This window comes from Liolophura sinensis, chromosome 1 (genome assembly GCF_032854445.1).
Source record: "Liolophura sinensis isolate JHLJ2023 chromosome 1, CUHK_Ljap_v2, whole genome shotgun sequence".
Lineage (NCBI taxonomy): Eukaryota > Metazoa > Mollusca > Polyplacophora > Chitonida > Chitonidae > Liolophura > Liolophura sinensis.
In genome coordinates this window covers 62,072,863-62,192,008 of record NC_088295.1, presented here as the reverse complement: position 1 = coordinate 62,192,008, position 119,146 = coordinate 62,072,863, and the positions used below count along the sequence as shown (strand labels likewise).

At 38.1% G+C, this 119,146-nt stretch overlaps 4 protein-coding genes across 6 annotated transcripts; 3 read left to right on the top strand and 1 right to left on the bottom strand.

Annotated features, from left to right (window-relative positions):
- Nucleotides 1-12,460: 12,460 nt before the first annotated feature.
- LOC135480584 (protein-methionine sulfoxide oxidase mical3b-like) lies at nucleotides 12,461-70,807 on the top strand. Its single transcript, XM_064760459.1, is given in 30 exon segments — nucleotides 12,461-12,640; nucleotides 37,526-37,814; nucleotides 39,364-39,571; nucleotides 41,337-41,459; nucleotides 42,178-42,213; nucleotides 44,521-44,622; nucleotides 45,001-45,257; nucleotides 46,635-46,892; nucleotides 48,981-49,186; nucleotides 49,400-49,518; nucleotides 50,157-50,310; nucleotides 50,643-50,691; nucleotides 51,427-51,574; nucleotides 53,279-53,394; nucleotides 53,856-53,930; nucleotides 54,296-54,502; nucleotides 55,054-55,255; nucleotides 55,778-55,863; nucleotides 56,132-56,222; nucleotides 56,448-56,631; nucleotides 57,307-57,351; nucleotides 58,822-58,982; nucleotides 59,351-60,091; nucleotides 60,094-62,220; nucleotides 65,255-65,322; nucleotides 65,771-65,981; nucleotides 67,108-67,210; nucleotides 67,641-67,714; nucleotides 68,947-69,061; nucleotides 69,895-70,807. Coding segments are annotated over 29 exon segments (6,678 nt in total). The 5' UTR covers nucleotides 12,461-12,640; nucleotides 37,526-37,532; the 3' UTR covers nucleotides 70,025-70,807.
- A 7,395-nt stretch (nucleotides 70,808-78,202) lies between these two features.
- Nucleotides 78,203-83,785, top strand: LOC135463152 (F-actin-monooxygenase mical1-like). Its single transcript, XM_064740471.1, has 7 exons — nucleotides 78,203-78,460; nucleotides 78,904-79,111; nucleotides 79,616-79,729; nucleotides 80,603-80,698; nucleotides 81,466-81,722; nucleotides 82,562-82,813; nucleotides 83,121-83,785. The coding sequence occupies exons 1-7, from the start codon at nucleotides 78,203-78,205 to the stop codon at nucleotides 83,328-83,330; spliced, it is 1,395 nt and encodes a 464-aa protein (XP_064596541.1). The 3' UTR covers nucleotides 83,331-83,785.
- A 358-nt stretch (nucleotides 83,786-84,143) lies between these two features.
- On the bottom strand, nucleotides 84,144-100,999 carry LOC135480450 (baculoviral IAP repeat-containing protein 7-A-like). 2 transcript variants are annotated; one of them, XM_064760296.1, is made up of 9 exons: nucleotides 100,900-100,999; nucleotides 94,299-94,541; nucleotides 93,499-93,674; nucleotides 93,145-93,202; nucleotides 92,701-92,817; nucleotides 91,992-92,144; nucleotides 91,206-91,268; nucleotides 90,823-90,879; nucleotides 84,144-85,558 (listed from the first exon to the last, which is right to left on the bottom strand). In XM_064760296.1, the coding sequence occupies exons 2-9, from the start codon at nucleotides 94,513-94,515 to the stop codon at nucleotides 85,455-85,457; spliced, it is 945 nt and encodes a 314-aa protein (XP_064616366.1). In that variant the 5' UTR covers nucleotides 94,516-94,541; nucleotides 100,900-100,999; the 3' UTR covers nucleotides 84,144-85,454. The 2 variants fall into 2 exon arrangements, with proteins under 2 accessions (XP_064616366.1, XP_064616359.1); XM_064760289.1 differs by lacking the exon at nucleotides 84,144-85,558 and having other exon boundaries at nucleotides 89,262-90,879.
- Nucleotides 101,000-101,418: 419 nt separating this feature from the next.
- LOC135475241 (baculoviral IAP repeat-containing protein 3-like) lies at nucleotides 101,419-109,647 on the top strand. Of its 2 annotated transcripts, none has more exons than XM_064755071.1 (7): nucleotides 101,419-101,556; nucleotides 103,839-104,021; nucleotides 105,578-105,753; nucleotides 105,999-106,053; nucleotides 106,292-106,399; nucleotides 107,152-107,271; nucleotides 109,200-109,647. In XM_064755071.1, the coding sequence occupies exons 2-7, from the start codon at nucleotides 103,880-103,882 to the stop codon at nucleotides 109,403-109,405; spliced, it is 807 nt and encodes a 268-aa protein (XP_064611141.1). In that variant the 5' UTR covers nucleotides 101,419-101,556; nucleotides 103,839-103,879; the 3' UTR covers nucleotides 109,406-109,647. The 2 variants fall into 2 exon arrangements, with proteins under 2 accessions (XP_064611141.1, XP_064611132.1); XM_064755062.1 differs by having other exon boundaries at nucleotides 107,152-107,295.
- Nucleotides 109,648-119,146: the final 9,499 nt, after the last annotated feature.

Below are 119,146 nucleotides of genomic sequence, written 5' to 3'. Positions count from 1 at the left end.
ATAATGAATTGATCAACAGATTACTGATTGTTTTCAACAAGTTACTCTCCTGATGGCTAAACTGACTGGCCTGGAAGGTTGTAACTGTAGTTCTTCGACCTTTTCACATGTTTGCAAGGTGTTTATTTAAGCATATTATGGTGGCACTATTGTGCGTAGACTATTAGAATTATGCTTTTTGTGAAACCTTGAAATTGACCAACCTAACCCTTGAGGATTTGTCTCCAGAGGTTTGTTGAAAGGATCTATAAAATCTTGAATCATTGAATCTATAAAGATTTATGAGTAATCTTCAGTCTATGATTTGGTATACAAGGCATTAGTTTCAGGTTTCCAATCAAATGAAAATCTTTAAGTCCAAATTAGCCCCTCTAATAGGGTGTCCAAATTAAAAAGCTATATTTGACTCTGGCTGTCAAATTTGAACAGGTAAAAAATTATTGAACAATGACATGATTGCATATTGTAACATGATTGTAAATGCTGTTAGTACTAGATGTGTATCAGGTAAAAAAAAAACGGTAACAAAACCTCTAAAACTGAATCTGATACGTAGGTTGTAAATTCTTTGAAAACTTCTCTCTTTAGTTTTTGTGTATCAAAGATGATGTCAAGGTCTTGAAATGAACATTTGTATCCAAATAGCATGTCTTGTGTCCAGAGAGATTCTGTTAACAGGTTAAAATGATTCATGAAAGTAAAGTTTTATAAAATATTGGAGAGAACCATGTAAAATACTTGGGGGATTTCAGAGGATTCAAATGGGATATGCATTGGTGTTCAGTTTAAAAGTGCTCTTGTGATATGGACAGTGTACAAGTGTGTGAATGAATACATGTCGTGTAGAGGCTATAGAGGGAGTATATGGAGAGCATTGGCCTGATTTACGAAGCAGTCACAAAATGCGTCTTCCGTAACGTGCATGGCATTGGGTATTGGAGAGCCACGATACCCTGGTAAATTCGCTTGACGTAACGTTGCGACAGCTTTGTACAACGGGTCCCAGGAGTTCCGGGTAAACGCCCAAGTGCAGTTGAGCCTAGGCTAATTATTTGCGGATGTAACTCTACGATAAGATTCGCAACTGTTCTGACGCTGCTTATTTATCTTTTGCCTATAGATGCCAAACGCGTTTACACACAAGTCCAGCCATTAAATAAAGTAACTTATACAGTGCATCTGTACTTTGAGTTGTTCCTGTTATATGAGTTGTTTCTGTAATTTGAGTTGTTTCTGTAATTTTAAGGTTCATATCCGTAATGTCTTCGATATAGATTTTTGATTGTGGCACTTTATTATGGATCTTCATTAGAATACAATTACCTTTGTATAGTAACTATCAGAAGCATGATTTGCCACACTGTTGCATTGCGATGCGCCGGAAAATCCATAGACTGTCGATCCCGACAAATTAGGCATCAAACTCTAATCCAGGTTTTGCTAAACGTCTGCGGTTTTATCAAGTTAAAAGGTTTGCGCTGCAGAAAGACAGTTGTTTAAACATCTTTTCTTCACCCATAAACCTATTCCTCGCCATACAAGTGAAATATTCTTGAGTATGGCGCAAAACGCCCATCCAGAAATTTTGAGGACACCCTAAATATGGGCACGATATTTGCCCATGTTTGCTAGTGAGGTGGGAATCGTCCAGACATTTTCAAGACCTTTTGTTCAATCCTGTTACTGAGTGTGGTCCCTGGGTATCAAATTTGACAGTGTTCGGGATTCCTACATGCGCTACATCACTTAGTTGGTGGCATCTAGGTTGTTACACCACCAAGGGAAATAATGTGCATGGAACGTAACCTCGGTTAAACAAACACCTAAAAATGTTTTTTAGTCTGTATATTTTGGGAAAGTATAGAAAAAGTGAATTATATTGGGTGTGGGCATTTTTTTCTGGATAGTAACATAACCGCGATATATTAATGTACGTGCAGATTTATAGCGCATGTGATCCAAAATCCATATTTATGTCGGATATTATATATGGGATATGGTAGGGTACGGAACGTCAATGAATTATTATAAATGAAATGACCAACGTGATTTAGGACTTCAGCAACGAGAAATGTTGATCGCTTCGGTCGCCGAGTGAGTTCAGCGTCCGCCTTGATATCGGGAGACCCTGGGGTCAAACGCGGTTCCGACACACCAAAGACATTTTGAAAAAGGGTATTTTCAGCTGCCTCGCTTGGCGCTCAGTGCTAAGAGGTTACAGCAAGGAAACAGGACTGGTGTAATGGTAGTACACTAGTGACTGGGAGTGGTGTCATGTCTGTTGTCTTTGATGCATGATGCTTCAGTGCATTGTGGCACGGGCTCTCCCTGCCAAAAGAAGACACAATATTTGTACACATACCTTATAACTCCTCGTCGTCACTATGACATATGACCGAAAAATTGTTAAGTACGACGTTAAACCCCATGCGTACATGCGAGAAATGTTAACTTTCCTGGCCAAGCAATGATCTGCCAGCAAAGAAGGAATGAATTAAAAAACCTAAATGTATTTGGTCAGCTGCTTAGATTTATTTATTTCTCTTATGTTTGACGCCGAGGTCAAGAATTTTTCGTTTATATGACGTTGCATGGTTATGCAGGTTCATGATAGGTGTTATGTACATGTAGTCGTCATCTGAACGAAGAAATTCAGTCTTGCTATGCCACAGAACATTAGGAGTCCGTTCCTCGAAGAATTGTTTACTTCGAAATGCAACTTAGAGATACAAGAACCCGTGGGGTCCTGCTTATGTATCTAATCACCTTGATCGTCAAAGTATCGCACCGCCGAACTTAAAGCCAATTTGGGAGGTAATGTCCAATGTATAAGGACTTTCAGATGGTACATGTACATTAATGACCTGCAAAGAACCTGTTGTGTTAATATTCAAGGTGCGTTCAAACCTAAAACGTGGCTATGCAAAAAAAAATCATGTCTAATGACATAGAGCTCGTGTGTCTTTACTACTCTCAAAAAATAATCCGTTAAATTTAACAGAAAGTCGCTGGGTGATGCTATATTGTATACTGTTAGTGTATTCAAATTTAACAGATTAATTAAGTGCACAGTTAATTTTGACAAAGTTCTATGTAAGTTTAGAAGCCTGTAAGCTTGGAATGACTAATTGAATTGTTGTAGAGTGCGTTCCCAGAAAATTGGCTAGTAATATATTTATTTGATTTGTGTTTTACGAGGTACTCAAGAATATTTCAGTTACACTACAGTGGCCAGCATTGTGGTTGGAGGAAACCGGACTGAGCCCGGGGGAAACCCACGAACATCTGCAGATTACTGGCAGTCCTCCCCGCGTTCGGCCAGACTCACAGCGACCGCATTGCAGAAGAAATAATGGTAAAACTTGTACCTTGTACTAGGGAAAGGTTGTCATCTTATAATCTGAGAATACATGCAATGAATACGTGCAACATCTAGGATCCATAGGCGTCAAAACAGATATTCGTGTACAAGCCGTCAACCCAAAAAGACGTTCTAGGTCAATGATTGATAGGCCAATTCCCAAAGCAACGTTCAGCACAAACCACCAAAGAAATTCAGAAAGTATATGAAGTATGAAATTAAAACTGATTCATTAATGGATTCATGAATGGGGCAGCACGTGGCTGCCCAGTATGGTATGGTGAGGCATGTTGCTCCGATTGTGAACAAAATACGGTCGCAGTTCATGGTACACTAAATGGACAAAGTTACCAAGATATCATATTGGATGGCCTCATTTTGAAAGCCATACACTTGCCCCACGTCACTGCATGTCTTCATTAACGCCACTATGATTAAGACACACACCACAGCTTGACCCGTCTCTGGCTTTCTCTGGAACAACGCCACTGAGAAAATTAAAAAAAAAAACAAAAAAAAAACACCATCTTTCTGACATAGTAATACCTAGGATTGTTTTTGTTCTTCTTTACATGCACCCTCTCAATATCTACATGTAATCTCTTTTCTGATAATAAAAAACAAAAAGTTTTAGCGATGCGATGCTTTTGTCGGTGTGTATGTTTTCTGAGATCCGCGAAGACCAATAATAAGAAACCAAACTGCATGCCTGTACTACAGTCACAAAATGGCATTCTGTTATAATCGTCCTTTAACATTAATTAGTCTGTGTATACATAGCTGTTAAATTTTTGTTGATGGTATCACTATGTCTTCATTACAGTGTCTGTGAGCTTTCATTCAGCTCAAATATCTTATATGCTTGTGTTGTTACGTATCAATGACTAAAGGCAATTTTGGTATTGAGTATGAATATAACAGGCGGCTGAATATAGGCGACTCGCTAAAAGAAATAGAATACCATACATAGGCACACTGCATACTTGGGATATTAATGGCACTTTTTTTTTTTTTTGATTGGTGTTTTACGCCGTACTCAAGAATATTTCACTTATACGACGGCGGCCAGCATTATGGTGGGTGGAAACCCATGACCATTCGCAGGTTGCTGGCAGACCTTCTCACGTACGGCCGCCAGCATGAGCTGGACTTGAACTCACAGCGACCGCATTGGTGAGAGACTCCTGGGTCATTACGCTGCGCTAGCGCTTTAACCGACTGAGCCACGGAGGCCCCTAATGGCACTTAACCATTAACGCGTATTAACACCTCATAATACCCATAGTTGTTATTACAACACCAGGGCGACAGTTATCCAGATAGGTATACACAGCGGCGCCCCCCAGGTGTTGTACTTCGTTAAAATGAGTACATGAGGAGATGATGATCCGCATTAAGTGTCATTAACATACCAAGTATGAAGTGTGTAGATGCAATAGTAACAAGAATATAGCCTATCGTTTTGATTTGTTTTTTCGCATTAAAACAATTAACGACTGGTCCCCACTGAACTGCTGTCTGCAAACTACTGTCTAACCTATTATAATTACTGTTGCGCTGCTTTCTCCTTGCGGCTCTGGTAAGTCATCCACGCCCGAGGACGGCCATGACTGCGTGTATCTAGCGTAAAATTTATTTTGCGTGGTTTCGTAATCTCGCGTTGTTTGCTCTCTGATTTTATTATGCTGTCGGTTTGCAGAATGCCAGATCAACGTTTTCTTATATTCTTATTCTTAGTTTTCCTAATTTCTCAATTTTTTAGTTTTGCGTTTTCTTATTTTTGCATGATTTCTCATTTTCACATGCATGGTATTTCATTCTCGCTCTTTCGTATTTTGGTGATTTTGCATGTTAGCTTTCTTGAATTTTTGTTTTTGTATTCTCGTAATTTCGCGCTGGCTTAAACAAGCGATATTAAGAAAACGCGAATGGTACAAATCAGCCACCATGATATGTATGTGCCTTTTCAATATAATGAAACGTAGCAATCTGGGCTCGTTATAAGTGTCAAAAACCAGATGTGACGTCACTGGTCCTGATGGTAAGAGTAGGCCATCGTAGAATCCCAAGTTTCAACTGCATTTTACCAGGCTGAATACAATTCTAAAAAAAAAATAGTTCGCTCTAGTTTTATTGACATTTTTATGGTCTTTAATCTGACATATACGTTACGTTAATGTTTTCTTAACTATTTTTGCCCGAGAAAAGTTACACTATGACAGTTACATACCTACGTCTTTGTTGGCAAAGTAGGATAGGCGATAATGGGCCTAAATTTGGAATAAAAAAGGATTATTCTGCATGACTATTTGATGTTGGATAGCAGTTTTAGTTTCCATGGATTCGTGAATTTTTGGTAGATGTAAAAGTTGCTAGAACTCAAATTTAGTGAAATATTTTCTTTTTAGCCAAAAGTTATACATGCATACTAAGATTTGTTAAAATTTACCTTATACTTTCTTTATTCGTGCTTATCATTAAACATTTCCAATTTTTTTTACCTATATAATGAATCTTTATCCATGCATAACGACAACAACTTTACCATTATCTCTTTCTTTTATATTTATATCTAAATTATTATACTTTTACATAGTTGAACGGATTCTGAATGGATGATGTATTAGAATGAACGTTTATGAGAGGTTTTAGCATTGGGTTATTTAACTTGTAAAAAGATCTCTAGATGGTCAGAATACATCTGAATAGTTTTGGGATTGAAATTTGAGACATTTCAGACTAAGGAATCATCGGATACATAAAGTACTTCTCCGTTATCGTCTTTATGCTTCAGTTCATCTATTCTAAACCTGCGACTGAATTTCAGGATGTCTTTCCAAAGGTCATCCGGATTAGATTCCGTGGTTGGTGTAAAATCAAGCACCAGTTTCCAAATATCAATTTGATTTTGAACCAAGATAACCCGAATTAATTTCGGATAATTTCATTTACGGGTGGCAGCGTTTTGTAGAGTTTCTATACTGTCAGAATGATATACAGGTCGATTATTGTTTGATTTGTTATACACTGCCCAAGAAAAAGAGTACCTGGTGGGTGATTGTTACGATGTGCCCTTGTGGGTATAGCGAGTTCGTGAGAGGACATCGTCCAGCTGCCCCAATTTTGCCCTATTTCGCCGCTGTCCTGCATGCTTGCCTTTCTGCGTGATGTATATCTTGGACCAGTATTCTTCCTGTTACCAGATAGAAAACAAGCTATTCCTGCTTATTAGGCCTGTTTTGAAATGCCAACGTAGGACATATTCTGTGACTTGCTGAAAATGTCACATATTCCAGGAAATATTACATCTAGGTACACAAATTTAACCTTATTATATTCTAAACCATTTTACTTCTTAGTTCTGTGTAAATGTTTATACGTGCATACATTCATCATACATGTATGTTGAATACATATATTGCCTCATGCATCGCCCTTTAGAGATCTGGGAGAAGCAATGTTCTTTTCAAGCTTCGCGTATCATGATTGAAGTCCGTGTTCTGCTAATATATAGTCTGGTCCGGATCTAGGTCCCACTAATTGCCTGTGTCTCCGCATCAGAACATTTGCCTTATACATGTTCTCCGCATCAGAACATTTGTCTTGCATCTGATCTCTACATCAGAACATTTATCTAACACCTGATCTCCTCATCAGAACATTTATCTTACACCTGATCTCCGCATCAGAACATTTATCTTACATTTGATCTCCTCATCAGAACATTTATCTTACACCTGATCTCCGCATCAGAACATTTTTCTTACATCTGATCTCCGCTTCAGAACATTTATCTTACACCTGATCTCCGCATCAGACCATTTCTCTTACACCTGATCTCCGCATCAGAACATTTATCTTACACCTAATCTCCGCATCAGAACATTTACCTTACACCTGTTCTCCGCTTCAGAACATTTATCTTACACCTGATCTCCGCATCAAAACATTTATCTTACACCTAATCTCCGCATCACACCATTTCTCTTACATTTGATCTCCTCATCAGAACATTTATCTTACACCTGATCTCCGCATCAGAACATTTTTCTTACATCTGATCTCCGCATAGAACATTTATCTTACACCTGATCTACGTATCAGAACATTTCTCTTACACCTGATCTCTGCATCAAAACATTTATCTTACACCTAATCTCCGCATCAGAACATTTACCTTACACCTGTTCTCCGCTTCAGAACATTTATCTTACACCTGATCTCTGCATCAAAACATTTATCTTACACCTAATCTCCGCATCAGACCATTTCTCTTATGCCTGTTCTCCGCTTCAGACCATTTCTCTTATGCCTGTTCTCCGCTTCAGACCATTTCTCTTATGCCTGTTCTCCACATCTCACCATTTTTCTTATACCTGCTCTCCTCATCACAGCATTTTATTTACACCCCTACTCTACATAAGACAAAGAAAAAGGTTGTGTATGCAATCCACCACATTAGTACTAATGCTCATGCGACAGCCAAAAAAGTTCTGAAGGATGCTACCGCGCGAAAGAGGCTTAATGACCTTCAGGGAAATAGGTTTTTGTCCGTTCGTCCTAATAATACAGTATTTGTCTGCAAGAATTATTACTGCCAGTTTCTTGTAGAAGGACATATATCATATCACTGCAATAACTGCCGCAAACGTCAACGTTTTTTAGTACGACCAATAGTCGGGAAGAACTATTTAGAGAACAACAGTCCTTTTCAAACAAAGAAGTGCATCCGTACCTTCCCGTAACACCGATATACCACAACTTTACTGGATTAAAAAAATGCATATATCTCCATACAAAGTTTGCTTTATTGGGTGATCGAAAAGCTGTACCACCAAACTTGTATCTACTCTCTTAACGAAGGCACTACAAGAAGTACAGTCATTTTAAAAGAAAGAACTATTGTGCCATTGTTAAAAATTCAGACGTTAACTGTCTGTGGATCCTAAAAAACTCAAAACGTTTCACTGAAGAACCAGACGCCCAAATACACGTACAATACAAGTGACACACAACAATAACCAGAGTGAATAACCAGAGCAGCGACGACAGTGTAATAGCTGGCAAATGGTCACACGTAATCGGTTAAATACGGCCTCTTATAAATTTACCTCAGTCAGAGTTATATTCTAACTCTTCATGCAATTGCATGAATATAAGTATATAGTATAAGTATAGCAAATGCATAAATATAAGTAAATAAAAGGTACAAAAGCAGTTTTTTTCTACCTTTTCCCCCATCACAACAAGTTTCTTATACCTGTTCTCCGCATTACAACATTTTTTTTACACCTGTTCTCTGCATCAGAATATTTTCCATATAATTGCTCTCCACATTAGAAAATTTTTCATATAAAACTTCTCTACTCCAAGAAAAAAGCAGCGATATGAACATGTAAATATACATACCATACAGCCTGTAAAATATAGGATATACGATATATAAATCTCATGGCCTATATATATATATGAAATGCCTGATATATAATGTATACACTGAGCTTCTGGATATAATGTTGAAGTTTGGAAGGCGGAGGCCGTTTATGCATTGGCCGGTATCCCGATAGTGGATCAGTAACCTCTAAAGCAAGAAAAACCAAATTTCATTACAGATAAGAGCATATATATCAAGAAACCGATATGTATATGTTGGAAAAGGTATATGTAATATACATGAAATATCGATCTGGAACTGTGTTATATAACGGCAAAATATTTACTGAATTGTTATCTTAGAGTATACATGTCGATAACAGAACAAGCTTGCCTGTATGCTTGGATCTGTGCAAATTTCACCATTCATGTAACTACGTGGGCGTTTCCTCAAATTCAGTTTATCCTTAATAACGCCTATAACACACATACATACAGGCTTCATACAGCATAATGTATGTATATAGCTCAACCTCCACCTCTGCTACACTCTTCTGTATTGAAAGCAAGGGTAGAGCTATGGGGAGCTAGTACATGTGCGTATGCACACGAACCTACCAAGATCTATACCTTAAAGGCAAAGAAAACACTTACGCGTGAGGCATATGTCAGATGAAAGACCATTAAACACTGTCCATGAAAACAGTTCGATTTATTTATTAATTTTTTTTAATGATTTTTTCCGACCGAGTAAAATGAATTTGAAACTTTGGATTCTACGGTGTTTTTTTTCCCCTCACCATATTAGGAACAGTGTCGTCAAATCAGCTTTTTGTCTAGTAACACACATTCACTGCCAGATATCCTCATTCTAAATGCATATACATGCAGATGTATGAATGCATTCGCTGAATAAACGTTGCTACGTACTATTTCAGGCAAAAATATAAACGTGACGTCACTGATACCCACTGGGTCATTACAGACCACAACAGAATCTGATGTTTTAAAAGCATTTTACTGGGTTGAAAAAATTGTTTAAAAGAATCAAACTATTTTCCTGGACAGTGTTCAATGATCTTTAATCTGATGTATACTTTGTTTTAGTGTTGTCTTTGCCTTGAAAGGGAACCATGCATGCATAGCTAAAATCGCTCAGCCACATTATTATTCATCCGAAAATTAAGTGCTCTTTCAACGTTTCTAAGATTTGTAGTATATTTAAAAAGTGGTTTTAGTGAGATTTCGTTATCGTATGGACCATACTCGGCTGGATGCAGAAAGTTTGAAGATTATGAATGACATATACATGTTTAAGCCTATAGGCTCATAACCTTTAACATCTTCTCCATGACCATCAGAGCAGTGCTTTGAGATATTAAACATGTGTACAAATTAAGGGCAAATCCACACACCATATTGCGAGGGGGGGGGGGGGTCTTTCTTAAGGGTATCCTGTTGTGGCATTTGTCAGAAATGATTTATGTCGTTTACATTTCTTTACCCTTTTAATGATATGAAATATGTTCTTTTCAAAAAGCGCATTTGGTATGTCCTATATTAACACGTGGGTGTTGTTTGAAATACGGGGTAGCTTGTCCATGCACAGGATTATGAGAAATACAAACAGATATGCATGTTTAGTCTATGCTATTGTCTTTGAAAATAATTAGATTAATCTTTATTTCTGGTGGTTTATATGTGTTGATTATATTCACTGTTTGGTAACGATTATTTTGAGCCTTTTATTGTTGGGCTATGTTTATAGTATATATAAACCAACATATGGTCGAAAACATATTGGCAGATGTATTCAACTCGCTAATGTTCGCCACTGGTTGAAAATATCACGTCATCGACTTCATTGCATGGTATATTGAGTACCAACATATACGAACAATAACGAATATGTAAAAAGTTTTGTCTCTGATTGCGTTCAAAAACTAGTTATATTCAGTGTCACTTTACATTCGCTTTTACTCTAAGGATGCATGCATGTCAGTCAAGTAGCAAAACCAGTATAGCAGGTGGGTAACCAGGTTAACTCCCCTTCCACGCTAGAGTGTGGATTTATCCCTCTACCAGTGTATGGTGGCTGGTAAGTATGTTCTCTGATACGGGCCACAGTCGCGATGCAACTTCAACCCTTCTCATCGCATCCTCGCCCTTTCGCCCCTTTGTTCTCTCTCAGCTTCGCCCCTTGGCATCGCAGCCTCGGATCACCGTCTATTCGACTCTTTGAATCGCAGCTTCGCCTCTTCGCATCCAAATTTGACCCTTCGTTACATCGCCCTTGATATTACTGGAGGCATACTGTGGCCTTTACCAGCTATCATACAGCCAGCACTGTCTGGAAGGCCGGGGTGCCCGATTTCATTCGATATGATTGATGCACGCTGGGCTTTGATCCACTGTGCCCTTTATCGCTGTACAAGGGACGAACAACAGCTTGAATAATATGTATAGGCCCTATCTGGTTGAGGTTTCTACAATTTATACTGCAAAACATTTTGCTTTTCTCGAAAACTAAAAGGAATGTAAGATATATGTATGGCTAAAGAAACTTTTGAAAAGTATAATATTATATATTCGCTTGGCTATACATGCAAAATTAAATCAGTGTAAATTGTTTATAAGATTTCCACGGAGTTCTTGTAGTCCTAATTTAGCTTAACTTTCTCCATCAATAGGCGTGACGTAAAATTAGAATACACATAGGGTCTTGCCAAGGGTATAGATGGTTCATCCCGGCATCGGGGCAATTCGATCGGTCTGTTCCAAACATGAAACTGTATGCATGGCCGCCATCCTATAAAAGTGAAGAATTCTTCAGTATATACATACATACATACATGCAGAATTAGTTCTATTTTAGAATGCAATGTATATACCTATATAATGTGTATTACCCATTACCTAATTTTTAACATGTTCCGGCACCTATCTAAAACTTGCTAAAGTAGGCCTATCATCTCTGCATGTGCGTATAATACATTCATTATAACGGGTATAACCTTATTGTGAAAATTAAAATGACTGCCCCTATACCATGCATGCGTGTCATTTATTTTTTTGGTGTTTGGTGAAGAAGAGGTAGGCCCATATATGCAATATAACAAATGAGAAATGGCATTGATTCAGAACACCTGTTTATGTCAAATTGTCTTTGAAAAAAAAAAGTAATCACTGCATGCGTATCTTGGTTCTAACTAGCGTATACATGTAGCCACATGCTGAACTAAAACATACTTCCAGCTTGGACTGTGGAAATAATACGAAAATGTAATTGATATTTAACTAGACACTGTAACAGATTTTCATATCGCAGGATATACTTTCATTTTCTTCAGTATGGAGCATCTGTCTTTAGTTATCAGTAGGCTAAACTTCCATCCTTACTGGAAGAATTATATAGGTAATACTAGTAACCGCTGCAATAGGAGCGTAGCTTCCATACACTGTGCATAATTAACACCTACTGAATGAGTGGAGGTATGGAAAACCGTAAACCGAAAACTGTACTCGAAGATCTGCACGTATATATACAGTGGCTATAGGCTCCCGCCGTTTACCAAGGCTTACCAATCAAATATAGGGTGCCTGTTTAATAAACGATTTTTCAAATACGGTTGACCTGTTGTTACGGACTGTTTAAGATTATATGTATGTAGATTATAATCGTGGCAACATAATCACTGGCATAAAGATACTGTCTTTTGTCTCTTTTTTTATCGCCTCATATCGCGCGCCGTCAGTTAAACGTTAATGTGTGACAGGTGCTTCGCGCTTCTTCCCCGCTAGATGGCGCTAAAACTTCAGGTTGAGTAATTCAAAATGGCGTGTCAGCCATGGTACTTTGAATGAATCACCCGAGATATTCCACTAGTGCTGAGGCAGAGTGCGCATGTAAGTATCTTTTGAAATGACTGATGTTGCCGTTGCATTTTAAAGGCTTTACGCCGACAGTTAATTCGAATCCTTGGCGCTGTAAGTTTGACTGCAAGCTTTGGAGAAGTTGGTTGTTTTGAAATCGCTCTGTTTTCAAAACAAGTTGTCTGCACTGTACGTAGACGTTTTGGGATGGGTTGAAGTTGAGCTTGAATTGGCCAAGACTGTGGATTTCAACTTACGCACGTGTCAGTTTATTGTCATTTGCTGCCGACAAGAAAGGATAACCGACATTCCGTTCGTTATTGTTCAAAGGTCTCCAGAGATGTTTGTGGACTTGCCACATGATCAGATGATCTGATATGATGATGCACTTCGTGGCAGATTAAGCGATTTGACATTTGGCTTTTGGAGATTGACAGTGAAATTTGCAGGCTCGTATAGACAATCTTCAGCAGCTCTGACCCTTTGTTCTTGCTTAAATCTTTCTTAAAACTACAGCAGCATAATCCGACTTGAAAGTTTGAGTTTGTATTATTTTTTTTGGTGGATCAACTGTTGCTTGCTGCTACTGAAAAAGGTAGGTGAGAAATCTCTGTTCATCTGTAATTGTACTTTGATTTTATCCCATGAATCAGTTACTTAATCTACAGTATTTGTTTCCATCCTTGAGAAATTTGCTTTACTGATTGTCATATTAAAAATGATAAGTGTATATGAGCTGTTCTGATTTTATAGCATTTAAAGGGAGTTGTGTACTGTATCAGTTCGATTAAATTAAACATTAAGGCCTATTTGCAACAGTTTCTGATATTTAAGTAAATAAGTTTTGTTGAAAACTACATTTCACACTGAACTGCTGAAGATGCTGAAGATGCTGAACAGCAAACAAAAGCAACTTTACGATTCAGTTATACTACAAATTAATAGATTTTATTTAAGGACATTTCCAAATATTTAATGAAATCCAATTTTTAAAAAATTTTTTATTGTAAAACAGTATTATTTGTAGTTATGGAAGTGGAATTGCACTTCATATGTAGGTTTGACGGATGTTTTATTAATACTTATTGAATTTAAGTCATCTGCAAGTTATAATGTTGATTACCAATATATGACCAGTATGTAACAAAGACAAATTATACAGGTACTTATGTTAACATTCAAGGACATGTGCATAAAAATACATATATTGATTGCAGATTTAGAGAGTAAAGTCTGTAAGGATTTAAGAGCAGCCTGAGGTAACAGCAGTTATGCTGGATACACAGGCTTATATGTTGATATTAGTTTCACTAATTGTCATTGTTATATAATAAATGTCATGTGTCAGGCTTTTTCGTTGGAGCAGGCTTTTCTTAGAACTTGATCTTAATTGGGTTATCATATCAGTTATATATGTGTATTAGCTCAGGTATGTGAATGACTGTCTCAGCTTTTATGTGTATATTATAATGAGACAATACTGTACAAAAAAACTGGTAGCTAGTGAAGAGGAATTGATTGTCATCTATAGATCTACAAAACTTTCATTACAAAATAAAGGAAATCAAGCCAGTATTTCACCCCATAATTGAATACCTGTAGGGCACTAAACAGACCAAACCTATTTCTCAAAAGTAAAATTCTATTTGTGTTTATGAACATTGTAATTTGTATGGATTGTAATGCATTGGAAGGCACATAGGGTGTGGGGAAGGGGTGAATTTGCCTGTATATTATCATCTTTATTGGCTGCCATGAGCATGTAATTTTTAAATGGTACAGATTAATATAACAATATTAGTATATATATTGAACATACATGTAGACTAGAGTACACTTGATTTAATAGCAGACGGCCAGACTGTTGCATGCCATATATTTTATACCATATGAAATACATGCATTCATGAATCATAAAGCTGTTCAGTGAGTATTAGGTCTGGGAATTATTCCCAGTTGGATTGAGATGTGACCTATCATGTCAAAGGCATGATGATATTTTTAGTTAATACTTATGACCTTAGCTAATACCACGACTTCCCATGTGTTAGTCGCCACAATTATGTACCTGTACAACGGCAACATTTGACTTCTGCGTATCATTAACACAATTAAACCTCCACTATTAGACATTTCCTCATTGGTGATGTCTCATTCGACATCAGACATCCAATCTTTCATATGTCAGTGCACTGAATGTACAGTTCATGATGTGTAAATCCATCGTCATTTAATGTTGGTGTAATAATGTTAACAGTAAATCTAATCCATCCTCATTTGTCCCTTTAGCAAACTCCTGGTCATTACAGTAATTACGGCCTGTGTAAACATGTCACACCGAGAGATACTACCGTAACATGTCTGAGTTCATGATTATACGTTTTGCATGTATTGTGAACGTGTCCAAAACTTATATTTCAATGATGCAGTCATGTCCGGTATCTAAAATGTGGTCATGTTCATCAGTTTTCAGCTAAAACTGTTCTGAAGTTGACCTTTTACAGAACATGTTATCGGAGGGAAATTAGCAGACTTACTGTATGTGACAAACACATAATTGCTAATTACCACATCTCCTTTTACCACATGCTTTAGAGCTGTTTATCTGATTACTAGCATCAGCATGTAACAGCGTAATAGGTTTGTGATAACATGGCTGTGACGTACATTGTGCATGTACTGCAGTGTAGCTTGAGGAGCCACATGTAATTAATGGAATTAAATTAGGTAAATTAATAAGAACTTTGCAATTTTCAAATGTATACATATATCCTGATCGTGTTCATTTCCTTCATGTGTTAATAGGAGACAAAAATGGAAAACTTACTTTTTGTGCCTCTCTGAAATTTCAGCGACATAAGGACTTATTATCGATTATGTGAGCTCATTATGTGAGCTAGAAATGTGATTTAATGGTAAATGCATTAATTGACATGATGTATGTAGTATGTGTGAATTTAGCAGAGCTTTAAATGTGTCCCTATCAGTCAATGAACGCTTGTTGTCTCGTGTGACAATACACTGACTTAATGCATGTACACGTTCTACTTGTACTGCATGTACCATTTTTCTAGTGGTAAAATCCCATTTCTACCTGAAACATACCCTGTACATGTATGATGGAAAGGTACATGCTACTGTAGGATATTTTCATCTACTCTGGTGATGGGGACTTCAGATCCCAGCTGGCAGGTATAGACTTCAGTGTAGTCACCAGGAGCTGTGACTCTGTTTGTATTGTCTGTAACCAGGCCATCCAGGTTGAGTGACAGCTCAGTATAATAGGACATACATGTAACCTTATATAGACCTAATGGTACGTGATCAGCTGATTGTACTCCTGATATAATTGAGTTACTTATTTAGATTAGGACAATGGGATATGAAGAATATGAAACAAGACAAAAAAATATGTTTGATTTATTTACATGTACATGTATGAGATTTGTGTTAAGAGGCCTTACCTTTTTCCCCTTATATATACATGTACACAGACGTGTAATATATATATATATATATATATATATATATATATATATATGTACACATATTTATCAGCAGTCACATTATACTTGATAAATGTATTTACAGGGTTTCTTCTTGGCTGTTTATCTGCATTCTCAAATTTAAGTACAGTAGGATAAAGTCATGGCACAGACTGTTTTGATTTGACCGAGTCCTACTGTTCCACAAGGAACTGCATGCCAAGCATATGCATTGACATGTACAGTTATGTATATATGTCTATTAAGGTCTGTGAGAACCTTTTAATTGGACACACCAGATTGTCAGCCCATAGTTATCATATATAGATGATATATAATGAATGACCCATTGCATGAGTTTTATTAAACGAGTGGTGCAATTTTGATTTCTTCTGAGCCATTGGTGAGGAACAAAGGAAAATTACATCATGAGTGTAATAAATTTGATGTAATGGGTCACTCATTGCATACCAATACCTGTGTATCCCATAATTTATTTTAAACGGATTTAGGCGGTTGATAGAGAATACAAGTATGTAAATGAGATGCGTACTGATATCAGTATATGTCAAATGGTTGGAGCCGAACCACACATTTAACTAAATATATTTCGAGAAAACAGAGGGGAAATCTGTGATTTCTATGAACAGAAAGCTCAACACAGTCCATTGGTGTGCATAAGACGACGAGCTTTGATTTTTTGGGAAAATATCAGCATTCATAACTGCTCATTTATTGAAACATTTGGGTCCAAAATTGTGACCTAAATCTAGGTCATATCTTTATGGAGCGGTGATTTCAAAAGTCATACTGAACGAAATATTCAAATGCAGGTTTTTAATGCGAACAATTCTCCTCAAAACTTAATTGCTGGTCTTACTAACCATCATGGAACTTGGAGAATGCAACAAAACAGTAGCTACGATTTTTCAAAGGGCTTGATTTTGGTTCTGTTATTTTGAACTTCCTTGTGATGGTAGACTAGATGTTGAATGAAAGGGTTACAATGAAACCAGTTATCGTGTTCGATGTGGCAAACAGAATGGATTAGATCTAAGAACAGTCTTGAGGTACATCAGTTGCAGACCAGTTCACACACGAGACAACTCTTTGGTGCTCTACAAAGTAGTCAGTGAATCTGATACTGAGGCATCAGCCTGAGTTCACCGCATGTGAGTACCCGCTTCATTTCCTTTCTTGAACCTTTGCTGTTTTTCATATTTAATGAAGATAAATTTTATGCCTATCCATTGTCCCAAAAACTTAACCGTTTGGTATCAAGAAACTGCTGCCACGGTGCAGTTAGTGATCGCTAGCCTGACTTTTTCCCCCACGCCAGTAAACGATAAAAGCAGTCTGGTATGCAGTTGTACTTTTTCATTTCATTGGCAGTGAAAATTCAGGTGACCAATCAAAAGTTTGGGTTATTTATATAACGCATGGAATACTGAAAATTTACATCACTGTTGTTATATCACTGATACGAGCAAACTATGGGATAAATGTGAATATACACAGAAATGACAGACAGTGTTAGGGTTGTTGGTAATGTATTATTGATTACTCAGAGGTTGCATGAAGCATATGATTGGCTGACTAGTCTGATGATACAGACCAATATTAGATGATGTAATGGGTGTACATTTACAAGTATAAATAGAGGAGCGTGAGTGGGTCATCTGGCAGCCAAGCTTAGCGCATCACTTGAGTACATATCACGAATGGGATAGTCTGGTGTAATTAAGACACATTTCCAATGTGGGTTCATACCACACCTATGTCACTGTAGCTGTACCAAAAGGGATGTATCCTCTGAATCAAGGATGTATTGTGTGATGCTTGTTAAATATACATAGAGTATAGCAGTAGGAGGTCAAATCTAGCAATAGGGCTTGTTGACAATGATTATGTGTGTATGTATTCACACAAAACAGCTTATTTAGCTTTAACCGCCCAGAATAATGTATGTCCAGGGTACATGATATTCTTGTACTGCGGACATGTGTACAGTATGTTAATAAATGTCAAACAGTGATCAGTGTGATAAAAAATTCTAGTCTGTCTTGTGATAAAAATTACTCTTTTTGTATTTTGTTATGATGTAATACTTTATTCCCTTTCAAACAATATTGGGATCCTCAGTGGACGAGTGGGTTGCATGCTGCCGACATGAAGAACACCAATCAGATAAGTCATTCGAAGGCTACATGCACATCCCATGTGAAAGTTTCAAAATTGCAGTACAGATACTTAAATATATTACACTTAGATTTAAACCTAATATTATACATAAAATTTTACTGTTTATTGTATTACAATTTTTGTCTAAATGTAATTTAAGGAAAATAATATATACACTGATATTTAATATTGCATGGTTTGTATTTGTAAATATGTCTTTCTTGTGCGTGTACTTAGGCTCCCCCCAGGATCTGCCTGATTTCTTTGCATCATAATGCTGACTGTCGTCATATAAGTGAAATATTCTCAAGTACATCATAAAACATCAATGAAATAAATTAACAAGTAAATGTACACATACTTTTAATACTATCACAAAACTATGTCTGAAAGGATCATCACCCTTAGCCTGTATCACCATGTAATACTGTTTTTGTAAAACATGGGAAGGTGATACAAATTCATTAAGGTAGTCCTGAACATGTTGAACAGGTTTCTCAGATTCTGTAAATGTAATTTGTAAACTTACATCACACTTCTAGTGCAATTACTACACTGTACATACATTGTACATATACATGTAGTTAAATCTAAAAATCCTTGATGACATGGTGTATCGCTCAATTTTAAGACCTGGAAATCCTGTTTGTAATGATGGACAAATCTTTGCATGACACTCCCCAGGGAGGTCATTGGAAGTTGAGAATCCGTATTTTCCCAGTCAAGGGTGCTTGTAATTTATTCAGCATGCTCTGGCCCATGATGTGTGATAACCAATGCAGATTAAGATATATCCATAATGAGGAAATCACTGATCTCTCACCACAAGATTCAAAGAAAATAGCTGATTGATTTTGTACTTGGATGTGCAAGTATGTCTATCTGGATATTGTATACATTCAGGTAATAGTTTGTCTGTGTGGATGCATACCGTCCTATGTAGCCTTTACAATGCTTTGTGCCTCAGGCAGAGCAATGTACTGTAGCAGCAGGTTTTGCTGTACCTAGCTAAATAAAACCTGATAAAACCAGTATGTTTATTTGTGTACACATTAGTGATCTAAAGGCCTCCTATGTCAGAGGAAAAGGGCAGCATAACCCTTTGTGCAGGGTTAGATATGTATGTGTTAAGCATCATTATTACAATTGTCCAGTAAAATGGTTATGGTATATTTTCTTTGTTAGTAACTAAATTGGCATATTTTTGAGCAAATGCCTAAATAATGTGAACCTTTTATTAAAAATTACCCAGTGAAACTTTGGTACTGTACCCTAAATGACCAGAAATTTGGTCCATGACTAACTTGCCCATTTTTCCTGATTCTGACGGTTCTATTGATTTTAGAAAGGTGTTTTGAGGTTTGCTTGGAACATGACATGATATTCTACTGGAAAATTGTAAGTTTCAGCACCAAAAATAATATTTTGTGACATTTATTTGCCTTTAAAAAATGCCCTTTTGTGGATGAAATTTTATGTCATCCTTATTAATAACTTTCTGTTCTTAATTTGCTTATATTTGACTAAAGGTCTTTTGTGTACAAGTACTTCAGGCTGGTTATCATTGTGTTTGAGTAACCTTCATTTTTCTTTGAGATGTTAATTGTTTGAAATGAACAGCTTGCATTGTATGATTGAAGTAAGAAGTTCAAAATTTCAACTGTCTTCAACAGCTATGGATAATAAAGACTTAACATGTAATCAGTATTATTGCTTTAATAAGTACATGACAGGTACATCTACCTCGTCATGTTGATACGTGCATGCCCGTGAACAGGTGTCTTGAAGTGGGAATATTAACAGCAGAAAGCAAGTGTACATGCATACATATAGGTGAGGAAATAAGAACCTGTGTCAACATTTCCTGTAAAGCTCTACATTCCTGTGTTAATCCATGTCCCTGCACACCTTTGACCGAATCTATCTGGGGGTCAGTTTCTGTGTCAGCTCATACCTGTTTGTGGCTGCAGAATGACTGGTCTGCTGGCTACAAGGAAACTTTTTCCAGAAAGTTCAAAAGTTTATCATGAGGAAGCTTATCATGCATGGGTTTCTGATCTTCATCTTGTTGATATGCATCATTTTTTGTCATTGCTGCAAAGATTTAGAAATGGACGTGTACATGTTTGTGAATATAGTAATTGTAGTATTCACAGTGAAATTGACATGTACATACATATATGTACTGTGTTTTGAATGAAATATTGCCCTTACAGAGCAGTTTTACCTTGATGTGGCTGTAATCTACATGTACACAAATTACCGGTGCATTAGCTGTCAAAAAAACCCCCCAAAACAAACTATTGACGAAATCCATTTATACCATAGTAAATGAAATTATTTTAATGTTGAATTACTTATCTATTTGATTGCTGTTTTATGCCATACTCAAGAATATTCCACTAATACAACTATGGTCAGCATTATGGTGCGAGGAAATTAAGTGGGCAGAGCCTGGCGGAAACACACGACCATCTGTAGGTTGCTTCCAGGCTTCCCACGAATGGCTGGATGGGCCTCAGTTGGTTCAGTTGGTTAGTGCGCTGGCGCAGCATAATGAGCCAAGAGCCTCTCACCAATGTGGTTGCTGTGAGTTCAAGTCCAGCTGATGCTGGCTTCTTCTCCAGCCTTACGTGGAAGGGCCTGGCAGCAGCCTGTGGATGGTCGTGGGTTTCCCCCGGGCTATGCCTGGTTTCCTCCCACCATAATGCTGGTCGCCGTTGTATATGTGAAATATTCTTGAGTACAGCGTAAAACACCAATCAAATAAATCAATAAATAACAAATGGCTTAAGAGCTAGCCAACATAAGCTGAACTTGAATCACAGCGACTACATTTGGGATCATTTTGCATATACCTGAATTTGCATTATAGATGTATTGGTTATAATTTGCAGGGTATGGTGCTATATCTCCTAATTTCTGTCACATATAATGTCTGAATTATCAATGCAAGTGCGTGTGTATCAAAATATTTGTCGGTTGCAGCTGTCAGCATTTACATCATTTGTCATACGGTCAAGATTAGCTAGTGTTGGTTTATTTTCCTTTGGATTAGTGCCAGTTTGAAGTGGCCACTAACAGCAGTGTAGAGATATTGTACAGCACCTATTGTCCTTGCGGGTTCAAAAATACTAAATATTTCATATTATTCATATTGTACTTTATTTTAACAGTGCTTATTTTCAGCATAAGTCACTGTTGCTAACTGAAGTTTATCCATACAGTGTGCAGGACGACAAAGTTAGTAGGAAGCTGTCTCAAGCAAACTTATATGTATTTAAGTGTATTTTCCGGCTGTTTCGAACCCTCTTCCTAGCCTCCCTATGCTAGACACTACTATTCAGTGGTACAGTGTATGTACAAGTGTTACGTGGGCATGCGGTTTATGCAGTCAATGCCCTGATCTACTAAGCACATCGATTCAATTCTTTGCCTCTTCCATGACGGAGTAGATCAGACAAGCTGATGTTAAGGAATTAGGGGCAGTCTGCCATTGACATTTAGAAGAGGTTGTTTCCGTGCTTAATTGGCCAACTAATGCCTTTTGCCGGCGTCTTCTGTTGGCTTTATAGGCACAACTTTATACATTTATGTTGACATGTAGTACAGAAGTGTGCCTTTTTGTGCTGATATAAGCAGCTGGCACAAAATGAAAGCTATTCTTTAGGCCTTTTGAGCATTTTCAAAACCCATGGGACATGTACATGTATGGCAAAGTGAACAAAGTTACCAGTACATGTATTTTCCAGGTTAAGTTTTTTATGAAACCCTCCAGTGAACCGGACAATTGTTGTAAATATGTATCAGTGAAATAAATTAAAAAGAAGTGATACTGTAAATACATATATTAAAAAAACTGTATTAGGTGTAAAAACTGTATTAGACCGGAAATTAGTGATGCTGTAAACATGGACATCTGTCCGTATCTCGCTGTCCATTTATGCCAACATGGACATGTGTCCGTGTCTACCTGTCTATTTATGCCAACATTGACATATGTCCTTGTCTACCTGTCAGTGTATGCCAACATGGACATGTGTCCGTGTCTACCTGACAGTGTATGCCAACATGGACATGTGTCCCTGTCTACCTGACAATGTATGCCAACATGGACATGTGTCCATGTCTACCTGACAATGTATGCCAACATGGACATGTGTCCATGTCTACCTGACAATGTATGCCAACATGGACATGTGTCCGTGTCTACCTGTCCATGTATGCCAACATGGACATGTCCATATGTACATGAACATGTGCATACGTATACAATTATTTTTCATAATCACAGTGATTGAAAGTGTATGTTTTTTTAGAGGCAAACGTAAAAATGTACAGCATGTATTTTCTGTCATCTACAATTTTCCACATGTACATACATGTACGTTGTATATCCAGTATAAACAGGAAGAACAAGTCCATGTGCGTGAAGGTGTGATATTGTGATAAGAGTTACAATACAAAAAAACATACATTGCTGTTAGCAGTGATGTACATGTACATGAAGGTATAAGTATGTCAGTAAGTTGTAATCACTGTTCAAACAACTGCTGTGACAAAGCTTGTTATTTAGGTACAGTAGCTCAAGTTATATAAGTATACACATGTGACTGTATAACTTCCTTGATATGGTACGGTCTTTGAGATAAATTATTACTTTTGCAGTGTACTTTTTAAGTGTATACAGTAACTTGGTCATGATGAAGATGTACGCTAAATGACCATAGATTTCATCCATGACTAATTTGCCCATGTTTTCTGATTCTGAAAGCTCTATTTAGTTTAGTAAGGTGTTCTGAATTTTGCTTGGAACAAGGGGTGATATGCTACCAGAAAATTGTAAGTTTCAGCACCAAAAACAACATTTTGTGACATTTATTTGCCTCAACAAATGCACTTTTGTAGTCAAAATTGTAGGTCATTCAGGGTAAGTAAACTGTGCTAAGAATTATTAGGAACAAATACATGTACAGGGACTGTGTGTATTTCCAGGAATAACATAACTGCTAGTTAGATGGGGTCTTTTGGAACTGGCCTGGAGTATCTTTCCCACTGTATCATGGTGTAAACTCATACTTTGATGGGTCACAGCCCCCAATGGCTGATTTGGCATGAGTTTTATTTCTCACCGCAACTGATCAATGAGGTTGTATACATGTAGGCTTAAATCTTAACTTCGGCTCAGTATGCGACTTTACTAAAGTCTGAAGGGTTGTCAGGTGTTTGGTGAATGACTGGTTTACACTCTGACTTCCAACACTTAAACATCCAAAAGTAACATGACGCCAATTGTGTAAGCAAAAAGTTATAGCACAAATCAAATAAAAAAACTATTTAACTATGATGTATAATATATTAATATATATAATATTACATAATAATAATATATGTATATGTATGTATTAAATATTAAAATGAAATAAATAAATATTAGACAATGTATACATGTATGTACATGCATGTGACACATATTTAATTGTTGATGTAAACAGTTTTGTGTGGTGTGCTTTATCAGCTGGAAAAGCAGGTGTCAAACTTGGGTCATTTGCCAGGTGTGTACACCCACATGTACACCGTCTGGCATCAGCATTGGTGTACTTGCACATGTTTGTGTACAAGTTTGTGTTATGACAATTTTCATTTCCTGGCTCTCACTGCTTCTTGGACCAGGTGTGGCTGTTTGTGTAGTCTTGCATATGTTGTATGTCACATGCGGAAAGGTAGTAACTTGCCAGAGGTCAGTGGTTTATGTCAGGCACCCCGATTAATCCCTCCATCCACAAGAACAATCCGTCCATCCACAAGAACAATCGCCAGTGTAAAAGTGAATAATTCTTGAGTATGGATGGCATTTGTTGACAATCAAGTCAATAAATACCGACAATTTTCTGTACTTTTGATTAGTTTTGCAGCATTTCAATTGACAACACATTCTGCCTAATCGACTCCTCTTTGCTATTTAGGGCAGCTTCACAAAGCTTCCCTGAGTTACCCAGTACAATTAATACACCACATGGTCTGACCATTGCAGAGATCACATGAACTTCTCTCCTGTGATACTGCATTCTGAGTGCTATATAATGTGAACGCCCATGTGTAAGTTTACATACTCCATATACACCAGCCTTGCCCACATTCTTATCTTTGTATACATGTCGTCTGCTTGGGCTTAAGTTCTGTATAAACTTACGCTGGTTTAATTCATTACAAAAATTTTTGTGATTTCAAGCATTCGTTGTCATGATCAGAGCTAACTACACATAATGTGTACTGTAATTCCTCTAATGTTTGGACACTTGGCCTGAACATTGAAGTTATTGTTTATTCACGTAATTTTTTGGAAGTTCCAATAATCAATATTTTAATGCGTACTTGTACATGTAGATGTACGTTTTTGATGGAGGTTCCTAGATTTCTGATTCATTTCAACATTTAAATATTTGAAATGTAAAAGAATTTGTGCTGAATTTTACAAAATATTGGTGTACAGTATATCTACCATTGAGGCTCATATCAAGGTAGTGGTCCTCTGGTACTCGAAGTGCACCTAAATGTTAAGATGTGTTCTCCAGTTCACCAGCCTCAACCCACTTGAAGCTAACATGTACATGTACCTATAAAGGAAAGGCTAAAGACCCCTTACAACACTCCTTTGATAGTCAAGAACATTTGACATTTAATTAAAAGCTTATACAGGGGATTTGAAAAGGGTAGACATGCTAGTGAAATAAGGACGCCCTGGCTTTATCTGTCTGACCTAGATTTTCCTGCTGGAAAAATTGTGATAAGTAAAAGCTCACCTTAATTAACCTAAATCCCATGCATCCAGGCAGCCAGTCAAAGTCTGTCCCTATGCCTGTTTATAAATTGATATGCGTGTACATATAATAGATGTTTGTATACATTTATTGACATATACATGTTATTTTACTGCTGCATAAATGTCATAAAAGAGAAATGGCTATCCATATTTATAGAATGTCAGTACTTTGATTAACTCAGTAGATGAACTGAGTGTGAGACAAAGGTACTGGTGACTTGGGCCTGGGCACGTCATGTACATCTATGCGGTTACCTCAGAATCCATGCAGTAAGTACATCTAAGACTGTTGTAAATTATGTGGGTGCAAATACGCTTATGAGATGTTGAAAGCAAACTTGGGATAATTAGTGTCAAAGTGAAGTTGATAGGAAATAGTGTAAAGGACTTAGTGTAAAGAATATTCAACATGGTTTCTTAACTTAAGAAACTTTTTTTCTTAGTTCCTTTTTTATTAGTTCATGCACATGTCTTTTGAAACTGAAAATGCTGAAGACTTGTATGAATATAAATAATGTGTTAACATTTTCAGTTTCAAGCTTACTAAAATTCTCTCAGATGACATTGGAAGATTTCTGTAGTTCATTTCATTATTATTAGTAAGCCGTTCTACTCATATTTTGACGAAATAAATAAATTGTATATTTTTATTTGCACATGTAACACTGTAGTCATAGTGTATCTCTGCTATTCTTCTGGTGACAAAAGTTTGAGTTCATATTTTCAGGATTGAAGAAATTAAAAATGTAAAATAATGGAATGCCAAATTGTGCATAAAATCACATAGATGACCATGTCTTTGTATTATTGCACGTGTATATGACTTATTGTTTTTCATAACAGTGTCTGTTTGCTCTACTACTGTAGTACAGTGTTTATGAAAATTAATAAGTTTGATTAGAAAAAAAAGAATGATGTTGATTACTGCCTGTAATCTAAGAACACCCTTCACAGCTCATCAGTCAAGTGTCACATGTACGGTGTTTTATTTTGGGAAACAAGTGGTTTCCTGCGACTGACCAGTTCTTCTTGACAGCTACATATAAATCAACAGGTCAGTTATCGCGGCGGTTTTTGTTGCCGTTGTTTTTAATGGAGTAATTCATTATTGTACTAGATGAACTGAAGCACATGTATGCAGTGTACATGTAGTAATCAAGAGTCTGGTAACTTTTTTAACCCTCCAACTGCACATGCTGTCTTGATGATAGATAATTAGTGAAATACCCCCTTTGTGTGTTCTTTCATTTGCACACTCTACGGAATTAATTACGCATATTTTTAAATGATACGTCTCACATGTCATTATTTGTAAATAGATTTAGCTTGGGCATGTACCTGACAAGACAATTTAACACCGCTTTTGTTATGGAGTAGTTGATAGGATCATTAGACGTAATGGCAACCTTGAAACACATTAGCTGTTTGTTGTAGAACTATAAATAACACACGTCGGGGAATTTCTTCTGAAGAGAAATCTAGATTGTTCAGTGGATGTTTGACTGTAGTGTAGGTAAAAAACCCATTTTGCATGCCTTAAATCCTGCAAGTAAAATTGTTCATGAGTAGTATTGCTTGTTCGTGTAGTATGTGAGAAGGTAAAACCCCTTGGTATTCCCATAAAAGCAGGTAATAGAATTTTACCGAAGCACCATTATGTACTTACAATAGGTAAACTCTTTGCCTTTAATGCACATTGTAGCCTGAAGATGACATCATAGAATAATATAGTTTCATCAAGTGATGAAGTCAGTTGTAAAGGTGATCAAATAAAAAGCATTTATTTGTGCTTTTCATGAGCTCATCTTCTAGGACATACATGTACATAGGTGGATGTTATCATGGTAGGGTAGCTCTGATTTGTGCAGAGAAAGAGTGGGTCACTGTAAATTGATTACCTGTACATTTTCTCAAAATTTTCCCCATGATATCATATTCTAGGCATCATTGTCTAAATTCAATAAATGAAAAAAATGCACCCATACATGTATACAGTGGTTATAAACTGGTATAGATACAGATAATTACTTTGATTGCACTTCTCAGCTATATAAATATTAACTGATTTTGTACCCACTTGCAACTGACAAGGCAAGCTTGCGTGATCTACTAAATTTTTCAGACACTTGTATAAATAAATACTGATTGTTTTGAATTCTGTCTGAGCTGTTGTCACCCCTCACACTTGAGTGTTAAAGAGACCATGATTTGAATGACACTGTAGTTAGTGACTTCAGAAGGTAGTCACTCTTTCCTGTCTCTTCCAGCATTGAAACAGTGACCAGCTTTTGCTTTAATACTGCTTGCATGCCTGAGTATCATGTCCATGGATGTGATTCATTGGAATGTCCCCGACATCATGCTAATGACTCCAGATAAGAGGATATCTATTGTGTATAAGACGTTTGCTTGTTCTGTCACTCAGCATGATGTCACTGTTGTTTGTACAATTTACCCCACCTGAATGTGACAGCCATCCACGTGTGCCTATGTACATACATGTACATGTATCTGACAGCAGGTCAAATTGACGTCCTGTAGAGGGAAAACACCTGGGCAAGATCAAATAGCATTTAGACATATAATTACTTATGCCAGTGACTAATAAGTCATGAATACAGCGTAGTTGCTGTATATCTATCATCCAGTGAATTTACACTCACAGAACATGTTCACCCATACATGTATATATGTAGATAACCATCTGACAGGAAAGTATTTACCATATGATAATAGTTCATTGAGACTGTTTAGTATTGTGTAGTGAGAGCCATTGAAGTAGTGCCCTGAACACAGTGACTAACTGGATACCTTTATGCAAGGACTTGCTTTATGTAAGCTGTGTTACAATGGTATAGAAATTGTTGATGTGTGTGGGAGGCAGATTACTCATTGCTATGGGATTGTAGTGTACATATGCATATATGATGAACACTCTGAAACAGATTGTGAATGTAAGTGTATTTTAAGAGATGTTTACAATCTCTCCTCTGATTGACTGAGGATGATTGAGTTGCTGGATTTTGAGAACCCAACCACGCTTGCATTTTTGGGAGAGAAGTGTGACCCTTTAATACCTACTCGTATAAAGGTGAGGTAGTTCATTGATACCACACACAGTTGTTTGTGGCAGGTCTTTACACCTGTATATATGAACATTGTTGGGGGACAATCCGCTGTGATAGGTACATGGATATATAACCATCTGGAAAGCAGCTTGGTCATTTGTGAATCGAGAAATCTTTCAGGTGATCATTGTGTTGGCGTAAATCTGACAATAGCCCTTCCCTGTATGTGATCGTCAGACTACAGGAGGCATGTGGCAAGGAGTGTCAATAGCCTCAAGCTTGTTTCATCCAGAATTGGACGGATTTTTACTGTGAGGAGGTAAAAACCCCTAGGGACATGTACTGCTACTTGCTGTACTTTACCACTGTATCAACAACATAGACTGCATGCCTCTGTCATATATCTCGTACAGGTCGTAATGGTGTCAACTGTACCACACATAAGAATAGGCACAGATCACTCTTTGTAGATCAGTCACTGAATTACTGATGCAGATAAACCTGTGAGTAATATACTGTAGGTGTACTGCTCTGTGGCAGTAATTCAGCCTGCCTCAGTTTTGCTTGAGTGTTTTGTAGTGGTAATGGTATTTTGTACGTGGAGAATTACAATGTAGGATCATTGCTCTGCTCTAATCACACGTGGAAATTACCAGAGGTAAACATCCGTTCAGAGAGAAAAAAGCAAAGGAAAAAAAGTAGGTGGTCAATTTGACACGATGCCAGACTGTGAGGTCATTCCAACCGGGCCACACTTAGACTTCAGGGGGTGAGTATTTAGGTACACACCTGTGTCTTAATTAAATTGATAGATTATTGCACATGGCTAGATTATGATACATCTGTGCGTGTGTGTGGTTATATATATATATATATATATATAGTGTGTGTGTAGGTGTTACATATATGTACATGTATAAATCTAAACTATGTAGGTGTCTGTGTAAATGTACACTGGCAATTGTTGACAAATTAAAGGATCAAGAAGTCTGCTGTAAGGTGAAGATAACATTTAAAGGTGAACGACTTCCACAGAACTGTAGTCCTTATAAAACTCTTGAATTAGAATTTTGTGTTTGTGTGCATACATGTACAAAAGACAAAGAAAAAGTCAGACCTGGCTTTTATTATTTATTTTACTTATATGCATTTGCATTTAATCAGAGGATATTCTGTCATCAGTCATGCTTGTATGATGATGATTGAAGAGGAACAGTTGTCTGTCTTTGTGTCATCTGTTTTTTATACATGTATCATTATATTTGTACACTGAAACACTTCACGCCCATTATCCCATTACATGCAAGAATTACAATTACAAACACACTGCATGCTGTATCGGTATTAAATTTATGGAACAATGAAATCATCAGCTGCTTTGGTGTACAGTGTGTGTGTTTACATGTATGTCATTTGTCCAGTTTTTAGTACATAGGTGTGATATTATGCTATAGTCTGTAGTACACTAGCTATTTGGTATCTTTAATAGCCCAGGGCATGGGCGTCTTTTAATATTATCTTCGTAATTTGAGGTTCATGCTGACATGTGTACATGTATTACGGATGCACATAAATACATATGCATATTGGTCATACAGATGGAAGGTTGAAAGATAATGTTACAGTATGGTGTACATGGGCAGGATGTGTATGTATCTGACAGAAGGCAATTTATGCATCCTCTGGCACAAATGCAGTGTTCATTTAAATGATTAGCCTATTGGTTTAAAATTAAAAATGTATGCATTTTTCATTAACGCCTTATAATGATGCACCGCGTAATGGCCCAGGAGCCTCTCAATAATGCAGGCGCTGTGAGTTCAAGTCTAGCTCATGCTGGCTTCCTCTCCAGCCGTACGTGGGAAGGTCTGGTTGTGGGTTTCCCTCGGGCCCTGCTCTGTTTCTTCGCACTATAATGCTGGCGGCCATTGCATAAGTGGAATATTCTTGAGTACGGTGTAAAAAACACAAATCAAATAAATAAAAAAAATATAATGGTGCATTCTTATGTGAATTAATATGATACATTGACATGGATTGATAAAAAAACCATACTTCAATGAATGATGATCGTAGAAAATCCATTTATTACTTGTACAGTCTGAAAGAGCCGTTGGTTTGCAGATCTTCATTGTCTGTATGTAAACTGTAAAGTGTCTGTACGGTATGTTATCATCCCAAAAGACAAACACACTTGTCTTTAACACACATACCAGTACATGTTACAGTTAACCAAGGCTGTGTTTTGACGGCTAAATTTAGTTGTCTGTGTGAATGTACTGATATGCTTTTGTGTACCGAGCGTCTACCAACTGCTGCATGACGTTGATGTACATGTACATGTATGACTTCAGTTATTCATGGAGACATAGCAAAAACTTTGTATGTTTGGTAATAATTTTCAATAACTTGAATGTACTTGTACATGTAATTAGTGTAAATTTACATTAATTATCAGACACCTAGCCAGGATTTGAAAGGGGCATGGTGGAATAACTATCTAAAAGGGCTTGCACTGCGAGTGTAGAGAGCATCGCCGTATGGCCGGGGTGGGCGTTCCTTGGAAGCTGTAGATCCCAGATGCTTTGAGAAGCAATCTAAGTCATTTTATGGCCATTAAATTTTACTAGAATTTCACTATATTTCATGTGAAGAAAAACAGTTTTTCACATTTTGTTAGTGTTGAATCCAGGAATTCTTGTAGAGTAAAATCAAATAACATTTGAAAACTGAAATTTGAAGATAAATTTGAAATGTGATTTAATGTGTAAATGTAATATTTCTATTCACCCTTTTACAGGTAATCATTTTCAAAGTGCAAAGCATTCAGAAACTCTGAATTTCATTTTGTTTGTGAATTTTAAGTTTTAATTTTTGGAAGAACCCTTTTGAAAGATGCAACAAGACCCTGCATTCAACCCTAATTTTGCCTTAGGAGTATTACTGCAGTGAATATCAAAAAGCAATTATGTCAATGAAATGTTGTTGCACATTTTACCCTGAAAAATCACTTTCTAGTAAAATACTGTCAAGAAAAATATAAACTGAATAAAAGGTTTATTCAATTGAATAAGACTTAATCATTTAGTGTTGTGCAGAGTTGACATAAAAGATGCTGAATTCATGGGAAATCCAAGTAAGTCATGGTAAATAATCCACAACTAAATCATTAATATTATATGAAACAGCTGTCCATGTTTTGTTCCCATTTGGAGCATATGTTTTGTGTTTTGACACAGGGTACAGTATAACATCGGAATGTCAGCTTTGTCCTCGTCACTCCATTCATAATTAATTAAAAGCCAGTCAAAATTAAGACTTAGAACAGCTTCTTTTCCTATAGAATGTTTTGATTTTTTGGGTTTTGATGTTTCACAAGGCATATTAGCAGTAACAGTCCCAGCATTCAAGGCATTTGTGGTCTCATTTGTTGAGATTTCATTGGTGACCGTGCCTGGTTTGGTGGACAGTCTGCCCTTGCTTTTCCCAAAGAAATCTACAACTGAATGACAGCCCTCGGCTGTTTTGGTCAATTCACCGAGAACGTTTCTTTGCTCGCCTTTCACTTCTTGGCATCTTTACTGCGCCACAAGGAAGAGTCAGTTCTCCATGAATCAGGATTTTTGACAACACCTGAATTGTGAAGATCACCAGAAAGGAACTCTACTATGTGATTCATACATTGAATTTGCCATGATTCAGGTTTTTGCAAAATTACAGCATGGTCAAAACCATGTTTTGACAACACCCGTATTGTGGAGATCGCCAAAAAAGAACTTGTACATTGTGTAGAGATTTCTCAGAAATGTCAGAGCTCTCCAATACGACAACACGGTTGGAGTACGTTGAATAGACGCAGAATTTAGAAGAAAATAGCTGCAAAAAAAAAAAGAAACGGCAGCATGGCGTATACATAGCTTTTAAAAACAAGAAAAGAGTGGGCCTCGTGGCCGAGATGGTTAGCATGCCAAAGACCCAGGAGCCTCTAACCAATGAGGCTGCTGTGAGTTCAAGTCCAGCTCTTGCTGACTTCCTCTCCGACTGTACATAGGAAGGTCTGGCAGCAACCTGCAGATGGTGGTGGATTTCCCTGGAGCTCTGCCCAGTTTCCTCCCCATCATAATGTTGGCTGTTATTCTATAAGTGAAATATTCTTGAGTATGAGGTAAAACACCATTGAAGTAAATAAATACGAAAAGAACCTATGAAGTACAATACGTACATGTAGATTACAGTACTTTGAATAATGGCAAACAAGGTTAGTGTCACAATTGAGTTATCAAATTCATGAATTTTGATGAGAAATGAGAATTTGAAAGGAATGAGATCCACAAATGTGAAATGTACATGGGCTGCATGCATATACATCACAATGTGCAAACCTTTAAACCCTAAACCTAAAGCCAAACAACAGCATACAGACATGTACTGGTCTGTCTGTGAATCATTGCATGCACTATCAGTACATGAGCTTCTGTACATCTCTTACATTTCTTCCACTGTCAGCAGGTAAAGTCTTAAGTTATTTCAGACAGCTTTCTCTCTGACTGTCTTGAATGCTGATATATTTGTGGGTAATGTTTGAGCTGAGCTGAAATGCTGTACATGTGTATAGTATGTGTATGTACATATTAGTGAGATGTAAAGGTAGATGTATCTCCAGGGCTACATAGAGTTCTGGTCCGGAGACATTTACATATACTATGTTAAGATAGAAGTAGTACATTTATGCATCCTACTTTAGTTTATTCTACAAATTTAATGCAGTAAATGACGGGAAATAAAACATGCATTTTCAAATTTCATAGAATAATACATTTCGTCCTGAAACTTATATTGTCCTGTAGACACTTGTAGAATGTCCTCATACCTTCCACACAAACCTCAAAACTTCTTCCCAGAATAAACAGGACTGTCAGAAGCAGACAAAATGAGTGACTTAGTCATGAGCGTTCACCCATATAAATGAAGTAACCTGAATTCACTATGTTTGTACATACATGTACATTTATTTATTTATATGGTGGGTGTTTTACGCCGTACTCAAGAATATTTCACTTGTACGACGACGACCAGGATTATGGAGGGAGGAAACTGGGCAGAGCCCAGGGGAAACCCACAACCATAACGGGTGGCTGGCAGACTTTCCCAAGTATAGCCGGGTAGGAAGCCAGCATGAGCTGGACTTGGTATACAGGTACCTGAGTATTGTTGTAAATTGAATACGAAATGTCAGCACTAAGTGTATTGGTTAGACCAGTATAAAGCACATTGTACAATGTATAGGTCTTGTTGAAAACATGCAACATTTGTGTGCTGGAGTAAATGTACTAGATATGTATACACTGCATGCGCACAATGTGTTTTTTTCGCTGCTCTCCACTATGACTGGATAGCATTTTATCATTTCACTGATCACTGTGTACACAGATGTTGCCCTTGTTACATCAGGTTTATTTAAGTCTCTCATTCAGGGCACGCGTAATACAACATCACTGTGCATTTTGAGTACATGTGCATGTAAAAGCACACATACATCTGCACGTACAGAGTACATCTGCATTATACATTGTACTTATAGACATGTATGTAGTTCTGTTCCTTTGAAGCTGATATGCAATAATATATTATTGTGAGTTCAAAAGTGTCTGTTGATCTGATTTTTTCTACAGAGATTACATGGTAATGTAGTCAACCGTGATGTGGTCGATCAATACTTATGTACATACATGTTGTATGTTGATTCTCTGTAGACTGCCAGACAAGGCACTTGTACATTATAAGTAGGTATATATGCTCATGCTCATGCAAGATTACATCTTGAATTGAACTATTACCATGCATCTGTTCATTGCTGCAGAGCACGGAGCAGCATGCATGCATACGTGTATCGTGTGGAAATAGACCAGAGGTGTAAATTTCGCCTCAATTAAACATTCAGTTTGCTAATCTGAGTGACTCATACAGAACACTAGGTTCTTTTGCAGAGTTAACAGCATTTCCCAGACACATGTATATTTTACCTGTTAGGATTATATATATGTACATATACATGTATGTATGTGTGTGTAAAAATCAAATGGAATGAACTGAACTTTGTCCTTTTGGCACTGAAGTTTCATTCTTATGTGTCTTAAAAGATATTTCCTCATTCTGTGCTTAAGGAACCCATTCATAAATAAATCAAGTCAATTTTAGCTATCTCTCCCCCTCTTTTTTTGTTCTGAGTTAAATTCAGTGAGTGATTCTGGATTTAATGCCATATGTATATTACTTTCATACTTTATGCATGTATGGGTTTAATGAGATACACTGTGTTGTATCAGATAGCAGGAGGATTTCATACCTTCACACCCAGAAGCATGTGCATGGAGTGTTTACCGTATTTGGCTAGTTGCGGTGGTATTTGCGAGTCTCAGCCAGTTTCCTCCACCCGTGTAAAATTGACATCTGTCATATTTATAAAATTGATAAAGTAAATAAGTTGCATGGAGCAATCAATTATTTTGAAATGCCATTACTCATGTGCAACACAGGTTGTGTATTCAGTTATCTACCCTAAGTGACTAAAGATTTCAACCAGCAAAGTGAATCTTTGGAGGCATGTACATGTCATCAGATATTACTTTTGCTGCTAACACTTACATTTTCCTAGTAGAATATCATTCTACCATCCAAAACAAACCTAAGAATATTTTCCTAGAATCAATAAAACTCTCAGAATCTGGAAACATGAGCAGCTTGGTCACGGACGAAATCACCGGTCATTTGAGGTATATCTGATGGGGAACGGTCTCCATGGATTGCACATGTACCATACTTAAGTATGCTACTGACTTCATTGTTCATGTCTCTAGAGTGATTAAGTAGCCTTTTTACATGTCCCTGCACATGTATATATACAGGTACACGTGCCTATAAGTATGCCAGTGCAGCATACAGTATTTTGGCTACAGGTCAAGAAGATACATGTGTAGCGGCAATGATATTTCATTTCACGAACTTACTGTGATAAGGGAACTCTTCAGTTGTGGTTTGAGCCGTGTGAAATTTATAGAGCTGAAGGAAGGAAGGAAATTAAATTTGATCATCAAACATTATCATAGACATAGCATTGGCTTTTGAGCTGTATTGTTTCTTTAGCTTATTGTTTTCTCACAACCGTCTTTTGAAAGGCGTTATTGTTTCCTTATCCCGATGTTTTCTGACAAGCATTCACATCATATTGTTAGATTGCACATTATTACACTCCTTAAGCATGAGACCCAAGATTTTTAATTACCGCCTGTTCTCATGATTGTGTTATAAATATTATAAAAGGACCAGAGAATAATTCTCGCTTGGCTGTAATTACTTGTACAAGTATGTTGGTATAAACGTGGAAAGTCTTGACACTTAAGATTTATTGATGCCTTATTTTGGGCAGTACATATGTATACCGTAGTACACGTAGATGTTATACATGTCATGCATGTTCATGCACATTGCATTAAGTAACAATATAGGTAATGTAGGTAAAATGTAACAGTTTGTAAGCTATTTAAAAGAACAATGAAAAAAAAAACAACATTTACGTGTAGCTTAAGTCAGTACAAATGTCATACATGTAGACACAGACTCGTGTCAATCACTAGGACACATGCGATGCAGGCTCAAACCCGATCTAGGACAAAGTATATGTAGATTCCTTCTCTCAGTGACACTTGTTCAGCCAACTGTGTATTTAAACATTCATTGCAGACTATTTGTCTTCCATTAATATGGTGTGCATATTTGCAGAAGGTCATTGGCTTACCTTGAGCACTTCAGTTTCCTCCCTCTTGATTATGGGTTAGAGTGTCCATCTCGAAGTCAGGAGACCTGGGGTCAAACCCAGGTCAGGTCATACCAAAGATTGTAAAAAATGGACTCACAATATGTGTACTCTTACCAAAGGGCTCCTCATCGTCAAATGACTGAAAAATTGTTAAGTACGACGTTAAGTACCAACCATTCTTTCCTTCATTCTTGATTATGGTGTTAAAAACAAACAGTTAAATAAATATACGTATGTAGATGTATCCACAATGTTTTTAGGGCCATGGCTAGCTCATTTGGCGATTGGCCCTTGCCTGTGTGATCGGCCCATTCTCAGTGTGATTGGCCCTCGCCCAGTGTGATTGAACCTCACCCAGTGTAATTGGCCCATTCCCAGTGTGATTGCAACTTCAGATGCTGGTATCGCTTGTTTCACTCTGGTGTTACATGTAATTGTAGGTCATGAGGTTTGTCAGGTACATTTATATGTACATCTTGTGAACCTGTCAGAGGTAAGATTTACTCTGGGCTGTCTGGTTTCCTACGTTCACAAACCTTAGCGCCAGCATATGCATAGCGGAAAGAATAATAATAATAATAGCACTGCATTATAAACTGCAATATTCTGTTCGTATCAAGACATGTGACATGTCCAGTTTATAGTACACTGTACAAACCATTTTTATTAATGCATATATTAGTCAGCTTCCTCTTCTCATTTTGACCGGTTAGAATAAATCCTTACCTAAATGCATATGTGCCTAAATATATGTAGACTGTAGTGTACATCAGTAGTCGAGATGGTAAGCACGCCAGCCCGGCCTAATGACCCAGGAGACTCTCACCAATGTGGTCGCTGTGTGTTCAAGTCCAACTCATGCTGGCTTCATCTCCGGCCATACATGGGAAGGTCTGCCAGCAACCTGCGGATGGTCATGGGTTACCCTCTGGCTTTGCCCGGTTTCCTACCACCATAATGCTGGCCATCGTCGTATAAGTGGAAACACAGATCCAAAAAATAAATACAAAAATGCTGCACATAATGATGTAGATGTACTAGTAAGCTGTACAATGGATGTATGTGGATTGAAATGTAATAAAGATTGAAGTACCATTTAAAAAAGATGTATCTAGATGTACATTGATGTTATAATGAATATGGAAGACATGTACATGTAGATGGACAGAAATGATCATATACTGTACATGTATACATGTGGTTAGTACTAAACTATGAATAATGGTTATCAATACTTTTTCATCATGCAGATCTTGTCATACATGTACCCCACTTACAAGTATTTATACTTTTCAGTCATTTGCTACATGGACTGTACATTTTCCATAGGAAAGCTGTTTTTCAGGTTATAATCCTTGTTTGTTTAACACATACATGTATATATATGGACATTCCTAGTGTTAAGTTTTGTGTTAAGTCATTTGTGGTGTGCTGTTAAGATGTGGTGTGCTGTGAAGGACATATAGATCAGTTGATTTTCGATCTAATGCATTCTTTTTGAAGTGTGAAACCCTATAAATAGGCGTCATGTTGATGTTGTTTCAGAGATGACATGCTGCCAAGAAAGCATGTGGCGGGGTTGGAGAAGAAACGCGACGCACACATAGAGGCACTATTCAACCAGTTCATCAATGCGGGCACCTGCAAAAGCATCCTCCTCACCTTCCACCAGCTCTGCGATGCCCTGGGCCTCAAAAATGTGGACCACCGTCAGTTCTACCCCCGCCTCAAGTCTTGTGTCACATCATGGAAGGCTCAGTCAATATGGGTCAAGCTGGACAAGAGAGCCTCTCACAAAGACTACAGAAGAGGAGAGGCCTGCAAAAACACAAGGGTAAGAGTGCATATACATTTACAGCGTAGGTGACAAAATTCCATAGGTTGCTACAAGGTGTTACAAGCAGTTTTGGTGTAAATTTGTTGTATTTCTTCAGACACATATTCCTTGATTGTGGTTGATTCATCCACTTAATAGGTTTGTTTTTTAGAGTTTTACTTACAGTTTTTTTTGTTTGTGAAGTTTGATTGATTTCTTAGAATAAAAGCTCAGGTGATGGCATTTAAAGAATCATTCTGAAAGCACATTTTTAGAAGCCTAACTTCAAGTGAAATGCCGAAGTTGAATGGTTTAGGTTAAATTACTCTGTTTATAAAACATAAAGTTTTTAATTTGACTGTACAAAATTATGTGCAGTCACATGCATTATGCTGTATGAGTTAGAGACAGGTGTTTGAATATCATATTTGTCTCTGATTTATTTAAAGTTTAAAATTTATATAAAACCAGCCAGGTATTTGACTTTGATGGAAATCATGTTCAAAATGTTTTGTGTGTAATGCTATAACCAGACAAGCATAATATCTGCTTCAAAAGATGACATCAGTTTGGGTTATCTGATTCAATGTGGTTTTGTCAGGAAGTAACTGTGTAGGAATTGACATTGATACGTGTATTATTCACAATTTAAACACAGTTTTCCACCATCGTTATGTATTTGTGTGTAGCCAGATTCCACAGAGGTCATTTCACTTCCTGTTGATCGGAACACCAATTTTCTTTCATAGTTGTACATGTATATACAGGAAGTTTGCTGTGGTCATTAAAGTACATGTACACTAATTTACACGGCAGAGAAGTCAGGAAGTGTAAGATTTCTGTTGCCAAACGGCAGCCATATTTATAAATCTTGCCTTAGTACATGTAGGTGAACTTCTAGTCTTGTGCAAAATTCAAGACAGTTTTAAATCTTCCAGATTCACTTACTTGTAGATGTACATGTATTTAACATGGCTAACTACATGTTCATGCCAATCATGACCCTTCAAGTAACCATGATATGTGACGTGTATATTTACTGCTTTCTATATTTATATATATATATATATATATACTAAATGCATTCTTTAGGGAACTTCTTTAATCTCTTTAAGATATTTATATAGTATGTGTACAGAAACTCGGCACTCAACCGGGAAATTAATTATAAAATGTATTGAGTAAGATTTTGATATTCAGTATAAAGTTTTATTTGAAGCAGAAAGCTCGTTGTGAATTGCAGTGGTGTATATTGGATGTAAAGTTACCCATTTAATCTTCTTAATTATACGTGGCAATAACCTCCGTCAACCTGTGAATGGTCATGGATTTTCCCTGTTTCCTCCCACCATACCTCAGACAGCAGTCATACAGGGGAAATACTCCTGAGTACAGCAGAAGACACCAATCAAATAAATAAACTGATCAGAAATTTTATAAATTGTTCAGATATGTTGAAAGTGGCATTTGGACTCGGAAGTAAAAAAGACGTACCATACTATAAACCTGTCATGCTGCACTTTGCTTTTCTTGTTGTCTTTTTTTATCCCACTGTTGTGCTTGCCAGGTGCTTGTGATAGGAGCCGGACCATGTGGATTACGGGTGGCTATAGAGGCCGCCCTCCTGGGGGCCAAGGTGGTCCTTGTGGAGAAGCGCGACCGCTTCTCTCGGAACAACGTCCTTCACCTTTGGCCTTACCTCATCACTGATCTCAAAAACCTTGGCGCCAAAAAGTTCTTTGGGAAATTCTGTGCTGGAGCCATTGATCATATCAGTAAGTTTAAGGGCCTGACAGAGAAATTGTCATGTTATGAGATCAGCAAGTTTATCAATCATATCATGTGAATGAAGGTATGCAGGTTCATGAAAATCATTTGTACCTGTTTTTTGAAGCAGATTTATTTCCTGGTTACATTCTATACAGAATTTTCTTTTCACAATACATGGAGATATACATTAAAGTCAGATAGGCACCATTGTCTTCCGCCTCCAACGTGTACTGTTTACCACTAGAACCTGTCAAAAGTCAGTGGTTTAATCTGATCACTTTTGGCTGTCATCATGTAAGGGAATTTTTCGCATGTTTGCAAGGTGTTTATTGAAGCATATTCTGAAGGCATTATTTTTTGTAGACTAATAAAATTGTACTTTTTCTGAAGCCTTGAAATTGGCCAATCAAGTCATTTGAGTTCTGTCACCAAAATCAAATTAGAAATGTTCATAAGTTGCACTAAAAGTTGCTCTTTCGTATGGGAAAAGGTTGAGGAATCGAGTAAAACAATTATTTTCTAGGGTGGGATTTTCAGACGGTGTATGTATGTAGTTTCTAAACATTTTTCACGTTATTTTGAGCAAGTGTACATGCAAATCCATTAAAACTTATGTGAATGATCCTAGTATAAGGTACATGTACATATAGTTCATTTAAGATGATTTATCCAGGAGTTGTCTAAATTTTAAAATGTTCCATACACAAATAACTGGAATTCTTATGAAGATGGTAATGTCACATTATTTGAATGTGGTTGGGAAAGGCCAACATATTCATAATACGAAGTCAGGAGACGTAGGGATCAAACCCGGGTCAGGTCATGTCAAAGATTTTTCCTTGCTTGGCACTCAGCTCTGAAAGGTTATAGAGCAAGGAAACATGACTTGTTCTCCAGGTGTAAGTATAATGTTACTGGGTGGGGTGTCATTTCTGGTGTCTTTAGAATGATACTTCAATGCTGACAACACTTTGGTGGCATGGACTTGCCCTGTCACAAGAAGACACAATATATGTACACACTCCTAACGACTCCTTGTCGTCATATGTCTGAAAAATTATTGCATGTAAGTATGATGTTAACCCCTAAGCATACATACATGTACATACATATATTTCATAATAATTTAAACTCTTTCTATGGCAGCAGCAAAAATTGTGAAAGACAGAAATAATTGGGTGAGTTGAATGGCACTGAGTTTGTCTCATATGATCATAAATGTTCACCTTAAACAATCACAAAAAAAACAACAACCATTATATACAGCATTCATTCATGTACAGTGTACACATAACAGCCATTTGTATCAGTGCAGATGTACCTGCACATGTTGATAGATGTGAATGTTTATACCATGTTTACAAAAACTTTAGCTTGATTTATAAATAGATGTTCAGTGTACATGTATACATGGATACTCTTGCGTGTATTCTGTGTGTTTATTGTACATGTATTTTGAGTGAATGAAAATTAGCCTGTCACACATGTGGTACATCCTTCAGTCAGTCTGTCCGTCTGTCTGTCTGTCCATTTCTTTGTAGACACTCCCTCTTGAACACTTATACTACATGTATGTGTACATTTGCTATGTAGGCATTGAAAAGAGCCTTACTTATTGTATAAAATCTTGCGCAGTATTTTATGAGGATTTTTTAAATGTGCGTCAATTTAAACGGTTTATTTCTTTACAGTTGATTGTATGTTTAATGATAAAGTATTGTTGCAAGACTTCAGAAATCTTACTTATATGTTTCATTTTCTGTTTCTCAGGTATACGTCAGCTGCAGTGTATATTAATGAAAGTTGCCCTGTTGGTTGGAGTAGAAATCCATACAAATGTCTCATTTGAAGGCCTCATTGAACCTCCAGAAGTTGAGGAAAACAGTAAAGATGGTAAGCAGTTCTCCTCGCTGTAGTGATTTATTCTTATGTGTTACACCTCAGAATAAACTTACACCACACATGTGTAAACATGTGTATACTTGTATTCCATATACGTTTTTCATGTTAGCCAGATCAGTGACATTGAAGTAGTGATTTCAGTGGGAAAGGCAACTCCATTTAAAAAGTGCATGAGAAATAATAATTCAGTGACCACTTCTTTTAAAAATGATTTGACCAGAGCTTTTTCTGCAATTCTTTCTATAGCCTTGTTGAGCACAACCAGGTGGTGTTCAGTTTTAATGTTAATTAGGAAAATCACAAACCCAGACATCAGGCATATCAAGTGGTGTTAAAAATAATTTGGCTGTTTTTCTGGAAGGAGGGTTGAGAGTAGGAGTACCGGTAGATCATAATATTTTTGTTGACTAGATTTGAAAGCAATATTTGTACAGAGTTGGATTTTCTTTTCAGATTTTTAAAATTTAATCAAAAATTTTTTACAACTTCTTATTTCTGCTTTTTGCATTTTATTTACCTACACATACTTAGACTTTGCATACAGTATATTATATGAAATATACATGTACCTTCTGTATTTCTTAGCCGGTATTTTTAGTATGTTGAAGAAATTAGCCCTTTTACTTTCTGCCATTTGTATTGTGGTTAGTAATTTAATGTCCACGTACATGTACACGTATATCATGGTGTGTGTGATGACTTTTTAAAGCCCTTTTGAGGTTCCGCTCTAGAAGACAACGTCTTGGTAAGTCCTAGGGCACGTTCTGTGGTACTTTGCTACATTGTACTAGATCAACACAGACCCTTGTAGATGTAGCTTTTCTTTTTGTTGTAAAAATGTGTCAATAGACATCTTGGTAAAAAGAACTGAGAACATAACAGAAATGATTTGCACCTATATAATGGGCATGTAGGGGGAGCACTTTGGGAATTGGTGAAATGTGTGCACCTCTAGGCTGACATGTATTTTTTTTTTTTAGAATACAGTTCATTCACACATAAGTTTACATGAACAACAACATGGACATGTAATCTTTGCGAAACTTGAAAATAGATTCTGTTTTTTGTAGAAAATATTCTACTTTTGATGGATTTTCTTATTTACTTTGTGCAATTCACTTCCCTTCTGCCATCATAAAAGTGAAATTTATTTTATTTCCACTGGAGTTGAATAATAATATAATATACCTGCAGATAGATAAAGAAATGAATAAAAATATGCTTTATCTACATGGAGAAATGTTTACTCATACAGTTTATTTCCACTTACATGTACATGTAGATGTCTCATAAACAGCACACCTGGCCTTAGGCAAGGCAGATATCGTTAGCTCAATTTTGGTGTTCTCTCAGAATCTCAGTATTGGCTTTGTTTCAGAAGCATTCAAATATTCTTTTTGCACAAGTAAAGGATGAGCATGTAATGCTTCCATTATAGTCCCATACGCACGTGTATGTACCAGAGGGTTATGTACAAAGCATGAAAACTTTTGATGTATTTTCATATCATTCTAGAAACATTTACTGGTGTACTCAGTAGTTACACACCTGTGGTGATATCTTGTTTATAGTTTCTAACATGAGGTTTTGAAATTTTTTTTTATGTTGTCTTTTACAAATTACATGTAGATTTGTGTGTATAATATTTAGCTGTCCACATGACCATTAGTCATACACTGTTTTAGTCATTTCGCATCTTTTTTCTTTAGATGTTTTTAAAAAGTGTGTAAATTTATGTATTAACGTGTGTCTCCTAATCATTTATTAACAAAGGTTGTATGACTGGTAGATCTATGTAAGTACTTTCCTTGTTTAGTGACTAACATTTGCTTCACGGGTACTGGGAGAAATTCAGAATTTAAGTTACATAAAGTTACCGCTGAAATATGTTGAAAAAGTTGAAGCGTTCCAGAATTCTTTGATGTTTGATAAAATACATGAAATACTGGTCTTATTTTGATTGATGCATAAATTACTTAACAAATTGGTTTTCCTGTTTATGCTATACAATACACCAGAATTGGAATTAATATGCAAATTAGTAGTATCTGTACCATGAATTGCATAAGTTTATACAGATATCTATAAAAATAGATGTGGTCTGCCAGCTATCTACAGATGGTCGTGGGTTTCCCCCGGGCTCTGCCCGGTTTCCTCCCACCATAATGCTGGCTGCCATCATGTAAGTGAAATATTCTTGAGTACGGCGTAGAACACCAATCGAATAAATAAATAAATATGAATAGATGTTTATAGATGTACACTATATGTACATAAAATCTCCAGGTGTAGCTTCATACTGTACTGGTAGATGTACATACAGGTATATGGCCCACATTGTTGATAGTTGAAAAGCCTAGACAAAGGTGTGAAGAATTGTTATTGCCATAAGATGCATTCCTTGATTAGAAGTGTTATGTGGGTATTGTAAACATACATGCAGGAAGTTGAAAGTGCAGGGGAGTCTCCAAGTGGGAAGGTCTGCCAGAAGCCTGCTGATGGTTGTGAGTTTCCCCAGGGCACTGCCCTGTTTTCTCCCACCATAATGCTGGTCGCAGTTGGATAAGTGATATATTTTTGAGTACAGTGTAAAATGCCAATTGAATAAATAAACAAGCAATTAAATAAAGTACTGGGGGCCTCCGTGGCTCAGTTGGTTAGCATGCTAGCGCAGCATAATGACCTGGGAGCCTTTCACCAATGCAGCCGCTGTAAGTTCAAGTCCAGCTCACGCTGGCTTCATCTTCAGCTGTACGTGGGAAGGTCTTCCATCAACCTGCAGATGGTCATGGGTTCCCCCCCATGATTATGCTGGCTTTAGTCGTATAAGTGAAATGTTCTTGAATACAGCATAAAACACCAATCAAATAAATAAATAAATGAAGTACAGTGGAGGATGGTTGCTGTTTAAAGCTGGAAGTCAAGAAAACAAAGTAAAAAAAAGTGAGGACAGGTGAATAACTGAATAGATGCAGAAAATATGATAACACTTAAGAGGCCTGTTATTTTTTTGCTTAACTACTTTGTCTCTACATTCATGTATGTATTGTAGGCACTGGCTGGAGAGCAAGGATTTTACCAGAGAACAACCCTGTTTCTGAGTTTGAGTTTGATGTCTTGATAGGAGCTGATGGCAAACGAAATACACTTCACGGTAAGAATGAGTAACAGCATTGGTGATAGTAAAACAACAATCAAGATGGTTTAAGTAAATTATTTACAAAATGAAAATTGAAAGAAAATGGAAAGGTGACAACATTGAAACCATAACAAGACAGTGATGATTTGATTGCTTTCTTTCTACCTTTTTTATTCCTTTTTTGTTCACATGTATATATATTTAACAAACACTTCTAAAGTTTGGCCAGCAAACTGCAGATGTTTGTGGCTTTCCCAGTGGTTCTGGCGGGTTTCCTCCCACCATAATGCTGGCCACTATCGTATAAGGGAAATATTCTTGAGCGTGGCGTAAAACACTGGTCAAGTAAATAATGATGTCATTTTGAAATAGTCAACTTATAAAATATTTCAGGTTTTAAGAGGAAAGAATTCCGAGGAAAGCTCGCTATAGCCATTACTGCCAACTTTATCAACGGGAACACCCAGGCTGAGGCCAGTGTAGAGGAAATCAGTGGGGTGGCCTTCATCTTCAACCAGAAGTTCTTCCTTGATCTGAAGGAACAGACTGGGATTGACCTGGAGAATATTGTCTACTACAAAGATGAAACTCATTATTTTGTCATGACAGCCAAGAAGATGAGCCTGCTGGAGAAAGGAGTCCTGCTCAATGTAATTTTGTACAGATCTTAAGGCGTTTTGATTTTTTTTTCTTGTGTTGTTGAAATCTTTCTTTTAGACCTGCACAGTGTTCTTGTTACTGGTTGTCTCAAGGTTCCAAACTGAAGCATTCCATCTCTACTTCTAGCTGGTTGAAGGTTCTAAAGAGCTGCAATTTAGACCTCAAACCACTATTTTATGTTGGCTGAAGGTACCAAACTGTAACAGTTCAGACCATTAGTTTGTGTTGACTGAAGATTCCAAACTACAGCGGTTCAGACCATTAGTTTGTGTTGGCTGAACGTTCCAAACTGCTGCGGTTCAGACCATTAGTTTGTGTTGGCTGAATGTTCCAAACTGCTGCGGTTCAGACCATTAGTTTGTGTTGGCTGAATGTTCCAAACTGCTGTGGTTCAGACCATTAGTTTGTGTTGGCTGAACGTTCCAAACTGCTGCGGTTCAGACCATTAGTTTGTGTTGGCTGAATGTTCCAAACTGCTGCGGTTCAGACCATTAGTTTGTGTTGGCCGAACATTCCAAACTGCTGCGGTTCAGACCATTAGTTTGTGTTGGCTGAATGTTCCAAACTGCTGCAGTTCGGACCATTAGTTTGTGTTGGCTGAACGTTCCAAACTGCTGCAGTTCGGACCATTAGTTTGTGTTGGCTTAACATTTCGAAAAGCTTTAGTTCGGACCATTAGTTTGTGTTGGCTTAAGGTTCCGAAAAGCTTTAGTTCGGGCCATTAGTTTCTGTTTCCTGAAGGTTCCGAAAAACTTTAGTTCGGACCATCAGTTCATTTTGGCTGAAGGCTCTGAACTGCTGCAGTTCATACCATTAGTTTGTGTTGGCTGAACGTTCCAAACTGCCGTGGTTTTTAAGAACACTACATCTAGCTCAGTACTTGGTTGAAACCAGCCGACTGAAGGAACACTCTTATATTCTTTTACATAATGGAAGTAAAGAAGCAAAGTAAAAATACTTTACTTGAGAAGTTTGACATAATATTATACAGTTTATGTCCGAAGATTTGTGCTTGTTAACTCTGATAGTTAAAAACCTGGAGGTGTAAAATACAAACAAACCACTTCATATATTGCACTGATTTGTAGTTCACTTTAAGACGACTGTAATTCTTAACTTTTTCACATGTTTGCAAGGTGTTTATTCAAGCCTATTCTTCTGTGTTGACTGATAAAATGTTACTTTTTGTGAAGCTTTGAAACTAACAATCCAACCAATATAGTTTTGTCTGCAACGTCAAATTAAAAATGTACATAAATTGCACTAAAAGTTATTCTTTCATGTGCGAAGAGGCTGAGGTATTAGACTGTGCTTTTGCGAATTGCTATCACCAAAATGATTGATTTCTGAATGGATTTTTTCTTCAGGACTACAATGACACTGTCCAGCTGCTCTCCAAAGAGAATGTCGATCAGGATGCCTTGCTCAACTATGCTCGAGAAGCTGCAGATTTCTCCACCAATCACATGCTGCCAAATCCGGAGTACGCCATCAATCACTACGGCCAGCCTGATGTAGCCATGTTTGACTTTACCTCCATGTTTGCCTCTCACAATGCATCCCGCATTATAGAAAGGAATGGTCATACATTGTTGATGGGGCTGGTGGGCGACAGTTTACTGGAGGTTGGCAGATCATAATTTACCAATAAACTTTTGACTGTTCTCTTAACAGTGCACTGGAGGTGGGGAGATCATGATTTACCAATGAACTTGTGACTGTTCTCTTAACAGTGTACTGGAGGTGGGGAGATCATGATTTACCAATAAACTTGTGACTGTTCACTTAACAGTGTACCGGAGGTGGGCAGATCATGATTTACTAGTAAACTTGTGACACTTCTCTTAACAATGCACTGGAGGTGGGCAGATCATGATTTACCAATTAACTTGTGACTGTCCTCTTAACAATGCACTCTAGGTGGGCAGATCATGATTTACCAATAAACTTGTGACACTTCTCTTAACAGTGCACTGGAGGTGGGCAGATCATGATTTACCAATAAACTTGTGACTGTTCTCTTAACAGTGCTCTGGAGGTGGGGAGATCATGATTTACCAATAAACTTGTGACTGTTCTCTTAACAGTGCACTGGAGGTGGGCAGATCATGATTTACTAGTAAACTTTTGACTGTTCTCTTAACAGTGCACTGGAGGTGGGCAGACCATGATTTACTAGTAAACTTTTGACTGTTCTCTTAACAATGCACTCTAGGTGGGCAGATCATGATTTACCAATAAACTTTTGACTGTTCTCTTAACAGTGCACTGGAGGTGGGCAGATCATGATTTACCAATAAACTTGTGACTGTTCTCTTAACAGTGCACTGGAGGTGGGCAGATCATGATTTACTAGTAAACTTGTGACTGTTCTCTTAACAGTGCACTGGAGTTGGGCAGATCATGATTTACTAGTAAACTTGTGACTGTTCTCTTAACAGTGCACTGGAGGTGGGCAGATCATAATTTACCAATAAACTTGTGACTGTTCTCTTAACAGTGCACTGGAGGTGGGCAGATCATGATTTACTAGTAAACTTTTGACTGTTCTCTTAACAGTGCACTGGAGGTGGGCAGATCATGATTTACCAATAAACTTGTGACTGTTCTCTTAACAGTGCACTGGAGGTGGGCAGATCATGATTTACCAATAAACTTTTGACTGTTTTCTTAACAGTGCACTGGAGGTGGGCAGATCATGATTTACTAGTAAACTTATGACTGTTCTCTTAACAGTGCACTGGAGGTGGGGAGATCATGATTTACCAATAAACTTTTGACTGTTCTCTTAACAGTGCACTGGAGGTGGGCAGATCATGATTTACCAATAAACTTGTGACTGTTCTCTTAACAGTGCACTGGAGGTGGGCAGATCATGATTTACTAGTAAACTTGTGACTGTTCTCTTAACAGTGCATTGGAGGTGGGCAGATCATGATTTACCAATAAACTTGTGACTGTTCTCTTAACAGTGCACTGGAGGTGGGCAGATCATGATTTACCAATAAACTTTTGACTGTTCTCTTAACAGTGCACTGGAGGTGGGCAGATCATGATTTACTAGTAAACTTTTGACTGTTCTCTTAACAGTGCACTGGAGGTGGGCAGATCATGATTTACCAATAAACTTGTGACACTTCTCTTAACAGTGCACTGGAGGTGGGCAGATCATGATTTACTAGTAAACTTGTGACTGTTCTCTTAACAGTGCACTGGAGGTGGGCAGATCATAATTTACCAATAAACTTGTGACTGTTCTCTTTAACACTGCACAGCCTGGCATATTAAGTTTTGATACAAACCATAGGCTTGAATGTTGGTAAAGCCCAGTGCACATATTCATTGAAATCAGTTTGCATAGTAATAAGGCGTTATGTAATACATTTGCAACTCCTGATCCTAACAGGTGTACACATGTGCTAGTTACCACATATACCATACGGTGCACTGCCAGTATTAAAGCTGATTTCACTCAAGTGACATATTTATGAGTGTGGGATAAAGCACCACTGAAATAAATGAATTCTAAACTAAATTAAACTTAAGACAAGCAAAAGGACATGATTATTTCTAATCAGTGAACATCAAACAAATTTTGAAAGTTTTTATTTATTTTTTCTTGATAACAGAATTAGCACCATTCAAATAAATAAATATTAGTCTGTATAAGACTTATTATACACATGTAAATGTATGTATACGTGTGATTGTAGCCATTCTGGCCGACGGGTACTGGGTGTGCGCGGGGGTTTCTGGGAGCGTTTGACGCTGCCTGGATGATCCGCAGCTTTGCCTCGGGGAAAGCCACCCCATTGCAAGTGTTAGCAGAGAGGGAGAGCATATTCCTGCTTCTGTCACAAACAACACCAGAAAACCTGCACAAAAACTTCCATGATTACAGCATAGATCCCAACACAAGGTAAGGAAATGAACATACTGAGTAGTCTGTTAATATACTGCATTGAAGTAACATCTAAATCCCGGTGCATGTACATGTATTTGTTCCATGCTGGTTTTAAGTTTATTAGTTTTGTTTTTCTTTTCCTGTTTTAATACATACTTGTGTTAAGGTAGAGAGATAAGCTGATTATATATTCTGGCAATTCTTTATTTGTTTCTTTTTATTTTTCAGATATCCTAATTTAAATTCAAAATTCTTCAAGCCAGAGCAAATGCGTCATTTGTACGATTCAGGTGATGCGTCTTCAAAAGATGAGGTGTTTGAGCTGCCAACTAAGAGAGCTAGAAATGGTGAGAAAAAATGGCTCTTGGAATAGAGTGAAATATTCAGTCCGAAGTTGGGATGTGCCTGTGTAAATGGTCAGTCTTAATACTTTCTCACGCCGTGTACAGTGCAAGGCGATTAGTGATGGTCTGTCTCTATGATTGCTAGTGTCAGCATTCTGTGCCGGATGTCAGAGTCAGCATCTTTAGCATGATGTTCCATTGAGGCAGCATTGTATTTCACACTATTTCAATGAACATAATTTTTAACTGTGTCTGTTTGTCGCGAGAAAAATTCATGTGTCTTTCAGCATATTTATACAATGCCTCAGACAGTGTATTTTATGATTGTCAGCATATTTATACAGGCAGTTTGGATGTATTGACTTTACAACAGATTGTATACATATAGATTTTAATCTTCCATCTCAAAAACTCTGAAAGGGGCCTAAGTGGCTTAGGGTTTAGTGTGCTAGCACATCAGCCAGGAGCCTCTCACCAATGCGCTGTGACTTCCAGTCCAGCTTATGTTGGCTTTCTCTCTGGTCGTACATGAGAAGGTCAGATAGTCACGGTTTTCCTTCCATCATAATGCTGACTGCCATTGTGCAGGTGAAGTATTTTTTTGAGTATGGCGTAAGTTTAAATCTTTTTCAACTTTTCAGAAGATTTCATTGATAGTTACACGCTGTTGCGTTGGTGCCAGAACTTGTTAAACTCTGGAAAGTATTACAGTGTTCACGTGACTGACTTCACGGCCTCCTGGAAGAGTGGGCTGGCCCTCTGTGCTCTTATACATATATTCAGACCAGAGTTGATGTAAGTGTTTAAAAAGTATTGAGCCTTCTTTTCTTACATAGTGGGGTGATTCACACTAATAAGTTTATGATAAATATAGGTACTAGACACTTTGTGTAGCCACAGAAAGTTACATGCTTAATAAAATTTGGTATATATTGGTGGTTTTTCTATGAATTTTAGCTGTGTCCTTATGATCCAATGCAGTCATGGTCAGAATAGCATTACATATTCTTTGTTAGTTTGCTTACCAGCTTAGTAAGTTGGAAGATTTCAGGTTATCACTCAGAAGCTAAATGCATACATATGGTTTATACTTGTATGGTAAATATATGCTTTTTTTTTATTCCCAGTGACTTCAAAAGTCTTGCAGCTGAAAACATAGCAGAAAACAATCAGTTGGTAAGTTCAGTCTTCTCTGATTTTAAACAGTTTACATGTATACTTTGAAATGTGGCATTCATGAGTTGTCTCCCTTGATTTGCATAGCGTTGGATGTGTTTAGAGCTGATATTTTGGGGATTTTTATGTAACTGAATGATCTTTTCTGCAGATCTACATGTATGATTCTTTGTCAGTCTTGATGTATCTAAGTTGATGCCTAAGAACCACTCAGTTGTACATGGTAGGCTTTGAATATGTCAGATATGGCCGTCTCTCTCACCTGAAAGGAATCTAGGAGAAATCGGATGATTAGGTGGTTAGCCTCAGCATCTCCATGAATTCTCTACTTTTGTATCTGTTTGCACATACAATAAATTTGCTATGATTTCAAGAAATATTTTCATTAAAGAATGACCCGGCTAAAAATTGATGTGATTATCTGCACATGATTTGCACTACTTTTCATATAGCAGGACAGTTACTGTAAATCTTCAGCCTTTGCAACCACTAAAGCGTTTTTTTTTCTGTGGAATTTATGTGTACAGTTATTTTGAAAATGATGCTAAAAATTTGTCTGTGTCAATAAAAATGTAAGCTTCATAAAACTGTGCAAATTATTTCTCTAAACCCCATAGTTCTCTCAGAATGTTTGAAAATAATGGTTGTTGAGGTGGTTTAAAAGGTTGAAGGTAAGTGGTAATTTTTTATCTGCTAATCCCGTAAACCTCATCTGATCTTCTGTTGGCTTTGTAGGCATTTGATGTAGCCCAGAAGGAACTGGGTGTTCAGCCTGTGATGTCCGGAGAAGACATGGCCAAATGTGAAGTCCCCGACAAGCTCACCATGGTCTCGTACCTTTCTCAACTCTACGATGTCCTCAAGAAAGAAAATCTGCCATTACGTAAGTCTGGTTGCCACATCTGTATGTACAGGAAAACTAACTCTCTGTTGTTTTACGGGAAAATCAAGTCTTTTTTAGCTTGCCTGTATGAAGTGAGGCGAGGTATTGTGAGAGGGGGGATAAGCGTTGGTGTCGGTGTCCAGTTAAGCTTTTTTTTTTTTTTTACCTCCTGTATAGTGGGTTCACATACATGGATTGAAGGTTAAGCTTTTTCTTTTAGCTCCTTTACATGTATAGCTTTTGTGTTTAGCTCTCTAGTGTAAGGTATGGTGCGTAAATGCACAAACTCGGATGGCAGGTTAAACTTTTTTGTTAACTCCTGTATAATGGTCATCATGTGGGATCTCCAACATACAGAGATAGGAAGTTATGTTTTTTTTTGTTTTTTTTTTATATTTCTTTTCGCCTGTGTACAAGAACGGTCCTAATGATGGAAGGTTAAACTGTTTTATGGGTTTTAATTTTATAGGCTTTGTGTATGTTTTTTTATTGTTTTTAATTGATAGACTTTCAGTTCAAAAATTTGCCAGTTATAGACTTCAGTTTGTTTTCTGTAGTAAACATGATTTCTCTAGAAATAAAACCTCTATGCAGGGCAACAATTTGTTGTATACTTGTAATCAAGTTTCATGTAGGGCTACAGTTTTTATGCACATGCCTACCTACGTTGTAAGAGAACAAGAAGGGTATTGGGTTCCTCTGGCGATTTTACCATTTCCCTGTTTTGTGGACTTCATGCACAAATTCAAATTGATTTCATTCTATTCTCCTGTGAACACCTTTCTTATAGTTCTACAGTTTCTTATGCAGTCACCCTAGCTTCTTTACCAGATTTGTAGAGTGTATACACCAAAATTTACCTTGGTGTATACCAATTTTTCTGGTATACACAGTATCTGTAGAAAGCTGTCCACATGTGTATTAGTACTATTAGCTTATGACACTTCATGTGTGGACAAATTTTAATATTTAATTTGTGCTTGTGTATATTTCCACTTTGAATATTTTTTCAAGATCATTTTGGTGTACACGTTACTTAAGGCACAATTTCTAATTTAGCCCTGTAACCTCCGTGTCTCAGTTGGTTAGCGTGCTAGCGCAGAGAAATGACCCAGAAGCCTCTCACCAGTGCGGTCGCTGTGAGTTCAAGTCCAGCTCATGTTGGCTTTCTCTCCGGCCGTAAATGGGAAGGTCTTCCAGCAACCTGTTTATGGTCGTGGGTTTACCCTAGGCTCTGCCCGGTTTCCTCCCACCACAATGCTGGCCGCCGTCATATAAGTGAAATATAATTGACTATGGCGTAAAACACCAGTCAAATAAATAAACAAATAAATCCAATTTAGCCAGAGGTTCTACACATGAAACAAGACTTAATTATTTACTTGAATCATCTGAATTATATTCACTAATAGTTCTGGTGTGAGCAACCATAAAAGTTTGGTAGTATTTTGGTGTGTTTGATTTAATACAGCTGCTGTCGTATAAGTGAAATATTCTTGAGTATGGGGTAAAACACCAATCAAATAAATGAATACATAAATACGTGAACCCTCATGGCATATGTAGCTCTGCAGTGATGTAAAAAAGTGATTGTTATTATGAGGTAATCACTTTGTTCTGGCTTAACTGGAAAACCAAATGTTGTACACATGTTGAAAGCTGTACTGTTCAAAAGTATTAACATCTGCTCCCTTTCTCTTTCAGCTGACATTCCCAAGCCCGCCATATTGGATGAGGGTACAGGCCTAGGCACAAAATCACCCACCAGAAAGGTGTCTCTACTCAATAGGCTCAGTAACAGATTTTCCAAAGCAAAGAAGGTAAAACTAATCAAGTTACACCAGTTTTTAGCTAGCCTGTAATAAGTACAAGTGTAGCTTATGTCATACCTGAGCATGGGCGTCAGCATCCAGTACCAGGGAAAGCAATGTGAAACAAAATGTTAGGGGTTGTATCTTAAAAAGTACTGCATGTATTGAGCTCGTGTTTTACACACATGCCATGCATCTAGAGCACAATAACATGCGGGAGATTTTCGTCGTTGATTCGCTTTGTGCATGTTAAATATCATAAATTACAGAATTCACAACCTGATGTATTGTGTATTACAATCAATGTTTAAGTAAATGTTCGGTGTAGTTCCTCAAAAGTTCTGCATATATTGACCTGAAGTTTTGCAGGCCTGTAGCCGTAAAGCACAATAACATGAAGAGGATGTTAAATTGGGGATGTGCTGTGCTTGTTCATTGGTAGTAATTAACATACTGTTGTTTTTCTGCAGAGAAAAGACAAAGATGATGTCACAGACAGTAACACACCTACATTTGGCAGCAAGAGGTATCGTGAAGAGAAAGAGGTAAGGATTGAGGATTTGGGGCTAAGGTCAGTTTACTTTGCCCGTAACGTTTTGTCATATAAGTGAAATATTTTAACTTGTCAGGTATGGCGTGAGGATGTAAGATTTAAAGAATGGGGACACATCAGACACCCAGCACTCGGATGTTGACGCTGGTTTAGTGATATCAAAGGTTTCCCAGTTCATCATTATCACATCATAATATAGACAAACATCATTGTAAACATTGCTATGTAATCATTTTTGGTCATAATAAGGGCTCAAGGGTCTGCTTCACACTAGTGCCATCTCTCGGGGGATTCAAAATCATGCAGCCCTATTGAGATGTGATTTTTGTACAGTGGCATGCACTTTTCCATTTCCAGAATGACGTAATGCTCACTGGCTACAACAAGGTCCCGATGGAGGAGTTGAGGAACAAGCTGGTGTTAGGGAACAAGCTGGACGATGCCATTAAACGGCCGGCAAACAAAGACGTTCAGGGAAATGTCAGCGTCAAACAAATGGGAGAACTGCTGGTCTCCAAATTCCGTGGACATGATCTCAATAATGTTGACTCAGGCAAACGTGTGGTAAATATTTTTGTCCAGCATATTTTTTTCACGGTATAAACTATCTTTGACCTCCGAGGCTGGAGATTCAGATCCAGCTCTTGCCGGATCGGATGCATCTTTAAGCAAGGATGTTTGTCAGGTACCTGAGGAAGGCCGGAGGTTTTTCCAGGCACTTACGATTCTTCCATCCACATAAAACTTGAAGACCATCATATTAGTGAAATTTTCTTACTTCATTAAATCTAAATGAAAAATTGAAATAATCACTCGGCTTCATGTCAAGAAGAAACATTCTTTGAGGTGTTCTTTATTGTGATGTTAAAAACCAGTCAAATAATTAAGTGATATTCACTTATTATGTGGACTATAACACCACTGTTTGGAGTATGGATGTTAAAGTGTTTCTGGATATTGTAATGGTGTAATATATGAAAAAAAAGGCCATAAATGATAAAGGAATGTAAAAAAAGATGGATTTGTTAAGTGAATCATTTCCATTTGCCTTTATATTTTTGATTTTCATCCTCATGATTTGATAAACATCCAATATTTAATGACTTGTGTTTCAGAACGGTCGCTCCACCCCACAGCCCCTGATGGCAGCCCAGCCAGCCAGTGAGTTTTGTGTGTTCTGTAAGAAGAGAGTGTACCTGATGGAAAGGATGAGTGCCGAGGGCCTTTTCTTCCACAGGGGATGTCTGAAGTGTGCCTACTGTGCAGTCTCACTCAGACTCGGCAACTACTCTTTTGAGAAATCACCAGCGGGTGAACGTAAGTGTGCAAGAGACAGGACTTTACAAGTTTCATACTGTGAAACTTTTGTGTACTGACACAAAAAAATACCAGGGGAGAGGAGGTCTTGAACTCGGTATTAACGTAAGCCCGGACTACACTGCTGGTTGCTTTAAATTAGTTTAAGACTTGTATTAAGATTTAATTTTAATACATTTTTGAACACCTGAGGCCTGTAACATAGAATATTGCCCAGCTTTGTTCACTACATCTTGCTATTCTACATGTCACAACATCTTGTTTACTGATAATTTCATTCAAAATAAAAATGGTCTGTGATAAATGGTACTTGGTCGTTCATGAAGTTAATAAGATGTATTTAAAAATTTCCAGCAGTGATGGTTTTCAAAATATTTATATTAAGTGATATATCAATATTACATATTAAAGTACCGGTAACATTTATATGTGCAAGAAAATTAGGCCTAGTCCTACTCTTTGCCAGAATTTGAAAAGTGTGCTGGAGTTATCTGTGTTTTTTTTTTTCTCTCTCTCTCTCAGCTCTCTTTTATTGTTTCCGGCACTTTGGAATGATGATGTCAAGATCAAGAAGGAAGCGTAATTTTGAAGAAGCAGATGATATTAAGGTAGTAAAATTATTTGCCCTATGGAAAGAAGTGATGTCTATTGTGTTTTTCCAGATCAGATTATTCCATCATTAAATAGTTAAACATTAAGTAGTACAAAGTTTTAAATGGAGCAGAAAGTTTTGAAGTGGGTGTAATTACATTTATTCTTTTTGTATACACTTGTCTTTTATGCGGGTTTTTTTTAAAATTTTTTTATTTTGTTTTTTGTGTGTGTGAGATAAATTTTGTGCAAACAAATATTAATTGTATCGATGATTTATTTCAGGAAAATATTGAGGATAAAGACACAGTTGATTCCAGTCCAGCTGTAAAACTGTCTCCTGTAGAAAAGAAAACACCACCTCAGTTAATCGGAGGTAAGAACAGATTTCACACTGCTGTCATCCCAGTTAATAACACTTTAATAATATGCCCCCCAAAAATATAAAAATCACACAAAGGATTCAGTTTCAGCACCACTTTGATATGATCCAAACCTGTAACTACACCACATTATCCACACCCCTCCCAGACCAATTTCACAAATTTCCAAGACCTGAAAACTAATTTTTCATGTTTTCCATTGACTTGTTTCAATTTAGGTCTAACCGTCCCAGAAGAACCATTCCCACAAGCCTTGAGAACACCCGAGCGGGTGGAGTTTGAGAACTCTCTAGAAGGAGAGGAAGAAACTGAAGAGGAGCAGACGGAGCACAATCTTCGCTCCTCAATTTCATGTGACCTGTTGCTAGGGGAGGAAGAAGGCGAGGAAGAGTCTGATTCTGAGTGAGTTGTGCATAAAAAATGAGGACTGTATGTGTAACTATATATGATCATTTGAAGTTTGTAGGAAAGAAAGTTTATAGAGGAGAATTTGGAGTTTTTGCACAAAACCAGATAAGTGGTATTCCAACAAGCTCACAGTTAGCCCTCTTCTAACAGGCTTCTTATATTCCACTGTATGTTTCACCTAGACTTCCTGTGCATTAATTTGGGGGGGGAGGGGTGGGGGTGGAAGGGGAAGCAGCAGAGGCCTGTGGAGAGAACTTCCTGCTGTAAGGTACCTGGCAAACTGTACCTGCCATACAAGATGCTTCCTGCTCCACGCATTTCTGCAAATACTATATAATGTTCGGGTTGTTGTGTCAAGCATAATTAGGCGTGTAGGTGTTGAATAATTGAAGTTCTCTTCAAAATGTAATATATAAATTAAAGTGTGGCTGTTTATCTGCCAAATGTTCATTTTTAAATTTTTATTTATTTTATTTTTATTTTTTTTTATTTGTATTTTATTTTTATTTATTTCATTTTTATTTTTTTCCATCCAAGCACACATTACATTTCTGCTTTTGATAAGTTTACCATACATGGCTAATCACAATCAGAGTTTATTAAAACGAAGCAGGTAGGATTGTATGGGGGTTCACAGCTGTATGTCCTCTTCTTACTTCCCCATTGCAGCGACGAGTTAACACAAATGGAACTGGCACATATCCTGAATCAGTGGTATGATTCGTGTACATGTTTTGTACCATGGTTCTGTGTGTTTGATGCAGTTGTTTTCTGATTTAATTTGTGTACGGTCCTTTCAGTCATACAGAATTTTCATGCACAAATTTTGGAAATCAGTTTTTATGTATTGATGTATGCAAAATTATAATTTAAGCTATGGGAATAGTGTCCTGTGGTAAAAGTAAGGCTGAATTCTTTCTAGCAGTAAATATTGAACACATGGTTAGACCATTGGATACCCATTCGTCAAGCTTCTGGAGACTCTTATAAAGTCAAATGTGTGCAAACATACATTCTAAATTTTGCATTGCGGATGATCAGAATTTTTCTAACAAATAATGTTACATGCTGTTCTCGGAAAATTTAAGAATTTCTATGGAATTTCTAAGAACTTAATGGAATTTCAAGACTGAAAAATGAACTCAGAAGTACATGTATATTGATTTCTCGTGTATTTGGTTATATTTTGATAACTGTTCAGAAATTTGTACGCTGTTCATGCATGGAAATGCTTTGATTTTTTTTCTACGTAGACAAATATTCTGAGAAGTAGATTAAAGGATGATAGGAATTCATCATACCTGTGTTGAACAATTTATTTGATTGATGTTTACATCATTCTCAAGAATATTTCACTTTACATGATGGTGGCCAGCATTGTGGTGGGAGGAAGCCCAAGACCATCCGCAGGATGCTGGAGAACCTTTCCACATGCGACCAAAGAGGAAGCCAGTATAAACTTCCAGAGACCACCTTGGTGTGAGGCTTCTGAGTCGTCATGCTGGCAGTTCACAATAACCACTGGGCCCGTTTTATTTGATGCTTGAAGTTTTGTTTTAAGTAGTTTGTCAGTAGTCAGTGTGGTAGTTTGGTCTGTTGGACTTACATGTACGTTTACTTGTTTTTCACTTAAAGTTTGCTGTAATTTCTAATGTGTTATATTTGAGCTGTTTTTACTGTATGTATGCCATATTCTTGCTTAAGATAATATACCGTTAATTGAAAAGCTGTGTGAATGTTTGTATGATATATGTGTATCTTGCAGTCAGCATTTGTTGTCTCTATGTAATTCTGCTGGTTGACATTTAAAGGTGAAAGACTAAATAATGTGCAGAGAGATATAAGATATTCTATCATGTTAGATGGCGATAAACTCTTCAATTGTTGCTCTGTCTTTGAAAGTGATTGTTAGGCGAAAACTTTAAATATTGAAAACTTCCCACCTTGTTGAGGAAAACAAATATAATTATATAAACTGGAATCAGTTTACTGTATGTTACTGAAACTTTAGGTAACATTTGAGAGCTTACTTGCATATTTTTACAAATGTAATGCGCACTCATACCAATAATCTAAAATCAGAGCAGTTTTGTTGTGGAATATCATATTTACACATGTTGATAGATGACTAACTTGTGCATGTGGTGTGTGTTTCTGACGTCTCTCTGTCTGTCTTCACATCAGGTCCAGCGGAGAAGAAGACTTGGAGGACGAGGTGATGGCTGATGAGATTTCAGGTGCCAGGGAACTGGCTGCCACCTGGCAGAAGCGTCATTCCAGGGAGAACCTGCTGGACATTGATGATGAAGAGCTGTCATCTGATGAGGAAGATGACACCGATGAAGGTACAGACCTGTTTATGTTATGGATCTTCATTCATCCCACGTCAGACACGATACTCCGATTTTCATTCGATAGCAACTGTGGGGGGACATGCATATGCCCATATCCTGCATCCTATACCATATTTCACTGTTCACTTGGTTATCTCCCTTTGTTGGGATTTGAAAACAAGGACATTGCTGCATCAATTCGCTAGTTAGTGCTGTAGACACTTCATGGTCCAGAAACAGGAAAAGAATTTCAGCTCAGTGTTGTGAATTATGAACAGTTTGCAAATGAAACATTTCATAGAATTTTCAGATTTTTTTTTTATCTGACTAGGTTGATCACAAAAATAATTCGTAATGGCTATTTTTTGGTTTACTTTCAGTATCAGATTATGATTCTATGGATGAAGATGATGAAGGCAGTCTGACAGAGACTGAAAGTCGAAATGAGGAGCGTGGTAGAGATAGTGAGGAAAACGTTGACCCTGGATTCAGAGAGGCCTCCCCTGTAAACACACCCACCAGTCCCGCAGCCCTCAAAGCTGCCAGGGAAAGCTTCTTTGTGTCCGCCCCAGAGGTCGTCCGTCTAGACCCCTGGAGCATGTTTGGTATGGGAAAGAAAGACGGCAAAGCAGCAGAGACTGAAGGCGAAAAGGAGGAAAATGGAGAGATGAAAGATGAGGGTAAGCCAAGAGGAGACAGCAGCAAGAGTCCAGAGAAGCCAAAACACCGGCGCCACAAGAAGAAGAATTACGCACAGCTGTCAGAGGAAGACGAGAGCGATAGTTTGAGTGAAGGCAAGAGAGTAGGGAGAGGGAAGGCTGAAGCGAGGGAGGACTCGACCGAAGAGGCTAGTGATGAGAATCTTGATAAGTCTGCCGTGAGCAGGGCCATGGAACAACTCCTGCAGGACCTGGATCAGGAGAAAGAGTCTGCTACCAGTGACTTGGAGGAGCAGGAGGAGAACGTCCTTCAAAACGTCAAGGTCAACGGCAGCCATGACACAAGCTCAACAGATAGAGATTATATGGCCTCTGGAGAAGATAAGAACTCGTCAGAGGAGGTGTTCATGCGCTCCTCCCTAGCAGGAGGAAAGGGGTTCCAAGCCCAGATGCTGACAGTGACACAGAGAGAGCCGTGTTAAATAGCGTGATGCAGATGTCAGATGATGACACTATCGCTCTAGGATCAGGTGAAGACACTATGAAAGCTCTAATGGACAGTTTAGAAGCTATGAATAAAGAGACAGACGATGTTGGTGCTGCCTCAGTTGTTGCCAATGCTGGATCATTAGAGAACCTTCGTACCATAGACGACAAGTTTGTAACAACACGAGGCAGGCGGAAAAAGAAGCGAACGCGCAACCGCAAGACTTTGACACCTCAGTCGAGCGTGGCTGTGTCTACCACAAGTGACTCGGGACCATCCTCACCCAGTTCGTTGTCAGCTGAATTTGCTTATAATGAGCAGTTCCTTCAGAATAATGAAGACGATGATGAAAAGCCAGATGAGGACATGCTGCGAGATTATCAGCTGACGCTTAGTCAAGCCCTGGGTGAGGATCAGCCAGAAAGTGGACCAGAAAACGAGCTAAAAAATGAACAAGCAGATTTAAGTAGTACTACCTCAAATATTGAAAAGGGAGAGGACCAAATTGACAATGTTCTTGCATTACCAGGTCTTGCAGACACTCAAAAACATGTACCAGAGGAGAAGGAAAGTTTAACAAGTGAGATTCTCAAACAAGAGGAAACTCCCAAAGCAAAAGAAATGGAGAACCAAGAACAGAGAGAAATCCGAAATGACAGACGCTCACCGGAGAAAAAGAAATCTAAGTCCAATATTGTGAGGAAGTTTCAGAGCAAACAGAAAATCAAAGAAAGTGAAAAAGTGCGAATTGCCAACACGGGTAAAGCCCTGAATGCCAGTATTGACGAGCCAGAAGATTCTGAAGCTTTCTTCACGCCAACAGCCGTTAAATCAGACAGTGCTAAGAATAAAGGTGGTGGTAAGAGACCTTTGAGAAAGTTGCCTGATTTAAGCCAGATTAATTCTCGTGAGAAAAAGACTGATATTCCTGTTCCCACCTACAGCTCCTTGTCACCTAAAAAGCACCAGAAGAAGACATCAGAGAAAAACAGTGTCCCACGTGCTGAACTTCCTTCAAAAAAGACTGTTGGGGGCAAGAAGAAAATTAGTGTGGATAGGACAAAGCTGGAATCGGATTCAAGTTTTCCTAAAATACGAGAAGAGGGACCCTTCCCAGCAGAGCGAGGGAGGACAAAGATCCCTCTGGACTCTAGTTTGTGTTCTGATCAGATGGCTGAGGAAGTGAGGAAGAGTATCGGAGACAACATGGAAGATATTCCATTCGCAGATGATAGCTGTGGGGATGTGTCACCCTCAGATGAGGTTTTCTTCACACCTCAGACCTCTGTGAGGCCACAGGTTCATCCAGGGAAAGCTGAGCGCATTCACGCAGGCCAGGCCACGAATGGGGCGCGCAAGAGAATACTCCCAACTCCGCGTAAAGGCGACACGCCAGGAGTTCTCCCCCCTGAAAAAATCAAGGAGATCCAACAGGCGGAGATCGAAAAGGCCAAGGAGAAAGCCAGGGAAAAGGCAAGGTTAAAGAGCGACGAAGAGCTTGGTCTGCTAAACATGAACAGTTACGCCGGGGTCCCTGTGCCTGTCAAACGACGAGGGCTAGGGAAGATATCTGGGTCGGATACAGACCGCAGTGAGTTCTCTAGAGACAGCGACGATACAAGGAGTCCAATGTCACCCCTCAGTCCCGACAGCGAATCAGCAGACGGCAGCCCATCAGCTAAAAAGACTAAGAACAAACGCAAATTCAAACCTCGAGGTTCTGACAGCAAGTCATCTCAGGATGAACAGAAAAGTGACAGTTCCTCGGCCAGGAAAGACAAGGAGAAACGTAACTCTCTACTAGCCATGTTGTTACCTTCCAAAATCCCTCACAAGGGGAAAGACATTGTCTCGCCTACTGTCAATGGGGAAGGCAAATCCAAAACCAAAACCCCTAAAACTGCCGAGAAACATAAGAAAACCCCGAAATCTGGTGCCAAAAAGAAGGACAAGAAGCGACGTCATGGGTCAAAGGACAACCTGGATCAGGACCTGAGTGAGAACTTGCGAGACCTGAAGATCGGGTCCACGGTGTGGTATGACAAGGACAGGGAGAGTCTGGCTTACCTCAACTCTCAGGCCAACAGAGCCCCCAAAGCAGAAGGTAAGGACTGCATTCGTTTTGTTAAATGTTGGACCTGTATTTTAGTTCATGTATCACAGTGATTTCAAATGCTCTACAATTTATATGTCAAAATGGACATGAGTACATCCATGTGCAGGAATTGAAACCATCGAAACTAATGCCAAAGGGTAAAGTTTGAAGTTGAAAGGAAAATCTGTACATTTCAAATACAAATATTTTCTTCAAAGAGAAAGTGAATTTCATGAGATGAAACTTTGTCAAAGGAGGAAATTTCAGTTGCCTCCATACATCTTCTGTTGCCCGTTTGAATTGGTTTTTGAAAGTTTCTTCTGAAGGAAACAACAGTATCCTGTTGTCATACTAGTGATGTAGTAAATCCAGTAGACAATACGATGGAATTTTTCATGTGCCACATTTTTGGGGTGAATGTATTTCAGCATTTTTGTTCTACATACACACACACACATATATATATGTGTTTTTTTGTCAGATCTACCCAGAATTTGCCATACATGAAAATTGTGTCTCGTTCTGCCATGTTATCTGCAGTACTACATTTTCCATGTATGAACATCTTGACTCTGATATACATGTACATGTACACTCACAGATGTTAAAAATAGTCTAGAATTACAGCCTGCCATGACGTGTAAACATCAAAATTACCTTAAATGACCTAAAATTTCACCCAGAAAAGTGTATTTTCAGAGGCACAAAAATGTAACAAAATGTTTTTGTTCAGTGCTGGAACTTAGCGTCAATTTTCCAGTAGGATATCATCCCCATGTTTGAAGCTAAACTTTGAATACCAAACACATTTTTAAAATCAATGGAACTCTCAGAATCAGGAAAAATGAGCAAGGTAGTCATGTACGAAATTTATAGTCATTTAGGGTACATGTAAGTTTGCTAGTCCTTTTTGCTGACCGATTCATGAACATATCATACAGTATACTGTACATGTAAGTATATGTGTATGAAAGGTGTGCATTTTTAAATATAAAACATTTAAATAATTAGAATGCAGTATGTATACATGTATGTGTGTATATACATACATACGTTTATTGTCGGAGTGTCATGTTTAACATCTTCAATACGGTGACAATTTCTTGTTTATAGATTTTGCTATGATTAAGAATACATGTACATTCATCTGTATTTGAATCTCATCCATATACCGTATGATACTGCATTAATTTGCAACAAGGTCAGGAAAACTTTTCACAGAATGACTGCATTCTAATGATAAATCTACTTACTATTAGAGCTTTTAATAATGTATCATGTACAGGTACATTTACAAGTACATTTAACAAGCATAACTTTTGTTTGCAATGTGCAAGTGTATTCATACATTTATGGTGTGGCATTTTACATGAATACCTACAATGTACACCAGTTTACATGAATGAAACATTAACAGTGTAGGAGTCTGGTTTGAATATTACTAATCTTGCACCTGTTATTTGATAATTTATTCACAAATTCAAATTGTACATTTATAGGTACATTAATGTGTAGAGGATTATGATGTACATGTAAATATAGCTGACTTTTGCAGTTGACGATACATGTAGCTTATTGTTATGAAGTTTTTACCATGTTAATCTATGTCTGCATTATTAAAGTCAATTAGAAGTTCAATACCTGTTGATGAACAGTAGCTTTGCTCAGGTGTTGTCAGGTTTTGTATACTTCTACAGTATTTCACCTAAAGTTTATGGTAGTAAGCTAGTCGATAAAAACTTTTGATGTTAACACTTCAGTTTTTTTCGAAATTAATTAAGCTTCACAGTCACAAAAACTAGTGGGCCTATAAGGTGGATGAGTCACCCAGAATCAAGCAAAATGTTGCCTCTTAATGCTGAATTATGGTGACCTACAATTATACTCATCAACGAATAGTTGTTGTGTCAATGAAAGTACATGTAGTCTGGAATTTACGGCATTAACCCAAAGTGAAATAACTGAAGGTACCGTGTTGACATGGTGTTTAGCCTCGTTTTGGGCGGGGAAGTGCTTGATTCATCCAGAATAAGTGCACAAGTACCTTTTCTGTGTACTAGATTATGAATCAAACTGTATGTACATGTGGATGAGTTTAAGGGATTGTAAAAATCTCATGAGTTTTAATGCTAATTTGAATTTTTATGTGGATTGTGAGTTTTCTTGTTGTTATATACATTACATGTGGTAACTTGATGGTGATACTCTGTAATTCTTCACATAAGTATGTTTATAAAATTTAGAGCAGCAAAATGAAATTAAAAATTTCCAAATATTACATGCACAACTTGTTTTCAATGAAAACAAATACAGTTGCATGTAAGCACTTTAATTATTTAAAACGTTAAAATTCACATTTTTTTCAATTAAACATTACAAACAAACAAACAGGAAGGCAGCACCTGTTTTACCACTTCGAGATGTACGTTTTCTTTTGTTAGCAGTTCACTATGTGTGAAGAATTCCCAAGGCTATGTTACACTATTTGTGTTACAATCTACATGTGTAGGTCAGATTTTAGGTCAGTTTTCATCACTGGCCACCTTTGATGACCTGCAAGTTATCCTGGATACCCACATATTATACATGCAAGTCTTTTTACACTCACATTATGCAGGTTATAAAGTACGCCTGACTTGATGAACCTCTGTTTTGGCTGTGTGGCCAATTAAAATGAGTGTATTCACCTGAATGGTCTATTAATACTATATGTATTTTATATACACTGTATGTATGCATGTACATGTATTGTAATTATTGTTATGAGCAGCTGTGGAGCAGGAAACATTACTACCCATCCCTATCACCTGTGTAGCCAGTGTTACATGTACTGGCATGGTTTATAGAGCAAGCTGACATTCTCACCACTTTGTAGTTTTCGCACAGCTTTCAAAACCATGATTTCTTGGACAAAAGTTTTGATGTGGAAACAGCAGGTTTTCACTATCTTGAAAGCCTGGACTGGTCAGCTGTTGAATTTTGTCACCTGTGCACAGGTATGTGAGATTGTTGGTGAATTATCTTGTTGTTTCCCGTGTTTCAGCTGAGGATATGTACGATTCTGACGATAGCTTCATGTCCACGGAGACTCTGAGGTCCATCTCAAGGAGGGTCAGTTACAATTGTTGTTAGAAAAAAGAAAAATACCAGCTTTCTGTCGCCAGTTTTTGTATATTTGTAGGTAGCTATATGTACAGTCATGTGTGAAGACCACCCTCATGGTACCGACTTTGGTCTTTATTTCATGATGATAGTAGTGAGGGGCATTAACTGCAGTATACATGTATAATGGAAGAAGTACCACTGAAAGCTTTTTAAACTGTGAGAGAGTCTTATGTTGCCAGTGCCTCTGAGGTTAAATACCTGTAGGTATATGTATAATTACAGGGTAGACGCAAGAAAAAAGTTGTTTTGCAGAGCCAAAATTAGTTCACTATAAACTGAGTTTGATTTTCATTTTGCTACATCAGTATCATGATGTAAGTGTGTAGAAGAAGTTTGCAGTATTTGATTTTATCCAGGTGTATTATGTAATACATAAATCTTCTCAAATCTACAGAATCGTCACCTGACTGGAGATGACGAAATGAGTGAAAAGCTAACGAGGAAGGTGCAACATGCTGCAAGGCGCCAGCAGAAGCAGCGAGAGCAGAAGCGGCTGCGAATGGCGCAGGAGATCCAGCGTCGTCTGGAGGAAGTCGATGTCAAACAGCGCGAGTTGGAAGAGAGGGGGGTTAAAGTGGAACAATCCATACGCAGTGAAGGAGCAGGTGAGTTGGAAGTCCAATTTCAATGTTTGTATACCTTTAACAAATAAAATTAATAATGAAAAAAATTCATATATTTTGTGCATGTAATTAAAGAACCAATCAGATTTCATCATATGTTGAAGTTTAAAGTAGTGTGCATCATAATAATGGCCTTTTTATAAAAAAAAAACTGCAGTGCATTGTGGGAGCTGAATTGAGATAAGAGACCATCTGTAAACTCCGGGGTGAGAGAAAAACTGTAGAGCCTTGTGAATTGCTTGATCAGTTGATTAAACCGTGTCATGCTGCTTAATTGTCACTTACATGATTGTGGTCATAATCCACCAAGTTGGCAAGACACTGAGTTTTCTCACATCTGACGTAAGACTCCACAAATAGGCCTACAAGCACCATCAGCCACTTATTATCAACAAGTCCCCTTCGAGTATTGAGAGCGTGGGGATCTACAAATTCTCTGTCCAAGACAGGGATTGAACCTGCATGTCATGGGTTGTAAATTGTATGTTACAAAAATGGTTACATGATCTGCCTTCTTTCTGCCTGTACAAAACTTTCTCATGTTGGAATCGACTCTGACATCAGAATGCATAACTTGAAACTGTATAGAACACATTTTGTATTTGTGTAGATTGTTGTGCATGCTAGTGGTTAAGCCTAAGGGAGCAGGTCGAAATTTGTAACGCAGCGGCCATATTCATGAAGCATACTTAGTGTTAAGTAACCTTTAGCTAAGTGCACTTTATATCTCTACTGCATATGTTGTCATGGTAGTTAAGCGCTTACTTTAGTTAAATGAGCTTCATCAAACTGGCTGCAGGTCATAGAGTGACTGAAGTTCCCAAGGTCACACCGTGGCGATCCTGTGATTGTCTGTTACGGTACATGTGCGCGGTCCGGGAGTGACAGCGAGACAAGCAGAATTACTGGCACATCAGGATCACTGTTCACACTCAATCACACAACTGGTTCTCAAACCGATACAACAAGTCTTTGCCGGTTTGAAATTTTATTTGCCCTGAAACCTGATCTTGCCATTGGTTGTTCCAAATTTGGACCGGCTCCCTGACCTTCTTGATGTTTCTATGGCTATACCTAAACTGTCATTTAACCCAATCTATATTTGCAGAAGCTGCACCTTCTCCTGAAGCCAGTGACCTCCTAGAGGAGTGGTTAAATCTAGTCCATGAGAAAAATGCTCTGGTCAGATACGAATCGGAACTCATGGTCCAGTACGTCTGTTTTCATCATTCCGTATTATAATGAACCAGAATTTGAAATCTTGGTGTCTTATTTTCAATTTTTCTCCAATGTTAATTTTTTTTTTTTCGAATAAAGTTTCTAAAAAACACTGAAAGTACATGTAATCCAGCTGTAGGAAAAAGGTATTTTGTGAAGTTTAAATGAAAATATGGAAGTCCTGGATTTCCCTGTATGAAATCTTGAGGAAAATTTTCTGCAGTGCTGTTACTAATTCTTTGTAAAGAAAATGTATGTTTTGATCATTTCGTGTAAAAATTTTGATAAGGGGTAGATATTTTCCCTGCATTTGACCATGTCATTACTGACTTTTTGATTTGACTTCCAAATTCTGTCATCTCAAACTGCAGCAAGATATACATGGACATCAGTTGTAATACAGGTGTGTTTGTCTATTTTCAGGGCTAAAGAGCTGGAGTTGGAGGACCGTCAGAGTCGATTAGAACAGGAACTGAGGGAGAAAATGGCACATTCTGGTGAGTGCTGCAAACTATAATATGTATGTACATGTATGCTTGGGGGTTTAATAGGGTGCCTCGTCCCAATGGATTGGTGACTCAGGTCCAAGCTGGATTAACTATTATTCTGTTGCAATAGTACGTTACCACTTTGCCCACAAATTGTCATCTCTGAGACATTGAACTATTGAATATGTAGTATCTAGCCAGTTTACTTAGGCGAGAATAGTTTCAATTTACTTTGGATGCCGACCACCATTCAACACGTATGCCTGTTATGCTGTGTTTATTCACTGCATAGTTTTGCACATGCACTTGATACCTTTTCTTGAAAGCCTAAAGAGTCTATATCAGAGATTTTTGTCCAAGAATTGAGCAGCAGAAATCCATTTGAATGTTTGCTATTATTTTAGAATGGTTCAAAGAATTGCCTTCGACAAAATATCAACCGTGCCTGTGCGTGTCGTATTGAATGAAATGGGGAATGAAGTTCCAGAAAGTTACTGCTTCTGAAAGGCAGTAGTTTGAGCTATTTGTGATAATTTGGGTTTGATCATCAAATATGGATTTTTTGTCAAAAATCTCTTCTAATTCTGGGTATATTGATAAAGTAATAATATTTGTTGAAATGTCACTGCAAAATTACTGCATGCCATAGCAAGTTTTACATTTATAGATATGTTGCCAGTCCATGTACTTAACAGACAAAGGTCCAGGAATATTGGGGTCAGTGTTATGTTTAGTGCTGCTAACTTGAACTGTTGTGCGTGACTTTGAAAATTCTACAGCAGATTTGGAAACACAAAATTCAGCATTTTCATATTCTGACTCTTGAATTATTGACAGGGATTAATCGTGCAGATAGTTTGACCCCTTCTGGTATGCAAACCTGTCAGGTTTTTGAAAAAATTATCCCAAATTTTGTCTCCCAAACCTTTTTGACTGGTTCAGAAATGCTCTACATGTAGGTCAGGCCTTCATGGGCACCACCCCATGACCTTCCTTAATTAACACTTTTAAGGGCCGAGGTGACGAGGTGACTAGGATGCCAGTAAGGATGCCTGTAAGTGGAAAGCTCTTCCAGCAAACCTGGGGTTTTGGTGGGATCAGTTTCCTCCCTCCATAATGCTGACCTCCATAGTGTAATTGAAATATTCTTGAGTATGGTGTAAAACATCAATCAAATAAATGAATACATTAACGCTTTTGTCATCCACTGGTAACGAGGTTGAGTGTCGTTCTATCTGCAGACAAGAACAAGACAAATGAGGACATAGCCGCAGAGCAGGCCATCCTGAATGAGCTGCTTGAGGTGGTGGAGGAGAGAGATAACCTGGTGGCCATGTTGGAGGAGGAGAGACTCAGGTATGTACAGGTGTGGCAGGTACAGGTCAGCTGCTCATGTCACCTTCTAACTCGCCTATGTAGATGCACATGCATAATAAATTCATACCTGATCGGCGTCAGTGTACACATTACAGGGTTCACACAGAGGGTTGAAAACTTTAAAAGTGGAAAAATAATGGAAAATCATGTCATTCACCGTAGAAAGATAAAAAAAAGATAGTTGATGCTTATATGTACAATCTGGCTGACTGGTTATTCTCTTCATTGTAAGTGTAACAGATTAGATGTTAGAGTGAGCCTTCACTTCCTGTGTTCCATGGTTATATAGAGGCAGTGTTAACTATGGCCTTGGCTGTTTATGGTACATGTGATCATTTCCATTGTTCATGTGATTGGAATGCAGAAATTCACTTGCTACATTGTACTTGAGCATATAAATTGTCACCTAAAATTGAGAAAACAAAACTGTTGTAAGTACTAAGAAGCCACGTGAACACAGATCTGCAACTCCTGTGCTTAGGCCATGCCGACTTGAACAACTTAACTGACACATGTTCTTTCAAGGGAGATAACTCTATTAGGAAAATGGTAGTATAATTTCAAGGCAGAAGGCATGAATATACGATTACCTTTTTGTTATTTTCCCAAGTCGGGCTAGTTTTTTTTTAGCATATTTTGTGCCTGTAATGTTTTGTTAGTTTTTATTGAAGGAAACTTGGAGAGTGAATGAAAAAAAAAAAAAACAACTGAAAAAAAAAATTAAGGCAAAACATTCTATAGTTCCATGCATGCACTTTGTTTTTAATTTGTCAGTGAAGTATAAATTTAATTTCACTCTTCATTTCTCTCAGGCAACAAGAAGAAGACAAGGATTTGGAATCAATCATGTTGCAGAAGGGCTTTATGCTCTCACCACTCGGTCACACAGAGAAGCTGAAAACTAAGGACTATTCCTCAGAATCCGACACACAGTTTGTCTGATTGCACATACTGCTGAGCGGTGTATCCAATTTCAAAACCAATGGCTGCACAACTGCCGCTTACTTCAGATATCCCATGTATCCTAGCAGATCCTTGCATATGAGAATTTGAATTCTGAATATTTTCATTCGATGATCTAGTGTGTGGATGAATACCCCTGAGATACATGAACCTGGGCGGAATGGTGTCTTGGTATCTTATCTGAAAAGTACCTCTTTTTTTTTGAGGGCCATGCTGCTTTCAGAAGCTCCTTAGCCTATTTACACTGCAAAAAGCTGCTTCAGAGAGGTGGTAACTAGGGAAGAAGACTGGTCACTCGAGGTAATGGTAGTGTAACTGACAACGGAGACAGAATGTTAGCATGTGTCTCACAGACATTGTAGACAGTGTAGAGGATGTACATGCTATTGTGACACGGTCTAAGAGGTTTATAACACTGGAGTTTTTGAGACATTGTAATTGATGCTGGAGACTGTAGTCCGAGTCATTGTAACAAATGGGAGATTACATTGGAGGTCTCCAAGACATTGTAATGTTTATATGAGACATGTTGTTTCAGCTGATGTCAAACACTGTTATCTGAGATATGGTAGCCAATGAGATAATACTGTATGGGTGTCTTAGATGGTTAGTGTATGAGAAATGTGCTTCAGACTGTGAGACAAGTGTATTTCCCTTGTCTTGAGAAACAGTCCTCAGAAAAACTTATATCATGAGGTTCAGAGGCTGATCCTGCATTGATTAAACAATTTTCTGGGATGAATACCAGAAAAGCTCTGATGAATTACAAGATTATGGTTTTAGATGGATTACAACATGTTGAAGAAGTTTGAGAATTTACAAGACATTTCCCACATTCATTTTTGGGAGATTTCCTCCGAAGGATTTAACAGCAAAAGAAAAAAAAGAAAAAAGTTGCCTGAAATCATAATTACTTAATAAATACCCCAGCACAAGTTGCGTACGCTTTCTTCGTTCTGCACAGTGCTGTGTTTTTTGTTCATGGACTCATCCAGATAACTGCAATAAGTTTTACTGTGAGAAGGAAGCATAAAATGTAGCTTGTCATTTTCGTGAAGTACATTGGATATTTATGGATAAGTTGTACAGTTGTCTGGCTTGTGACACAAATACATGTACCTTCACCTTGTATGCAATTCCTCATAGTTCTGTGTACATTATAGATCATTCTTTGACTTCTGAACCAGACTTGATAATAATACTCATGGGTGTAGCATTGGAACCGGGCAAGGTTTATGTACGTAATAAATAATTGTGGCTCTGTATATTTACCTGTACATTTATCTGTACATGGTTATTAATGTACGCTGGGTTATTTACTTTTTTTCTTTTCTGTCATCCCTGATTATGATAGAAGCTGTACACTCACTGGCGACGCATTTCATAAGGTGTAAACTTTATAGTGATTTGCAAAAGGGATATTAGAAATTTACAGCCACACATTAATTACCTGTAAAATGTATTATAAATCTGTAAATATTAATATGTACTATTGTGAACACTCTCATGGTTTTAACCTGAATGAATGTACAATGTAGGCATGCTATTAATAAGTGTGCCATGGAGTTAGCGACTGTGCCTCTGTAGGCCACTTTACAGGTGTGTAATATTTATTCCAAAATGGCCAGTTTCATTGTACACAACCATCATTTGATAAGAAAACAGAAGTAGATTTCATCAGGAATGGTCACATTGTTTTGTAGCTGGCAATATTGGCTCAGTCTTGTTCATGTGTATATAGCCTTCTAAACTCAGTTGTTCAGAAAAGAATATTAATAGTGTACAAGGTTTTTGACTAGTAAGCCTGCTCGATGACTCTGCATTTAATGGAAATTGGTAAAATAATTTAATGGTAAAACACCAGTTAAATATGAAATGAATAATGGAAATTGGTTTGGAAGATTAGCCACATTATTCTCTATTCTGCTTCTACTTTGGATAAATTTGAAAGCCTAGGTAGACTTTTTATGTGAGCTATAATATGATGTAAAACAGAGCTTAGTCCAGTTTTCTAAATCTATTGTAAACTAATTAAGTTATGCGTAGCTAATGTGGCAACCTGTCTATAGCATGTGTTGTCATTCAAGTTACAATCAATGTGAATAGTCTTCAGAGGATTTCTGGAAGTGAACTTGGTCGTATCCTAGATGAGAGGAAACTCATTTCAGAAATCTCTCATTTTCTTAAAGTCTCATTCTGTCATATGAAGAAGTTCTGTTTCAGCTGGTCGGGAAGTAGGGGCTTTGAAGTGTTTTTTTATGTGTAAAAATCTGGTGAATACTCCTACCTGTCTCTCACATAGTCAGGGCAGAGCTGCAGTTAGAACAGTTGACATTCATTTTTTAAAAGTGGGAACTGTTATTTGTAGGGGTTCATCGGTTAAACTACAGGTTGAACTACTAGCACAAGTTAGGACAAACTGCAGTGGTTTGTTGTTTTTAGAACCATAAACTTCATGTTAGGAGAGACGACATCTTAACAGCTTTATATATATAGGCTGACATTTTGTACTCTGTACAGCTATCTCGGACACACTCTGAGCTATGTGATTCAGATGATTCTAAATAGGCGCCCTCTCGAGATTTAAGTAAGCTTCACCTGTACAGTGTATGAGTACAAATACTGTGTGTAAATACAAATACCCTCTAGATAATGTCTTTAGAAGGATGGTCAGTAGTTGTAATATAACAAGATTGTAGTCCCTGTACTATAAGGTACGCGTGCCTGTATTATTTGTTGCCATGGTAACCTCGCTATTTTGTCAATATGTACATTCTTTCTTTATATTATTTTCTCACTCGAAAGTGATCTGTGATCAATGAGGCAAGTGTATTTTTTTTTTGGTGTTTATGATGTCGGCGCCAGTTATATTGCTGATGACTCAAACTGATGACTTCAATTGGTGTTTAGAAAAAAAAATAACAAAAACAAAATATTATTACTACGCTTATACTGTTAATTTAAGTGTGTTTGTGTGTGGCTATTATTGGAGAGAGAATAATTGTTGTTGTTGTAGCCTTTACAGGCTGGTGTTTTGTGTTGTTACTGTTATGGCTGTCAGTCAGCTCCGATAAAGTTTGGGGATAAATGAAATGATGTTTTCTTTATTCTTTAAAAACAAGTTTTCTAGAATGTTCTCAGTGCTATGAATGCTACTAAATACAAAATTAATTGCGATTTGGAACTGCATTGGAAAAAGATCATGAATTTAAATTGTGGCAGAAAATTCATTTGAAATGTCTTTTCTGTAGGAATTCCGCTGGGAGGACGGTTTATGTGATGTACCCATTTACTTCGTTTAAACATATCGGTAAAATTGATTATAGTTAAAAGTTAGATTATAACAGAGCATAAATGTTTGTTAAATAGCATTAGGAGAGAAATTCTACTAAGAAAAAAAAAAGTACCAAAATTAATAAAAGAAATTTAAGAAAAGAAAAGAAAAAAGTAGGAAAATGAGAAGTAGGTAGTTGGATTACATTGCATCCTGCACAGTTGTTGACATTTTTCGAGGGTACATGTATAGTGGCTAATAGTGTAAGCTGTGAGTTTTTGGGTGGCATGGCATCACCAACGGATGTCAGGTATATACATGGTGTATTGTGTGGTAAGCTAATCTTGAAGCTATTTTGCATTGTTTTACACTTGAAGTACAATTTTCACTTCGATTAATTCTTAAAATTCAGCACCTTATCTGGAGATTAGAATACAATGTTATTTTATGATTATATGTTTGAACTTGATGTATACGTGCAGCTTTGCAGCAGAATTTAAGAGATGTTTTAACTTATACCTGCATAAAAGCGATGTTAACTGTAGACTTAATGGGTTATAGGACTTGAAAAAATGTCTTCCAAGGATTTTGTTCTTTCCCTAGTCTATTTGTGCCTCTGTGAATAGTTTAAAGTGTCCAACAGTTTAGCACACTTTCAGGTTCTTCTTGCAATCTGTCAGGTACATGTAACGAAAATCATGTACTATGTCTGGTGCTCGTCAACCGTGGAGGTCACCGATTCAATGCTGCTTTGAGTGAATTGACTCATTAATTAGACTCTCAATTACGCAATCGCTGTCTATTTGTTTTTAATGTTTTCTTACTTTTGTCTTCTTACCAACCAATTCTTACCAACCAATGGTGCCTCCAAACTGGATTTCTTCACATATTTTTCTCTTGCATATCTCACCTAAAGCCTTTCCATCCATATCCGAGTTATGTAAATGTGACTTTTTTTTTTTTAGAAATTACAGCTTAAAAGTGACAAAATGCATATATAGTGTACCTGTATAACTTTATCATATGTTCTTTCACTCTTGGGTCGTAAAAGATTGATAAAAAAAGTTGTGGTCAATTCTGCACTCGGATCAAAGTCATGACTGGAATCCTAAAAAATCTATTCTACACGTCCTGATATAAAGTGTCTCTTAAAATTTGAAATTTAGTATCCATACAAAAGTATTGATATACATGAGAATTTATGTACATAGGTCATGTTTCACATTGTGAAAATAGTTGGGAAGTGTACTTATGCCTGCTATTTTGCTGGGAAAAAAGTGTCAAAAACTAATCAAAGGTTAATGGTTTCTACCATTCTGTTCATTCCATTGAAGACATTTCAGAAGAGCTTACACCACAGGTCTGCTTCTGCCATTCCTACAATGTCCATGTCTAGTGGTTTTGTGTAGTGACATGCCTACACTCTCGTCCCTGTTCTGGGGCAATATGTTAGTGGTTCATATCAGTCTCCTAGAATCCAAAGGAAGTGTTTTTTGTCATTAACCATTCATTGCCTCTAAACACCTAAGAAGCGTTAAGAAGAGATCACAACCTCATGTACATCCATTTATAATCTTGTACCTTCTTTGCCACATGACTAGTCCTATACATCATATAACATTTCTTCGTGAAAAATTTGAATGAAGTAACCCCTAGTTGTCACCACAGAAAAAAATAGGTTTTCTTTTTGTGAAAGTTGGTCTGTAAATGACCTTTTCTTAGGGGAGTAATAACCTTGTGTTATCACGTGGAATGGTTGAGAGCTTCATACCACCATGATGGGAGTGTTCCACGTGGCCACCTGTTAATACTTGTTGAAATAGCTCTGTAGTTCTTATCAGTGTAGTACTGTCAAAAGCATTTTTTGTATAGGAAAAATCCATTTTTTTTTTTCAAAGAACCTTTTCCATTGATAGATTGTCTTGTTGTTAGAACACCATAACATATCGTGTTAAAACTACAGCTTACAGGATAGAGGAAAGTTTCAGATACATTTTTCGCCCCATTAATGATTTATGTCCTGGTTTTGTCTACACCGTTAATGTTTATTTTGTAAAAATGTTTGTTGTAAATAAACATTTAAGAATACTGATACATGCACATGCGTTTGGAGTTTTATTAGGATTTTCTAGGCGATAGGCATAGGTAACAGTGTACATTGGAGTTAACTCATCCAAGAAGTTAAGTGTTACACTATTTCTTTGATTTATGTTAGTTTTTTGATTATGGGTGGACGAATGAAGAGGAAACTACCACCCTTCTGCAGGCATACTTTACGAAAGACTTGGAGCCTCAAGTCAGGGCAAACAGTGCTTTATGCGAAGCTGTGATATGAAATGGTAGGTCTCTTTCTGCTGGGAAGAAAACAGTGTCAGATGCTGCAGTGCTTAGTGGTGATATCGGTATCAAACTTGACAAATTAACAAAATTATATATGAACATACAACCTCAGCCATGGGTTAAGGCTTAATTAAATACAATGATGAAACGGAGACTAGGCAGTATGTCCATCCTTACTGACAAGAGAACTGTATTCTCATTGTAAAACTTAAGAGCGTTAAGGCGTTTGACGGAATAACCTTTAGACTCCAGTTTTTGCAGTAATAACTTACGACGACTGAAATCGCCATATAATATATGGGATCTAACAAATGGTACAAGGAACGATATGTACAACCCAAAAGCAGGACCCTTACATGAAGTTGCATAACTGTTGAATATTCTTATTTTCTGGAAGATGTGATTATGGGGTATTGAGAAGCCTGGAAAAAAAAAACAATGGAAATCTGAAATCAAATAGATTTTCAATCAGCAGTGGAGATTTGCAATAACCCTCGCCTCGCGTTTCCTAACCTTTGGACGGCAAGCACGGAGCAATTCATAAGACTTGCTTCTGTTAAATAATTTTATGCAAAGAAGCACGGAGCTCTGGCTTTCTTGTTTGATCGTGACCAAGAGTGATTTCAGGTAGATCTATACTAGTATCTCATAGTTAATATTAACTTTGACTCACACCTTTACAGGGGTATAATTTAAACACGCTAATTGCACTAACACCACACAAGACGTACGTGAACGTAAACAAGGTGTACATTGGTGCATCTCCATATAAAGGCATCAATGCCATACATGCACGAAGTAAACGCGCTATCTAGGTCACTGACACGCAACTCCTTATATAGAACGATAAACTCGCGCTCTGTATGGTACGGCGTATTGATCTATGGAAACGAGGTAGGAACATGCCCGTTTTAGGCTGAAAAATCATAGAGATGGTTATAGATATTACTAAGTCCACGCGAGCTTCATTCCTGTTTTACCTAAACATGGCAACAGCGAATTTAATCTTCTTCATCAAAAATATATATAAAGCCAGTAAATCTACATGTATGTGCTAGAAGCATAAGTACATGTACAGGTACTAGTTCAAGAAGGAAAACACTGGGAAATCTGTCCATTGATTTCGGTCTAATTTGGTCGATCTTAACTGTAATCAAGCAGGAGTTCTACATGACTACAGAGGATATGGCTCCGGTGGGAAATCTGAGAAATAATGAGGACGATGGGTAAGTAGGTGTATTTAAATGCAGTCATATTTACCGCTATGCATGCGACAATTACTTCACGTGTAACTATAAACGGCTTTTAGTGTTAAGCCCTACATGCATACATGTACATGAGACATTCGCTGCACATGTAGCTTTAATTTAAAGGCAGTCTGTATTTATTTGCTGGGTCTTTCATGTGCTAATGCTATATGGTCACATTTGCTACACATGTAGTACTACACTAGGTACTATACGTACATGTATAAATGTAAGTACCGAGCCGACTTTTGTAACACATGTAACTTTAATAGATAGCTTTTTGTGTAAATGCCGTGGTAACATTAACATTTGATGCACTGTTAGGCCCGTACATGTTAAAATACCGTGGTAACATTTGATGCACTGTTAGGTTCTACATATATATATATCGTGGTAACATTTGATGCACTGTCAGGTTCTACATATATAAATACTGTGGTAACATTTGATGCACTGTTAGGTTCTACATATATAAATACCGTGGTAACATTTGATACACTGTTTAGCTCGACATATATAAATACCGTGGTAACATTTGAACCATTGCTAGGCTCTACATATATAAATACCGTGGTAACATTTGATACATTGCTTGGCTCTACATATATAAATACCGTGGTAACATTTGCTGCATTGTTAGGCTTTACATGTAAAATTCCATGATGGTATTTGCTGTATCGTTAGACCCTTTAAGTTTAAATACCGTGGTAACATTTGAATGTACATGCATAAAAACCCTGGTAGTATTTGCTACGCCGTTAGGTCCTGTGAGTAAAATACTTTTCAACTTTCCTTCACCGTTAGGGCCTGCTCGTAGTAATGCCCGATGATAACTTTTGTGGCATTTTTGGGACAGAAATTCAGATTCAAATTAATTTGCTATTCGCTATAACTGGATTGTTTCAAGCTATGGGGTTACTGATACATACACATGAAGAATAAGGTGATTTGCTTATTTATTTAATTCGCGTTTTACGCCGTACTCAAGAATATTTCACTTATTCCTCATCGGCCATCAGCATTATGGTATGGGGAAACCGGGCAGAGACCGGGCAAAACCCACGATCATCCGGAGGTTGCTGACAGACTTTCCCTCGTACAGCCGGAGAGGAAGACACTATGAGCTGGACTTGAACTCACAGCGACGCCTTGGCGAGTGGCTCTTGGGCCATTATTCCTTGTTGGCACGCCAACCACTAAGAATATGTTGATGTCCAAACGTTTGCTCTTTGATAATTGGACATATCCCAGTAAATATGAACGATCAATGCCATTATCGATTTATACAGGGTGCAGATGATTTCGGATCCAGAAGCAGAGGCTATGTTTGATGACTTCCTCAAGGCGGAATCCTGCAGGGAGATCATCGAAACGTTCACCAAATTTCATGAGCATGTCTTTGGCGACTTGGAACAGGCACAGTCGTACCTTCACCCCTACCATGCCTTCAAACAGTGCGTCCGCTCCACGAAAGCCCGGGAGCTGTGGGCCAAACTAGACGCTCGGGCCAGTCACATTGATTATGAAGGAGGAGAGGCATGTAAAAATACTAAAGTGAGTTGAACGTCTTATTTATGTCACACAAAGTTTTTTAGGTATGTATTTTTGGTAGGGGTTTTTATGTCGTACTTTACAATTTTTTAGTTATGCCGGTCCTGTTTCCTTGCTCTAACCATTCGATTGAAGCAAAGCAACAACAATTACCATTTTTAACAAAGTTAAGTATCTGTATCAGATGTGTAACTGCATGAGACCCATGGGTAGTTATCTGTAACTATAGATTCTGATTCACGAAATATAGTTTGGGCAATGAATTAATAGTTAAACTAAGTGTCTTCTTTATCCCTACCGTGAAAATCAGTAAACACAAAGGTGGTTGCGTGGAATATGACTTCAAAGTTAATTCCTAGAACTGCTGCTTTATATCCACGTTTTAAATGACGTCTACATTTACCATGCAATGTAATGAATCAGCTTGTCCTTTTACCTGTTAACAGATTTTGGTCATCGGTGCTGGGCCGTGCGGGCTGAGGTTTGCGATAGAGGCGGCTCTATTAGGCGGCACAGTGGTTGTCTTAGAGAAGAGGTCTGTGTTCTCCCGTAACAACGTTCTTCATCTATGGCCATATCTCATAACAGATCTCAAAAACATTGGAGCCAAGATCTTCGACCCCAAATTCTGCGTTGGTGGCATCGACCACATAAGTAAGTTTTTCTGTAGGTAAAACATTTTTGCTTTTTTCCTCCCAAAATGGAAATTGTTACAAACCAGTTCCATTAATGGTCATTAAATGCTCACCAGAAAGGATGCAAGTTGATGGATGTTGAAGTCAGGTGATGATAACATGCTCAGTAGATTTATCTGTTTTTTTTATTGAGGGTTAATGTCAAGTGATTTATTTGTTTATTTGATTGAGGTTTAATGTCAATTGATTTATTTGTTTATTTGATTGAGGTTTAATGCCAGTTGGTTTATTTGTTTATTTGATTGAGTTTTAATGCCGATTGATTTGTTTATTTGACTGAGGGTAAATGTCACTGGATTTATTTGTTTATTTGATTGTGGTTTACTGTCAATTGATTCATTTGTTTGTTTAATTGAGGTTTAATGCCAATTTATTTATTTATTTATTTATCTGGTTGGTGTTTTACGGCGGACTCAAATCCGGTCATTTGCAATACATAAATATAGTACATCTATATTCCCAGGTATTCGTAGGTTACAGCTAATCCTGATGAAGACAGCACTCTTACTTGGAGTACAGATTTACACCGATACGTCCTTCGAGGGATTGGTGGAACCATCTGGTCAACTGGAGGCCGGTCAGACAGGTAGTGAGCTTGCAGAGTTGTCATACCAAGCATCGGTATCAAACTTGAACAGGATTTATATTGATAAGCATATTTAGGCCTATACCTACAAACAACAGGCTTGCCTTTATATAGAAAAAATGGAATGTGAATCATACCGGGAATATATGAAATGAATATCGAGTCCGTAAAACCACCTGTTTAAATAAAGCTAATGGTTTATCGCACATAAGTTCAGTTCGTGAAGCATTTAATATTTTGACATGACGCGTGAAGTGGAATAACACCAATAGATCCAAATGAGGAGCAAAATTTTAATCCAGTGAGATTTGTACATTCATAGTGGATGGTAAAAAGTTAATAGGTGCTCAACGCTCTTCTCAAGAAAGTCTGACTTATATAACGGCGGTCAGGTTTATAGACAGAGGAAACCCTGGCTAACCACAACCCTTCTCCAGGTACACTGAAAAATTAATCTGTTAAATCTAACAGAAAGTCTTTTACCTGAGTGATGCTAGAATGTATTGTGTTTTGCAGCATGTTGTTCTGTTAAATATAACACACATATTCTATTAATTCAACATAAGCATTCTTTTAGACTAAAAGGATATGATCTCGAATGACACAATATTGTGTTATAATAAAAGAATACATTCTAGCTTCACTCAGACAACAGAAATTATGTTAAATTAAACAGATTAATTTTTGAGTGAACCTGATCGTAAGCCGCGGCAGTACCAGATAAGGTTGGATTCGAGCCCGCAACCTCGTTGGTAAAAGACCAACAGGCATCGGAATGGCCAACACTTTAGACGAATTCACAAAACTGAATTGGGAAAAACAACACCTGTTTGCGTGTTTCAGATAATTCTTATGACGTGAAAGGTTGGAAAGCTTCGGTTATACCTGAGGACAGCCCAGTCTCACAATACCAGTTTGATGTCTTAATTGGGGCAGATGGGAAGAGAAATACCTTAGCAGGTGAAACAAGTGATATCCAGCATCTATTATAACTTATTAACGGATAACGGTCAGTTTTGTCACGAATTCAATATTATGTTCGGCCTTATCACGACTGTGTCTCTAGTTGTGGGTTTCCCCGGGGATCTGCCCGGTTTCCTCCCACCGTAATGTTGGTCGCCGTCGTGTAAGTGAAATATTTTTGAGTACGACATAAAACACCAATGAAATAAATACCAGTTGTGTCCCCTTGCAAAGACTACTTGACGCCCCTTACAGTCACAGTATAATTACTTTGGGCCAACCAGTACCTGTCCAACTACCTTTATACCGCCGCGAGTGAATACTATGATCGTAATCACCTGTGGACTGAAATACCGTCCTCCACTAAGACGAACGTTGTAACCACTTACAGATTTGTAATAAAATTGTAAGAAATCACGTCAATGCGGATCAAACATCTTGCCATGTGCATGGAGTTAATAGGCTACCTGGCAATCACAAGAGGCAGCAGAATAATTTGCTGTCGTCAGTTGTATTAAAACAATTTTAAAACCAAACAATTCGAATCCAGGCATACTGTTGTATGCATAGATGGATAAGGTTCATAAAGAGTACATGTGAAATGATGCAGCCATTTTCTACAGCTCAGCTAAACGGATTACAGTCGTGAGTTCTTATTTGTCATTTGACGAATTGAGATGCCACCTATCCTGGCGTGTCCTCAATGGAATACCAGCAATTTTGTTTGAGGTATAATATCGTATTGCATTTATATCCTTATACAGGTTTCAGAAGAAAGGAGTTTCGAGGGAGGCTGGCTATCGCCATTACCTTCAATTTCGTCAACCATCGCACAACAGCTGAGGCCTTGGTACCGGAAGTAGGGGGTCTGGCATCGTATGCTCGTATTGCAACTTTCAAAGAAATGAAGAATATAACTGGAATAGATCTGGAAAACTTTGTCTATTACAAAAATGAAACCCATTACTTTGTGATGACAGCCAGGAAGGCGAGTTTACTTAGTAGAGGCGTTCTTAAAAATGTAAGTAAAATGTATTAGTAAGTTTTCTATGGTGAAACGGCATTTTTGATTCCAAAATGCGCAAAAATATGAACTGCTAATGTTGGATACTGCGTCGACCTACAATGATATCATTCAACTAAAACTTCGTTTGATTCGGGCTGAGGGTCTCTTCCACCATCTCAGTGTTGGGCTAAACGTCTCTTCCATCGTCTCAATGTTTCAAATATTTATGATGCTGCCTCACTGGAAAACCAAAACGTCAAAAACACGTTTCATGATGCGCCATTCACAGTTACCTTTGTGCTGACTGCAAAGCTAAGAAGTAGCTAGAAAAAGGGGACGTAATACCATACGGCCCTTGTATTTATCGTGTTGAATTAGATCGCCACATTAATGCAACAGATGTTTCAAAACGAAACTGAGATACATAGTTGATTAGTGACAACTTATATATTAGAATGGTACAAGATTGGAATACTTTTTTCACTCATTCTCCTAAAACATACCTTGGAAATATCACTGGAAGCCTCTCTTGCATGATAATGTCCTATTTTCGTACACTGGATACTTTCTTAGTTCTTTGGTGGTTTTCTTAAACGTCGTTTTGGGAATTGGCCTTGCCATTATTGACCTGGAAAGTCCAAACTGACTGACCTCTGGTATACCAATGTTTCGACACATACCTTCCAAGACTGTCAATTTTGTGTTTTCAGTCAGTAGGTTTCTCGCCCGAAGTATTAATCATTCGTTGAGACCCCTGGAATGATATCAAACAAAAGTGTTTTCGCATAGGCTTGTATTATTGTTTTACTTCTGTAATTATCGTATTAACAACTGTGTTAATTTAATTTTTTCAGAATTATACTGAAAGCGAGGAACTGCTTAACGCGGACAACGTTGACGAAGAGAAACTGTTGGAATATGCCAAGGAAGCTGCTAGCTACATGACCAGTTTACAAACCATGGAATATGAACGGAACCAGAACGGAAAACCAGACATTGCCATGTTTGACTTCACGTCCATGTTTACTGCAAGTAGTGCTTCGTGCGTTCGAGAACGGATGGGGAAAAGCTTACTGATGGGTCTGGTCGGCGATAGTCTACTTGAGGTATAGGAGATATAGGGCCATCTTGTTGCTATGACATGATGCCTATTATCATTATGGAAAATAATTTCGTACAATTTTCCCGTTGATTTACGAAATGTTCATTATTCATGAGTTTTCTGAATAATCTAAATTTGTTTCCTCACTTAGTTGATCACTTGTCCGTCGTGTTGCAAGTGAAATATTCATGAGTAATGCGTCAAATAAGCAAATATAGATAGATAAATAAATAAATAAATAAATCAATACATTAATAATAGACAAATAAATAGATTCAAAAGAAATAAACCAATACAAATGTGTGTTGTAGCCCTTTTGGCCGACTGGAACAGGGTGTGCCCGGGGTTTTCTATCGGCATTTGACGCGGCGTGGATGATAAAGCGCTATAAATCAAGGGAGATAACAACTTTGGACGTCATCGCGGAAAGAGAGAGCTTGTTCCAGATCCTACCCCAGTCTTCTATGTTTAGCCTTCACAAGAACTTCAACACGTACAGCATTGACCCAAGCTCAAGGTAGCGTATACGTATGGGGTGCCAAATTATAAACATTTAATCGAGAATTAATGGTATCCATAAAAGAATTATTGATATCAATAAAGGAATAATCGATATTGATAAATAGTGTTCCCGGTTGGTTTCCATTGAAATGATAGAGCTCTCTCTATGTTGCTACGAAACTTTCTTTACCTCTGTCCTTACCAGTGCCGAAGTTCCAGGGTTAACCATCGAGGAGGCAGAAGAATCAAATTCGATATCAATAATTTATTTATCCATACTGATAATTCATTTATAGGAAATTGAAAATTAATTTATCGACAGCAACAAAAGATATCGATAATAATTTCACCAGAAATCGGCACATGGAACAGCCTGATTTACACCACACGTAAAAGATCACAGCCTATTGCAAGATACTAAAGCCCCGTCCAGACTATCCAACGTTATTCAACCTTTGTTGACTCAACAGCAAGTTGAGTGTCCGTCCACACTACAAATCAGATACGTCAACATTGCCCAAGAGTGTTGTCGTGTGTTGAACTGTGTTTTTTCACCAAACTTTCGATAAAGTGGAGGGAAATTTCCATCTTTCTTTCCAGTGCATGAGACACAATGATTTTCTTTTGTCCCTGTCTTTGTCATATTTAGAGAGAGTGTTGTACGGGCAAGTATATTTATACTCCTGTATCAACGAAACTGTTTCTTTGTGAGATCAGTTTCTCTCTTTCGCCTTTGGAGCGCCGCCATTTTGCCCAGGTCACGTGTATTTAGACGGTCACGTTATTTCTACACGCCAACATCACTCAACCTTTGTTGACTCAACAAGACTCAACAAGAAGTTGTGTCAACAAGTTGAGCCGTGCTGAGTAGTCTGAACGGGTTCTTCAACTCCGTTCAACAACACTCAACACCATCCAACTGAAGAATCGGAAATGTGCATGTGTATTTTTTGTCAACAAGTTGAGTCAAGTTGAGCGTTGTTGAATGGAGTTGAAAAAATGTAGCCAATCAGGTGGCATGTAGAAATAAAGTGACCGTCTCAAGGCACGTGACCTTGGCAATATGGCGGCGCCAAAGGCGAAATAGAGAAACTGATCTCATAATGAGACATTTTTGTTTATATAAGAGTATGGCCATGGAAATAAGCGCAGCCGATAAACCCTCGCCACGATTCTTCTGGCTGCTCGTCACTGTTCGAGACATGACAACAGTGTTGGACAATGTTGACCTACTTTCTGTTGAGTCAACAAAAGTTGAACGATGTTGGATTGTTAGGGGCTTAATCTGTCGGGTGAACAACAATGCATATAACCAGTAATCATGCACCTCAGCATAATATTTATGGCATGAATTATTTGCTGTCATTTAATGTAGTCCCCAATTTCAAATATAAGTTAGAAATCATGTACACTTCAACTGGGTAAATGGAACTATGTATAAAATATTTTGCACACATTACTCTATATATCTGAGAGTTACAGTAAGTAACCCTGTTACTATGTATATGCATTTGCAAACATCGTCATAAAGGAAAAAGAAAGAGTTTTGATAAAATGGCAAAATGCTTCATGGTTGGTTCAGTGATGTTACGCGTCACTACATACATAATGTGAAATTCCTAGTTAAAATGTCACTGATTTCAGTTTGGAAAGTTTTTATGAAAAGTTAGCCGTTCAGATTTGAATAAATCTGGTATTTGATTAAAATATGAGGCATTCAGCACCATGAAGCTTGTACAGGATTCACAAAAAGAAACATTTAATTATCTTGTTGGCAAAGTGCTAGACCCCTACATCGTTGGTTATATATGGACATGATTAAGGGATTATCCATCATCAGACAAAATATTCGGGTTTCATTGGAAAAGTAACGGTCAGGTGAGGGACGTACATCCTGAAGTCGATGTCAACTGTGTTCGGCTGTGAAAATAATTGATAATAATGACGACGCTGAAGCTGACATCGCCTGTACATCAGCTGACGCCTCGCCCAATATGAGGGTTGTTGACACCATATATGTCCATATCCTGTCACTGAGTTACCGCGTATCTAATATTATTATGTATTCTCTTTCTGTAAGGTGGCCTTTTCTTTCGTTGCAGGTACAAGTCTCTGTTCTGTGAAAAACCAGCTTTGACTGCAAGTCAAGTGAGCCATTTACTGGACTCAGATGTGTCAGAGTCTGGCAGTCTTGGTGATCCACTGAGCACCGCAGAAACACAAGACGAGGATCCAACGGATGCATGATCTGAAATAGAATTATAGCATTTATACACACTCCTTACAGCTCATGAGATGCTCTCCATGATCGATTTGCATCAAAGGACTAGTAAGACTTAAACTCACCTCTGTTATCATTGCGCGGGACTATTTAATTAGGATATTTCAGGAGTTAACTTTACATAAAGAGAATGCATGTGTATAAAGTATTATTAGAAACAAAGGAGTTTTTGCGTTTTCTCACGTCCTGCCTCATCACCGTAACCCCAGTCAAGATTTCTGTACAAAATCTGCTAGTGGTGGCATGCAGTGACGTACATGTAAAGCGGACGTAGAAAATGGCGCATGCGTTGCATAAGGAATAGGACATTTATATACGGAATCAAATCCATGAGTAATCCATAGAATGATCTAGTCTAAGGCTCTTTAAAATCTCCTAGCATAATAATGTTGATTTCTGACTGACAATCAAAAATCCGGTGACGAAGAACTGTTTGATGCTCTGGCTTCAGTCACACTTAGTGAGAATTACATGTACATGTAACTTCCTAACAGTTTTACTGTGCTCATTTAAAAGTTGTAACTTAAATACTAAGAACTGTCCAAAGAGAAAATTGACGTGACGTTCAGAAATAATTCATATACCACAAGTTCAGACCTCACTGAACCTCGTGCTCTGTGGGTCAGACTTTGTATAAAAAATAATACTTTTTACATGCACGTACAATGTCATGGATAACAGATCTAAATCGGAATAAACATCAAAGAAAGAACATCAAAGAAACCTTTTCCGAATCTTTTTCTTTGCTGACATATCTTCATTTTTATTATGGTAAAATTGGATTGATTTGTTTGATTGGGGTTTTTAAGTTGCATGGAGTCAGGTTTTTGGGTAGAGGAAACCGGGCTCCGGTAGAAACGACAGCCCTTCGCCAAGTACCTGTCTGTCATATCAGGCCTGAACCTCAAGGTGCAACCGAACCAGCTGAAGAGAAATCGCAACAAGCCACCTCATTGGTCAATGGCTCAGCATCTGCTCGGATAGTGATGCCGAAGAAATCCGAACCACATTACATTATAGAATGTAAAGGCATACATTATTATTTGTTACTTATTTTAAATTAATCCTCTGGGGCCAATTCCACAAAGTCATTTCTGACATAAGTAAAAATTCGGAATATGATCTCAAAATTTATTTTGGGGTTTTAAAAATTAAATTTTTTTATCCCTCATCAATGTTATCTTAAGACAATTGTCTCCAAATTCCAACTTCCAGTACCAAAAACTAAGCATCGTACGAAGTTTTTAAATTTTGACTTAAGTTAGAAAGGACTTCGTTGAATCGGCCCCTGATTCCTATTTCCCAGGACAAATTGTTTCCAAGATCTGGAAAGGGAAAATGGTTTGGTTTCAGCATGTAACAGCTGAGTTGATATACCATAATCAAAACAATTTGCTTTCAAAATTTTTCTAGATTATATTTTGTGTAAAAACATAGTGATTATATTGCGTCAAATGAACGTTAACCTTCGCAGCTGACTTCCAACAGTGCAAACACAAGTATTCCTTCAATACAAGTTGACATGTGTGACAAACATTTTTGCCATTTTTCGGGAGGCGTTATTCGTCATCTTACGAATTTAAATTTGACTACATCATAGCACTTATCTTCCAACGCACGCTATGCTGCAAAAGCAGTCATCTTAAAATGTTTAATCCCCAGACAGCAGTAGGTTCCCCTTTTGTTAGAGAAACAATGTAACTCTGAAATATAACATCTCATTAAGTTAAAGACATATACTTTAGCCAACTGCGTTGATTGGTAAAAGACATATCGCATATCCTTACATGGAATTTGTGAATTCCGTTTGTGATTTTCGTTCAATTAGTTGACGGTTGTGTCATATTCGTGAAGGAAACGTTTAAGAAGACAGTAAAATAGATGACTGTGATGGAAGCAGTAGTACCCCAGGCACACATTATTCGTGAGAGTTTCATGAGTTTTTGTGTTTAACCTGCATTTTCTAATTTTGGCCTTAAATATTGTGTTTTACCAAAAGAATAGAAATTATTATGAAAAGCTAATTATAAAAAGAAGAATCCGGTGAACATTGACAGTTCTCAAAAGCAGCCAATTCTTCAATTTAAAAAAAAATATTCACAATAATTTATCAAGTCTCAATATCAACACGTCAGGAATCATGCCACGACATAATAGGCAAAACTTACCCGAACAAAATATTTTGAAAATTATAGTTTGTCTTGGAAAAAAACACCTTTCACGCACTTTGGCTCGCAACAAACACATTTACAGGCTTATATCCATCCCCGTCACTCAGCCTCTTCACTATCACCACGTTCACACAAACATGTACGGTGGCGTATTTGTGCCATACATCAGTTCTACATATACTTGTTAGAAGTAAAGTTAGCAAAGTGGGCAAAGTTAATCAATATTTTTACACAGAAAATCACTCTTCACAAAAAAAATTTTTCATATAAAAAATTGACTTTTCATAGCGAAAACATTTCACTAAAAGTGTCAATCACCTCGAAAGTACTTTTCCTATGAAAAAATATTTTTATCTGTAAAATGCGATTTCCGGTGTGAAAAAAGTAATAGAGTTTTAACAAAAATATTTTTCTTGTCAAAAATCATTTTCTTTGTTATAAAAGATCCATTTTCTTGTAAAAAAATCATTCTTTTCTGTGTAAAACAACTAATAAATTGTTTGATAAGCCACCGCACTAAAAAGCACGCACGTATGCAGAGAACAGAGACATAATTCAAACTGAAATGGCATGGCACCAATAAGTCTCCCGTACCGGTGATTGTCGACTTTCTCTTTAAACCGTTAATAGGTGGTGAATGCAACTCATTTGTAGCGGACACATTGGCCAGAAACTCCTGAATCGCTTAGCTGCGCTAGTATGCCAACCACGTAGTTTTATTTAAAATGCTGAGATAATCAATATGCATATGATCTCAAGAAAATATTATATCCTTCTTTTAACACTTTGGCTCAGATAAGGACGAATTTTGACAATAATTGGGCAGTATATTTTCAAATAAATCAAACATAACGTGATTAAATTCATTTAGATGGTTAAGGTTATTAACATGTATTATAATTAAATCTGCTGGAGTTGCAACATTCCTCTCCTAATCCTATAAGACATTTGTAATGTTTTCACAAAAATACTTCCACAATTCCTCAAGCATAAATCGGAATAAAATTTCCTCAACACGAGAATCACTCGTTAAGGTGAGTTTATCATCTTGTCCTTCTGTGATGCTGTGTGTACAGTTAAAAAAATGCATGGGGTCAGTAGATTTGTTGTAAAACTGGAATTTAGTTTTTCCAGACAAATGGACGCACTGACGGACGGGAGAGAAACGAGCGATGTTATATCCCCTGCAGCATCGGTGATGCCGAGGGGATATGTAAAACTTAGCTACTAATGACAGACACACAACAGGGCGTTCGCTTTTCAAGAGGACACCGGTGTCAGATATATTGCTGCAAACAATTGAGTAGTATCACACTTTTCATAAGATAAAACACATGATCAGCTTGTATTCACATAATAGAAAACAACAAAACGACATCATCATCACATACATACCTATACTCTATATACACACTTATATATGTGTACCATGCCTTATATTGTATATACATATGTTTTGCATCTTTATTTTTATTTTCAACCTAACCTATCAGTTATAATAAACACAGAACACATTTTTCGTATATATAGATCTTTATTGTTTCACAAACTGAGTGTTGTAGAATCATACTGGTGCTGTAAGTGCAGCATAGATTGAACTATCCGAAAATTCCTTTTGAATTCCCGTCGAAACGTGATCGAAATACTAATGTATGTAAATGTGGTTGTCATGATGATGATGATGATGATGATGATGCTGGTTATGATGCTGGTTATGATGATGATGCTGGTTATGATGATGATGCTGGTTATGACGACGATGCTGGTTATGATGATGATGCTGGTTATGATGATGATGCTGGTTATGATGATGATGATTGTTATGATGACGATGCTGGTTATGATGATGCTGGTTATGATGATGATGCTGAACCAGACAGACATTAACTAAAATGAAACACGGGCAATTATGAATCGCTCAGATTTGACTTTAACATAAGCCTATCTTTACAAGATATTTCTAAACATAAAAAATCGGAACTAAAAATTGCTCTGTACAATTCTGTTTGTGCAAAGCAAAAATTAGCGAGAACGAAATTAAGACTTTGTTAATAGTGTTCAGAAATTATTTAAAGAATAGTTCATAAATGTGAAGAGTCACTTGCCTTTTTAATATAAAGCCATTCAATTTTTTCCATAGCAAATCACAAGTTTGAATTAATATTTGAGTCACTTCATATCTCTCATTGGAGTTAGAAAAAAATATATTCAACGATGTACTTGATAATTTTAGGATTAATGATACTGATGATAATATCAATGTTAATACAGATGAAGACTAGCGGGTATACTTCACATTAGCCTTATCCCAACGCTGGTGAATGTGCCGTGTTATATTTGAAAAAAGATATACATTATTATAAAAAAATAACTCCGCATACACGTGATACTGTTTCACAATGAATATAAATGTCACACTGGCACGTAAAATCACACACACACACACTTCACACGTCAGGACAGGTCCTTCTTGATTTAGTTATTTATTTCTTTGTTTCACGCTGTTCTCAGGAATATTTCACTTATACAACGGCAGTCAGCATAATGGTGAGAGAAAGCCACGTAGAACCCCGGGGAAACCCCAAATCATCTGCGGGAGTTTCGTATTTAATGATGGATTTAAAAGATGTGCAGTCACTTGTTCTTGTTTGAATAATTAACTTATGTTGTCAGCTTAAAGCATGCAATATTGGTGTACTCAATAAGTACATGAACAGAAAGGAATTTAAAAAGTGATTGCTATTTCTATTACAGATATTTCTGAATTTAATAGTTTCGTATCAATATAACTCGCTGTTTATAATGTTTATATTATACATATTTAGCTTCTAGGTTGGGGCATTTACCGCAATTATATCCCTATGGTATAACATGATTTGATCAAGAGGACTTTCTATGGTTTGGTGCTGGTCAGATCTTACATGTAGACTCTCACACTAGCCACAATCTTAGTACGACACAATGGACAGCGGAGTTGAGTGGAATAACAATCTGTACACGTTACTAAGTGGCCGCAAGGGAGGTAAACCACTGTCACCTCTTTGTCTAGGCAAATCTTACATTTTAACGTTTCTTTCATCCGACGATTTTCTTGCCACATTTTAATCGCTTCAGCCTCTACAAGAAAAGAGTAGACAAACATTATATTAACATAATAACAATGAATCTTATGTGTATGTTGACAAACTTAAGCTAATGTTGAAAAAAATCTTAAAAAAAAAGAATCAAAGCAATATTAACGGATAAAAATTGTTTGTTTTGTTTTTGACATAAATGATTAGGTCTTCCAGTTGATGTATTATAAATGCTTCGCTCGGGTTTATCCAGATTAATAGAGGTTTTTGGGAAACGTTGAACAAACTTTTGTTTCAACCAAGCACTTGTTTTAAATGTAGCACATTGAACTACAGTTTTCTCAGAAGAGAATTTAAGTTCATCTTTACCTGATGGAGTATCGGTTGGGGAGGGTGGTCCATCAACAGCATTCACTCCAGCATGTGCTCCTTCTGATAAAAAAGACATGGCATCATCATGCTAAGTCCAATTTCCACTAGTCATTAAAACCAACAACCGCACCCAAAAACATCATCGAAAAGCATCTTTCTTACGGTGCAGTACGGTTTCCTCTAGTCTAGTGTAAAGCCTGTTTTCGGGTTAACACCATCTTGTCAAGCCAAGAGTAAAACAAAAACGTTTTCTGTGCTATAGATGGGCAGGTAACTCATGTATTCAAGATAACTGCCCAAAGAAAAATCAGGACATATCTGCATTTAACATAAGGATTGTTATTTTGCCGATCATTTGTCGGCGTAAAAACCCTCCCGCTCCAATGAAAAAAAGCCTGTTTTAATTAAGCCATAAAACGAAAGTAGGTAACTAAACTACAAGGCGCCTACAAATTGTGCGTAGAAACGCATAAGCGCACTGAGTGGATGTTAAAACATAAAGGACCTTAATATATTTGTTATCGAGAAAGGTCTTCATTTTTCAAGAACTATAAAGCATAATGAATTTACCAAACAGCAACATGAAGATGGACAGTACAATTACTGAAGAAAATCTGGAACAGTTTTAATACTAGTTCTCTTCTTAAATTATAAAACGTACACTGATGTTGATAACATCGCAATACAAATCCCGAACATTTTCTCGCAAGTTCGGCTACAATCCGGTGCTGACGTAAAGTAGGTCTGCAGAAAAGGGACGCTGAAAGAGTTATTTTAACATACCTGGCGGAGGAACACTGTCTGCACTTGAAGTGGCATGCTCGGCGTTTGAAGGGGGAGGACTTCTATCTGAACTGGTGTCATTTTTCTGTGCGTCTTGAAGATCAAAGCAGGCGTTGGCTAAAAGTTGCGACGTCACTAGGGATTCATTCCATCCTGCAACATAATTAAATGTATAAAATATAAGGTAACCCCTAAGCTCATTAGATATTATTCTGACTAACAAAGATAAATCACGAATGACTGAGTGAAGTTGAACTTCAAGACAGCTTAAATACAGGACAACAACAGATCTCACACCATAGTGAGTGAGTGAGTGAGTGCTTGGGGTTTAACGTCGTACTCCTCACACCATGGAGTTGTCCGAATTTTGACACCAGCGATCAATCATAACTATCAATCTATTAATGCATTTATTAAATCAATCGGTCACTAAATTGCCCTATCGGTTTCCAAATCAGTAAAATCGCCCATGAATGAAGAATAAGTAAATATGTACACAAAAACCGCCAAACTTTAATTTCAGTCATATAGCATACCAATGAAAAAGGGGAGGAAATGAATGACCTTGTCAGAAAATGAATGACCTTGTCAAGAAATGAAAAACATTGTCAGGAAAGAACTTTGGGTCCCCACCTATAAATACTGGTACCGTGTGAACTCAAATGGTGATACGATGTGGATGGGTGATATCCAGGAAACATCTACTTACCATTTTCACTGAGTACTTTCATGGCAGCGTCACGAATCAGACGACGAGAATATCCGAGAACGTCGAGTGCCATGCCACAAGGCTTCAGCATAACGCTCCGCACCATCTGTTCATAGTCTGTGTGAATATCAACATCATCACATACATGTAAATCATAAACCAAAAACCTAATGTCTTCTCGTTGCAATGTAACTCAAAAATTGTTAAGCACGGCTTAAACAATACATATATATATATCTAAACTATTACTGTTATTGTTCACAATGTTTTCAAGGGAATTTTACGGCAAATGGACTAGTTATTTCGTAGTGTTCATTCTTAAGAAAATAATTAAAATAATCAACATTTCAGGCCACGTTTTCAATGTGAGATATACAGATGTGCTTAGACGCCGGTATAGTGGGTATAGTTCATCGAGATTTTGCGATATTCAAAAGAACTCACCAACTACTGGAGCTGCTGGTTCACTTACACTAGGACCATCTACTTCTGTGTCACCGGTCTGAAAGAAAACAATATATGAAAACCATTTAATAGAGGGTATTTCTTTAATTGCCTGGATGCACGGATATATATGCAAATAAAGTTAAATCAGAAATCAGTAATTTATGGCCAGGTATTTCGCTGCTTCACACAATGTACAAGTACCTATCACTGGTACTTTTCAATCAGTGATATTTCATTTCCTCGAAGACAGTTGTGTTTATTGACAGTCCATTGGAGGGCCACCAGATCTCTACTTCATACGCTACAAATATTTGTATTCTATTTAGACAATACCAAATAATTATGACTTACAAAGTTTTCTCGTGGGTAGTCTCTGTTAACATTGGCAACAAACGCTTCTCCTTTCAAGCCTATGATGTATTGGCATTCTGGGAAAAACCTGGCGTGTTCCACAATAGGATCGTCACCTGGCAACCAATTCCTTAACCCCCCACCACAGCTAAAACAGCGGGTGCAGTCATCCACACCTGTGCATCAAAGACAAACAACAAAAGAACTTAGAAACGATCGCGGTTCTAGCGGGTTTTAACACACACAGAAGAGTGGGACGATTTATTTATTTACTTCATTGTTGTTTAACACCGTACTTGGAGCATTTTTCATTTATACGATGACGGTTAGGTTTATTTGTGGCGGAGATCGATGCGCCCGAGTTAAACCACCAATCTTTGGCAATCAACTGGCGAATTTCCTGTGTTCTAGCGACTGAAAGACCGAGTACAAAGAGACTCGATAGGAATATCTTGTTATCTACTTTGAAAACACTAAAGTCAAATACAACGGGAAATCATTTTCGAATCTCTTAATGAATACTTTATTCATTTGAGTGAAGTTTTGCCCCGTACTCAATAATATTTAACGTATACGACGGCGGCAAGCGTTATGGTAGGAAGAAACCAGACAGGCCACTTAGGTCCGTCACACCCGGTCGTACGTGGGAAGGTCTTGCAGCAACCTGCGAATGGTTGTGGGTTTTCCTCTGGTTCTGCATGGTCTCCTCCCACCAATCAAATAAATAAATAAATACCCATGCACCTGGGATGAATTGTCAGGTCAAAACCTTGATACAGCTTCTGATACAAGTATCCTACCTGCAAAAAACAGCCCAGCCATGGCTACATCCACTGGTGTCTGCGACTTGTCCGTGGGCCACCTCGACCCTAATCTGAATGTGGCCATCCTGCTCTGAAAGTCGGCATAGTCAGGGTATTTCACCCGGACAGCCGCCCTGCTGGGATCCTGGGACCCTGGAGCGGGACGACCACCTCCACGCTGTGTCAGACTCCGTTTGACTATATGGGTTGTCATTTCTGCAACGCCTTTCACGATGTTGACTACGATTTGAAAAATAAAATGTGAAAATGTGTCTATCATAAATGCAAGAAGTAAACACAGCACACAAATATCACTAACCCATAATTACGTCACTGGTTATTTACGCCGGTGCATTGAGGGAAAAACACCGATGTGCAGGCCCCATTTTTGTTTGACATTTGGTTTGTATAAGGTGTGCGTTTTCTGGAGCTGCTTTAATTTGGCTGTTTACACGCCACGTGTTAACTGTCGCGTGCCGTCATTGGTAATATTAACAAATCTCTGAAGGGTCAGGAGGGTGTTAGTTTAAAATATTTTCCCAGCAGACGCACGGAAAGCTGATGCTGGACAAGACAGCAACGAGGTGGGAACGCAGCTTTCATCAACAATACTGTGATAGACAGTTTCTGACATAGTTAGGCATTAGGGCAATTCATGAACCTTTCTCATAACCCTTTAATAGTCAAGGCATTTACAAGCCCTGGGTGTATATATATTACAAGGAAATAATCATACCGGCTATGATGACCTTGAAAATATGAAAAAAAGGACATTGAAAAAGAACAGGACTGTTCCCTATGGCCAAGTGGATGTGTGTCATGAGTTTGAAGGACCTGTCATAAATAGTAAAAAGATTTCAAGAGATAGATGTATGGTGTACACAAGGATCAGGCTGATATTCACATTCATATTCGATTTTTTCGACGAGTTATTCCCCCCGGGTCGAGTCATACTAAAGACTTTAAAAATAGTACGTGTTGCTGCCTAGCTTGGCTCTCAGCAATGAGAGGGGGGAATCATGACACTGGTAGGCCCGGTGTCAGTATAATGTTGCTGGGCGCGGTATCATGTCTGGTTTCTTCGACATGATACTTCAGTGGCGACAGCACTTTGGCGTTATGGACTCGTCCTGCTACAAGAAGACACAGTATATGTACGAACTCCTCGTCAGTGACTTCGTTTTGTAACGACCTGTTCATTATGACATGTTAAGACACATGTGCATGAAGTTCGATAAAAACTAAATAACATATCAAGATTAAAACACTGTTGAATAAACGCTGGGTAATCATTTGCAAAGAGTGTTGATAAAGCTTAATTTCACCAAGCAGCTGTATTTTAGTAGAATGGTGACATCTTGCAGATATGATGCTTGTCAGTCAGTTTTTACTCAGTTTTCCAGTAACAATAATGCACATGCATGGAAGAGAATATCGTAATGTTTCCCAAATGAGAATGTTTGCCTACCCCGTGCATGCAGTAGCTCTGTTTAGTGGATGAATTTCAAATGAATCAGTGCTTGAATTCGTAGACAGCTGTCCAAATTACTCATGACATGTTTCGATTTATATAAGCTGGGAGTAATATAACAGTTATATTAGTCCTATCTCTTTTCAACTAGCCAACATCCACTCGGTTCATCTTTTAACACCACCGAGAATAAGGACGGACTGATTGGATCTGTGTTTTCTTCTGGACAAAACAAAACCGAAGCTACAGCAACTAAAAGCTGTCCTTTTCTTGTTTGGTTTACGACACCGCAGAATGGTCTGAAAGTTCCAGTTAGCCGGGTTAGGCCTACACAAGCGTAGGCACATCCTTCCAGCCTTCAAATAACTGGAACCAAATTTATTTGACAATGACCACTATTAAACGCTGTATTAAACTCATTCTGGTACAATACAATGCAATTCCAACATATAAAAACGCAACAAGTGCTGAACATATATACTCGCTTTCCTTTGATCACAGGATTTAATGATCCAATCAACAGGGATATGTAACGACCTAACTGGACATTACCTCTACTGCCATACTGGCCTTTTCTACCGCATCCAGAGGAAAATAAACATATTCATCGTGAATAACGTTTCGTTTACAACTCTATGCCACGCAACACAGAAGCGTATAAAATTAAGAGGAAAACACCAAATAAAACCACGCACATGTACTGTGACAGGTAGTAATTATGAAAGCTAACGTGAAAGTTTTGACGCGAAAGTCAGTTAAGCACGATACAGCAAAAATCAGCCCCACACATGATGCAGTTAAAGTTTTAAACCGGTCAACACACCTTTTATAAACAAACCTCTAATACCTACACCTCTGCTGAGATCATCCGTTGAATTGTCACCCCATAAAAATCTGAAAGGAGTGCAATAAATGTATGTTTATATATATATGGTCATGTGTATGTTTCTGTACATGCCACGTGTACATCTACATCAATTAACATGTGCACCATTGGTCTCGATTAACCTGGTCTCGATGGTATACATGTGCATATGTGTATATATCAAAAGGCCAGTGAGACCAACAGCCCTTGTGGATATACTATCCAAAAAAAGAAACGCATAGGTGTTTTGTTTTATTTTAAAATGAAATAAATACATTTTGTCTTCATTTCATGAGCAAAATGTGTTTTAATATTGTTAATAATCACAGTTAGCACACATTTTATTCCTCAAAACATTTCTTGGTTGAAAATGCTGAGTTTGGAAGCCGTTTTTGGAAGAAGTAAAAAATACAGCACCACACTGCATCACGTGCAGTCTTACACACCAAACTTACGCATGGAAAGCATGCAGTGTGTGTCTATAAAACCGCAACTTCGGGCCGGAAATCGGCGTATTTCAAGTGGTGTTTTCAAGCTGATTCAACATGCCACGTCTTGACACTGTCACAAGAAATATTGCCCTTGGAAGACTTCAAGCTGGAGAGTCCCAATGGTCCATTTCTAGGCGTCTACACGTCAGCCAGAGCACGATTTCACGGCTTGCCGCCCGCTACAACAATACTGGGACAACAAATGACCGTCGGCGTTCAGGTCGACCACGTGTCACTACAGCAGCCCAAGATCGCTACATAAGGGTCCTCCATTTGCGTGACCGTTGTGCTACAGCTGAAAGCACAGCAGCCAGCATACCGGGACTGAGGAGGATATCAGGTCAGACAGTGCGGAACAGGCTGAGGGAACATGGACTGAGAGCCAGGAGGCCCTATATTGGGATCGTGCTGCGTCCTCACCATCGCGCCAATCGCCCCCGATGGTGTAACAACGTGACTGCATGGAATCTACGCAACTGGCGACGCATTTGGTTCAGTGATGAGTCCAGATTCCTATTGCAGAGACGTGATGGTAGAAACCGGGTTTACAGACGTGCTCACGAACGTTATGCCCCTAACTGCGTACGCCAAGTGGACAGATTTGGTGGAGGGAGTGTGATGGTGTGGGCAGCAATATCGTATACTGGTCGTACAAATCTTCTCCACGTTCAGGGAAATCTTACGGCCGTACGCTACCGAGACACCATCCTGCAGCCACACCTCTTACCTGTCATTGACGTTCAGCGGGAGTTGTTCCAGCAGGACAACGCCAGACCGCACACGGCACGTGTCACAAGGGACTTCCTCGCCGAAAACAATGTAAATGTGCTACCCTGGCCGTCCCGCTCCCCGGATCTTAACCCAATTGAGCATCTGTGGGATGAACTTGATCGACGTCTACGCCAACGTCAACCTCAACCCCAAACGTTTCAAGAGCAAGTTGCATGTTTGCAGGAGGAGTGGCAGAACATTCCCCAGGCCTCTATCCAGTGTCTCATCCAGTCCATGACAAGGCGTGTCAGAACTGTTATTCGTGCCCGTGGTGGTCACAACAGATACTGACATTCCACTCAAGTGGGAGACTCATTGTGAGTGTCTTACCTCAAGTTGATGGCCTTGTTGTCTAGATATGGACCCTTCCTTAATCTGTGTAAAAAAATATTTGCAGAATAGCAATTCTTATTTAGTTATGCATAATTGAAAAGACTGCATCACCTCCGCAAAAAACCGGGTTATGCGTTTCTTTTTTTGGATAGTATATATAGGCGCGATATCCAGCTGATATAAACATTTCCTGCCTAAAACCACTCATGAACAGAATCAATTTAATACTGAAGCACGTGGCTTATTAGTGAGCGAGTGCTTGGGGTTTAACGTCGTACTCAGCAAGGCTTATTAGTGCCACGCAATTTCATTTGGAGTTCGTGTTTGCTTTCTGCATGTACTGGTTAATAAAGCATTTTATTATTCAGCTGTAAATGTCAGGAAATATTTATCACAAACGCAGCCATTATCTTATACAGGATATTTTACATGTATCTTAGAGAGGAAATTATATTTTTCCTATACATAATTTTCTCTTCGTTTGAAACATACACCCACCGGGAAATATTTTCAACGGAAATATTTTCGTATAGAACAAAATATTTTCCTATAACGAAGAACGTTAAAATGTAAACTGTACAAAATGAAAAGGAAACAGCGCTTGTGAAAAAATTACTTTCTCGGAAATACGTACTCTCCTAAATTGTGAAAAAGCTAAATATTTTATGAAAAAACTGACTGGCTATCTTAAGTAAAAGTAGTCCTAGATGTAGAATTAAACCATACAAAAAAATGGAACAAAATTGTACGTACCTGGTACTCAATATAAAGCATCGTAAATACTGGTTTTATACATTATACCTTACCCTAAATGGCTATCTTATTTTTCATTGATAGTACTGTATACATGGGAACGTTGAGGCTAGAATTCCCAGTTTTCAAATTCAAATCACACGGCCCCGCCCGTATAACTGGCTGATTCTAAAGTACAAAAGCAAACGTTCGCTTCAATACACGCAAGCCACCAAGCATCGTTTATAAATATCAATGCTTAGGGTGCCATGCATTGAAGACCAGCTGAAAACATCAACTGTGTTCTCACAAAGCGAAAATACACTCTTAAAACTAAAATGTTTGCAACACTTAAACGGTTTATGGAATTATTGCATTTTGCAAATGTGCTGTGCAACACTTGCATATGTGTTGTATGTAACAGTTATAAGTGTTCTTGTCACTCCTCGAACTGTACATGCATGTGGTAAATGTAGCACTGCTTTTAAGAATATACGGACAAGCAACAGAGGCATAATCATTGTATGTAGTGGACCGCTGAAGTTACAATAAAACCATTCGTTTTCATTTTTATTTCGTTTATTTATTTATTTATTTATTTATTTATGTATTGTAGGGGATTGTATTCGTGCAAGAGACACATATGTCACGAACTAGACGAAAAGGAAATAAAAGCTGGATAAAAAAGTCGGCCACTTTAAACCGGGGGTGGGTGGGTGAGGGGGCATACTGAATGAGTGGAAACCCCAGCCAACAAACACATAGCCACTGATTGGTCCATGATGATGACGTCACCACACGAGACATCGTGTAACACATTGATTGGCTATATGGGCACTGAATAGCATTTCATCTACGCGGAATATATAGATAAGCGTTGATGCACTTCCCTATAGCTGTGAATTTAAATATTTGAATATTTTTAAATTTTACCATACGGTAATACCATTCGTTCTTCCCAGAAACACTTGGTGCATTTCTGACAAAATGAATTCCGCATCGTTACATGTACTTAACGTATAGTGGTCTAATCGGCAAAATGTCTGAGTTTCATTTTGCGGATTAAATTATGTCAAGCACATTTTCGCAGAATCGCTAGTTACTCTATAGACCACGCATATATTTGTGGATAGCGCATGATACTTGATCACAATCACATCTGCTGAGATGGTGTAGCCAACCCCTATATAATATATCATACCGCCATACCAAACTATCTACAGAAGTACATGTGCAAAACAAATTTTATCAATCTACCAAAAATGAAAGTAAAGTTTCATTTTAATTAAGCTGATCTATGTTTAATCCCACACTTGAGTGCCATTATAACAGACTTTTCAAGTTTAATTTCATTTTCTGATTTCCATCTAAACCTTTTCTCAAGGAGTAAACGTCTGTGCTTAGTTTTATCTGTGTTCAGCCGGTATGCATACTTCTCCCACCTCACAAACACACAATCCGTCACCCCATCTCCTCTCCTCCCCTCCCCTCCCCTCTCCTCCCCTCCCCTCCCCTCGCTACTCTACCCTATCCTACACCACCTCCTCTGCAATATTGGATATAAAAAATCGGTTGGAGCAGTTGCGGTGTGACAATATAGCCGTGTTTAATTCATCCAGCTTTGATAGTCCAACTTTTATCAACACAATTTTCAATGCGGTCGCTGTGAGTTCAAGACCAGCCTATGCTGGCTTCCTCTCCGGCCGTACGCGGGAAGGTCCGACAGCAACCTGCGGATGGTCGTGGGTTTCCCCCGGGATCTGCCCGGTTTCCACCCACCATAATGCTGGCCGCCGTCGTATAAGTGAAATATTCTTGAGTACGGCGTAAAACAACAATCAAAAAAAAAAAAAGAATCAACACAATTTTCATACACATGCAGTTAACCTCGCCTTCATCTGCGGACTGGACCATTGAGAAATCTTGATTTCTTACCTAACCTGCCCGCGCCGTCTTGCTCCAGTGTCCAAATATCCCAGAAGAGTGGCTGTCACCGGGAACGGCTATATCTGCGCAACGATGTTTCTGACGATATATTCATGGTATATATAGCTGTCTTAGCGCCTTATATATATATGGATATTCATTAGGGGATTTCCACGTTCGCGTTTACGCAATGCGGTAAGGCCTGCTTCACAATATATGTCAGTTACGATCCACGTGTTTGTGCTGGATCGAATTGCAGTCAACTATGCATTAACACGAACATGCATGTGTGCAGGTCGATTTAATCGACTTAAAACATGGAAAATGTATATGGCGAGGTCTTCAAATTGTTTTTCATCATGCCCGGATGTTTGTAGTTCCGCTGCAGCTTTCAGGCCTTTACGGTCTAAGGGAAAAACCCAACTTGACGAGGGGAAAACCAAGTCCATTATGTATATCTACACACAGGCCCACATTTTATCGATTATTTGTTTCTTCAAGTTTCTTGCCTATGTCTATAAACACAGAAGTGTGACAGGGGTCACTCGCTCTGTCGGCATTAATTCCTTGTGTAATAGGCAATGCAGATCGACTACGTACAAGTATGTACCAATCAAGCTGCATGGATGATTGTGTAGGCCAACAGTTGGAGCATTTAAGTTGGAGGTAGGTCCTAATATCTAAATACATGACCTAGGTATTAATACTTTAGGATCGAATGTTTTCCTGCAGTTCCGTTTCATTAGCGACAATTGCCCTTAATAACGATGGTTTGTATACATATGTGCTCAGTGCGTTGGACCTATGTCCCTACATAAGGTTAGACAGTGAAAACCACACCACAGTCGGTCGATTTCTTATCACCCAGTCTCTGCTGGTTCAATAGACAGCTGGAGAGCTGCTATGGCAAGGTAAATATGCAAACAGCTGAATATAGCGGGCACGGTACCCTACATTCATATTTTATATAGGCTTCAGCGTCATTCGAGATTACGCACCTTTCTACGTGATCCTACGTACGGTACCGAGATACGTAATCTCAACGGAGGCAGTAGGTACATTTGTATTTTAGAATGGGTTCAAGCTGTTTTTATTCTTGTACAGGGCCGACATTCGGGCTTTATGCAGAAAAACGTCGATGTGTGTGGAGAGATTACAAACTGATAACTTTTATACCATTGTTGAGTGTGTATGGCGAATTAAATAAAAACAAATAACGACATAGGGGGCCTGTACCGTGATATACACGGAACACTAGAATACACTAATGTTCTCACATCGCCAACGCAGCACTTGTTTTAAGAGCACCTGCACCAGTCGTGTCAGATAACTGCTGTAATGTCAAGTCAGGGACAAATAAAAGACAGAATAAAAGGTTGTGAACAGCTTGAAGGTTGAGTCAGTAAGGCCATGCGCCGTGGGAGAAGCGTTTTATTGACACGCCACCTGATAACGTTTGCCAACTGGGATAGCCTGCCAACATAGGGGATTTCCATTGGTTTTCCCCTGTGCTGATCCACTTTTTAATAGAAGCGGAGGCCTATATGTGTAACGGTGTATTGTGCGTAAGCGATAATGAATGTAGGCCGTTGTCTGGGTTTTTTTTGACGCATAAGCACTTGAGGCATGTGACATCATGACATCCCTACATACGGGTCTGACAACACATCACCACCATTAAAAGAACTTCGTGGTTCTGGGTAAATGGACCAGGACATATGTGCATGAGTGTGGGTATTTTCCGCTGTTACAACTTGGTTTTCCTTCTGACTCATCAGCTATAGAAAACAAGGAGTGGGGGCACTAATTCTAGAAATGAAACAGGTATAGGGGTAATCGGCATGTGCAAGGATAGTAAGGATTAATAGGTTTTGACGGATTGTAGGCGTTTAGTCCTCTGGAGATCTATCCATGTATAGATCTCCCATCTCCCATAGGTGTCCTCCCATCATAATGCTGGTTGCCGTCGCATAAGCAAAATATTCTTGTGTACGGCGTAAACCAACAATAGAATAAATAAATAAATAAATAAATATGTTCGTATATGCCTGTCATTGTACATTGTATACAAGACATCATCCCTTCATACCTTCGGGACTGACTCTGACATCTTTGGTGGATAATTCGTTTTGACCAATGCAATGTCAGAGCGAAGGCGCTCTTATATCCAGTCACACTGTCTCTCTTTAGGTCTCAGACAACATCGATTTAGAATCATGGCCATTATAGTCATGTGACTGAAGCTATATTTGTGAAGAGATTTCATTGGATGGCCTAGATAACAGTAAACCGGGACTTGATAGGGACGCGAATTACAAAGAATTCAATGGATTGTGTGATAAAATAACCGATGACATTGTGAAGGTGTGTCAGGCTTGCACTTAACTCTGCATAAAATTTGGAGAAAAGAACCATCAGCAGCACACGTTGGACTAAAGTATGTATCTTTTAGTATTAAATGGAGTGAAAGCTAAGTGGAAATTGTTCTGAGTTTAGGAGTATTCTTACTAGCTGCCTTAAACTATGCCTTCCGTGTAAACTAACTTTTGAAATCTGTCAGTGGCATTTAGAATCTGGACTGGATAACATAACAGTTGTAAATCACAACTTTTATTTATTCAATGAGAGATGTTGCGATATAGATACTAATACTATTATCGAGCATAATGATCAATGCTGTCATTAATTGATCATTATACCTAACGGTTTTAGTGTCATCAACCGAAACGTCGCTGCCTGAATAATTGGAAGTTGGGATCCATATATCTGATATGTTCACACTTTGGCAGTTGGTCAGGTTTGATAGCAAGCAAGAAAGAAACGTATGGCGTTTCTTATTAATAATTTTAATATTAACTCCATCCGTCCATCCGTCTCTATTTCCAACATAACAAACATATGATATATTCAGGACAGACTTATATTCACCTGCAAAATTTCTTTTGCAGATCGTAATACCAAACGGAAGAAGTTATCATTGAAGCCCAGCATGGCAAGTTCCAGTGCTAGTTCCGAGGCTCGCTACTCCCACTACGCAGACAGAGCCGCCCGAGTCAATTCCTTTGTCGGCTGGCCCAGTAACAGTGGACAAAGACCTGAAGAGTTAGCACACGCTGGACTGTTCTACGCTGGTAAGACTTTTTGTCCTTCAGTTGTTTTCAGTTGCATGATCACACAGGTTGCATTACTGCAGACTATACGTATGTAGAAAATATTTATTTCATTTATTTGATTGGTGTTTTACGCCGTACTCAAGAATAGTTCACTTATACGACGGCGGCCAGCATTATGGTGGGAGGAAACCGGAAGCCCACGACCACCCGCAGGTTGCTGCAATACCTTTCCACGTACGGCCGGAGAGGTATGTAGAAAATAAGCCACGAGTTTCGAAGGATAGTTATCCTTTCACTTCGAAGGATAGATATGTTATGTCATGAGTCAGTGGTAAAAGAAACAATCAAAAACCGATTTTTATGGTTGCATATTTAATACTTGTAAAGAGCAGAAGGGTACCCTCCGAGGAAAATCAAAGTTTCATTTACGTAAGAAATCTATATTTCGACATATGTTAAGAGGTTGGCAAACCTGTTGACCATAGGGAGAACTGGAATCACTCAGACAACAGATTTTCTGTTAAATTAGCAGGTTGATTTTTTGAGTGTTTCCACCTTTTCATTGTTTTTTTCTGTTTCTATTTGGGGCTTTTTTAGCTGAAATAAACTTCTTCTTTTTTGTGTATAAAGTATATATATATTTGTTGTCCGAAATGTGGTACTTGCTGAGGATGGCACAAATGTATCTCGAAGCTCCAGGAGCTTTAAGTACCAAGCAGGTAAAAATAATTCACACTAGAAGCTATATCGAGCTTTTCGCTTGACATCATTGAAGTATACAGGTAAAGTAAACTATAAAGTTCACATTATCCATTTACACTGTATCTCCAGTTTGTTAGCCTGTGAAGGTAACTAGTTTTGAAGTACAATTAAACATAAATGGCCAGATTTTTGCTGAGATTCCAAACGTCGACTCCATTAGTGTTGTCGTTTGCGCGGTCTTCAAAACTACCTGTCTTCCACCAGTATATCTGACATATCTGTACGTCACATGTAAGAAAGTTTATCAGTAACTTGCCCAAGGTCTGTGGTTTTCCGGCTTTATTGTCTGAAACGATACTTTATTGGATTATGATTAAACATGTTGTGTGGCGCTATGACCGGAATGGAAGATGCGGTGACGTGGATTTGACCAGCCAGATGTAAGTGGAGTTGATATTCTGTCCGCTACGTGCTCCCCAGCGTTAACATTGCTGGTCTCTGACTATAGGTTAGCACCCATGAATGTGAGGTATCGAAATATTCCTCAACCATTAGTCAGTGTACTCGGACTATATATAATTATGAAAGCTTGACCTCTCAAGGCAAAGCGGTGTCATGGGACGAGCTGGGATCAGGTTTAGTTAGGAATAAGTCAGAGCGACAACTAAATTTGACTTTTGGAGAGAGTGCACTTAAAACAATGTATAGAGCAGAAAAGTATTTTACATGCACATTGATGTTAACGGATTTAAAGTAAATAGATCCGAGATCACAACTGCGTGCACTTCTTTCGATGCTATTTCGACACGTTGTCTTTGAAAACCGAAGGGCAATTGTTACGCTGTTTCTCTTTGCTTCTCTTTTATGCACAGGTGTGGATGACTGCACCCGCTGTTTTAGCTGTGGTGGGGGGTTAAGGAATTGGTTGCCAGGTGACGATCCTATTGTGCAACACGCCAGGTTTTTTCCAGAATGCCAATACATCATAGGCTTAAAAGGAGAGGCTTTTGTGGCCAATGTTAACAGGGCCTACGAACGAGAAAACTTCGTAAGTCATAATTACGTTTTACATATCTTAATAAAATGAGTATTTGTCGTGTAGGAATTAATAGGCTTTGCTGACCGTCAACATGGCTGTCTGTCAACCTGACTGCCTTTTGGGGGAAAGGAAATGATCTAAATAATTACGAAAAACATATTATATATGTATCTACTTGTATATAACACCGATCTCTTAAAATAAAGCACTGCATTATTTCTCTATTAACTTTGTTCACGTACATGTTCTGTCAGATGGCTGATGCACAAGTAGATGTGTCTGATTCAAGTGAGCCAGCACAAGTTCTCGGTGAGTTCACTTGAATATAGAAAATCCTCGAAGAATTATCCGTCTACCCATAGATGTCCCGCACCCTTACTCAAAACTTTGGTTGTGTTGACTTTTAAACTTCGTTTTCTAAAGTAACTCCATACACATGATAGTTTATCTAGCTGTAAGACATTGTGGACAATCAGTATGCTTTCAGTTTTTGACATCCACTCCATGGTGGTGTGAACTCAAGGTGACAATGTTAATATTTATACAGGCTATGAACAGATGGTGCAGAGGGTTATGCGGAAGCTTTGTGTGATGGATTTCGGATTTCCTCGTTCTCTGATTCATGACGCTGTCTTAAAACTCCTTAGTGAAAATGGTTGGTAGATTGTTTCCCCAACGCGTATCCATTTCCTCCTTTTCACTGATATGTATTCCTATAGAGAGTGACAGGTTTGCTTATTTAGAAATGAATTTAGTCTTAATCCATAGGCAATTATAATGAATACCTTCTATAATGACACGATGACCTACTAACTGATTGATTTAAAACGAGCAATAATTCGATCTACTGATGCTATAAACTTCGATCAGATCTAGTTTAGAATTTTGTTGTTGTTGTGCTCATATGATCTTGTAACACGTGACTATCTTTGTCTCGTCAGTGTCAGACAAGGTAAAACCAATTGCAATCACGAGTTACCCTGTGCATTTACATTCCCCTTACATCGCATGCTCCTCTCTTTACATTCGCTTTACATCACTGCGACCACTAGACAATTTTTTTACAGAAATCTTGAACGACACCAAGGTTAATGGTGTCAGGGTGATAAGGCAGTAAGCAATCTCAGAAATAACAAAAGCATAGTCTCAACGTTTATTTCTATTAATACTTGATACATATGCATTCTCTTCTGCTAAAGTATGTACAACATTATTCCAACCGGCATCTGAAACAATTTTATTGATGAATTCTGATTACATAGTGATGAGGTTAAGCCTAAATAATCCTACGTGTGCCCCGCAGGCTCCAAAGCTCAAGTGGTGGCAGTGATGTAAAGCGAACGTATAAAGCGGCGCGCGCGCTATAACGAGAATGGTATATTTTATTTCCACCATATGATGTTGTAGGATGGGATGAGTCCCTGTTGACGTTGAAGCTTTTAGTCAGTGTCTGCCTTGAGCTTAAAGATGCCGAGGAAAATGGCGCGACTTCAGACGAAGGAGATTTCGAAGAGAAATCGGTTCGAGGTACGGAACCTCATCTTCCCATTGGTATGTTTAGATGTGCTTTTTTATTGATTTCTCATCTTCCATAGCTACATAAGTTGACTTAGTAGCTTACAAGTCTCACCTTGCCTTTTTCATTAACATTAGTTGGAGTTAAGCAATGCCTGATAATAATTAGCCCACAGCTTAGCTTTCAGAAATACAGATTTGTACTCTTACATTTACTAACCCTGAACTCTATTTTCTCAATTGTCCTATCACAACATGTAAACATTGCACGCTATACAAACATATTTGTCCTAATCCTTCAGTAATTCTAACTTCACATTCGTGATCCCTGAGTTATTCGTGAATAATGAACACGATAACGTCACAATGAACACAAATGAAAATGGCGCATTGACAGCAAACCAAACTTTGTCTACCGCCATTTTCAGTAAGAGTCGGCCCAACTCAGCGGCGTCCGGAAAAACATACAAATTAGATCGAAGCCAAGAAGATTGTGCTATTAAAAGAGGAAGTCTTTACATATAACTTATTTAATCGTGTGCAGAAAGAGCTATAAGCAGCTAATGTGGAAAAAGAAAACGATCTCAATTTTGGGAAGAGCTGCTGTTTCCTACTTTTTAACGGAGTTTCAAATGATTAAAAAAAGCGGACGCCGTCCAAGTGGGTGCGTCGGTTATGTTTGTGTTAGTTGTGACGTTATCCATCGCCTTATTATATTATATAATAAGGGATTACTTCAAAATCACGAATAACAAGTTTGCAACATGTACAACTTTGACACTTTGGGGACTGCGCAGGCGACAGGAACCTATTTCCAGGTTAGTGGATGTAACGAGTTAGAGTGGTTTAATCTGGAAGCTAAGCTGTGAACATGGCCAACTAATCTCCAAGATAGAGCGCCACATGGCTCTTATCTTGTTTCTTGAGAAACATGGCTGAATAAGAAATCTCTATGAAGCTTTGTCCATGAACGCGCTGCTCATCTTCTGGCGGATACTTCGCATCTTAGGATTTAGATAGAATTTGGGATACAACATGTGGGGACATCACCATAATGCCGCCCGCCGTTGTATATGTGAGTGAGTGAGTGCTTGGGGTTTAACGTCGTACTTAACCATTTTTCAGTCATATGACAACGAAGAAATCCTTAGAGTACATGTGATGTGCCTCCTTCCTGCCGTCGTATAAGTGAAATATTCTTGAGCATGGCGTAAAACAGCAATCAAATAAGTAAAAAAATACATTGTGGGGACATCAAATTGGTCCAAGTGAAATGCAAAAAATGACACCCACTTGGATTTGGTGGGGTTGAGATTTTGTATTTGTGGTCACTGCAGCAATGCCAGTGGCTCTCGTCAGATGGTCACTGCACCAATCTGATTGGCTGTTGTCAGATGGTCCACTGCACCAATCCCATTGGCTGTCGCCAGATGGCCCACAGTAGCAATCCCATTGGCTGTCGTCAGATGGTCCATTGCAGCAATCCCATTGCCTGTCATCAGTCGGTCCACTGTACCAATCTCAGCTTTGAAAGTTCGTTGGAAGATTTGCCAGCAACCTGCGGATGGCCGTGGGTTTCAGCCGGGCTGTGCCCGGTTTCCACCCACCCTAATGCTGACCGCCGTCGTATAAGTGAAATATTCTTGAGTGCGGCGTAAAACACCAATCAAATAAATAAATAAATACACTGAAAGTTCGTGGTAGTGGTATTTTTCCAATCAAATGATCTACGAAGTCATGATAGTTTATTTTTTATTATTTTGATGGTGGTAAAGAATTGGGTGGCCTTTGCCTCAAAATGTAGAGACGACGTCATTCACCTTGATAAAACTTCTTCTCACGTTAAACATCAGGGAAGCAGGGTTACACAAGCCACACTCATTTGGGTGCTACTTACGTCATTTCTCCTTACACCTGCTGCCTACTCTTCTATATTACAGGTGACGAGATGGCGGAGAGAATCTCCCAAGAAAATCGTGACATGAAAGAAAGCTTAAAATGTAAGATTTGCCTCAACAAAGAAGTGACCATGGTTTTCCTCCCATGTGGTCATCTTGTGACGTGCATGGATTGTTATTTGATGGTCACCCATTGCCCATTTTGCCGGACCAAGATCATGACTTACGTGAGAGCCATATTTAATTGATTAATGTTTAGCACACTTAGCTATGAATGTTTTCATTCATGCAAGGGTGATCATTTCCTCCAATGTGGTCATCTTGTGACGTTCGTGAATTGTTATTTGATGGTCACCCATTGCCCATTTTCATACTAGAAATACTACAAATTAACTATGTCTCAGTTTGGAATTTTTTTTTTTTACATAATATACAATGTTTGTGATCTGATGGTAAGAATATATTGTCCCTTACATTCGCTAAAATATACCGTAAGAGATATGCAAGAATGTAGAAAATAACTATTGGTATTAATATAGTCCCTGTGATTCAAAGGTGAGGTGCTATATTTATTTACAATCGCTCTTTTGCGACCAGTTTTTTCATTTTGTTTACGAAATACACCGTTACTCATATGATCATGGCTTTGTGTTGTTTTGTTGTCTGAATATGCCTGGTACTTTTGAACAAGAGGACGTAGACGGGTTTTATATTCATAGTGAACCCGGAAGTAGGAATATCCTAACATCAACTGGTGCTTGATTTGTCTGTTTTTATATTCAGAGTGATTGCTTGTCACATCAGAGATATCACATCTCGTGTCAGTGGCTGATTCACGTGATCTTGTATTCACAGCCAATCCTTATCTCACCAAGTGGTCACTGATTCCTATCTTTGTTTATTCGAACTGATTCGTTATCACAGTAGAGTTATCACAGCTGTGTCGGTGGCTGATGCATGTGGCCTTGTATTCACAGCGAATCCGTATCTCACCAGATGGTCACTGATTTCTATCTTTGTATATTCGAACTGATTCGTTATCACAGTAGAGTTATCACAGCTGTGTCGGTGGCTGATGCATGTGGCCTTGTATTCACGGCGAATCCGTATCTCACCAGGTGGTCACTGATTCCTATCTTTGTATATTCGAACTGATTCGTTATCACAGTAGAGTTATCACAGCTGTGTCGGTGGCTGATTTATGTGTTTTGGTATTCACAGTAAATCTCAGCAGATCACAGAACAGTCGAATAGGCCTATATCGATTTTATACGCTCTGTCGGAAGACACGTGGATTTCTGGTATGAGAGAAAAGTGACTTAAACCGTGTTATAGTCAATGAATGCTCCGTACGGAACATTTAATTTGGCAAACTAGAACAAAGTTTCATTGGTAGGTGTGTCTTCATTAATATTCACATAACTTACACATGCAGAGACTTGTTGTTGACTACCGAACCTCGCATTTCCAGACCAACGAAATAAAGACTGTTTCAACAATACCTTGCGTCACCCATCGCCCATAAGCGAATCACAAATGGACCTCTTACTTCAAACCGATTCTCCGTGCTTTTCGTTGTTGAGGTGGTTAGTACGCCAGCGCGGCGCAATGCCCAAGTAGCCTCTCACCAATGCGATCGCTATGTGTTCAAATCCAGCTACACTTACACTTTCACACACTTTCGAGAAATTTACGTCCTAAAATACATTATTTTCAATAATTTTTCTTTATTTTTTTTTCTTGTAGTATATGATGATCACGTCAGTAAGGTCTTAGAGATGGGTGTTAGGCAATTAAAACTATATAGTCTATACGCAGAGACAATATACTATTGCGTTGAACTTGTTCTAAGCGCTTGTTGGTGCAGCCATTGTAAAACAAATTACCCTCCACGCCCATTGTCCAGCATGCAACTTGCTTTTGAATAATTATTACGTCACCCGGGGCAATAAGTCGAAACAAAGCTTATGGAGATTAACATTATGAATTAGAAAAAATATTCTAACTGCATTTTCCTTGTAATAATATGGACGTCCAACATATCAAGATGTAGAGCTTGGGCTATTACATGCCAAGAACTAAAGGCAACTTTGGAAGCGAGTATGACTGATTTTATAGACAGCTGAATATAGACGTGTCGGAAATTATAGGACCACATTTGTTTTCCATGATACAAGTAAAGAATTAGGCGCTTGGTTGACATTCGTTATTTAAATAATGTATTACCCCCTCCCCACTCACCTCCCAACACACACACACACACACACGCTTCCTCGCATGTCTTAAACAAAATAATAGGGGGAAAAATGCAGTTATGTTATTCACACAGCATAAGACGTCACTGGTCTAGAATTACTTAAATGCTGTGTTGTCATCACATTTTATGGAGAATAATTAAACTGGATCAACGTGTTAACCCTTTCCAGACGGACCGGCCAAATTTGGCCGGTAAACAAGTGGTTTTGTTTACTTTACTTGACCCACTAATGAATTGGCCCTAGAGGGGGGTTAGCACAATTGAAATGTCTAGCAGTAATGGCGGCTCCCGTGTAGACGTGTGACAGCCACCTGAGTCGAGCTTTTCACTGTTTTTACCTGGATTTTCATCCTGATTCATGAACATGGCGACGCGGCGATTGTTACTAAATACCCAGGAAGCTGTTGACGCGGTTTTAGATTCCGAATGGGAGTATGACTGTGACTAATTACAAAGTGATTATAGCTCCGATGAATCGGACTCGGAGGACAATTCCGGCAGTACAACAACAACATTTGACGGTCCGGTGAGCAATCCAGGTGTCTTACCGGTGCAGAATGGGTGCTCAGGTGTGAGCATTGAGCCTATTTATCAGGAAACGGACTATTCCGTGGATTCTGACTCTGAGGTTTCCAGCAATTACGAAATGCAATCTGACACTTCATATGATGGCAGTACAGATGATAATACCCAGGTAACTGGAGTAAATAGGAATAGTACGGGACAGGTAAATGGCCATACGGACATAGGGCGCGGCAGGGGGCGTGGCAGGGGACGTGGAAGAGGACAACGAAGGCGTGTTGGAGTACATTTTGAACAGCCCAATAATGATGCTGACTGGCAACATGAATATAACCCAGCTAACCACATGATACATGGCTTCTTATGTTGTTGAATCTGCCACTCGTAAAAAGTTTGGTATGAAAAAAAGACCATACTTGACCTATAAAATGGAACTTGCCAAGTCTTTGATTGGTGGCCGATCATACCGGCAGAAAAAGGGTAGGCCATCGATTGGAGATCCTACTGAGGTACATAGGCTGCAGGATGTTGGCACACACCTGCCTGTCTACACTAAAGAGAGACGTGACTGTAGAGTGTGTAATGAGAAAATTATCAGAAGTGGTAATACTTGTGTTAGTGGTGCTCAGCCAAAAGTGGCCAACGGAAAGTCCTACGATACCGATAGACACAGATCACATTATTACTGTGACACGTGTAAAGTTGCCCTTTGTTTGAATAAGGACAGAAACTGTTATGCTGTCTATCATAAATACAAAGATTATTGGAAACACTGAAAGGTCTGTACTTTGTAATGAGTCCAAATCAAGTATAAATCAGTTTTTGAAATATGATCTTCATGCTATCGATGGTTTGTGAGGCTCAATGCCATTTCAGGTACATTCCGTTTCCATGGCAATAAAATTTCCTGTCAACTTACTTCCTGATTTACTTTGTTTACATATACACTGGTTATACACTGTATGCATGTAGAGTATCTACCACTTTATTTCACTTGTATGTACATGTATCATTGTTTCAGATATATGTACACATGTGACACCTTGTCGCGATACTTGGTAACCAGTGTTCGGTAATGACCTGCTCAGGTGTGAGATAAATAGGAAAAGGTTGAAAAATACTTTTATTTTCTCATAAAACACTTGAAGCACAAATATAAAAGTAACAATATGAACTTATCTGACCATTATCTCCTCCCTGTAACCAGAAAAAACCCATTTATCGCGATTTTTAGTAAATCAGTGATTTTGGTTTCCATGGAAACCACCAAAAACCACTCCTTTGGAGAAGTCTGTTCAGAGTCATGTAGTCCTAATATCAGGGTTTCAGGAATGGTATAGGTTTTGGCAAGCAAGCTTATAATAGCCTTCCTGCATTAAAAAGACTCCATGCATACAGTTAATTCTTTAATCTATGCAAATATATTCAGTCTGGAAAGGGTTAAAATAAGAAATTTACACGTATGTAGGCCTCCGGTGCTGGCACCGAAGTTTTTCATTGCATACTGTTCATCAGGATCAATCTGGGTGGTACATCGGGCTACTCATTTTTTTGAGTCCCGGATAAGAAATTTACACGAATATACAGCGTTCACATGAATGTTTGGTCGTTATACGGTTATACAGTAACGTAATAGGTCTATAATGATGCTAGCGCGCCATTCGGTATGGGATCTGAAACAAGAAGTTTGGGCATGCGCATTAATATCAGAAATTATAAAATATGAATTTATTTATTTATTTGATTGGTATTTTACGCCATACGCAAAAAATATTACACTTATACGACGACAGCCAGCTTTACGGTGGGGGAAAACTGGGCAGAGCCCGGGGAAAACCCTACGGAAGAAATACTGTACGATTAAGAACTTTGGTCAGTTACTGACCACACAGTATATTGATGTACAAGTTGGCTACAATCTATACCTCCGGGCTGGACGCAATTTCCCTTTGCTTAATGTTAGAGGCAAGGAGGTCTCAAAGTTCAGAGGTCAGTGCATAATTCAAATCCCCTTCAAGTAAACTCGGTCAGCTGAGCCAGTCAGACAGTCATGCAATCACGCCTAAAACGACTTAAATTAATAGAGGCGATTTGCAGCCTAATACCGAAGAAGATGAAAAGACACTTTTTGGCCGTTAGCAAACGATACATGTACATTCATCACCAATCACCCCAACTCTCACTGTTTGTGGGACCTCGGTGACAATGAAAAGGCCACGAAGCTCACAGGGCCGTATACACAGACTGACGTTCGAACGTCAATATATAATTTGGATATCTGTAACATCCCATGCGGTAGGCCAGTGGTTTACCCCAGATAATCCGGTTTCTTCCATCCGTAAAACTGTCAGCCAACGTGTAAGTGAAAAATTGACTATGGGATTAAAAAACAATCATATATATATTAATAAACAAATAGACTGGTGCTAATTTTAAAGCGAAAGTATGCTTTACGCTGGCTGTCTCATTGAGTTCAGTATATATGAGCGTTTGGAATAAGTGCTGTTCCGTTTTATTTAATGTTCTGGACTGTCTTACCAGGGAATATAGGTTTGTTTGGATTGGATACACAGTTACTCACACACTGTGCGAAATAAACACAAGAACAATTAAATTAGCAATTACGAAAGTATCTTTCTCAAAACTTTGTAAATCCCATTTCTCGTAATTTTTTCCGTAAATGATGTTGGCCATAGGTTAATGGCACCACAGAAGACGAGAAAAGTTATGCAAATAATGATTAACGACGTCTTGTGATGTACTTTCATAACCTAATATTTTTTATAATGTTCTCCTGTCCATATCTAAAGTCGTGTCAAGTCAAGTTAGAACTTGTCCAGTTAACCTTCCAAGGGGAATGAAACCATCGAAATCGAGCAAACGGCCATAACTAAAGATTAAACATCAGTATATTCTCATACAGATTTGCATGCCCATCTTCTTTACGCCATCTGGCAATGATGAAAGATCGCTTAAAAATTAATACATATAGTTTCAACTGTTAATAATACAGTCCAAATGTTAAAAAGTGTATTAGCAGTCAAGTCCGGTATCAACTTTAGTTTTGACTAAGACTGATATTGAAAATTAAACCTGGCTTAATACTGCACTTTTGAACAACTGACACCTCGATTCTGATTCTGATCACCACCAAAATTAAATGGATCCGTGCGTGTTGCACAAAATTTCAATAAAATGTATGCACGACCTTCTCTGTAAAGTCCCTGACAGACATTTCACCAGGCTGAGCAATCATTAAAAGTGAACATAAAGCCAGCCACTGACGCTAACTTAACTAATGAAGTATTATTCCAGAAATGTTCTAAAAATATTTTTAAAATTCTACACCGTTTATTAACAAAATAAATCGCAAACAAGAGTCAGTACCTAACCACTTATTTGATGACGCCTTTTTGCCATGTTACCTAGAGTGACGTCACAAAACCTTGCAGCTCTCCCTTACCATCGATATTAACCAATGTGACAATGAGAAAATACAAACAAAACGCGTGATACCCAACCAAAGAGTATCAGCTCTGTTCTGTGTTCAAAGGACCGATGTTTCGTCAGGGTTTGGCTCTCGTTCAGGGCAATTTTCGCGGACACAAGCGTCGTATTTTAGCCACCCAGCTCGTCCTCCATCGTCCTGCATACGTGTAAGCATTTGGCCCAGCTGGATGTACCGACTTTAGGGAATTACCGAACATAGAAGAACCTTCTGACTGGTAACAGACTCTTTCATTCAGATTTCGGCGAGATATTTTCGTAATAAATCTGACTTTGCGAAGAAAAAATAATGGTAAGTCACAATACTTTTCTTCAAGCAATGGGTCTCAACGAGGCGGGTGTCTTGCCTGCTCACCCTGTAGAGTTACTGCAATATCCTGCCAACATGTACGCATGTACGCTAATCGCAAAATCCAGTTTATTGCACCGATATCTGTCTATCCACTATAAGAATCCACACTGATAATAGAGGGCTAATACGTCTCTTGACGGGAGCTAATTATTACGTGACGCTTTCAGCGCTAGAGTTTGGCCAAATTCACTTGGGTTTCTACAACACAGCTATTCAGAGTGAACTGTCTGCCAGTGCCATATCCTCAATGCTGAACTTTTCGGCTTTCAAAGCTTTATAGAATTTCTTATGTTCACTTTAAACATTTTCTGAAACCAGATCCACTCCCGGATTACAACGAAAATTAATTGGATGGGTGAAAAAGGCCAAGCTCGGCGTCAAATTCTATCTTGGAAATCCATTCATAACAGATAAGCGATTAAGCGTCGTCAAAAACATTACCTACTCTTGCTGAAGTAGTTAATGAATTTCTATTTTTTTAACCCTCGACTTTGTTGTTATTAAAGAGAAAACAGGTTGTGAATTTAATCAATGGCACGGAGTCCCTACATTTTGGCACGTTTGGTTCAATGAGTTACAGAAAAATAAAACGGCAATCAGCAACTATATAAACTTGTAAGGGGAATTCCAGTTTATAATGCGTATCAAGTTAAGAAGGCAACGGGGATTTCCAAATTCTGTGGACTATATTTAGCTTCCGTGTCATAAACTCGACAAGCAGCTACATGATTAATGTTTGTATCAGCAAGCAACCAATGACAACGGCTTGTTAGACAGTGTTCAGCGCGTGATCAGCTCATGGTCAACCTCATCCATTCTATGGGTGACTTGCACTGAGCGTTCCGCCGTTATGGCTGTACACGGATTGTGTGGTAAGTAACTGCACTTATACAAATCTGCGAACTGAGCTGTTTAAATAAGCAGTATAATGTTCGTGGTCCACCAGTATAACATGCACATCTGTATGCCAGGTTTGGGAAAATTCGCAGGTATCTTGCCGAAGATATATGGTTATATCCTGGGTTAACTGTAAAACTGGCCACCACAGTATAGGTGAAAAAGTGCGACGTTAAACAGGAATCACATAAATAAATAAATAAATACATCGTGCGGACAGAAAAAAAAATGATAACCATCTTAAGTATGCATTCATTTATTCGAAATGTTTCAAACCTAAGACTTGAAATTTAATAAACATTCACTTTCTGGATTAGACATGTTATGAAAATTTTCTCAAAAGTGAGATAGTATAAAACCAGCAACAAATGGGAGTACTTGCCTGAAATATAATGCTTCAACCCATGTTCCGTTGGATAGCAAAACACTATTCAGTGACGTTATGATATGTAAAAACTCTCTCAAAATGGTATTTCGAGTGGTTTGGATATCTGGTATATTACTCGGTGTTGCATATGGCTGTTTTACGTATATAGGACACAATGCAACTGACTGATGTATCGTTTCTTAGAAACTTTAGCCTTAGAGTACCTATACCTAACCTTCAGCCTTAAAGTATCGATGCCTAAATTTCAGCCTTAGAGCACCTATTCCTAAACTTCAACCTTGGAGTACCTGTTCATATGCTTTAGTCTTAGATTTATTTATTTGATGTTTTTACGCCGTACTCAAGAATATTTCATTGATACGAAATTAGCATTATGGTGGGAGGAAACCGGGCACAGCCCGGGGGAAACCCACGACCATCCGCAGGTTGTTCCCAGACCTTCCCATTTTAGTTTTAGAGTACAGATACCTAAATTTCAGCCTTAGAGTATCGGTACCTAAAACAAGCATGTATAGTGAAGTTTTTCACTACTTCAAAGCAAGCGTCGGTATTGGTGAAAACAAAATCTCTAAAAACAGAACGGGAATTTTTTTTTATAGCAGATCAATAGAAATTAAAGAAGACACTTTAAAACCATGGCACTATAGGCTGAAAAGAGCACATTTTTTTCTGTTTGGTGGTGCCCGCCTGCTTATTTATAATTTATCAACATGAGTTACACATTAAAATTTTTATGGCATGCACAAGCGAGGAAATGCCTACTCTTTTGAATGGTATTAGTTTAATATTTGTTTAATAATCTCCCAAGAAAATCGTGACATGAAAGAAAGTTTAAAATGTAAGATTTGCCTTAACAAAGAAGTGACCATGGTTTTCCTCCCATGTGGTCATCTTGTGACGTGCATGGATTGTTATTTGATGGTCACCCATTGCCCATTTTGCCGGACCAAGATCATGACTTACGTGAGAGCCATATTTAATTGATTAATGTTTAGCACACTTAGCTATGAATGTTTTCATTCATGCAAGGGTGATCATTTCCTCCAATGTGGTCATCTTGTGACGTTCGTGAATTGTTATTTGATGCTCACCCATTGCCCATTTTCATACTAGAAATACTACAAATTAACTATGTCTCAGTTTGGAAGTCTTTTTTTACATAATATACAATGTTTGTGATCTGATGGTAAGAATATATTGTCCCTTACACTCGCTAAAATATACCGTAAGAGATATGATGGCAGCATTTTTTGCAAGAATGTAGAAAATAACTATTGGTATTAATACAGTCCCTGTGATTCAAAGGTGAGGTGCTATATTTATTTACAATCGCTCTTTTACGACCAGTTTTTTCATTTTGTTTACGAAATACACCGTTACTCATATGATCATGGCTTTTTGTTGTTTTGTTGTCTGAATATGCCTGGTACTTTTGAACAAGAGGACGTAGACGGGTTTTATATTCATAGTGAACCCGGAAGTAGGAATATTCTAACATCAACTGGTGCTTGATTTGTCTGTTTTTATATTCAGAGTGATTGCTTGTCATATCAGAGATATCACATCTCGCGTCAGTGGCTGATTCATGTGGTCTTGTATTCACAACGAATCCTTATCTCACCAGGTGGTCACTGATTCCTATCTTTGTATATTCGAAATGATTCGTTATCACAGTAGAGTTATCACAGCTGTGTCGGTGGCTGATGCATGTGGCCTTGTATTCACAACGAATCCGTATCTCACCAGATGGTCACTGATTCCTATCTTTGTATATTCGAACTGATTCGTTATCACAGTAGAGTTATCACAGCTGTGTCGGTGGCTGATGCATGTGGCCTTGTATTCACAGCGAATCCGTATCTCACCAGGTGGTCACTGATTCCTATCTTTGTATATTCGAACTGATTCCTTATAAAAGCAGAGTTATCACAGCTTTGTCGATTTATGTGAATTGGTATTCACAGTAAATCTCAGCAGTTCACAGAACAGTCGAATATATCGATTTTATACGCTCTGTTGGAAGACACGTGGATTTCTGCTACGAGAGAAAAGTGACTTAAACCGTG

Bases quoted from the DNA above. Each gene is read 5' to 3' on its own strand.
- LOC135463152 (XM_064740471.1), top strand. From the start codon at position 78,203: ATGATTTCGGATCCAGAAGCAGAGGCTATGTTTGATGACTTCCTCAAG. The intron at 79,730-80,602 runs GTCAGACAGGTA...ATGACGTGAAAG, and splicing joins ATCTGGTCAACTGGAGGCCG to GTTGGAAAGCTTCGGTTATA. The intron at 82,814-83,120 runs GTATAGGAGATA...TGTGTGTTGTAG, and splicing joins TCGGCGATAGTCTACTTGAG to CCCTTTTGGCCGACTGGAAC.
- LOC135480450 (XM_064760289.1), bottom strand. From the start codon at position 94,515: ATGACAACCCATATAGTCAAACGGAGTCTGACACAGCGTGGAGGTGGT. The intron at 93,675-94,298 runs GTAGGATACTTG...TTTGATGCACAG, and splicing joins GGCTGGGCTGTTTTTTGCAG to GTGTGGATGACTGCACCCGC. The intron at 92,145-92,700 runs GTAAGTAGATGT...ATTATGTTGCAG, and splicing joins GAAAGTACTCAGTGAAAATG to GATGGAATGAATCCCTAGTG.
- LOC135475241 (XM_064755062.1), top strand. From the start codon at position 103,880: ATGGCAAGTTCCAGTGCTAGTTCCGAGGCTCGCTACTCCCACTACGCA. The intron at 105,754-105,998 runs GTAAGTCATAAT...ATGTTCTGTCAG, and splicing joins CCTACGAACGAGAAAACTTC to ATGGCTGATGCACAAGTAGA. The intron at 106,054-106,291 runs GTGAGTTCACTT...ATATTTATACAG, and splicing joins TGAGCCAGCACAAGTTCTCG to GCTATGAACAGATGGTGCAG.